This window comes from Castanea sativa, chromosome 2, assembly GCF_040712315.1.
Source record: "Castanea sativa cultivar Marrone di Chiusa Pesio chromosome 2, ASM4071231v1".
NCBI lineage: Eukaryota > Viridiplantae > Streptophyta > Magnoliopsida > Fagales > Fagaceae > Castanea > Castanea sativa.
The window spans coordinates 34,368,139-34,490,034 of record NC_134014.1 but is presented as its reverse complement, the minus strand read 5'-3'; the positions used below and the strand labels follow the sequence as shown (position 1 = coordinate 34,490,034).

The 121,896-nt window shown below is 35.2% G+C and overlaps 9 protein-coding genes, 1 long non-coding RNA gene and 2 pseudogenes across 10 annotated transcripts; 4 read left to right on the top strand and 8 right to left on the bottom strand.

The window, feature by feature from the left end:
• Positions 1-1,640: 1,640 nt before the first annotated feature.
• Positions 1,641-8,441, top strand: LOC142624624 (zinc finger CCCH domain-containing protein 6-like). Its single transcript, XM_075798274.1, has 4 exons — positions 1,641-2,020; positions 6,574-6,777; positions 6,928-7,052; positions 7,157-8,441. The coding sequence occupies exons 1-4, from the start codon at positions 1,961-1,963 to the stop codon at positions 8,217-8,219; spliced, it is 1,452 nt and encodes a 483-aa protein (XP_075654389.1). The 5' UTR covers positions 1,641-1,960; the 3' UTR covers positions 8,220-8,441.
• An 8,547-nt stretch (positions 8,442-16,988) lies between these two features.
• LOC142624662 (peptidyl-prolyl cis-trans isomerase Pin1) lies at positions 16,989-19,906 on the bottom strand. The gene is made up of 2 exons (XM_075798329.1): positions 19,405-19,906; positions 16,989-17,380 (listed from the first exon to the last, which is right to left on the bottom strand). Exons 1-2 carry the CDS (start codon positions 19,661-19,663, stop codon positions 17,256-17,258), a joined length of 384 nt encoding a protein of 127 aa, XP_075654444.1. The 5' UTR covers positions 19,664-19,906; the 3' UTR covers positions 16,989-17,255.
• Positions 19,907-24,986: 5,080 nt separating this feature from the next.
• On the bottom strand, positions 24,987-26,971 carry LOC142625792 (large ribosomal subunit protein uL2x). The gene is made up of 2 exons (XM_075799516.1): positions 26,447-26,971; positions 24,987-25,563 (listed from the first exon to the last, which is right to left on the bottom strand). The coding sequence occupies exons 1-2, from the start codon at positions 26,884-26,886 to the stop codon at positions 25,221-25,223; spliced, it is 783 nt and encodes a 260-aa protein (XP_075655631.1). The 5' UTR covers positions 26,887-26,971; the 3' UTR covers positions 24,987-25,220.
• A 1,714-nt stretch (positions 26,972-28,685) lies between these two features.
• On the bottom strand, positions 28,686-31,895 carry LOC142625793 (peptide methionine sulfoxide reductase A5). The gene is made up of 4 exons (XM_075799517.1): positions 31,498-31,895; positions 29,923-30,035; positions 29,695-29,839; positions 28,686-29,025 (listed from the first exon to the last, which is right to left on the bottom strand). Exons 1-4 carry the CDS (start codon positions 31,786-31,788, stop codon positions 28,828-28,830), a joined length of 747 nt encoding a protein of 248 aa, XP_075655632.1. The 5' UTR covers positions 31,789-31,895; the 3' UTR covers positions 28,686-28,827.
• A 996-nt stretch (positions 31,896-32,891) lies between these two features.
• On the top strand, positions 32,892-35,184 carry LOC142625822 (uncharacterized). The gene is made up of 3 exons (XR_012842409.1): positions 32,892-33,184; positions 34,462-34,600; positions 34,731-35,184. It is a non-coding gene; the product is annotated as an uncharacterized LOC142625822 (long non-coding RNA).
• A 7,319-nt stretch (positions 35,185-42,503) lies between these two features.
• LOC142624460 (large ribosomal subunit protein uL2x) lies at positions 42,504-44,462 on the top strand. The gene is made up of 2 exons (XM_075798029.1): positions 42,504-43,026; positions 43,926-44,462. Exons 1-2 carry the CDS (start codon positions 42,587-42,589, stop codon positions 44,266-44,268), a joined length of 783 nt encoding a protein of 260 aa, XP_075654144.1. The 5' UTR covers positions 42,504-42,586; the 3' UTR covers positions 44,269-44,462.
• Positions 44,463-50,773: 6,311 nt separating this feature from the next.
• On the bottom strand, positions 50,774-51,436 carry LOC142626196 (protein SMALL AUXIN UP-REGULATED RNA 12-like). Its single transcript, XM_075799990.1, has one exon. The coding sequence runs from the start codon at positions 51,356-51,358 to the stop codon at positions 51,041-51,043; it is 318 nt and encodes a 105-aa protein (XP_075656105.1). The 5' UTR covers positions 51,359-51,436; the 3' UTR covers positions 50,774-51,040.
• A 7,896-nt stretch (positions 51,437-59,332) lies between these two features.
• Positions 59,333-62,575, bottom strand: LOC142623508 (transcription initiation factor TFIID subunit 14b-like). Its single transcript, XM_075796948.1, has 6 exons — positions 62,197-62,575; positions 61,175-61,263; positions 60,869-61,090; positions 60,604-60,791; positions 60,375-60,496; positions 59,333-59,633 (listed from the first exon to the last, which is right to left on the bottom strand). Exons 1-6 carry the CDS (start codon positions 62,314-62,316, stop codon positions 59,538-59,540), a joined length of 837 nt encoding a protein of 278 aa, XP_075653063.1. The 5' UTR covers positions 62,317-62,575; the 3' UTR covers positions 59,333-59,537.
• Positions 62,576-76,321: 13,746 nt separating this feature from the next.
• Positions 76,322-80,704, bottom strand: LOC142625613 (uncharacterized). The gene is made up of 3 exons (XM_075799270.1): positions 80,479-80,704; positions 78,319-79,181; positions 76,322-76,875 (listed from the first exon to the last, which is right to left on the bottom strand). The coding sequence occupies exons 2-3, from the start codon at positions 79,176-79,178 to the stop codon at positions 76,701-76,703; spliced, it is 1,035 nt and encodes a 344-aa protein (XP_075655385.1). The 5' UTR covers positions 79,179-79,181; positions 80,479-80,704; the 3' UTR covers positions 76,322-76,700.
• Positions 80,705-91,738: 11,034 nt separating this feature from the next.
• LOC142625260 (endoglucanase 24-like) lies at positions 91,739-95,173 on the bottom strand (annotated as a pseudogene).
• A 246-nt stretch (positions 95,174-95,419) lies between these two features.
• Positions 95,420-99,322, bottom strand: LOC142626518 (endoglucanase 24-like; annotated as a pseudogene).
• Positions 99,323-116,183: 16,861 nt separating this feature from the next.
• LOC142626457 (L10-interacting MYB domain-containing protein-like) lies at positions 116,184-118,433 on the top strand. Its single transcript, XM_075800275.1, has 4 exons — positions 116,184-116,364; positions 116,513-116,759; positions 117,259-117,603; positions 117,716-118,433. Exons 1-4 carry the CDS (start codon positions 116,219-116,221, stop codon positions 118,202-118,204), a joined length of 1,227 nt encoding a protein of 408 aa, XP_075656390.1. The 5' UTR covers positions 116,184-116,218; the 3' UTR covers positions 118,205-118,433.
• Positions 118,434-121,896: the final 3,463 nt, after the last annotated feature.

Here is a 121,896-nt window from a genome sequence, read left to right as displayed (position 1 = left end):
TCGCCAAGTGCCAAGAGTCCTCAATCAGATGGCCAAAGGTAGCCATACACTCTTCATCTAAGTTGAGTGAGTTTATTATGGTTTCAGAATCTCCTTCAAATACCATGGTCTGAAGACTGAAATCCTTTGCAAACAAGATAGCCCTCCTACATGCTAGAGCCTCAACGTCTTCCACTGATAGGGATAAAGCAATTCTTTCCGAAAGTGCTCCAATTACTTTACCTTCGTGATCCCTGATAACTACCCCTATACCTGCTGCTCCTATCTCTTGAAAGATGGCACCATCAAAGTTAGCTTTACACCAGAAATTAGGGGGTGGGCACCAATGGACTAGCGTTGGAGGCTGATGTGGGACAAACTTTTGATCAATACCAAAGGTGGGCATGGCTTGCAAGATTGATTTGATCAATACCTCTCTGCCTGCTTGTGATAATAGTTTCTCCTTCCATCCCTGAATTTTTTGCCAAACCTTTTTCACGAATGTAGCTAAAGCTTTGTTTCTTCCCTCTTCCCACAAAGGATGGTAGTCCTAGATATTTTTTGATCTGATGAGAGTCTGTCACCCCCAATCTGTCTTTTATAGAATTTTGGACCTGCAGCCCTGTGTTGGAACTAAAGAAGAGCTGAGTTTTTGCATGATTGATTTGCTGCCCCGATGCCTTTTCACACTTTTCCAGCAATTCCAAAATAGCAGAGCATTCGTGGTTGTTTGCTCTACAAAACAACAACCTATCGTCTGTGAAAAATAAGTGGGTCACCTTGGGTCCCTCTCGGCATAAGGATACACCAATGATTGCTCCATTGTTCGCAGCTTGCTGTATAAGAGCGTGTAGCCCATCTGTGCACAAAAGGAAAAGATAAGGTGATAACAGGTCCCCTTGCTGGAGACCTCGTTGGGGGTGGATTAAACCATGGGGTACTCCATTAATCAGAATTGAAAAAGAAACGATACTGATGCAAGAATTAATCAAATCAATAGAATTTGAGTCAAACTTTTTTTTTAGAAGGAACTATTTAAGTTAAATTGAACTATCTTATTATATTATAGTATTTAAGATAGTTTAATAACATATTACTAACAAAATATACATTTTCTATTTTTTATATAAAAAATTAGAAGGAGAACTACTTGATATAATCACAAATCCTATAATTTATTTATTTATTTTATAGTATGATATTATTAACCTATAACGTAGGCTAAAAGACCATCATTCTCCATAACTAAGTAGAGTGGTGTAAATAAATCACTTTCACTTATTAGCAAGAAAAGTGAGATTAGTTAGTTCAACTGGTAAAATTTCTTATAATTGAATAAAGAATTTAAAATTTTTCGCATACATAAAAAAAAATATATATATATATTGCCCTAAGCATACTCTAATAAAAAAAAATTAAAAAAAAAGCAAGAAAAAAGAAATTTATTTATTTAAAAAATAATAGTAATAATAGCCGACACAGGTTGGTACGGTATACAAAACTGCATAGGATAGGATACGACACAATCCACTCATAAAGCAATTAAAAACTAGAAAGGTCTAAAAGCAGCGAAACGGCAGCGTAAGCAAAGCCATCCACAATTGATACGCCAGCGCAGCACATATATCATCAAAGAGTAATATATATATATATACAGCCCTACATTCACAAATCACAACCTCCACCTCATAAAGGACGCGCCGAAAATAGTGTCTCTGCTAATTAGTGCTCAATATATGTATAAATCTAGGGTTTCTTCCATTCTCTTCCTATTAGACTTAGAGTTGCGTCTCAATCATTCTCTCTCTTCTTCTTTTTCTCTTTATTGGTCACTTTTCTCTTCTTCTTCTTCTTTTGGCTTTAAAAAAATCTAGGGTTTTCAGATTTGATTTCGAATTAAACCAAATAGATTAGTTCTACATTACTCTTAGATTTCAGATTTACACGGATCGATTGTAAATCTGGTTGTTCGATTTAATATATGGAGCGGTCGAGGAAATCGAACAAGGTTTCGTGGGCTCCTGGAGTTGAGCTTTGTCAGGTATAACCGCAATATCTCTGATCGAAACTTTTATTTTGATTTTCTTAAATTACTCGAAGCTTTTTTTTTATCCGCTAAAAATCTAATCCCTTGAACTCTATGTTTATGATTTATATTTTATTGCATGAGAGGTTCATCTCAGTTATTTATTTATTTTTTAATAATTTATAAAATTTTATTTTTATTAAAATAACGTGCGATTGGACGCGATTCAATCTTTTCCAGTTGAAAACTGAGGGATTAGGCCATCGATCAGATTGTTTTAGTCCAATTTTTTTTTTTTGGTTATTTATTTATTTATTTTAATTTTAAATATGTATAGTTAGGTTATAATCGGTTTGAATTTCCATCTATATAAATATAATTTTTCTTTTCTAGCTTTTTCCACGATGAATCTGTAATCTGTTAATATTTTTGAGTTTATTGCTTTATTTCCATGGATTTTATTATTTTAATGATGCGGCAAATACTTCTAGAAGATCTGATTACAATGATATGTTGATAACAATTAAAACTAGAAAAACTATTTAACCCAAAAAAAAAAAAATTTTAAGAAAGAGAGAGATAAGTAGGTGCTCATTTAAATCAGCGATCAGTCACGGACTGCTATTGAATTAATTTAATAAGATTACTAATTCAATAATTTAAAATCAAATACAAAATTATGACACTTGATTAAATTTAATAAAATTTGGAGCTTCCTGATAGTGATAGGTGATGAATTGGTAAAAAAAAGAGGATTGATTTTGTTGTTACAAAATATTGATGAAGGATGGTGATTTTATACCAGCATTTGTGCCATGATTAATCCAAGCAATCATTTTTTTTAAATGGTACTTGTAAATTTATTAAAATGAATTACAGAAAGTTAATACTTCAATCATAACTCCCAAATATTCTTCAGCTCAATGTTTGCAATTTGTCAAGTCAATATTCTTTATATGAGTTAAAAAGGAAAAAAAAAAGAAGACAAAATTCGCCTATAAAATTAGTTATAACTTAAAATTTTTATAAAATAAATGTTATTAAGGGGTGTTTGGTAGAGTAGTTTGAGATGATATTTTTGTAATTTTTTGAAATTTGTATGGGTAAAAAAGTGTGTAAAATTGATTAAATTATAAAAATGTGAGTTTGAGATAATGTAACAAACAGGCTCTAAATATTTAGAAAATATTATTACTGAAAAATTATTTAATCAGATATTATTTACTATTTGTAGTTTAAGTTTATATTTTATGCATAATTTTAATTTATAAATTTTGTAATTTAAATAATTTACTAATACCACGATTATTGAGATTTAATTTTTAAGAAATTTTGCAAGAGTGGATGTAGAAGAAAATGTAATTTGACGGATTTGATAGAATTTGCCTAATAAAAAAAATATTGAGTTTATCCAAAAAAAAAAAAAGAAAAAAAAAAGAAGAAGTTTGCAATGCTTTCTTTGCACTGGATAAGATACATGCGGCGATTTTAATACATATGCCGTGCCGTGTAAACCCTAGTACAGAAGCATTTAATGGACGAGTCAATTCAAACCTAATTTTTTTAATAAAATATATCTATATTTAAATTTATGAGGAATATCAGGGTTGCTTGTCGTTCCAAAGAATTTTCATGGCTCTATTCATACTTGGAATTGTCTTTATTGATAAAATAATATTATGAATGGTATACTTCTAGATTCGTCCAATAAAAAAAAATTGCATCAATGTATATATATATATATATATCAAAAATCGTGACAAAAATCATAAGCGGTGGTGTTTCACTATTTCTCAAATATAAATTCATGGTACGAATAAACTGGGCTTCAGGACTTTACTAATATTTCTCAATATTCATATCAAAAGTTAAAAAAATCTCAATATTTAGGAATTTGTTTTCTGAGGAAATATATTTAAGAATATATAATAGGGGACGGATCAAAATATTCAATGATCTTTAAGAATCAAAGTACGTTTTTGTATTCCTTTCAAAAAAAGTACGTTTTTGTATTCTGGTAAAGGAAAAAACGAAAGTAACCATGAGATTCCGCGTTTTACGTCGGTGGAAATGGTTAATGGATCAAAATGGTATGATTCATACATTAAATTTAATGCGTCATAATTAATAGCATTTACTTAATGAAGTAATTATTTGTGTACTCCATGTCTGTAATATTGAACTTTGGCAGTCATTAGTTTTTCATAAAATTACGTAATTTCTTGACCAATGTACACTCTTTGCTATTAAAATTTGGGTTCTTTTTCATTTTGACTATTTACATTTCAAAATATTTATTTTGTCATTTTGTGCTTGATTTTGTTTTTTATTTGGCCATTTTACATTCCAAAATTTTCATTTGCATTTTAGCATTTCATGAAAATGAAAATTTTGAAGTGCAAAGGGCCAAAATAAAATAACACCAAACTTTAAGGGTCAAAAATATACTTTAGTCTAATTTGTTGATAAGTCATGATAATTTGCAATTTCATTTAATTTGAGATCACTCAGCCTCTACCTTAAAAATAAATGGTAAAATTTTGACTTTGTTGCCTGAAACGTATGCATTACAATATCTTAGTTTTTTATTAGGGTCTCTAATCAAATTCAAATTCAAACACATGGTTGGATTGACCTATAAACAAAAATAATGTTTTTTTAAGGATAATTAACTTCAACTTGGCCATGTGTTTACATTTAATTGATAATGGGACACTCATGTCACAATGTCAATACTAACTCCTCTTCAATAAAATATTAATAATAATAAAATAAAAAAAATAAAGTACTCCACTCGCCCTCACAATTTTTTTTTTTCTTTTTAAGAAGAAAAAAGAAGAAGAGAAGAGAGCAATTTACTAAATATAACTTTATGTAATTGGATTTTTTTAAATTGCCACGCAAGTTGCCTTCAATTTCAACTGAAAGAGTGAACCCTGACACTTGGAAAAAGATAAAATTAGGAATGATATTATTCACTTAATTGTCTGTTGGTAGAAGCCATCTCCATTGATCGGAACTGTACAAGTTTCCTGTTTTGCAAATGTTAATCTTAGGCAACTTTCTGTGAAAATAGTTTTAAAATCATTTCTGTTGATGTTTGAGGTTGGTGAAAGAAGGAAACTCCTATGATAATGAGTAATGCATTAAATTTTGTGTTAGGCTTTTACATTATGTTTTCAATTGTATTGCCATGCAATTACGTTCGCATCTCATTTTATATGAGTAGTTAATGGACATTCGGTTTGTTGATTATTTGTTTGGTTAGCTACACCCACCAAGTGGGTCTTGAACACACAACCTCACTGTTTACGGCTGACTAGAGTGTTTTTCTGAATAATTATTTTCAATCTCAATGCATGATCTTGTAGAGTGACAGTAGGTTGAAGATTTATAGTTTATGGAATTGTAGGAGAAATTACAAAAGGGTTTGAAAAGATCATTTATGGATCAGAATGATGGAAAGTGAGTCCTGTTTTTAAATGTGATTTCACATTTTTGTGATAGATAAAAAAATTAATTACAAAGTTGGTGGCTAGTTAGGTGAGGACATGCAAAGGATGGGCAAGTGATAAATCATTAAATCTTGTGATAAAGATTCAGATGGTCTTAATGAATTTAATCACTTGGCTTTTGGACTATTAAGTAGCTCGGTAGATGCAGAAATGGACAGAATTTTCTCATTACCTTGGCTTTTGGACTATTAAGTATGTTTCTTTACCACTATTTAGGCCCTAATGCTACTTGAATGTTGAAATTGGGTTAGAAAGTTTTCAGAACCAAGTAATGGATATGGCATCCTATGTTCAATCTAATAGGAAGCTTCTGAAGTAAAAATGGAAGTAGTAGCTCGGTAGATGCAGAAATGGACAGAATTTTCTCATTACCTTGGCTTTTGGACTATTAAGTATGTTTCTTTACCACCATTTAGGCCCTAATGCTACTTGAATGTTGAAATTGGGTTAGAAAATTTTCAGAACCAAGTAATTGTTGTGAAGCTCGGTAGATGCTTTACAGATGTTTGTTGCCTTCCCTTTTCTTTTCCCTTCCTACTGTGTTGGTCCATTTGTCAGTTTGTGGCAGAGGATTGATGCATCATGAATTCCTCTATAGGGACTTCTTTTGAAGTCGAATGCTTCCCTAGAGTCCCTTTTGATCCTTCTTTTTCTATGATGTAGTGGATTGAGGTGTTTTTGAATTGTCTTGCCAGAGAACTCCACTTCTCATTGAGAAAAAGAGATGGTAACTGCTATTGAACAATGCAGGGATGGTATGCATCCCGTGGACTGGAAGTTATTGACACTCCTTGCCGAAGTCTTATGACTTGTATTTCTCTTTTATGCTTGCTTGGCACTGGGGAGTATTTTATTATGGATCAAATCATCAATAAAACTGCAGAAGGAACCAAATATTCTTTATCCTAATCCTTCTGTATGCGGTCTTGTTGCTGTCTTTTATTGTGGCAGTTTCATTTGAATTTTTGTTGAAGATCTTGCTCAGTAATGTATAATTTATAATATGCTGAATAATATTTAGTTCTTGCTATACTAATTCACGGTTTTAAATAGATAAAGCTCTTTTCATCTGAGGATTGTCCTGCAAAAGTTGGCCTGAAATATCAAGATCATCTTCAAGCAAAGACATCATGGATGTTGCATTCTAATGCTATTGAATCTAATGATTTGCCACCTGGGTTTGAAGGCTGTCCTGAAAGTAATTTGAAGAAAGAACTTCTTCACATCCCTCAGATTAAATGGAAATGCCCTGCCAAGGTAGGTTTATGTCAGATTGTTAGCGTCCATGCCATCAAAATTCTTAATGTCCTGCAAAAGTTGGCCTGTTATTCACATGTCAAATTCTTAATGTAATTTTGGTTTTGAATCTGCATTGATGTATGCCTTCCTTTACTCTTATGTGAACAGTTTGTTATGAGTTGTAACTGGCAAGTCGTGGCTGGTGAAGAAAGCACAGAGGTAGAGGTTGAAAAGTTAAGGGAGATGAGAGTGCTTGAAGCAGTTTATCCAAGACTTTCGGCCACTCCTCCTAGGTTAAGCTTCCTTCTTATCTCTGCAACTTTCTGTATTTGCATTTATCCTTTCTATAGCTGAGTTTGACGCTCTTCTTCTATTATTCTTTTTTTTTTCTTTGCAGTCCCTCAGTTTCTTTGAACATAGAAAATGAACATTATGATGATAGCCTCACTCCTCTAGTCCCCATCACCCCTATTGAAGAAGAGTCCCCTTCTGATTTGACAGTACCCATGAATAACCCTGTTTGCTCACAGCCAATGGCATTGCCCCAAAATCTATCAGCATCTGGAACTATAAACACTCCAAAATCCTCTTCTCTAGATGCTCCTTCCACTGAAAAACCTGCACTTGAAATCTTACCTAGTGTAGGTGCAGACATGATTGCCACAATCATGAAAAGCAACCAGCAGGGAAGCTTGATTGATACAGACTTGCTCATTAAAATCCTTAGCGATCCAAAAATGATCCAGAAATTGATTAATGATCACCAGCCGCCAGGAAATTCAGTAAGTGCACTCGGAAATATAGTTGGTGCAACTTCTAATACAGTAATTGCACCTGTCAATATAGTAAGTGCACCCACTACCAACACAGGAACTCCACCAATGTCTGCGCCAAAGCCCTCGACTCCATTGTTTCACATGTCATCAGTCTCAAAACCTGAAATACAAAGGCCTTGTATCCCCAATGGAATGAAGCAAGTCACTTCATCAGTTCCCCTGTCCTGCTCTGAAACCAACCTAGGCTTATCGATCACCCCGGCAAATGGAAAACCTTATGCTGTAACAAATCAGATGCGGCCCACTTTAAATGCATTATCTACCAAACCAATTACCACTTCAATATCTTCTACTTTCATGGTCAAGGAAGCTCAACCTGTTAAGGATGCCAACTACTATAAGAACCTCATTAGGCAACATGGTGGAGAAAAGCAAACTCAGGAACCTATTCATGCTCAAAATGGTCATAATCACTTCCAAGACTTGAAACTGGTACAAAATATTAAACATGGAGAATTGAAAGCCAAGAATCAAAAACCTTGTGTGTATTTTAATAGCCAAAAAGGATGTCGAAATGGTAATAAATGTCCTTACAAGCATGATATGTGGCGCTCTGGTGGCATTCTAGATGCCCAGAGTACAAAGAGAATGAGACTAAGTGGGGAAATCACTGGGAGGATATAACCCAGATTCTTCTACCAACTGCTGAGACTGTTGTTCACCGGTGTTTTGGGCCTGTAAATACAATTTCCTTAGAACAGATTGTGAGGATAGAGTGGGCTATTTGATGGTTTCACGTATAACTTAGGGAAGCAACCGATATTTGATTTTGAAAGAATTTTTTTTTTAATTGGATAGAATTTTGAAAATTTTAATAAATCTCTTAATTATTATTATTTTTTTCAATTCAATTCTCTAACTTTTAACTTTGTTGAATTCAATTAATTGATCAACTTCTTCTAACTTTATATTATATATTCTAGTATTAAGCATTTATTTATTTATTTTATTATTATTATTATTATTATTATTATTATTATTATTATTATTATATTGTGTTTTTAAATATGGGAACCCTTGAAAAGCGTACATCATGCCAGGCTTGGGCTGTTTGGAACAAATGAAAATTCGAAGGGAAGTGGAGAGAGAGAGCCTCCACTAGTGATCACTGACTCCAGTGCCTTCGGTGGAAGAATACATGCTTCTTATCTGCAGCCTAGGAGTAGTGAAGGAACGCGGATTTCAATTTAAGAAGCAAAATTAAAAGTAAAACTTATCTTAGAAAAAATTAATCATAGTTAATAAATAATTATACATTAATGGAATTGTCATATTTTTCTATAATTTCAATTCACTTAAAGTAAATATTTCGTATCATTAAAATAAAATAAAACAAAATAATCCATTAATAATTAAATAACAACCAAATGAAGAGATTAATGTACGTAAAATTTAAGTAAGTCATTTCATTTTTAAAAAATAAATTAATGTAATAGTGTTTGCCTCATTATACAATATTGCATGTTCAAACTTTGTTCATTTTCTAATCGAGCAAGCTCGAGTTTGTTCACGAGTTATTGTATTAATTTATTCTTTTTATATATAATAAAATCATGACTAAATTTTTTTACTTATGTAAAAAATTCTGAATTTAAATTAATAATAAATTGTTTATGAATTTTAATAATTTGATTAGGTGAACTTATTTACAAATTTGCACCTTACAATTTTAAGTCTATATAAATATATTTCTAGACAATTATACATAAAAATATAATATTATGTATAATTAAATTGATTTCTCATGAGTTCGAGCTTGCTCATGAACACATTATTATATATAAGATTTGTTTGTTTAATAGTCGTTAGACAGACTTGTTTACTAAATAAAAGAATATAAATAAGTAGGCTTCTTTTAAAAAATTATGATTATGTTGTAGCCACTAATTGGAGAGATAGTATGTTCATAAGCTCTCACACCTCTGCTTTGAATAATAATGCTATTTACACTATATTTTTTCAACAAAATTCACAATTGCTGAAATGGTAATGTTGTGAATTGGGATAATTTGCTGAATATAAAAGATAGTCAATTCAAGATGACCAATCTCTTTAACTTGAGAAAGGAAATAGACATTTTTTGTTGATTTTCTTCTTAATTCTCATGGATGCATTTAACATACATAAATAGCTAAACATGAGATAACCTCATCAACAAATACTAAAACACAAGAACTAAACCTATCTATTATTTTAGGGATCAATTTGAATAAAAGCAATTAACTATGCTAATCTGTTACTCTACCTTATTCTGATAAAAATCTATCACTAAGCCTATATAAGTACTTCTAATTTAAATAACAATTTATCTAGTACATTATCTCGGATCATAACATTGATTGTAAGTCGTAAACACAATTAACATTTATGAATTTATTACTTTTTCTCTTACCATTCATAATCTATCTCTTCAACAACAGTAAGTCCATAATTACATTTATTTTTTCATAAATTTTTCCACAATCGTTAAGTTGGGCAATTGTCAATGGTAAACAATAAAGAGACTTAGTGGCGTGCCTAAACAAAAATTACAACTCCCCCCTCTCAAAAGAGAGTTACAACTAAACATCAGTAGCAAAAAATTTATTTTTATAAATATTATGTAGCATGATAGCAATGCATGAAAACATATCAAAAGCACAAAACTTTGAGTCTTAAGCGGGACTCATGAAACATAATTTTTAGTTGTAAAATGAGGAAAACGTGCTATGTAGTTTTTATTTTTTATTTTTTTATATGACGTAGTTACGGATATAATACATATGGTTGCTTTTCATTAACAGAAGAGAGGTTTCCTTCCCATAAACTTAAAAAAGAAAAAAAGGTTTCCTGGTTTATGATATATGGTAGTGGCAAAATCGAGATGAAAGGAAATGTGAGGGGCAAAATTCTTTATATGCTAACTAGATTGGCCCAGCCGCGGCTCCGCATATATTTCAGATGGTCACAAGACCATCTTGCTGCCTAAAAATTTATATATAATTAAATTACCGATTGTCTCAAAAAATTAAATTCTTAAAAAATTGTAAGTTTAATCAATTAACAATAATTATAACACTCTTGTTTATGTGTGGGCTCAAACTCCCTTTTAATAAGTGAGGCTCAACAGAATGGAAGAGATAAGAATCGAACTCAGGATTGCATAAATGCTTGGAATTTATAAGAATCAATTAGACTTGGAATTTTTATTATTGGGTAAAATGCTGTTTTTGTCCTTAAACTTTACTAAAAATTTGTTTTTCATCCCTAAACTTTAAAAAAGTTTGTTTTCCATTCCTAAATTATTTAAATGTTCATTTTTTGTCCAAGAATTATTGAAAATGTTTTACTTTTTGTCTTTAAACTTTACCAAAAAATTGTTTTTTGTCCTTAAACTATTTATAAAAAAAAATTCACTTTTTTCATCAATATTTTTGTCTCTAAAATACTAAAAAAAAAAATGAAAAAATAACTTTTTAAAGTCTAGAAACAAAAAATAAATTTTTGATAAAATTTAGTAACCTAAATAGTATTTTACCCTTTATTTTATTAATAAAGTAACATATTTACCTTTAACTTCTTAAAATAAGTAAAATCTATAAAATTATTTCTAAAATCAAAGGCATTTTGGGGTGCGCATGCTTCTCAGATAAAATGTTATGCATTTTAGTATAAGGAATGAATCAATGAATCTAGGTTGTTGGAATGGTATCTTCTTTTTATTTATATATATTTCTTCTATTTTAAATATGAACGGACAAGTTAATTTCCTATTTACACACTAGTTTTTAGATGTGGACACTTTCATGTGTATTGGAAGTGGGATTAGACAAATTAATTTTACGTTGGCTAAACTCCATTTGGGTCCCCCTAAATTTAGCCTTAGGATCTGTTTAGTTGAAAGGATGAAAAAAAAAATATGAAAGGATAGAAAATGGAAATGGGATAGAAAATATTGTTTGTAGAAATTTACTCTCATGTGCCTATTAAATAATTTTTTATATAAATATTTTATTAGGGAATAAAAAACTGGAGTTGGGTATGAACAATAGCCCAACAAGTCTACAACAATAAATTTGATAGAGAGTGGGTTTAATAAATGAAGACTTAGTGAGTTAAATGTGAATCACAATGAATTGGTTTAGTATTGAAGTAATTGTGAAGTACAATTTGAAGAGAAAAACACTTATCGGTCAAGTCCGAGGAAGGTCTGTTCTTATATATCCCTCTCTCAGAATTCTACAAATATTTAGAGTCATTAGTTACAAATAGTTCCTTTTTGTTTTCAGATGATCCCTTTTGTAATGGAATCTTTTTTTTTTTTTTTATACTCATTCTCCTTCTCTCATCTTAGTCTTCCACTTGTTGATCAAATAACTAATCTTCTTGATACTTATCCCATCAGAACCTTCTTGAAACCTTTGTGAGTAGCTGTAAGGCTAGAAGACACTGTTCAGACATCATCTTCACATTAATGCGACTAGTTTGTTAGGTGCAAAGCATTCAATGTAGTGGTAGCAACTTTCTTTCCAGATATTTCTCAATTTTCTGTTGACTCACCTCTCTCCAAATCTTATCCTCCTCCCAAGTATGGTTGTCCACTGCCTAGTACTTGTTGAGTGGTCAGACTTCAGGCTTCCACTCTATTTCCCGAGAAAGTTTGACTTCTCAAACAACATCACTTGTTTGTTGTGACTAGCCCTCGTCCTTGGCCCAATAATCTACTTGCCTTTATTAATACTTGTTTGTCCTCGAGCTCTTTGGCGTCCTCGAGCTCTTTGGCGTCCTCGAGCTCTTTGGCGTTCTCGAGCGTGGCCCACGGCCTAATATCCTTATTTGGGCCTCTTATCCCCACAATAGCCCCTCGAAATTTTGTTCTTTCTTTCCCTCAAGAAAAATGGAGTTTCAATTTTTCTACTTCCTACGCTTATGACATTTCCTCCAATGTGAGTGTCTTTTCACCTGCAATGGGCACGCTTCTGACGCTTCGACATCTGGGACGCTTCAGCAATTACTTCGCACGACACCTTGTCCCCCACGTTCTACTGTATGATGAAAATCTTACAATAGAGGTTTTCCATAGGGATTCGAGCAAGAACTTTCCCGTTCACTCTCTCATTCTATATAAAATGCTCGAAGAATCCAAATTCCCCACTTTTTGAATCTTCAACTCTCAAGAAACAGTTTGAGGTGCTCTTTTCTTATATTTTTGTAAGTAACATTTAGTCTACCTACTGATTGTTAGGACCCTTTCTTCCTCGGCCCTTTTATTTTTCACTTTATTCTTCTAACACCCCTTGCTCACTTCCTAAATGGGTAGATTTGCTAGCTTGGTAGATACCCTTGAGGGCATAGAGAACTTTAAGGCCTGATATAACATACCAGCTGGGGTTTCTATTCGGAATTGCCTTCAAGGAGAATGGTGATCCCTATGATTGCCTTTATAGAGGGAGGGATAAGGATCCCTATGGGTAGAGTAACTAGGGATTTCTTAATTGCCCATAGACTTTGCCCAACCCAATGTTCCCCAAACGTATTTAGGACATTAGGTAGTATAGACGCCCTCAATGAAAAAATGGGTGTAAACCTCACCCATCACGATATTAATTGGGTGTATAACTGCTTGCTCCTTAAGAGTACGGGGTACTATCTTAAGACTAGGGTCCCTGAAGTTAGACTCATCTCGTGTCTCCCCGAATCTAACAAGGACATGGACCAAGATTTTCTAATTATCTCGAGTGAATGGCATGATGGACTTCATTGCCCGATACGAGAGGGGAAACTAGGTGGGGTACTTAGGTTTAGGTTCCCTGTTTTAACCATGAACATTTTAAGCTCATAGTCTCTTATTTCTCCTCTTGTAATCTGAAAACTGGTTTTTATTTTTATTTTTTATGTTTTTAACAAACTTCCTTTCTAAAGATACTTATGTTTTTGGGACTTTTGTAGATAAAAACTTCACAACCCCTAACTTCGATTTCGTCAATGAACCTGATCTGACAAGGATCCTTAAGTTTAAGATCTTTCTCCATACAGACGGAGAATTACGGGCCGCTCACGTTATCCTCGGGTACAAGCCGATATCCACAAGCTTTCAGTCCCCCAAATACGTCATAAAGGAGAAAGATCCTCGACTACACCAAATCAATATCATCATACTTGGTTTCCTTAGCGGTCCTCCCCCCATGGGTACTCATCCAGTTGAACTACCTACCCAATGAGCTTCCAAGGAAGAAGTGGCTTCTTCAAATCCAGCCCCCGAAGAAGAAACCAAAGTAATAGAAGTAGTAGATTCCGACGAGGATTCCGACAAGGATTTTGAAGTATTTGACCAGCCTAACCTCCCAGAGTCTCCACTCACTACCTTCTCTCACCTACCCTCTGCGCAAGTAAGCAATAGTCAGGAGCCTTCCAATATCCCCGAAGCCATGGTGCTCCAATGTAAACAAAATTCTAGCCTCCTCGAACTTCTAGAATCACACACTGGGGGAGCTACTCCCAAGGCCCAAAAGGTATGAACAATGGCCCAACAAGTCCATAACAATAAATTTAATAGATAGTGGGTTTAATAAATGAAGACTTAGTGAGTTAAATGTGAATCACAGTGAATTGGTTTAGTATTGAAGTAATTGTGAAGTACAATTTGAAGAGAAAAACATTCATCGGTCAAGCTTGAGGAAGGCCTGTTCATATATATTTCCCTCTCAGAATTCTACAAATATTTAGAGTCCTTGGTTACAAATAGTTCCTTTTTGTTTTCAGATAATCCCTTCTATAATGGAATCCTTTCTCTTTTATACTCCTTCTCTTATCTTAACCTTACACTTGTTGATCAAATAACTAATCTTGTTGATATTTGTCCCATCAGAACTTTCTTGAAGTTTTTGTGGATAGTTGTAAGGCTAGAAGTCACTGGGGAAAAAAGAAAGGGGGAAAAAAAGGCGAGAGTTAACGTTAAATAGTGAGGGAAGAAGTGGGGGCAAAATGGTAATTATCATCAACCCCTCTCTTCTCTCCTATTTTCTCTCCAAAATGGGGGCTGAAATTTAGTGGGCCTAGAGAGAACTATAAGGTCCCACCATTTTCTCTGTCTTTCCCTTTCCAACAAAATGCTCATTTTCTCCATTTTCTCTCCTCATTATTTTCACTCCAACCAATTAGACTCTTACTGTCAATAAAGTCCTTGCAGTTTTTTTTTTTTTTTATAGGTCTTGCAGTTCTTATTTTTGCAATGTCAACACTAAAGTTTATATATAGTTTGTTGGCAAGTTGGTCTTTACAATCCTCATATTAATCATAACCACAAACATTACGCAATGTTATTTTTCTCTCTCCAAAATAGGAAATAGGAGAGAGAGAGAACCTAATGAATTAACGTGATTTTCTCTTAAAAGACTTACGTTCATTGTAAAGTCCCAATAATAAGACCTTTACTATTAATTTTTCTTACAATTACCCATTAGAGGTGTGAGTTGGGTAGAAATGCATTATGCCTAATATGAAAAATAGGGTCGTGAATCCAGAGTTTACTCATTGGGGTGAGTACAAAGGACCCTCTCTTGATAAGATTCCAAATCATCTACAAAAAAAGAATGAACTAATATGCAAATGAGTTCTAATTCAAATGGAACTTCCTCTCCTTGAAAAAAGCACGATAGAGGGTAAGGATATAGGCTCAATGCCCATCTATGTAACTTGCTATTTTATTTTATTTTTATAATAATAAAAATAAAAAAGGTAATTTACACCAACCTTCATTGAGGTTTATGAAATGACACCCCCTTCCCTGCCCCCTCCCTTGAGGTTTGTATAAATCTAATTGTTTAGTTTTCATTAATGAAATATTCTACTTAATAAACTTAAGGGAGGAGAGTTTCATTTTGTCCATAGTTTGGATAAGAATCTTTTCTAAAAATTTATAAAAAAAAAAAAAAAATAAAATAACAGTTTAAAAGGGTTTGGACTCAGTTGTTGCATTTATACAAGCCTCAAGAAGAAGTGTTATTTTATGTATCATTTGGGTGGAGTATAACTTTGTAAAACCTCAAAGTAAGGTGGTGTAGTTTACCCCCCGAAAAATAGATCAAATAAAACATACATGACTAATGACAGGACATTTACATTTTGGAAAATTAATTTGTATTTTTTAGTAACTTTTATTTATTTATGTTGTGGTTTTTATTTATGCATGCGTATGTTGAAATTCTCAAGTTTGACGTTTACGCTCCGTTTGTTTCAATGGAAAACTTTGTGTAAAGATAGTTTTCCTTATTTTCCAATGTTTGGTAACATAAAAAAATATGAGTCAAAGAAAAACTATATTTGGTCAATATAAAAAGTATGGCTTATTTTTAGAGATTGTTTTCCATTAAATTTTTTTGGAAAACAATTCTATCTCACAGTAAGCTAAATAAGGGAAGTTAAGAAGTTGTTTTTCAACTTATTTAAAGTTGCTACCAAACATTGGAAAATGAGATAGTTTTATAGAAAATGCTTTTTAGAAAATGACTCATTTTCTAGAAAACATTATTATTGAAACAAACAGAGCGTAAGTTTATAATATTCAAACAATGTTGAAACTCTCAAGTTTGACATTTAAGTTTATAATATTCAAACAATTGCTGTATGCAGTTTTGGTGTTGACGTTTGAGTGTATTTCTTTATCCCGTCCCCTTTCTCCTATATATATGTGTGTGTGTGTTTATCAAATAAAAAAAAATTCAAACAATTGCTAATCAATACAATCACGCCCAATTATATGGACAAAATTTAACTACAAATTTAGTTATAACCTTAAAAACTACAACCAAAAATAAAAAGATAATGTATCCTTATTATGTTCAATCCACATGACATGACTTAATATGATTACATACAATTGCCTACATGTAATTTAGTATGCCAAATGAGTATGATAGTTATATATATCTATCTTTTTATTGTTAGTTGTAGGTTAAGACTACAACCAAATTTATAGTCAAACTTTATTCTTTAAAAATTAAAAATTAAAAAAAGACAAAATAAAAATCAACTAATATTTCTAAGATATACATTTTTAGACTTGTAGGTCGTAGCCATCAATATCTTCTACACCTATTTCGTGTACTTACGAATCCAAAACAATTTATTATAGTCCCATGCACTCAGCTTCAAGTACTTAAAAGACCTATGAATTCCTGTTATAGAGCAAACACTATAGATCAAAATTCTATCACGAGTGTGCGTGTGTATATACATACACAATCATTATAGAGCAAACACTATAGATCAAAATTCTATCACAAGTGTGTGTGTGTGTGTATATCAGCATTCAAAAGACCCAAGACTAAGTGGAAGTCAAGCTCTCAGAATTACTCAATTATGCAGCACTAATTAATCTTCAAATGAATGAAATGGACATAGACACACAAAGAATGAGAAATCAAACCGAAAACTTTCATCATTAGGACAACCATAAGTTCATAACATCCCAACCAAGAACTTGAAATAATTATTGTTTTATAAGAAACAACATAAACACATTGGTCAGACCAATCTTTTTAGTACCAAATCATCAATGATTCATGCGAGGGTTGTGTTGCTCTGACAAGGAGCAAATTATATTTGAGAAAGATACATAAATCTGTTCGCTCAGCACACTAATTAATGTTCAAATATACCCAACAGTTTCTCCATAAATGGTCAACCAGTTCTCATGATAATGTGGACTCCACTGTCAGTATCCACAATGTCACTTATCTCACCAATCTTGAGAGCATAAGTTGCTTCTTCAAAAGGCTTCTGCATCTGGCCCCTGCCGAAAGGACCTGCAGCAAATATTTAAAATATAGATTTGTTTAGACCAGTATAAGTTGTGATGGTGTCCAATTCTGATATCAGACAAGCTCCAAAAGTAGTATGTAAAAATCAAAATTATGTCAAAGAGACTGAAAAAGATAAGTAGGAAGATACTTCATGGGCATGCACAAAAGTCCTTGCAGTCAGAAAAGGAATATGCCTTGCGAGCAAACTTGTTAGTAGGTATTTCATGTTTGTTTTGGGTGTAACAGGATTTGAGTTGGACTGAGTTTGTGAAAGTTTTGAGTGTCTTTGTGTTTGTGAGATTTCCTAGGTTATTAGGTTTGAAATTGTAATCTATACTATTTATAATGGATTTTGCTTGCTATTGCTCATAGATGTAGTCATGGAGATGGCCTAACCACGTTAAACTTTGTGTGTTATGTGGATATTTGTAATTGCCTGTTTGCGTAAATGAAATTCTGATTGCCCCAGATTCTAACATCACCAATTAATGGAAAAGAAACCCATTTACAAGCATAGGAGGAAATGGAGAAAAAGGAAGATGAGAAACTACTATCTTTGTACTTGGGGCAATGACATGATAGTGAGGTTCTATCTCAATTCTCAAATAATAAACCCCCCCACCCACAAAAAAAGTCCGAAATGGAAGTTGCCACAGCATTAGAGATAATATTATTGTTACTACAAATTTACTTACCATAAAGAATACTATTTGTACAGATTGACAAGGCAGATATTTCACAAAATCCCCCAGGAAAAAGGGAAGAATGAATGATCTAAACAAAATAGATTATATCATAATAGGAAAGTTACAGAAAAGTGCTGGAAAAAATGAGTTTTAGTAAAAAGTAAAACCAAAAACCCTTATCTAGATTGCCAGATTGAAATAAATTTTGATGGATGAAATTGAAAGAGAAGTCATATTGAAATCAATCAGAACGTAAGGCGCCTAAGTATTTGAAACAAATAATCAGTACCTTAAAAAATATGTAGAACATAGATCTAAACAACTGAAAAGGCATGTTTTCCATTTTTAAGTTCGAATTGCCAATGAGCATTAGCTCAAAGGACAACTCTTCCCAAAGAATGGGTGCATGGCGAGGCCCTAGTGGGTGCAAGTGTAACGTTCTATTAAATAAAGTTCTAAACAAGTGATAAGACAATGAAACTGAGCAAATAAGGAAATCAGGTCAAGATCGGACAATAAATTGTGCAAACTAAAATGCACGTGCACGTGCACATGTGCGTGTTGGGGCAGTTCAATTGAATAAATTTCAGCAAACTAAAATATAAGTGCATGTGCGCGTGTTGGGGGCAGTTCAATTGAGAAAATTTCAGCAAACTAAAATGTACATGCACATGTGCATGTGTAGGGGGCAGTTCAATTGAGAAAATTTAAATCCCCAATCTCCGCTGGTGATAGTTACAACACACCATTGGTTCAAGATATGTGTGATACAATTCACACAACACATGAAATACAAGGTTTTAGAAACATAAAGCAGAATGAATGACTGTCACATGATATTACTGATAACATTTAACACAATTTGCATAAAAATAAGAAGAACAACATAATTTCACAGCACCGCATTTACAATTCTTCCCAATATTTGTCAAATTTTATCACTTGCAACATTTATTTCTGCTCTTAGTTTATCCATATTAATATGAAAGAACCAAAAAAAAAAAAAAAAAATCACTTTTTCTTTTGCTCTTTTCTTAGTTTTCCACTTATATCTTTTACCAAAGTTCCGCCCCCTTTGTTTGTTTCGCATATGAATCACGAGTACTCTACTTTACCTAGCTTGAGCAAGCATTTCAAGAAATTATCTTTAACTTATTGTAATTAACACAAGTGAAAATTGTTTTAATTTTCTCTACTACCAAACATAGCCGTATTCATCTAACCCTTAACCTTAACATAAAAAACAACAATATAATTCAGAACCAAACAAACACATCCACTTCAATTCCTTCCAACGATAACATTCAAGATCTGAAAAAAAAAGGAAAAGTAAAAACTGACCAAGATCGCCGCCGCGCTTGGCGGAGCTGCAATCGGACAAGCGAGTGGCGATGTCGTCGAACTTGGCTTTGCCCGAAACGATGTCGTCGCGGATGGATTTGAGCTGAGACACGGCGCTATCTCTGGTGGTGTTCATGATAACACGGCCTTCTGGATCTTTCCACGAAGCCTTTCTTCGAGAGCCTTGGTGTTTGATCAGTATGTGCGATGCTCTAACCTGACCGGTCGTCGTTGTCGTTGTCGTTTTCGAGGACGACATTCTCGTCTTCTTCTTTTGCTTGTGCTTGTCTTTGTCCTTGTCCTTGTCCTTGTCTCTGTCTCTCGACGACGAGGTTTTCTTTCGCTTGCGATCGGAGGAATCTATTTTGGCAGAGTCGGTTGAAGATCGCGAGCTGAAGGGTTTTGTGTTATCTGAGGTTTCGATGAGATGAGGTTAGTCTTGCCTGCGCAGGCGCAGTGGTTCTACTAGGAGCTTGGTCTTACAACTTGTGCCCTTTTTATAAAGGTGAAGAGTTTTTTTGTGTTCTAAGTATACTGGATCTGGGCTCTTTGGCCCACATGGAACCGCAACACTGATGGTCTAGATCGTTTGCAATTCCTGGCATATAGCAATATAGTAATCCTACTCACACTCAATATACTCCATATTACAATAAATTTCATAATTGTTGCTAAGTTGATAGATTACTATTAATTCTTAAATCATGGCACTCCTTTATTACAAGTTTTAATTTTTTTTATATTATTAATAACACGCCACTACTAAAACCATATGCAATTGTTAGTTGTGCAGAGCTAACGATAAACATATACGTACAGACTCACGCACCCGATGTGGGACAAAAGCCATTTATGAAATATATTCTAACCCATTTATAAGATAATATATCATATCTACCCATTTTAAAAAAAAAAAATTTAACTTGAAATAGAGTAGAGATGCAAGATTATCTAAAATAGGATAAGAGGTAAATTTTCTCAAGAAAATAAAAACGATAAGAGTTAAATATGTATAACCAAAAAAAAAAAATACACCCAAAAATCTAACTGTATTAACTTATCCTTTACCCTCCCAAAATGGGTTTTGACTACAATTGTTCCCATTCATTCCGTAAAAATTATATGCACTCCATTTTAATATTCTTTTTTATAAAATAAAAAAAATTATGTTATGTTCCTTGTATTATACTTATTATGGATGCTATACAAGGAATCAATTTTAATTATATTATCCTTCTAAAAAAACTTCAATTATATTACATGGGGGGAGAGAGAGAGAGAGTCGTCATTTCATATGTTCAACATTGTTTCAAGGAGATGTAGGCAGTTACAAGCCAGCAGCCATTCTTACCATTTTGTATCTGATTAGTCTGTTAGTTAAATGATTTTTAACCTATAGCTATTAGGATTAGGACACTTGGCACTCATCCAAGTGGCTACTAGTTTCAAACAGTGAGTGCCTGCTAGTTTCAAACTAGTTGTATAAATACACGTAGTCTCGCATTCTGCAATCCGTTTTGGTAATTAAATGAATTGTTTGCTATTTTGGAACTGTTGGTTCTTGTAGAGGTGCATATCCACCTGTTGATTGCTTTAAGCAACTCAACCATTTCATTGTTTCTAAGCTCTTATACCAAGTCAATGCAAGGAAGGTGATGGGTTGTGATATGATTTAGAATTAGATGAAAGGTGAGTTGCTTAAAACACATTGATAGATGATTAGGCACCTCTGCAAAGAACACAAAGTTCTCAAATAAAATCTCTCGAGTCTTATTTTTAATCACGTACAAAAACCGATCCTTCTAGATGATTGAAAATTGTCTAAATCCTATTGGTTAATACTCAAAACAATCATCTAATTAGCTAATTAATTAGTTAATAGTTACAAGAGGATTGGGGTTGTTGACTTAACTAATGTTGCTGCTGGTTTTGTGTCAATGTTGCAAATGTAAAAAGCATCTTGAAATGCCCTCAGAGAGAGAGAGAGAGAGAGAGAGAGAGAGAGAGAGAGAGAGAGAGAGAGAGAGAGAGAGAGAGAGAGAGAGAGAGAGAGAGAGAGAGAGAGAGAGAGAGAGAGAGAGAGAGAGAGAGAGTTGCTTGATTGGCCATTGCAACTATATGTTTGAATTTAATTAGATAATTTAATATATTGTTCCTACACTAATTGCCGCATGCAGTTTTGGTATTGCCGTGTGAATGTATTCTCTTATCTCATCCCCTTTACTTATATATGTGTGTGTGCGTGCGTGTGTGTGTATGTTTATCTAATAAAAAAATATACTCAGTGTTGTTAAGTCATCTTACATCGGTAAGATGTGATATTGAGAAGGGGTTTATCACTTGCTCCGCGACACTAACTGCCGCATGCAGTTTTGATGTTGGCGTGTGAGTGTATTCCCTTATTTCATCATCCTTCCCCTATATATGTGCGTGTGTGTGTGTGTTTATCAAATAAAAAAAGATACTCAGTGTTGTTAAGTCATCCCATATCCGTAAGGTGTGATATTGAGAAGGGGTTTATCACTTACTCTGCGATACTAACTGCCGCATGCAGTTTCGGTGTTGACGTGTGAGTGTATTCCCTTATCTCATCCTCCTTCTCCTATGTGTTTGTTTGTGTGTGTGTGTGTGTGTTTATCAAATAAAAAAAGATACTAATTGTTGTTAAGTCATCCCACATCGGTAAGGTGTGATATTGAGAAGGGGTTTATCACTTACTCTGCGACACTAACTGCCACATGCAGTTTTGGTGTTGGTATGTGAGTGTATTACCTTATCTCATCCCCTTTCCCCTATGTGTGTGTGTGTGTGTGTTTATCAAATAAAAAAATAAAAAAATAAACTTTACATAAATTGTGACCATATCTTTGATATTCTTGATTGTGTTTAATTCAATTTGCTTTTAGCTTTACGTAGCTTTAATTGTTGCCAAAGAAAATTAATTTAAGCAAGAATGTTACATCTAAATCATTATTTCTTATATAAATCTTATAGAGATTCATCAGAAGTAATTTTAAATAGAATAAATAATAAATATGAAAAAAATGCATTTATTATATGTGTACAATATTTAATTTTATAGTAGAAATTTAGATTACAAGTATAAATGCTTGTGGGGTGTGGGGTGTAGTGGGTAAGAGCCGGAGTTCAAGTCTTTAAGAATAAACTTCACACACATATACACTTAAATTAAGCTATAGTAGAAATTCTATCTTGTATATAAAAAAGAAGATTTATATATTTAAGTATTTGATCAATAACATAGTTATTGATTTTAGATCATCTTAAATTTTTTCAAACATTTAGGGTGTAAGAAAAAAAATCAAATCCAACAGTAAATTTGTATTCAATAAAAAATTATTAAGCTTAGAATTACACCATGTTCCATGTATAACTTTAACCTAACCCCCCCCCCCCCTCTCTCTCTCTCTATATATATATATATAAATATATATATAAAGTTAGGCTACCAAATTACAATAATTTTGTTTTATTGTCAAGTGATTGCATGTAATTTCTTCATCTACTCCAAAAAAAAAAGTCAGTAATTTATTGAAGGACAAATTTTAGTTGCAAACTTGATTGTAACATAAGGATACAACTTAATTACATATTTTGAATATTTAATAGTTAGATTGCATGTTTTTTATACTCTTAACACTTGACAAATTTGTGCTAATTAGACGCTATTTACTATTAATCTTTAATTTTCTGAAAATTTTGCAAGCACTAGGCTTTAAGAAAAAAAAATCATATACAATAAAAATATATTGAGTAAAATACTAAAATTGTAGTCTTAGTCTACAACCAAAGTTTATCCTTCATTTAATAGAGACAATAGCAAACTGCAATTTATTTTATAGAATCAACTTTAAAAATCTTATCAAGCTTTATCAATCCTTTAGATGGACTCAAAAACTTAATTTTTGACATCAACTTTCTTTTCCTTTTTCCCTTGACTTGTTTTATTTTATTTTCTTTCTTTTACTATTAATTTGTTATCCAAAGTGTTCCTAGAGAATCATGTCAATCATGCCAAAGCATTTAAGTCCCATAACAAAACAAGAGACCCTAAAATTAGACATGACAAAACTAGTCAGAATTTGCTAACCCAATCCAAAAATATCTCACCCAAACCTGAATTTTTTGAATCAAAGAAAAAACGGGTTAACCCATAACTTGACCCAACCCATGACCCGAACAAATAATTTTTTTTTTTTGCTAAAAGATAAAAATAAAATAAAGAAAATATTGGTTTAATTGTTTGTTACGAGTTTTAAGGAAACAATTGAGACTTTTACATAATTGCATGCAAATAAATTGAAAGATAAATGGTTAATGCACTCTATAATTATTAAAGATTTTTAGATATTAAATTGTAAAGTAAATACTAAGATAATTTAGTTACAGTAGAGTTAAAAACATATATTTAACATTATAGACATGTGTGAAAAACATTTATAAGTTTGAAAAGTGTGAAGTCAAAATATCAATGAAATTAACATGAATTATAAATTCTTAGGCCTATTTTATAACAATTCATATATAAAATAAACGGCATTTCAAAATAAATTAGTATGTGTTACTTAACAATGACATAATATACATAAAAGAGACCATATAGAAATTAATAAATAATCAAATTTTAATATATATTCTCAAACTGAAATAAAGCGCCTACCATGATTGATAATAGATTATATAATTAATTTTCATAATTGTAAATTTCTTATCAATATTTATTCTTTGTCAAATGAGTTATTCAATGAGTCATTTTTAATTTTGTTTTATGTTTTGAGACATTGATATTGTGTAGAAATAAAACTTGTATATTTATGTTATTTATCTTTGTGCTATTTTGCTTTGGTTAATAACGTTAAGATTTGTATAATTTTAAGTTTATTGAATAAGAATTAATTTGTTTACTTGAGCTCATTCTTGATATAAGTGGTGAATTTAAAGTAATGTATTTGACGTCAAGTAATTTGTTACGTGACTTTCCAAATAACAAATACATGTTTCTCTGAATAAATTAAAAAAAAAAAAAAAGAAAAAAAAAAGAATCATGTAAAAAATACAAGTCAACCCAACCCGACCAAACCAGCAACTCAAACCCATTTTTAACCACATAAAATGACTCATTCTAACCAAATCCATTTTGACTCACAATCCCATTTTTAACCACATAAAATGACTCATTCTAACCAAATCTATTTTGACTCACAATCCAAATCTATTTTGACTCACAATCCGATTGACCCAACCCTACCGGACCATTTGCCCCGTCTACCTAAATTTCTCAAGCAGAAGAAAGAATAGCTCAAAGTCACAACCTTATGCTAATAAAGGGCAAGTCCCAATGATAAATTGGGCTTCTCTATCAATCAATGTGACACTTTTATAACATCTGAATTTCAGCATCTGTGAAGCAGAACGGAGATAACCACCATACCTCCATTGTGGCCACAACAACACATCTGAGTATCTGACACTCCCCCCACCATAATGTCCCACAATTTATTGCAACTTTCAGAGTTTCCAAAGAAAAGAATTGGCATAAAGCACAATCCACACTCAAATAGTATCAGTGAAGAGTTCTCTTCATCCATTCAGCGGAAATACAAAGTGAATTTGGACTAATTTCAGAGAGTGCATCAACCAAATGTAATAGATAAGGTGTTTATCACAACCCAAACAAAATTTCTGCAACAAAGCTCACCAGCTAGTCTAGATTTTAATCTACTATGGGAAAATCCAGATTTCTAAAAGACACAATTAACAGAAAAAAAAAAAAGAATAATAATCTCTAAGCACCCTTATGCCTTATCGGCCTTAGAAGCAGTAGCAGCCGCTTGTCCTCTGAGTCGACCAGTCCTCCTTGCAGCAATGAGCCCAACCTTTTGACCAGGAGGTGCATCACGCCTAACAGTGCTTGCATGTCCAATATGCTGGTGGTTACCTCCTCCATGAGGATGCTCCACTGGGTTCATTGCCACACCACGTACCTTAGGCCAGCAATTTCTCTTCACTCTGAACTTGTGATAAGCATTACCAGCCTTGAGAAGGGGCTTCTCAGTTCTCCCTCCACCGGCAACTTGCCCAATCATAGCTCGGCAGCCACTTGGAACAATCTTCTTAGCACCAGATGGGAGTTTGACCCTGATAAATTGAGTAAACAGACAATCCGGTGATCAGCTATATAGATGGTGTCAGCACAAGAAGTCATGTATTCGCACAAGTTTAGAAAAAGTAATCAAATTTAGATGTTTAAAAGAACATGCTAAAGACGCAAATTGTGCTAAGTAGTCAGTATTTCACATAAACATACAAAGCAACTATAAAAAGCATCACAATCTTTAAGGTACAAACAATACAAGAATTCTCTCTCTCTCTCTCTCTCTCTCTCTCCCTCTCTCTCTCTCTCTCTCTCTATATATATATATATATAGAAGATGATAAATACATCATATCAGTTTGCAAATTGGTAATATTGGTTCAGTGCAACAACATGGAGCTGCAATGATCAGAATCTTATGAATATATGGGAATGGAGTGGTAAACCTATAGTCCCTAGTCCCCTTCTCTTTCCCACGGTCTTATGAGGAACCCAACATTCCAACCATTATATTATTTATCTTTTTGCAATGAATTTCATTTCAAAGAAGATTAAAGACTCTCTAGTCTCTATATCAACAAATGTCTACCAAATAACCGAACCATATGACCAAAAGTTTCGAGTTATGCAAGAAGAGTAAACATTAATCAAACAGATCATTCACAAAGGTACTAAGCATTCACAAAATAGCCACATAACAGAAGATGAATAAGCTTTTTCATCGAAAGCAAACATATGCCATTCTATGTAAGGAGTAGTAGTTAGAACATTTGGGCAAAAACGCATAGCTCACTCAAGCAATTCATATTAGAACCAACAACAAAACTATTAGAAAAGTAATCAATCAAAAGCAATACATTGAAAAAGACATTTTGTACAAAATGCAACTATATAAACAATTAATCTTAAACGGCAAAGGAGATAGACCTGCTAGTGTCGTTATCAGGGTTGTGACTAATGACAATAGCGTAATCACCAGAACACCTAGCGAAGACACCACGGTCACCAACGTGGTGCTCAACGTTGCAAACCACAGCTCCTTCAGGGATAGATCTGAGAGGCAACACATTGCCAACAACAAGAGTAGCCTTTTTCCCACAATACACGAACTGACCAGTGTACATACCCTCGGCGGCCACGAATAGCTCGTTCTGCTTCTTGTATCGGAAGGGGTGGCGGAAAGTGATCCGGGCGAGCGGTGCACCGCGACCCGGGTCATGAATGATCTCAGTGACCACACCCTTAAGATACCCATTGCGCTCACCAAAGTCGAGGCTGCGGAACCTTGCTGGTCCCTTGCGATGGTGGGTATGGGACTTGAACACAGACCCAGCACCCTTACGCTGAGCTCTGATTACACGACCCATGCTACTTTTTCTCTGTCCTCTGCCTCTGTCTGCTGGTGACGGCCGACTCAGACAAAATGCGTGTACCAACAGGGAATTAGGGTTTAGAGGGAAGAGACCCTATATATTTTATCAATGGGCCCGAATTCGGGCTTTCCCGAATGAGAAAAAAAGGTACGAAAAGGAAGCCCATATTCCCTAGGCAAAATGGCCATTCAAGACAGAAAAGGTCCAATTTAGTAACAAACTAACAGCAGTATTATATCATGAATTAATTCTTTCTACCAACCTTTTTTTTTTAATTAATTCTCAATTGGATTACGCATGGCTTAATCTGTATGACTCCAGAACTTTTAATCATATTATCTGATATAGTAACAATAATATGAAGACTTTATCTGAAATAATAACAGTAACGTAAAATCTTTAAATAGAGAGACAAGTAGCGTTATTTTATTGGAATCCAAGTTGGTATAATTACCTAAACTACAAAAATAGTTCTTATATGTCTATTCAAGAAAAACATATAACAACCACACAAACGTTTACGATAGTCCCTTGCACAATAATTAAAAGGAAGCTAAGTTAGAATGATTACCTAAGCTAGATAAATATTTCGCGTGTCTATTCAAGAAGAACATGTGACAATGACTTGAATGTTTATGATAGTTCCTTGCCTCAGTGAGTAAAAAGAACTTTTCTTTGTACAAAAATAATAAACAATGCATGTGAACAAGAGGAGTGATTACTTTTGTAGATTTTGGAAAAGTTTTAGTGAAAGAAGATTAGGGAAATGAGTTAATTGTGATGCAATACTTGGCATTGTTAAGATTTATGTATAAATAAGGAAACATTTCTTTGTAATGGGCACACACTCATCCATCAAACCAAAGACATATGTTCTCTCATTCTTGAAATTCAGAGGTTATCTGTCTATGCTTATAAGCGCATTAACGCCTTGTTAACTTAAAAGTATTCGCACTTGTGAGACTCTAATTTGGTTACGGACCTCAATAAAGTATCTATTGTGCTCCGTTGTTCTCATTATTGACTTGTGCAATTCTAATTAGTTAGTTATCGGACTCACATCTCTTTGAGCGAAATGTGTGAGACAATCACTGCGAGTGGGTAGAAGGTCTATTTTCTCTAACAAGACCACTTCGTGCCGGCAATGCTTCCACACTAGGGAAGATCTGTTTTCTCGCTTTGCGCAGCCATTACTTCTCGATTAGATTGCTGGATTGTGATTATCAAAAAAAGATTGCTGGATTGTGATTGACTTTCTCCACTTGTTAATAGAAGAAATAAAAGTACAAGGATGGGATAAATTTTAATTTTAAAAAAAAGCTTCCTTATGGATAGACTCCAAAACTCTTCTTTCTTGCGTTGGCTCGCAGAACAAAAGTTACATAACCAAGGGACAATGTTCTAAGAGCAGATGTGAAAGCCATTGCGGTGCAATTTTACTCGTACGGAAACCCAATAGCCCATATGAATGCAATTTATCTAATGTTTCAAGTCGTCCAATCAAAACAAAGACTCCAAAAAAAAGAGTCCTTTTAATGACAATTTTAACAACACCACCAAATGTAGCCAAGGCTCAGATATAAGAAACACAATCACGCTCAGGTAGAAGAAAAGGACAAATCTTATTCAAATTAATAATTACACAAACCAAAGATTTGACAGTGAACTGTTATCGCATGCCTATGAGGTTAACATATCCATCAACCAAATAGCAAATTCCACTAGTAAAATTTGAGGGGCACTTATATATCTAATACCTGTTGCCTGCTGGTTGAATCAATGAACTCAGTTAGCTCGTCTTTCCAATAGCTTGTAATAAGTAATTTCCAACTATTCAGCATGCTCCAGCAAATTGCCCAAATTGATTGTTGTGCGATCACAGGAGCTTGTCAGCTGAAGCATATTTGTCTAAAGTTAATACCCCAAAAGACTAAACTACAATTCTCTTAAAATGGGCCAACCTTTTCTCATAATGTCATTTATTTTTGCATCAATCTGCTTCTGAACCCTTGGAGGGCAAAGTTCTGCAGCATAGCCATTAAGCTTTGTGGCTAGACTTGACCTCTCGAGCTCCTCTTCTGGCAGGTTTCCAATTAGTTGAAGAAAGAAGGGATTTCGCTTGAGCTCAAATTTCTGAAATTTTTAGAAGATGGAAAGTTGATCAGACATTCAATAAAGATTGTTGAAATTAACATCTGATAAAGCAATTTCAGAATTTACCAATCCTACATGACTTCCCATCTTTCAAAGTCAAAAAATATATCTCAGCAATGGTCTTTTAATGAATGTATAAATGACAACTGAGTAGTGAAAGTAGAGTTTCTACACAAAACTACAGCAGACTCACGTAAACAAATCACTTCATAAACGATGGTCAAATTCCAAACCCCAAAAAAGTGAGACTATCACAGGCCTTTTTCAGTAATATGAAAAAAATGAGCAAAACCCAAATTTTGAAACCTCATAAATGTTCCAAAATTCAGATGCTAAACATATCCACTTCTAATCATGATTGCCACCACATAATGAAAAAATAAAGATTAGTTTCATAAACAGAAGTTAGCTCACCACCAAATTCACAGAAGTTAGTTTCATAAACAGAAGTTTTAAAGAAAACGGCATTTTGCATAATCACATCTATTTATATCCAACTCTAAAATTCAAATTCACAGACCATCCTAAGTGCTCCACCACCAGAAATCTGGGAGGACTTAGCAGTGTGATGATTTAAATGGTTATACAGTTAGAAGATCAGCCACAAAATTTATATTAAATATCATACAATAATTCAAAATACTAAACCTGATGTTCAGGCTCTGCGGGATAAAACGTTCCCAGCTGTTGAATCTGAGTAGTCACAATGCTGCTCCTTGACTTAGTTTGCTCTCTTTCTTTGCTGATAGCAGCCATTCTAGACTCTTCAGTTCCATTAGTAAATATAATAGACCTGTTAAAATATGGGAAGTTCGCTGGTAAGTATTAGGTCTCTATGAAGTACGGATCTGCTTTTGGAGGGGTCATCAATGTTACCTGTATTGGCTACCCACATCAGGACCTTGCCCAAATACTTGCCTAGAATCATGACTGGACCAGAAAACCTCCAAAAGTTGTTTAAAGCTAATCAGCCTGGGATCATACTCAACCTTTTACAGTGATAAAAAAAAGCTATATTAGACAAACTTCTTTATCATTCAAACAGAAAAAGAAAACGCAATATAATAAACACCAAGTGAGAAGCACATAGATAAGTGGTATGAAAGCAAATGAGACAACAATCCCTATTCAAAATCCAAAGTAAATGTAGCTCCAACGGCCAGCCTTCTTTACATGCCAACCCAAAACAGATACAATTGGCAATGGTGAACCCAGTTCATGTACAATTTAACAAGGAAGAGTTCAAAATACACCAGTCAAATTTAGGCTAACAGAGTCAGTAGATGACTGAACTTCTAATACAGGATTTAGGCATACAACACCTAGAGATATGCAACAGTAAAGTTTTAAACAAAGTTAAACTTGAAATAACAATTTGTTCGATAGGGATGAAGACATTACATACAGATGGTATGTATTGAATTCCTCAGAAGAAAATGTTTAATTCTATTAAAAATGCCAAACAAAGTGTAACACTGTTATCTAGAATTTAAAGCTGGAGCTCACAAAAAATCTTCACAATACACGTGGAATGATCCAAATGACTCATTTTCCCCCCTATTAATGTTAATGATATGCCACTCTCTAATGAGTATCTCCTAAGAGGCCAAGGCAATTAAACCACTTGAAAATGAGCCGTGGACAAATCACCTATCAATTGTTTTCGACTCCATGTCTCCACCATAAATAGTGCACAAATAAGTAGAATAATCCATCAATTCACTCACACTCAAGCTAGTCCCTAACGCTATGAGCCATATGATATGGCCATGAATTCCACCGAAAAGAGAAAAATCCATATGATATGATCATTCCTGACTCGCCAAAAAATTCCAATATAGCTCTCACATTGAATAATTTTTTCCAACATGCTTCTAAAATGTCCGTCCTAGAGAATTTCATACAACGAGTTGACTAGTACCCTTATTAATCCAGCAACAAATAAGGCTATAAATTAACCAAGTCAATTATGAACAGCTCAAAAAAGCTTGTTTATGATCATTAATTTGGAAAATGAGTTAATCTCAAGCCTAATTTTAGGCTCGAATATTAAATAAGCCAAGCTCAAACATAATAACGTGTTCACAAACAAGCTCAAGAGTATAGTACATGTAAATGTACTCCATGTATAAAAAATATACTTACATGGACTTGAGATTGGATTGTGTTAGTTTGTAAATAAGTTCATATCATATCGAATTATTATCTATAATGCATTGATAATTTTAGTCCTAGACACTAGATATAGGAAAAGCAAAAGTTACAAGAACAAGCTTAAACTTGTTCAAGAGGAACATGAACAAAACTTAAACATGTAAAATCTAATTTAGCTATGAGCTCAAGCTCAATATGAAACCAGTAACAATTAACAAACCAATGTAGAATTATATTACAGAAATTCCATGAAAAAAAAAGAAGCCCAAAAAGAGAGGAATTTGGGGGTTGAGAGACCTGGACGGACTCGGCGTGATCGGCCAAGCTTCGGTACTCCGGGTTGGATTTGGATCCGCCGGCATAACCGACCGTGGTCCGCACGACCCCATTCAAGCACCCGAACACGGATTCGGACCTCCAAAAGCTTCCGAGCGCGAAAACCGCTGTTTTCAAGGGCTGCTGGCTCGGAGGGTCCCTCGTGGGTTCCGAAATCCGATCCGGAATTCTGATGCATTGTGCTTTATCAATCACGCATATGGTGAGGAGAAGAAAGATTAATAGATTGCCTCTGCTCTGTAAAGAAACCATTGGCTTATCAGATTCCCAGAGAGAGCTGGTCAAATTCGCAGTTATGAGAATCGTTAATTTTCGAAACGGAATTCTGAGGGAAAATGATTCACACGGGAAAAAATTAGATTAGAGTTCGGCTTGGATTTTTTTGGTTTTGTTTTTGTTTCTGGTTTTGGTTTTAAGCCCAACGTAGAAAGAAGCCCGCGTTCAATGGGCAAACAGCCCATTCAAAACCGAAGGGTCCATTTTAGTAATAACTAATTGATGTATGTAAAATTGGCTTAGTGGTTATTTGGGCTTATGATATTCAAGAGATACTGGGCTCGAAATCTCATGCCAATATCTTAAATCTCTTGTTTATAATTAAAAAAAAAAAGTAGTAAGGGATCCAAATTTATATTTAAAATAAATATTTATGGGAGTAAAGGATCCAATTACTTTAAGGTTAAAGTTTGACTACAAACTTGGTTGTAGTTTAAGGCTACAACTTTTATTAAAAAATTAACATAACTACATACTTTGAAAATATAACTGTTAAATTGCATGTTCTTTATATTCTTAACATTTATGCCAAATTTCGTATTAATTAGATGCTACTTACTATTCAATCTATAAACTAATTTTTTATGCATAATTTTATACTATAAAAATTTGCAATTTAAATAATTGATTGATGACATAATTATTGAACTTTTATTTTCTGGAAATTTTATAAACATGAAGGATATAAAAAATTGTAATCCAATAGTTGGTTTGTGAAAATCCACATTCAACAATATATATATATATATATATATATATATTGAGTGTTGTTGTAGCTCTTGGCTATAATCAAGTTTGTAGCCAAAATTTATCTTTAGTAAAAATCCTTATCTCTTTAAAAAAAAATTAGTAAAGTATTTTTCTATTAAAAAAAATTTGGTTGAATACAAGATTTAAGGAATCTCGCCTACACAACCAATTATGGCTTGTTTGGTTAGTTTTTTTTCATCACTCAATTTTCGTCACTCATCACTCAAAATACACCAATTTTCACTACCCACCGTTTGGACACTGTTTTCACTTTACATAACTCAAATATTTCAACCTTTTTTATGGGACCCATACCTAATCACCAAGTCAGACCCTTCTGTTAGCCTACCCGCGGACACTATTTCCCATTTCCTTCACTTCTCATTTCCCCTTCATCCCTTCAACAAAGTACCTCTCCCAAAACCTAAACCCGAACCCATAAAAATTTCAGAAGCTCCCTCGCCTCGTCTCGTTAGGATCGTCACCAGTGAACAACACCCATCTCTCCGACGTGTACCGGCGGCGCCATTTCCTCCGTCGTGACCTAGCAGAGCCGACGAGCATAAAGAAACGTGACCCATTTCCCCATTTTGTTACGGACGATCTCCACCGACCCAATCAGGTGCTACCTCATCCCTTTTTGTACTCTTTCAGCTTGTTTCTTTATCTGATTTGTGTGTTTGGCATTTGAGTTTTGAGAAAACAGTTAGATTTTAGCACTATTTCTGCTTTGCCTGTGTTTTTCCCTGTTGTTTAGTTGGTGAGAAAATAATAAACGAGAAGTATTTTTGGTTTGTTTTTTGTTTATATGTTATTATTATGCTTACCCTTTCAAATAGATGGTTTAGAGGCTTTGAATCTATTACAGATTTTCTGGATTGTTTACATTGTGTTCAAATTTTTATTTGCTAAAGTAATATTACCCTGAAAATACCCCAATCCTATTTGGTACTTTTCTATTATAGATGGAAAAACTTTTTACGAAAAACACAATGGTTTAGGGTCCCTGATTCGATGTGCTGTGATTGTGTGTATTGGAGTATAGTGTGGTTCTGTGTGTATTGGAGTATGGAGTTGGCTTTTTTTTTTCGTATAAACTTGTCTAAAAGTTCAAAACGAAGATATACAGTTTGAAGTATATTATAGAGGATTTAACACGAAAACAGACTCTATCAACAGCATCCCTTGTGTCTTACAACCTTGTTTTGAACCAACATTCTTTAAAGTACTTATGAGGCATCTTGATTATAGCTAATGGCATGATGATAAATTTTTGTTACTGATTTCTTAAAAAGGAAGCCGAGAACAATGAAAACTGAAGGAGGATGAATCTATGATGCATTTACATTTTGTATATCTTTAGATTCAAGTCCGCATATTAAAAAAAAAAAATCTTTGGAGTTTGGATTCAAGCTTTGAACTTAAAAGCTTCTTTTATGTGTTTTTTCATTCAGCTGGATATTTTGATGGTTTATTCAGCTGGAAATCAGACTTCTGAACATATCTATTAGTCTATTAAATCTCAAACCTAATTCTCAATACTTTCTGCGTTTAAACTCCAATCAACCCATAATTTCTACATCAAACACTGTTTTCAATTTCCAATTAAGTAAAGCTAAAAGTCAGCCATAATTCAAATGCAAGCAGCTAAGAACTTGAGTTATCAAACACAACATGATTTTTAAGGGCACAACAACCAAGCTTTTGTCCAAAATTTAAGGGCACAACACACACACACACACACACACACACACACACATACAAAACCCCTGTTTATACCTGAATTGATCCACAAAATTTTTATTGAACACCTTATCTTGAGCTGTGGAATGTTTTGAGCACCTTGTCTTGAGCAGTGGATGACACATCTATTCTTTTCTTTTTTGTTATACTCTTCAGTAGTGGAATGTCTTCTGCCACTACTTATGAGTCCACTTCTAGCGGTTATATGTGCGATATGGATCGGTGTGTGGAAAGGACCTCCCTATCTATCCGTAATTTTGGTAGGCGGTTCTATGGATGTCAGCATTGGTCGCCAGTTAGTATTACGTGATTCTTTTATTTGTTTTTCTAATTATTATCATAAAGATTGTTATAACTTTTATATATTATATTCATTTTTTAGCATCATGCAAAACATTTATTGTGTCCTTCAATGTTGTATGTAGGACTCCGATTAGGCATGTAAGTTCTTCAAATGGTTGGACAAGAACACATGCCCACGTTGCCGTGCAACAACACCACTTGTCCATGAAAGGTTTATGAGATATAAGGCCGAGGCAGCGGCTGCAAAAAATGAAAGGGATGAGGCTCATTCAATGGAAGCAGAAACACGGGAGCAATTAAGGATAGTATAGCGCAAGGCTGAAAAAACTAAGCTCGCACTTCGGATTGCTGAAGACAAGGTCTACAAGTATAGGCTAGCTTTACTTTTGTCTTGGACTGTAGTTGGGGTTTATTTTGTATTCTCTATTGTTTTTGGGGGCCATGGCCATACGCAACTGCGTCTGCCATGACCCATTTACGGTCACGTGTGTTATGTACATTAATGATTACATGCATTGTTTTGAGTTCCTATATATTTTACAGGGCGATATAACACACCGTCACCTATGTTATGTATATTACTGATCACGTGTGTTATGCATTTTTTTTTTTTTTTTATGGTGATCTACTTTATGCATTTCATAGTATGCAATTAAGTAATGTAAAATTTCCTTATAATAGTGGCAATATTTTTTGATGTTTGATGGTCCAAGCCCTTCACAGAAGACTAAAACTGTCTGTAACCATATCACATACACATATTACATACATATCGCATACATGTCACATACATAATTATCCACCTGTAACCATATCACATACACAATATATGGTCCTTGAAAAATACTCCATTGCGAAAAAGTGTTACATACAAAATGCATATAAGCATGTCCACCTGTACTTGCATTACCAATAGGTATTACATACACCTACTTTAAAATTGCCAAAGAGAATTACATCAAAAATGTCAATAAGTTATTGACATTAGCCATTACATATAAGCATGTCCACAATTAATCTAAATTTACAAAAGAATGCATCATGTTGTCCAAAAGAATGCATCATGTATCATGCTAAATGACTTCTAGTCACGGTACCTAGACCTATGCAAAAGTCCCAACAAAAAGTCATAAGAATGGGTATTATCTCTATACAAAAGTCCCAACAAAAAGGGTGAATCCTTAGACATGCCAACCATCAACGTCGACTTCGCACGTACTCGTCCCACATGCGGTCACTCATATCATTCGTGAATTCACCCATTGCTCTCTTCGCTGCATTAGACATTTCCCTCACATGCCTCCTTTCAGCATTTGCACTCAACTCAGGAGAATCCCTATTGTTTCCAGTTTGCATATCATCCCTATCAACATCAAGGTTCTCCCACATGTTAAACAGTACATCTCTTCGATTATTGATGCGTATAAAATTATGCAAATGCACAACACGAAGAAACAACCAAACGTTGACGATATTGCTTATACTTCGCCATGTTGCTCAAGATGGGAAAGCGAGCCTTTAGGACTCCAAAAGCCCTCTCAATCACCATGCACAATGAAGATTGTCTATAGTTAAACAACTCTTTCCCTGATTTTGGTTGCCTAGTACTCCTCCTCCTGAATTCTTGGGCATGATATTAGGTGGCCTTATGTGGTGGAAGAAATGATGCACCAATGAATCAACCAAGTAATAGGAACCTACAAGAATAGCATATCTAAATCAGTAATAATTAGGGGATTAAATCAGTAAAATAATCAACAGAATAGCTATATTCTAAGCAAAGGAACCATGTAACACATTGCAGCAAATAGTGCACCAGAGCTGCCACACTAGTGCAGCAGGTGATAGACTATTGTATTGAGTATAATCAATTTTTACCACCTCTTCTACCATGGCCTACCTTCTTTTTACTGTTTGAATATTATAATGGATATCAGATAGACTATCGTGTTGTCCCTAACATATTATGTAAGTAGCTAAAACTTAAGCTCCCATCCTATAATCTCTCTTCATCAAATAATGTACCATACTTCCGAAACTAGTGATATGTGACTTTGCAATAAAAATTGACAGTGGATCACAGACTTGAATGCAAACTTCAGAGAAAATAAGTGAAGCTTTTTTCTTATTTGAAAATTTGATAAAACCATTGTTCCCACTTCCAAAAAAAAAAAAAAAATTCAAGCAGCACAGTAAATGACGATCTATAAGAACAAAAGTAGAGTTTGTTATATTATTCAAAACAAGTGCAATACCATTTCAGTGCATCTAGTTATAGATAGTATACATGATAAGTATTAGTATCTAATTATAAATAACTCTGTTCTTTTCAGCAACATGCAACAACCACTAACAAATTCAAATAACATAGTTATACCTTTAAAAGATAAAGTGCTTATTATCTGTGTTCCCATTGAAAAACACCATTGTTTTATTGTAGATCAAACTTAACTCAAAGCCAAAATCATGACTCACCAAGAACTTGCAAAGTAAGAATTTTTACTACATATTGCATTGACCATCAATCCTTGTTATAAATAACTTTGTTCTCGTTAGCAATGGGCAACACAGCTAACAAATTCAATTCATGCTTATAATTTGTGCTCCATTCAAACACCATTTTTTTAATCGTAGTAGCTGCCACACCAGTGTAGCAGATATGAAGAGTTACAGCTCTGTTTTGGGTCCTTTAGTATATATATGTACAGATTACTTCAATCAATATACAATTCTCATTTTCAATCACAACTTGGTCACAGAAACAGAGGACTAGCTGCTGCTTGCTTGTAGTAGTGAAAATTTAAAGGCTGCAATACATATGAGGCAGAATTTAAGATAAAGACGCATACCTTCCGGTGGCCATGGGAAGCCATGCTTCGGGTCTTTAATAGCTTCGGGTCTTTAATAGCTTCTTCAAACACTCTTGAATCGTTGGCACTTCCCTCCCAACCACCATGGACATACGTAAACCGCATGTCATGGTCACATGCACACATGACGTTGGTTGTAACAGTGCTCTTGCGACTTCTGTGAGGCTGGAGTCTACCGCTGAAGGCCAAGCACTAACATGCGTTCCGTTGATAGCTCCTATGCTTCTCTACAATGAATAGTGCCAATTAGTTGAAATACTATACAATAATGTGTGAACAACCATTTTGGAAGAACTAATATTATGAAATCATTGACCTCAAACCAAAGGTCATACTTGTTGTTCCCCCGTAAATGCTCTGGAAGGCCTACGACATTTTGATTGGGCTTGATTAAATGTTGGCCCCATGTGTGGATAGCCCGCAACACCCTGCGGAACTTGCGGTCCATAGTTTTAGTGGAATGTTGAAATCTGTTTGCCACAGGCCGCATCTGAGTATTATGGCCGATGATGGACAAGAATATGGCCACTGCCTCCTACACGTCAACACGCCCCTTCCCTTCCTTCAAGTACCCATAATGTTTTAGCACATCAACCAAGTGATAGAATAGATATAGTGTTATGCAGAACATGTCATGACAATTGGTAGGATTGTCATCTCTCACTTCAGCCATATAATCGCTTCCACTCAAAATGCTAGTATGTTGTGGGCGCTTGTCATAATGCCATTGGAAATATGCCACCATCTCACCAATGAGTGGAAATACAAACCAAAACTCCTCCTCCTCGCTGTCATACTCCGAGTCCGTGTCTTTCCCAGTGGTCATGTCATCATCACAGTTACTGATATCCATGTCATCATCACTGAAACTAGTATCCATGTCATCACCACAACCACCAATGTCTATGTCATCATCATCGGAGTTAAAATAAGCATCGTCAAAATCATACTGCCAAAAAGGATCACTGGAGGAGACCATTATACCTATATCTTGCAAAAACCAAAGCATTAGAACCAAAGATATTGAAATATATAAACAGACAAATTAATATAAAGTACTAAGGGAATTGCAATAATGTTAGCTAAACTCACCTTACAATGTAAGTAACATGAACTAAATAACAAATATTATAAAAAATATATAATACTATAAAAAAACACCAAGTACATAACAAAGCCTGCACACTAATTTAAATAACAATAAATTCACAGGCATAGTTCACAACACTTTAACATTACAATAAAACTACATTAAATAAAAGTGTTCAACTGACTAAGAGAAATAAAACCAAACGTCGAACATTGTCCAAGCACACACACATAAAGTCCTTAAATAGTACTTAAAAACTAAACGAAGTGATTCACATAGAGTGTCACATAACAAAACATCACAAAAGCAATCCCCATTAATTATCCGGCTGCTGAGCGTGGCGCTCCATCCACCTCCTCCTCCAATGCTTTGGCATGCTCATGAACAACACCCTTTTCTCTTTCTTTTGGAGAGCCTCGACGATGTTAACATAGGTGTCATCCCACCTCAACCCGGTATGCCTTAAAAGCTGGCCCCACTTTTTTTATTTTTGCCTAAGCCTATTTTGCTTATCTTTCACTTGCTTAGGGGAGAAACTCTTCCCAGTTTGCTCATTTAGGGTTTTCATAATTGATAGCCAAGCTTTGAACTTAAAGACACTATGTTCCATATTCCCCTTTTGTTGTTCATCGACCATAAGGTCAATGAAAATGTGTTCAATGTGGGCAGGCCACATTTTGTCGTCAGCATCCTAAGTTTCTTGTGCCATCTAATACAAATTTCTCAACACAATTGCATATGTTAATATTTGTATATTCATAGTTCTATGAATGAGTCACTTGAATCTCTAACCAACCGCTCAACTTAAGTGAAGAAGACAAGAGAACCTATTTAGGAAGTAATTTATTTCATAATTCTTCAGGTGCCAATTTCATAATCAGTTGTAGTACTAAGATGTAAATAAATCAAAGGAAAAGATACTACCTACTGCTAGTGACATAATTTGCAGAGAAAATCAACTAAAACATGTTGCACTAATTAGAATGGAGTAAAAAAAGAAAAACCACATATTTTTCTTCAAGGCAGAATGGTAAACTTAACCCCATGAATATAAAATCACATATGCAAAGTCAAAACTAGGCCTTCTTCTTGGAATAGTTGAAACAAGGGCCTTTTTGTTCTTGAGAGGAAAATATTGTTTGGTTATTGCTCATCTGCATTACCCGACCCTTGTACTTAGGACATTAAATTAGTACTTCTAAGTCCTAGGAAATACATAAAGACCCAAACCAATATTAGTACTTTAATATATCAATGCATCCAATAGTCCAATACTAAAATATAAAATGTTTCAAAGAAGGATTTAACACTTCGGGTTCAAAATGAAGGTAGAACTTAAGAAATTCATAAAGACCCAAACCAACATCAGTACTTTAATATATCTGATGACTACAAAATGATCAGTAGTTTAGTACACGCTCTGCTATAGTCATACGTTATTAAGAGTATAATACAAATGATTTTTTGATTTTATTTTTTCACTTACATGCTCTGTTTTAGACCTATGGTATTAGAGTAAGATAATAGAACTTTTCCCTAAAAATCAATATGAGAAGAATTCAATCAACATGTCTCACAAGCCACAACCAACATCAGTACTTTAAATCAAAAACCCCATTTCACATCCAACAAAAAACCCAAACCAGACCATGGACATGGAAAATGGAGAGGGAGAGAGAGAAATATATTGCACCTGGGAGAGGGAGAGAGAGGTATGGACATGGTGACAGAGCTCGGTAGACTCGCCGGTGAAGATTCAGGCTTGGTTCAGTGCTTCGATCACGCGTTGTTCTTCAGAGCTTGTGTCCTTAGGCCTGGTTCAGTGCTTCGATCACGGAGTGTGGCGCCATGGAGCTAGCTTGCTAGGGAAGTGAAAATGAGGCTAAGAGAGGGAAGTGAGAAGAGGGAAAATTTTCAGCAAAATTTTTGGGGAGAACTGAAATGAAACAGAGGAGTTCCAACGGTAATAACTCAGTCTATTTCGGATGTGGCAATGCACTGGCTTTTGGGGCCCACAATCTTCACTTATTTTCGGACATGCCACTAAGTGATGGTCTTTGAGTTTTGAAAACAGCTTTCAACTGTTTTCATTTTCCATCACTGCAATCCATTTTTTGAATCACCGAGTAACGAAAACCATCATCTAAAACTCATCCAAACAAACCATCATCTGTGGGACCCATATAATTTGGATGATGGAAACAAAAAATTGAGTGATATCACTCAAAATTCATCCAATCCAAACAAGCTCTTAGCCACTTGAAACTTTGATGGAAATTCATTTAGATTAAATTATCAAAACACAAACTCATATTGAGTTATACATGGTGTAGCGATGGTATATGTGTTTATTTATATAGAGAAATGCTATGTCTACAACACTTTCATAACAAATTCTAGGTGGTAGGTTGTTATTGGTGGGTTACTAGTGAGCTAAAAAGTAATTTCAATAGTGAGTTCAAATTAGAACCAATAATTACTTACTACCTATGATTTGTTATGAAAATATTGTGAACATAGCAATTCTCATCCATATATATACATATTGAGAGAGAGAGAGAGAGAGAGAGAGAGAGAGAGAGAGGTGTTTCACCATTGATGCTGTGGGTCTTGTCCGAAGACATTTAGTAGTCCGAGGACAAGTAGATGTTAGCAAAGAAGTACAAATCAGTGAATTATGGAAGGATTCTGGTCATGAGGGTTTGGGAAGGTAGTACGAGGAGAAATGCCTCATTGGCTTAGCAGGGTAGAGGTCAGAAGGGTTGATCTGCCATCGAGAGCAATATTTTGGACGATTCTACTGCTATCATCACATTACATGCTCTGCAACTAACTCCCTGGCCGCGTTAATGTGGAGATGATATCTGAATAGTAATATTCAACCTTACAGCTACCTATGAAGACTTTAGGAATGTATCGATGGGATAAGTATTAAAGCCAGTAATCTGGTCTACATGTGAAGAGTTGAGATGAAATGATAAGAGTGAATATAAAGAAGGAAATCTTCATTACAAAGGGTGGTGGGAGAATTTAGAGAGAAAAAATATTACTGTACATTGAAGACTTGTAATAGTGTTTAAGTCTGAAATAAATATATAAAAACTACCATCTTCGGACTTTGCCGAGGAGGATTTTCTCTACATTAAATTGTTTATTTATCCTTAAGTATCATTTAGCTCACTATTATTACAGTCAAACACTTTGAAGTTTAGTTTCTAGCACACTCTCTACAAATTTATTATTTTGGACTCTTTGGGCTTTAGTCCTTTTTATCTTTGGGCTATCTAAGCAAATCCTGCCCTTACATACATCTATGACGTAATTTAATTTGTGTGTGTTTTTTTTTTTTTAAATTTTAATACATAATTTTATTGTTCATTTAAAGTAAATATTTCTTTACTTTATATATGACTTTTTACCATGTCTAATCACATGGACCTGGTGCTAATACAGTATGTATTTTGGTAGCTTATTTACTAAATGCGTGAGAAAAAAAAGTTTATTAAAAAAAAATGTAATTGTTAATTATTTTTAAAGCTAAGAGACAAAAAAAAAAAAAAAAAAATCTCAAAAAGCTTTAATGGACACCTACAAGGATTATTATTGCCCCAGGTAGATGCCATCTTAAATTTTTTTTTTTCTTTCTTATGGTATAGTATAAGTATATTTATTAAATTGATGGGAAATTATATTATCAAATTTCAAAAAGTTTCTTCCTCAAAAAATTTTTTGTTCAAAAAGTTTAAAAAGTTTCACAAAAAATTTTGTTTTTAAAATTTTCTTCTCAAAAAATTTAAAGAAAATTTATTATTTGAATAAAAATTATGTCACATTTCATGTGTTTTGCTTGTGCTGAACCCGAAGTCCAGTTGGGTCGGTTCACATCCGACCCATTACCAAACAAGTCAAACCTTGGATTGGCTCTTGTTATACTTAACCCTAATATCCCCGCTTCAAATTTCTCTCCTCTCCTAAAATTCTTCCTCATTTCTCAGCCGTCTAGTCGTTCCCAGTTCCCATGGGTCGTGTAATCCGAGCTCAACGTAAGGGTGCTGGGTCTGTGTTCAAGTCCCACACCCACCACCGCAAGGGACCAGCGAGGTTCCGCAGTCTCGACTTTGGCGAGCGCAATGGGTACCTGAAGGGCGTGGTCACTGAGATCATTCACGACCCGGGTCGCGGTGCACCGCTCGCCCGGATCACTTTCCGCCACCCTTTCCGTTACAAGAAGCAGAACGAGCTCTTCGTGGCTGCCGAGGGCATGTACACTGGTCAGTTCGTGTATTGTGGGAAAAAGGCTACTCTTGTTGTTGGCAATGTGTTGCCTCTCAGATCTATTCCTGAAGGAGCTGTGGTTTGCAACGTTGAGCACCACGTTGGTGACCGTGGTGTCTTCGCTAGGTGTTCTGGTGATTACGCTATTGTCATTAGCCACAACCCCGATAACGACACTAGCAGGTATATCTCCTTTGTCGTTTAAGATTAATTGTTTATATAGTTGCATTTTGTACAGAATGCCTTTTTTTAATGTATTGCTTTTGATTGATTACTTTTCTAATAGTTTTGTTGTTGGTTCTAATATGAATTGCTTGAGTGAGCTATGCGTTTTTCCCCAAATCTTCTAACTACTACTCCTTACATAGAGTGGCATATGCTTGCATAACTCGAAACTTTTGGTCATTTGGTTTGGGTATTTAGTAGAAGTTTGTTGATGTAGAGACTATTGAGTCCTTAATCTTTTTTGAAATGAAATTCATTGCACAAAGATAAATAATATTATGGCTGGAGTGTTGGGGTTCCTTATAAGATCGTAGGAAAGAGAAGGGGACTAGGGACTATAGGTTTACCACTCCGATCCTATATATTCATAAGATTCTGATAATTGAAACTCCATGTTGTTGCACTGAACCAATTGTACCAATTTGCAAACTGATATTATGTATTTATCATCTTCTGTGTATATATATAGAGTTCTTGTATTGTTTGTACCTTAAAGATTGTTATGCTTTTTATAGTAGCTTTGTATGTTTATGTTAAATTTGGATGACTTTGCATGATTTGCGTTTTTAGCATATTCTTTTACATTGTTGATCGAAAAGCCAGTTTTCATTGCCTTCAGCTTCCTGGTCGGAAGTCTGGGCAATACTTTTTTGCATGGCTTCCCGAGCTAAGTTTAGCTGAGTTCGGCGTTGTCATGTTTATGATTAATCCTTGTACAATTGATTAATAATTGGAGTTTTTGATTATTTTAAACATCTACATTTGATTACTTTTGCTAAACTTGTGAGAATACATGACTAGCAGTGACACTGTCTATATCGCTGATCATCGGATTGTCTGTTTACTCAATTTCACAGGGTCAAACTCCCATCTGGTGCTAAGAAGATTGTTCCAAGTGGCTGCCGAGCTATGATTGGGCAGGTTGCCGGTGGAGGGAGAACTGAGAAGCCTCTTCTCAAGGCTGGTAATGCTTACCACAAGTTCAGAGTGAAGAGAAATTGCTGGCCCAAGGTACGTGGTGTGGCTATGAACCCAGTTGAGCATCCTCATGGAGGAGGTAACCACCAGCATATTGGGCATGCAAGTACTGTTAGGCGCGATGCACCTCCTGGTCAAAAGGTTGGTCTCATTGCTGCAAGGAGGACTGGTCGGCTCAGAGGACAAGCAGCTGCAACTGCTTCTAAAGCTGACAAGGCTTGAAAATTTTAGGCTGATAAGAGTGCTTAAAAGAGTGTTATACTTTAGATCTGCTGCATATCTTGATTGTCATCTAAGACTAGTTGTTGAACCTTATTGTCAAAATTTTGGTTGGAATGTCGTTATGTTTTATTTTTATTACAATTGGTTTATGCACTTTTTGAAATTATTCCAATTTAGTTGTTCCTATTCCAGTATTCCTGCTGAAGGAGTCTCTTTACCTTAAACTGATTATCCAAAATTTAGCATATCTTGTTAATCAGAATAATTTTTGCATTATGTCAATGACATGGGAAATTGCATTAATGGCATGTTTGGATGTTTAAAAAAGGAGGGGGAGTGAGTAGAGGGAAGGGGAGTAATTCAATTACCTTGTTTGAGAGTTTTTTAAGGAAGGAGGGGGAGAGATTTGGAGGGGTTTGGAGGGGTTTCAACTACCTCCAACTCCTCATTTTTAATTCCCCCAAATTGGAGAGATTTGGAGGGAGAGTAGAGCACATAAAATTATTTATAAAGTAAATTACCTAATTTACCCTTATTATATTTATAAAATTACAATGTTAAAAACAAGAGAAATGGCTAATTACTCCCTTCCCCCTTACTAATTATAAAAACATCTAAACAAGGTGGAGGGTAATCATTCTCCTCTACTCTCTTCCCCACTACTTCCCTCTCCTCTACTCCTCTCTACTCTCCTCCCTCTCTAAACTCCCAAACAGGCCATAAGAGAGAAATTTTGGACATCACGGTGGTGGCAGTGTTGTCATTTTGGCCAAAATGGAGTCATGGGTATGTTCATTGACTCCATTCTGTTTCAGAGATACTGATCAGATGTAAAGTTTGATGCAAGTATTACATTTTTGATCGAAAAGCCATTTTTCACTGCAGTTGGCTTCTTTGTCGGAAGTCTGGGTAATACTTTTTTGCATGGCTTCCTGAGCTAAGTTTAGTTGAGTTGCAGTGTTGTCATATTTATGATTAATCCTTGTACAATTGATTAATAACTGGAGTTTTAGATTCTTTTGTAGGTTGGTTGATTGCCTAGGGAAGGTATGTTGTACATTTGCGAAATGCAGCATCTCTCACAAATACGTGGGCGCTGTGGAACTTACATGTTATGAGAGATGACACGTGTGATGACACTTATTGGTATTTTTAACGAGACATATAGATTCAAATCCACGAATTATTGAATTATTTAAAAAAGAAAGTGATAATTCATAATTGTATTAGCGATTTGCTAAGCTGAATTATTATTATTATTTTTTGATACGCCGAATTATTGATGATTGACTTAAGGCTTACCTATTAGTATTACTATTTTTTTTTTTTTGATAAATAGTTTTTTTTTTTGGATAAATAGTATTACTACTGTTTGATTGCACGACTTTTGGTGGAGTTACAGGGTGGGTATGTCGCCGGAGCAAGTTTTGTCAAACTAGGCAGTTGATGAACACGAGTGATAATGTGATATATGGGCCCGGTTTTGTTTTTGTTTTTTTTTAAATAGGTGGAACTTTGCCAATGGCCAGTAGACTATAGCATTATCATCGTAATTGTAAAAATTTAAGTTATGTTTGATAACGGTTTTTATTTTTTATTTTAGAAACTTGTTTTTGAGAAAAAAAAAAAAAATTTCTTGTATTTTTGAAAGCAAAAACATGTTTGGTTAGTTGAAATTAAAAAAATAGTTTTTTGAAGAAAAAATAAAAAATACTAAAATATGATGTTGTTAGGATTTGAATTATAGTTCTAACTCACTAAATGAGATAGGTTCATTAAATTAAATACGTGTTTTCTTTTACTTATGAAAAGTAGAAACTGAAAACAGCATTTTATATGTTTTTAGTTTCTTTCATAAATTGAGTTTTGAGAACAGTTTTTGTTTTTTATCAATTTTTAGTTGCCAAACAAGTATTTTAGTTTTAAAAATAAAAAATTGTTTTTGAAAACTGAAAATAAGGGGAAAAATAGTTACCAAACGTACCTTTAGCATTTAGCATCTAAAAACTTAACTTTAAGCATTTAACACATCACTTTATAATACCCCTAACATTAACTTTTATTTTTTTACCATTTAATTTAAATATTATTTCTTTATTATTTTTTATTCTTCCTCTCTCTGTCAACCCCCTTGTCTCCCTCTCTCCTGTAGCAGAAAAAAAATAAAAAAATTATAACAATTTGCTATAGTGTGCTATAAAAAATGAGAGCTCACTATAGCAAGATGTCAAATTTGTTAGCACATGACATCTTTGATGGAGTAGGTTTTTGTGAATATAAATGCTAAAAATAGCATTTTAGCATTTATAACCCTCTTGATGAGAATCCTCTAAATCAACTAACATCTTGTTTGGGATTTAAATCATTCATTCTCAATGATAACTATCAAATTATCCACAAATAATAAATAAATAAATAAATGAGACTTTTTTAACAACCTATTAAACTGACAAGTTTTTTTTTTTTTTTTTAATGAAACTCACAAGTTCTTGATGAGAAATAAAAGTTATTATAGTGATGAATGTGAATCTATGAATCTATAAAATGCGATATAAGACTTATTGCCAACCAATGAAATGGGATGTTCTGATAAGCATATATAATTTAGAGGTTAGAGTGGTTTTACTTTTACATTGTACTGTATAATATACACCCTTTTTAGAGTGAAGCTAAAATCATAGTAGAATAATTAGTAAACTACATATACTAGATCGATCATATATGTTATATGTATATGTGGGGGTCAAAAACAACCAACAACTTTTGAGTGAGATTGATATAAGATCTACGCAACTAATTTTAAAAAAAAGAGAAATGATCCACAATAGGAAGTCTAAGCAACAGATTAAAGATGAAAAGTGATCGAATCAAATATATATATATATATATATATATATATATATATATATATATATATTTATGATGGGAATGAAGTTCCTGAGATAGATTCAAAGACTAAAAACCCATAGAACTATCTCTCTTTGTTCTCTTTCTCTCTCTTGTTCTCACCTAAACTTTCTCTCTCATTTCCTTTACCCCCACCCTGTTCCTTTTCTCCTTCTTTTAAAAAAAATCTCTCCCTCTTCCCCTCTCTCCCCAGTTGGAATTGGGAGATACTTGTCCCATCATCCCTCTATTCTGCCACTTTTTGATCATAAAAAAGGACTTTTGAGGGGTTTTCATTGTTGAGGCCAGTTATTCAACATTTAATATAACAGAGATTAGGTGAGAAATCTCATTAATGTGGAGGTGACTGTTCTATTGGTTCTTATCTGTTCCTTGTGCTTCTTTGGACAAGTTTGAGGAAAGGTGGCAAGGGGATTGGTCAGCCGTGGTTCCTTTGAGGAGGTTTTGGCCGTCCCCTCAATAATGAACCTTGGGAAAGGAAGTTAGCCCGGACTTCCACAATAGTGGGCTTGGATGGTTTCCTTTCATCTAACAAACTATTTCATCCACATATTTATCTTTGGCCGAACCCATATTCTTTAAAAGTGATCTACTGGGCTTTTGGTTCTCATCCCGAGCTCACATTCATCCTCCCACAATATTATATGCACATTTTTTAAACTCTTATTTATGCATGGAATTTTTTTTTCTAAAAATACAGGTTTTTTTTAATATATAATTAAACTATAAAACGCTTATTAAATTTTTTTTAATTATATATATATATGAAATTACTTTAACATGACTAAATTTAATACTCTTATTTGGTAATATAATTGTTTTTTTTAAAATGATCAAAATCAATATTTTCTAGTTTCATATTTTTCTATTTATATAAGGCAACAACATGTTCATATTTTTATAACCATTGAATTTTCTATCTATTAAGATTATTATTAAATTTGGATGAGGGAAATTATGGATGATCTAGTATTTTTTGAAATAGTTAATTAAGCACCAATAATATTTAATAGTTAGATTAATAAAGAAAATGGACGATATAACTAATATGAAAACAAAATCAAACTCTTGGAGAGTCAAAATAAAAAATTTGAAGCATAAAACGCTAAAATGATTTTTTTTTTAATTTTTTATAAAAAAATGTAAGGGCAAAGGATATGCTTTTATCAATAAATAACTTTGGGGGGGGGGGGGGGGGTTCGCTAGTCATGCATTTTAATTTGTTGACATCTTCTTAAGTTTCTAAAAGAAGATATCCATAGTTGAATAATCATTTCTCCATTGTAATTATTAAAGTATAAAATAAAATTGTTTTTCATAACTTTTGGGTGTTCATGTGTTCCACCTTGTCTATCCCCCTCAATAATAATAGTAATAATAATAATAAAAAACTATCATAATTGCCAAAAAAATAAAACTTTTGTTAGAGGGCCAGTTTATTATATTATTATTTAAAAAACCAAAATCGCAGAGAAGATTATTACCCAACATAGAGGGTCCGCGACTCCGCGTACCTAAAAAAGAAACAGAAAACAACAGCAACATTGGAGAGATATTCGACAAGCTAAGTGGAAATTGGTTTAGCCTTTAGGACAATAAGCTTGATCTAAACCGCATCGATTTGATGGGTCGAAGGACAAAAGGTTCACTGTTTTTGTTTTGCAATAAATCAACGACTCACATGCAGGAATAGTACCCATCTCATCATGGCCCATTTCAGAAGTTTCCTGAAAGCGGAAATCCTCGTGTTTTTAGAGGGGAACAGATGGATATGAAGAAATGCACTCAGCAAGTTATTAATGTCACAGACAAACAAAGGAAACAAAAGGCAAACTGGAATATTTAAGCTCTCTCTTAGGGAGACAATTTTGATAATTTTTCTTCATGTTAATTAAAGTTGGTAAGTTGTGAAGACATAAGTTTGATTTGCAATATATTTGTGTGGCATTGAGAGCCCTCGAGAGCAAAGTGAATTCAGAACAGAAAAGTTGCAGGTTCCTTGTGCATGAACCCAACATAATATGCCCTACAGGCTACAACTCAGCCTAACAAATTAACAAAATCCCAATGCAAGTGGTTCTCTACCTATATTTCCTTCAAACAAAACAATTTTGCGCGAGAGATTAACAAAGAAAGAGACCTATAGCTATAGCAAAGAATGTCATAAAGTGTAAAGAAAAGAAAGAGACCTATAGCAAAGAATGCCATAAAGAGTAGAGAAAGAGACCCATAACATTGTATCTAGTGCTGATGATTAATATCATCTTGCAAAACTAAAATGACTTTCTTCATCTTCTAAATCCATGTTGGATTTTAATTTGGAATAATTAAAGTAATTTACACACTTATTATGAAAGAGTAGGATTTGGTTGGTCTCATTTTTTAATAATTAATTAATATGTCAAAAAAGTAAACAATTTAGTAAATTACATGTTAAATTTGCCAAAGTCGTGAAAACATAAATGGAAATCCTTAAATTGGGAAAGTGAAAAATTGAAATAGTGGGAATGTTTTAATCCACCACGGTTATAATAACGAGACAAAATGTATTTTCATAAACTTATCTCCACTATATTTTCTCTAAGTAAAAATTAGCAGTCAAATAACCTAACCTTAGTTCATGGTCACATCACATGCCTGTGTATCGTTCTTGGTTGATAACAGAAGAATAAAGTTCTTGCTTATATTATACATTGGGAATCCATCCAATCAATATATAGCCAATACCAAGTTACCAACTCAAAAAAAAAAAATATATATATAGCCAATACATTCTTCGGAACCATATTACGTCGTTATCGAGTGCTAGAAAATTGGTATCACATTCTCGCCAATGAACTCCTCGAATTGGGGGTCAATAATGACGAAAGAGAATTTTACGCACCCATGTAGTTGCAACCCTGACACTCCAACTGATACGATGATTCTATAAATTTTGTTTTGCTTGTTTTCTAGCGATGAAAATAATTGAGTTAGACATGTTTTTTTTTTTTTATCAAGGAAAAAACTAATATTATTTTGATATTTTACCAACATAATATTTATAAAATAATATGATAATAAATGTAATTGATGAATTTTTAAAACATAATAAATAACCTCTTAAAAAAGACAATAAATAAATGCTAGAATCACTTTTTTGTAATTTGTAACACATCAATTTATAAACATTAAATCGTAAAATTTGTTATATTCCTATTATCATTTTTTAAAATAAATTTTTATCTATACTCAGTTACTAAAATCACTTTATTTATTACTTACATTAAAAATTTGTCTAGACATTGAAAATGAATATTGGAAGTACATATATATAACGAACGTAAGCACTAACATTGTACCAAGCAAGTCACAAGAAGTAGTACGCTACCAAATGTACATATACAAAAATGATGTTGAAAGTGATACTAGATAGAAATTGAGCACTAATACAACTGGAGGTTTTGTCCATTGCCTGCGTCTTTTCAATCAGTTAGAACCTTTCCATCCATAAGGGATGAATGCCTTTTGGTAATATGATTGAAGCAATGCAAGCTCTAGCTACTTCATCAATCAACCAAAACACATCACATATGCGTATAAACAAGACAGAAGAGAGAGTTGAAAGAAACGAGAATTACTCATGAATAATTAACCTCTACATTTTTGTAATAGTTCTTTCAAGGACACAAAGCGCATCACTGAGGAAAACCAGACACAAATCAACAATAAAATATCTAAGTACAAAAGTTGTCAACAAGTTATGGTCAAAACCACCACTATGGTACCCCTTAAATCTCTTCATTGATCATACTAGCTAGTTCGAGTAGAAGTTATTTATATCATAACAAAATGAATCCGCTTCATCTTTGTCATACTTCCAAATTTATCTGATCATTGACGTTAGAGACCTAAAAACAACTTCTTCACAAGGAATGGTAAGGCCCATGTCATGATTAAAGCCAAACTCGTCCTCAGCTCTTTGAAGCAGACTTTGAAATTCAGGGTGAGTCAACCATGAAATTGGAATTATGTATCTGCTTCTGTTCTCTCCAACGTAGACAGCAAAATGGCCTTTTGGCACATCATCAGGAAGCCCTTCTGCGTCGTACCCATTATTCTTCTTCCCAAAGCTTGAGCATCTCTTGAGAATTTGTTTCAAAGCTGCTGTTTGAGGTAGTTTGTTTGATTTTTTGAGAGCCATTTTTGCTTTCTCAACAAAAAATAAATAAAAGAACTTGTAAGGAAAGTAGTACGGTTTAAGGGACTGCAAAGATGAAGGTTTGGTGAGAGAGGATTGGAGGGATAGATAGGTATTTATCAGGAGAGTTGGAAGGGAGGGCGAGAAACAAGGTCATGTGGAATGTGGGGGCAAAGAACAGACCATAAGTCTTTTTTGGGGCCACTATGAACAAAGGCATACTAGTTCCAACCCCATTGGGGCTGCCCTACCTTGTTGCGTCCTCTATTGACATTGTGGGACCTTTTATCTGTGTGTCTTTGCTTGTGTATGTACGTATGTGCTAGAACTGCATAGAAATAATTGACATGAAGAAATACATTATTGATCTTTCGAACTTTCAAACTGCAAAATTTAACTGTTTCCTATCCTTTTTTTTTATTATTATATATTTTTAACTTTCGAAAGTTGATGAACAGTGATCCTGATATATATCTTATCTTCACTCTTAATTTGAAAAACTTACAAATTTGAATGAAGATGAGTTTCAATTAGGTACACAAACTATGCACAAAGGTATGCGCTGATAGCATCAGCCAGCTTAACGTACAAAGGTTTTGACACGTATTACTTCAAAAAGACAAGAAGGCACAACTTTGTTATGATGTGGAATCGAAACTGCCCCCACTTCACGTTTTAAATTAGTAGTGGAGCCGGAATTTTTTTTTTTTGGGAGCTGTGGTTAGTCTCAATCTTATACATATTGAATTATTCTATATCTAAAAGAATAGATATGAAAAAAAAAACCCACAAGATAATTATTATCAAAATAAAGTTCATTTTAAAAGAAATCACATTGAACTATGACATATTGCTTTGGTAAGATACTAATATGTTTATAATGTATATATATTTTTTATAAGTTACACACGCATATAATGGATCTTAAATCTACAGCCTCATCCTCATCATAAAATTTGAAGAGAAAAACTAAAAAAGTACTAGTTGAGTTAGAGCTCATTGACTATATCATTATCTTTTATATTTAAAATAATTTAAAAAATTCTTTTTATATTTAATATTCTTATTTTTTGACCTTTTCTCTTCATGTACAAAAGAAAATTTTATATATATACCATAAAACTTGATTTATATATTTTTTTAAAAAAAACCAACTAACTGTTAAACACACACATTTAATTATAACATAATTTGTTTATATATATATATATATATATATAAAATAATATCAACATTCTAATCATTTCAAGTTCAAGGGGGCCAAATGCTAGTTTTCTTAGAAATTAGTAAATTATATCTTGGAGGAGGACCTTGGCCCCCTGGTCTCTATGTGGGTCTGTACATTTGGCTTAAATTTAGGAAAATAATGATTAATTTTTTTTATATTAATTATATTAAAAATTAACATGACAATAAATATGATTGATGTTATTTTAACAATAAATAAATAAATGTTTTTTTTTGGCATTAATTTATAACAAATATAGTAAAATTTTGTAATATTATCACTACATATCATTCTTAAACTAGCTTGTAATCCTATGCATATGCATGAATACACTTAAAAATATACAATAAGATGCATAACATAATTCTATATATATAGTTTAAATACTATTGATAGTCATTTATATATTTTTGTTGACTCTTTAAAATTTTTTGTAAAGATATTATTAGGTATAAAATGTAAATTGTCCATTTTTAAAAAAAATTATTGTGAAACACTTTTTTTTACCATTAATTTATTCTAGATTCTTTGATTTTTGTACTTAATAACTTATTTGAATGAATATTTATGATGTGGTCCCACATTTTATTCTAAAATTAAGATATAAAACTCTTTTAAAATAAAATAATTTAAGACAAAATGTGTAAAATTAGAACTCTTATTCGAAATTCTAAATTGAGTTTCTCTTTAACTTCACTTATTATTATTATATATATATATATATATATATATATATATATATATATAAATTAATCACAAATACTTTCATGTATTAGTTAAATTAAAACAGAATTGCGGCTGCAAGTAGTTCAAGTATCGTTGGACCACGAGTAAGAGTTCGATCAGCCAAGACATTATGGCTCTGCCAGGAACGTGCGAGGATTTGCTTATGGATAGGAGGCGCATTCCAACTTGCAACTTGAAATTCCGGGTGGTCCAAAACATGGAACTTCAGTAGCAGACCATAATGTGACAATTTTTTTTTTTTTTGCTTCAATATCAATATTTTCTTCCTCTCCCATAAATAAAAAATTATTATATATATTCATCCTCGAACGACGTGATATCATGTAAATATTAAAAAATTCTGTAAGAAAATAAAAATAAAGAAGAAACTAATGTATTAGTAAATATAATTGATGTTATATCAACAACTAAAAATATTAATTTTTGAATGAAAGATACAATTTTTTTTATGATCAATTTTATTATAAAATGCTTACAAACTAACATCATAATTCTTCTAAAAAAAAAACTGACATGATAATTGTGGGGATAAAATCCCCAAGATGCATTTTTGAGCCATGGGTTTTGTCCGAGGATGGATTGACAGTAATAAAGATGTCAGACCTAGAGACCCATGAGCAAACTGTGGCAGAAGAAGCCATGGGAAGTAATCCGAGAAGGGATATCTCCTCGGCTAAGCGAAGTAATGATTAGATGGTGCGTCATGTTGTCCAGGATGATCCTCTAGGAGGACTTGTGGACGAGGATATGTTTCATGGGGACACAGAGAGCAAGAACAGTTGGGAAATATCTAAAAAAAAACTGACATGATAATTGTGGGGATAAAAGCCCCAAGATGCATTTTTGGGCCATGGGTTTTGTCCGAGGATGGATTGACAGTAATAAAGATGTCAGACCTAGAGACCCATGAGCAAACTGTGGCAGAAGAAGCCATGGGAAGTAATCCGAGAAGGGATATCTCCTCGGCTAAGCGAAGTAATGATTAGATGGTGCGTCATGTTGTCCAGGATGATCCTCTAGGAGGACTTGTGGACGAGGATATGTTTTATGGGGACACAGAGAGTAGGAACAGTTGGGAAATATCTAAGAGAAAGCTGCTATCACCGCATTGAATGCTATGTACCTAAGTCTCTAGCCGCATTAATGAGGAAGTGATATCTGACCATTAATTTTCAGCCTTACAGTTATTACCTAAAGACTTCAGAAAGGTGTTGATGAGACAACTATCAACGTTAACAATTTAGACCTACACGTGGAGAGCAAAAATGGGATGAAGGAGGAAGTATAAGAAGGAAGAAGGTCCTAGAGAAAAGGGGATCGGGAGAGAGGAAGAGAAAACACTGTAGACTGATTATCTATACTCAATCTTTAAGAAATAAGAAATATAAGAATCTACTCATCGGCTTGAGTTCGAGGACAACTTTCTTCATACAAATTAACTCATCCTTATCATGTTGAATTTTTGGGCCATTGTTGTTATCATTCAAGCTCATTAGAAATAAGATTTCTAACCCACTCTCTATAATATTTATTGCATTGGGCTCTTTGGGCCTATGCCCTTCCTTTTGTTGGGCTTAGGCACAAATTGCGACCTTACAATAATAATTGTGATTGATGTCATGACAACCACATAATAAGTAAATTTCTTAATTACTTTTTTATGTGTTTTAAAAAATATCAAAATGATTAGAAATTAATTATTATCTCATTTAAAAGTATACATAAAACATAAGTTCATGGATTAGATAATAAAAAAATCCTATTAATACAAAAATAGGTATCCATAGTAAGAACAAATAAAATATATAATACAATTGTGGAATTTTCAATATATTAATCCAATCAAAGGTTATTAAATAGTGTGATAATTAGCAACAATAAATATTACGCAGTGTAACTTAATGCTAACTACCTAAGAAAGGGATTTTTTTTCCTATCTCTAAATTGATTTGGGAGAAATTTTAGTTAAATGACCTACTTAATAATCATGTAACTTGATTAAATGATTTAATTAATCATATGATTTAATTCATATGGATGTCATTATAAACCACCCCTGATGAGTGAGGAGATTCCTCCATCTCTGATTGAAGAAAACTGCCCCTTAAGTAATTAAATCCCTAATTCTCAAAATCCCAATCAAATGGAGAAGTTAAAATAGGAGAAAACTCATAACGGAGTTAAGAAACCAATGGGATTAAGAAACCGATAATTTTATTCGTTAGAATTTAATCATACTAGCTTTGAACTACGGAAATGTTTAAAAGTAGGCTCATGTAGCAAGCTTATAGTTTTATTTATTTATTTATTTATTATTTTAATAAATCGATAATTATGGAAAGGAGAATTTGAATTCTAGATGTCTCTGTTAGAAACACTTATAAGTGTTAACAAATTGAATTAGAAAACTCTTGGCTCATAAAGTGGAGAAATTATTCAGTCCTCATGGAGGACCACATCAGCAATATCCAGTGGTCCTCCACTTTATTATTGGAGTGGAAAACCACTAATATTGCTGATGTGATCCTCCTCGAGTATGAACAATTTCTCCATAAAGTAATTCAACAAAGCTTAGCATACATATTATTTGTTATCTGAATAGATAATTAACCCTTTCAAAAAAATTTGCTGGTCCAGTAGCTCTACATTTCGTACCCTACCCAAATTACTTTATGTTAACATGGAGGGCACATAGCTCACATAAATTGTCATACTGTCTATAAAAAACAAATCAAATTTATTCAATGTCTTGTTGGATTTATAAATAAATCCTATATGAGAGAGTATGACTGTATGAGACAGGCCGATGTAAGGAGTCTATACGAAACAGGCCGATGTAGGAGGATTCAGTTTTAGTTGCATCTCCAACAAGCCTTGCATGCACCAGTCACTTTAGGAAATGTCTCAACATTATAGGACTACACATGTGGCTCTGCCAAAACCTAAAAACTACGACTTCAAGATATAGGATAGATGCAAACTAAGCATATTCCTCCTAAAATCGAACACCACAAGTGTTTCAGTTTCAGGTCTCATCTGGTGAGATGGATTTTGATTCCCATGTTCTAATGCCAGCAAAGCCACCTTTGATAGCCATATGGTCAGCCATCTCTCTTCCTTTGCTTACCTTTTGTATTTATGGCATTCCATTATATTCACATTTCTGTATTTCTACATAACAAGATTGGTTTTAACACATCTTTGACATCAAGTTTAGAAATTTATTTGGGTTGAACTCAGATATATGTTTACACATCATTTAAAGCTGATTTACCTACCATTTGCTGGAATGGCAACACAAATAACGATTCAAACAGTTTTTATAACACAAGCAATCTGGTTTGAGTACAACTTGCCAAACTCAATCCGGACTCAAGAAGTAAAAAGGTGCGTCCACATTCTATGAATGAAATGGGGTACCATATGAAGGATCGAATTCGGAAGATAACATATCATTGTCAATGAAATACAGAACTCATAATAGCTAATCAACAGAAGGCATTTTCTTAAGGATGGTGACAATATCAAAAGACGAACATGTGGTGGCCATGTTACTCTTGTCTCCAAAATATCTATAAAGACAAAACAGTTAAAGACCACAAATTTCATCGGCTTATTAATCTAACCATCTCAAACTACATGCTAGAAATTTCTTTTATATATGTGTTCCTGTAAAAGTTATTTGACAAGTTAGCTTCATTTATTATTCCAATATATTGCTTTTTCAGTGAAAAATTAATGAAAGCATGATTCATAGGAACAAAGATATTTGTTGTAATTACACGCATTATGATATAGAGACATTGAAAACAGATTAAATTATGTTTGCAACATCAACCAAGAGAGAAACATGCACTGTACATGATGAAAGAATTACAGACACCAAATTCTTTTTTCTTTTCTTCCCCAATTTAAAGGCCAAAATAAAGTTACAGGGAGATTAAGATGATTGGGCAGGATTGGTGTTCCAACTTCGCAGGGCGATGCCAGATTGTACTAGAGGAATCTATAATCAGATCAATAAAGAATAATATTGGACCCTTTAATGTGTTTTGAGAGGTCAATTCAACCAAAAAAATAACTTTCAACATAAACTTTTCAATCTACACCAGTTGGTGCTATATCACATCCGTCAAAATTAGGACATGTTAATCTCTAAAAAATTTAACAGAAGCTATTAGCCACAGGGCTATTCTGTTTTAAAAAAGAAGGCACAGAAATAATCTTAACTGTGCTTACAGTACCAATCAGCAGAATGTCAAAAATCCTAAGAGAAGCACCCAAGCTCATTCCAATGTCTCCAAAATGTTTCAATCAATCCTATTATAAGTATATCTTGATCATTATCTAATTACAATTACACTAAGCATACACTTATCAAAAAATCTAGTATGGGAATCACCTAATGCTGAGCAAGACCTACTGCTTGAGGACTGGAGTATCATGCATCTCAATCAGCCAAACAAACCCCCATTTGGCTAATCAACCCTCACATTTTATATAGAAAACAAAGTCATAAGGAAATGTGCCAAAGATACTAATTAAGCACCACTAGAGTCATTATCCTATTTAGTTGCTTCCAAACAACCCAAGACCTAAAAAATTCCATAAAGATTGAAGACAAGGTTGAAACCTAAAATGCAAATACAAAAAGAGAGAGAAACGAAGAATGACGAATAACAACAAAAAGTGATGTGATTGAAATCAAAAGTTATGGCCCATAAGGATTCAATCTAAATCCTGCTCAGATGTACCTGAAAGCATTTGTAGCTAGCCACATGATCATGTACTTTACAACTTGCCACATACTGTGTGATCGTATGCTGCAAAGCAGTCGTGCAGTCACTCATGCAAGCTACTACCAACTTAGGAACATATAGGAAGTATCATGTATAGTAATGCAGAATGATTGCCATGTGACCGTTCGTCGTTACATCATATGCATGGAAAAATACCTTTAACTCTTCTTTAAGAGGAAAACTGTTCGCAGCAAGTCTGCAAGTACTTTAAGCAATGCTTGGATCCTCAGTTTCCATTTGATATGCCCAATACACATGAAACACCAATTACAATTTATAGACAATAAAAGCAATGCAGAATGATTCCCATGTGTAATGTTCCTCATTACACATGTTTCATATTCAAGGAAAAAACCTGAACTCTTCTTCAAGAGGGAAAAAAAATGTTTGCTGCAAGTACTTAAAGCAACAATCAGTTCCTTATTTTCCATTTGATATGCCCAAAAAAAGGAAACACCAATTTTTATTTTTATTTTATAAACGCCAATTACAAACAATAAGATTCATCTACCATGAGAGGACAATCTGACCTATTCTAAATATAAATTAAACTATAAAGGAGAAATAAATTACTAGAAATAATTTTTAAACTAAAAAAGTCAGTGAACTTTTGCAATTCTTGAAGGGCACTTCCATCATGATTCTCATTTAGATAGAAGACTTAAAATGGGATTAGCTAGAATCATTAAAGAACTTGTACCTCCTCAAATCACAAGCACAACATTTGGAAGGATGAGTGAGATATAACTCACCTTCATAGGAGGCATAGCAAGGGGCTCTCCTTATCCCCAAAATAAAATAAAATATATTAAAAAGAACTCCAACCTCCTAAATCCTTTCTATTTGACTAGTTCCACATTAGAAAAAGGATCTTTGTTTCTTCAACCTAAAATTGAAAGCATACCTAAATGTCTGGGCTTCAGTTTTGTTTTAGTACCAGCTCCCATGACATTAGAGATAAGTATATCAAGTGGGAAATTATGTGTGCGTTTGACTCCAAATTAAAAAGCGAACTTATTTTACTATGAAGCTTATTTTTGCTATTATTCATGAGCCCCACAATACTTTTTAGTACTATTTATGAATCCTACTGTACTATTTCAGCTAACTTTTACCTTTATTTACAGTACTTTCAGTAAAAAAATTTCAGTTCCAGCAAAATTAGTGGATCCCAAACAGACCCTATATATCCTAAGAGACCAATAAATTAAAAGCACATATATTCACTACTCAGGTTCTGCGATGCTACATAACCATCCATATTTCAATATGCTAAACATCAGTCAACAATTGACGGTCCCTAGAACAGAACTACCAAGATGTATACATTACATTATATGTATCATGTCTTCTACTATATACATGGGTGATCATGTGTACTACCCATCACACTCTGAACAGCCTATGATCATGTAAATTCATAACCAGTGGGTGGTTTCGACAGTTGAGGCAGCCCATCCATCATACTCAATTGTCTTCTCAGCTTAATAATATGCGCTTGTACCTATCACATTGCAAAAAATGTCACAACAACATTCACTGAAGCATTTCAAAAGATTAAGACAGTTTACATATCAGACCATTGAACCGAGCACGCGAAGAGAACCCCCCTCCCTCCCCCAGAAAAAAAAGTCATGAGCACCAGTATGGTACCAATGGCATATGGAATGATGTGTAGCTCCCAAAGTTGAAACCCAACAAGTATCCAAGATAGTAGGGGACATACAAGAGTTTCATCCAAATCATGCTTCACCCACCCACTATAGTCGTGCACATAAAATGGCATGGAATTGAAACACTAATCATGAAGTGATTAGTGTTTCAATGCCAACCTATTGAGGATGCAAATCATCCTAAATCAACACTATTTCAGCAAACATATTGAGGATCCATATAACTAATTTGTTGAGTATCCATAGCCAACCCCAAAATTTTGGGACAAAGGTTTTGTTTGTTGTTGTAAGCTACCCAAGAGGTCTTGAACCCGTTACCATCCCCCACCCATTCTTTTTGAAGGAAGGAAGCACCATTTGAGTTAGAGCTTGGCACTTTAATATAATCATGATCAGTGTGAGATCTTCCAATGCATGATCTTACTTGTGTAGAAATAAAGTGCTTTTAACTAAAATCTTCTCATAAGATGCTTTTAGAAAAAAAAAAAAAAAAAAACATAAGAGCACACTGGTCACAATGAGTTTAGTATAATACAGCAGAAAAGAGCAGAAAGCAACCAACTTATTCTAACCTGCTGACGAGCTGCTGCCAGTTTCAAAAGCTCGTCGGCCTCTGAGAAATTCATGAACCACTGACTATGGGGATGATCTTTGGTATCACCCTTTTCCCTTTCATGCAAGTTCTCAATTGGCACTGGTCCAAAAAAAAAACAAAGCAACAGAACTTAAATGTTAAGTAGAACTCAAAGAGGCAAAAATGTTTATGAAACAGAGGCAAAAATGTTAAGTCAGGAATTTTACCAGGATCAGGCAAGTTAAAACCAGCAGGCAGCCGAGGCACAATAACAGCTGGATGATTCAGCACACGAGCCAAAAAATTCTCTGATGGATCAGGGAATACAATTTCATTGTATGATTCCATTACAACAGGTTTCTTGGTTGACTGGGGGCCAGATTCATCTTCAGGATATAACTTCAAATGGTGATACCTGTGAATAATAAAGCACCAAAAGTTAGTAAACTAACTTCTAAAGTGAATCAATAAGAAACACATGAAGCAACTCACAAATCCACTTGTTTATCGCAGACGTCACTATGGAAAAAAAGGCTGATGGCAATTTCAAATTCACCCCATCCACATTCTGATAACTCAAATGGGGGCGATTCAACCACTCTTGTAGGATTATTGAAACTAGGATGCAACTGAAATACCACCCGTTTTATTACCACCCCAAGATCCTCATTTGTTGCCCCACGTACATACACAGTCCACTTGTGCGACTGAGACCTAAGAGATGGATACACATTATGAATAAATTATTCAAATATGTTGAAGACCTTAAAAGGGACTCCAATAAAAGAAAGCACTTACTCACTGGCCTTTCTACCGAGATAAAATGCAATTGTTCCATATACTATTGGAACACAAATTTCAACATCCTTCAGCCTCCTGCTTGCACCCTATAACAGCCCAAAAAAATCTAAATTAGTATAAGGGAAAAGTTAACGGATGCACTAAGGGCATTGGTTTAGGAAATATTTTTAGAAACTTTTTACGGGGAAAGAACTTTTTTGACACTTTTTTATATTTCCCATGAAAGTGGTATTAAAACTTTCCTAAAATAGTCCATTAACAAATGTCCTAAGGGCACCCGCTAACAAGACCCTTCGTATCATATTCAATTAGGAACACAAAATTCTTAGACGTGAAATATTGGCATTTTAATTTACAATATGAAGTGAACGCACAAACATATCCAGTCTCTTCCCTTAATCCAACACAGACTTTACAAATTAAAGATATAATTAAAAATAAAAAATCTAAATTAGGATCATATCCAATTGGAACACGAAATTGTTATACATGAAACGTTGGCATACTGATTACAAGATGAAGTGAACTTACAAATTTTCAACACAGCTTCTTCCCTAAGTTTTTTTTTTTGATAGGTAAGTTCAGTTTCTTCCCTTAATCCAACACAAACTTTACAAATTACAGATATTTGTAGAAACTGTAGCTAGAACAGCAACAAAAATAGGTTATACCAGTGCACAGAGCTCCCAATTTTGCGGGGTCCAAGAGAGGTGATTGATAGCTAGACCAACAAAAGAATCTAAACATCCTATGCACAATATATTGCAAGATTTGACATCTTCTAATTTGTTGTCTAATAGACAAACACAAAAACAACTACTGGGAACACAAAATCATAGGACCAGTCACTTTACATGTTTGGGACCCAAAGACGATATTTTTTTTTCTTCAAAGTACTAGTTTTCTTCTACAACTAAAACCCATTAAAAAATATAAAGTAAAACAAAGAAAAAATTACAGGGAAAGCAAAAGAAAACTAGGGCTAAGTACAGTGAGGAATTAAAGCTACAATGTGGTACCTTTTTGTCGGTGTCTTCAGCGGACTTTCCAAATTTGAGACGAGGTTGCTTTGGGGCAGAAGCACCATCATCGGACTGGTATTCGCCTTGTTTTCTTGCTGAAATTGTGAGGTGTGACATTTTTAGGAGTTCGATTTTCTTTGAAACACAAAAAAGAAAAAGAGGTTTATCAATTTAGCATTAAGGGTCTTGGGTTTGAATCGGTGAATTTTGTATGCATTGGGGCTTCATGAATCATGCTCGAGAGTTGAAACAATGGTGTTAACGGGTTAGGTTAGGTTAGGGTTTTAACGGTTTAGTTTTCTACATTTCCTACCTCCTATGAAGTTCAGAAACGAGCCGTTTATGAATAGAGCTTGTCAGCTGTAAAGTATAAAGTGTAAACCCAAACTCCAAATTTAAACGTTTAAGATTTTTTTTTTCATTTAATTTTATAACTAAGTTTCTTCTCAATTTTTTTTTTAACTAACTCTTTACTAAACTAAATTACATATTTGTTTCTTAAAATAAATAAATAAAAAAACCTAAATTACATATTTAAGCTACATGCTAAACTAAATTACATATTTAATTTGAGTAGTCCTAGACTAGATGGCTAGACTCCTAGGCCACAACAAATTGCTACTCTCTCAAAAAAAAAAAAAGACGCAACAAATTGTTACAATATCAAATCATCACACTAATTTTTTAAGATAAAATTAACTTCACATTAATTTCTTTGGACAGGGTAACAATAACTGTTTTAAGAAAAATGTTATGTTCATTATCGGTAGATAAAAAAGTAATTTTAATGGTTACATTCCAAATTAAAACTAATAATAACTTATCACTGAAAATTTTGTGTATATATCACTTGTCTTTAATAGAAGATACAACCCTACATTTTTTTTCTAAATATTCTGTCCTATTTGATTTTACATTTTTATGATAATATTCTAATAAACACAATAGTATTTCTCAGCCCAAAAAAAAAAGACGCTAGTATTTAAGTTTGGATTTTACTAACGTATGCTCTAAGGGCATATAATAGTAAACCATTTTAGAAAAAATTTTATGGAAAAAAGAAAAAATAATCAATTATTTTGACAACTTTTTTAATTCCTCAAAAATATTTTTAAAAATTGATGATTAATATTAACCGGGCCCTTTAAGCTTTGGTTTTTCTTTTTTGTTTTGTATCCTATTTGATTTTAGGTTTTGTTAATATATTATTAACATTTTAAAATATATATATATAAGACATTTTTTGTTCTGATCCAACCTATGTTCTAGGATTTGAAATTATTCAAATGAAACAGCCATATATTAGCATCAAACTCAAAATCTATTTGCCTCTAAACTACAAAACTACCTAAGCGCTAAAATAGCTTCCAAGATTCCCATTGTTATTAGAGCATCAACACTAGGGAATGCAAATGCCAAATGTAAGGAGAATTTGGCATTTCAAGTCCCAAAGCGCTTAGCATATAGGAATTCAAAACCCAAGTATTGTAAAGTTTTTTGCAATACTGCTACAACGCAATTCTACATGTAGAATTGCACTGTAGCACAATTGCAAAAGAAAATATTAATATTTTATCTCTGTCTCTCTCATCTCTGTCTCTCCATCGTTGAATCTTCACCAAACCGCAACCCACAGCACAGCCAACCCAGCACCACAGATCAGACACTAAACCACCATCGCTACCCAACAACCCAAGCAAAAAAACCCAGCACCACAACCATGACCTATGGCCCATGACCACACAGACAGTGACACCCACAACCCACGACCAAACCGACAGTGACACCCACAACCCACGGCCAAACCGACGGCGACGCCATCGAGCACGACCAAACCCACAAATCCGACCCCCATAACCAACAAAAACCCATCGGAGCACAACCAACAAAAACCCACCGCGGGAAAAACCTACTGGAGCACAACAACCAACAAAAAACTATTGAATCACAACCAACAAAAACTCATATCACGAATTCACGATCCACAACCGGAGCACAGACCCACGATCCACAACCGAAGCATAGACCGGAGCACAATCACACCCAGATAAGTAACAGAGAAGTGAGACAGGAGAGAGAGAGAGAGGAAGTGAGCACAAACCGGAGCACAATCAAACCAAAAAATGTTTTTTATGTTTGCTTTTGAACTTAAAAAATAATATTTTAATAAAATGGTAAAATAATAGAGTTTTGAGATGCTGAAAATATTGTAAAATCGTATGGTATAATGATAAAATGATTTTTAAAATGGTAAAATAGAGTAAAATTGAAATTTCGGGACGTTGATGCTCTTATGTTCATTCGCAGGCCTTTTTCTTGTGATCCTTTTTCACATGTTCCAAGAATCTGCTTTTGTAATTAAACTGGTAATTAAGCATTATATCTCAACCTCACAGTATTTAATTGCGTTGAAGTTTACTTCTCTGCATTCAAGTTTTTTCTTTTTACTCTTTTGTAGGCATGGTTACAAATTTGCAATCATGTTTCTTATTACTTAATCCAAAATAGTATATACTCTACAGTATACTTGGGATCCTGCGCACACGGTTTAGAAGTTTTTGTTTTTATTTTTATTTTATTATTATATGTTAATCTTGATATGTGTGACATGAGTCACATTGCTCTCATTATGACTTCCACATTACTTTCTTTACGCTGTTGTTGAAAGGAGGACGATGAATCTATTGATTCTATTCTCCTCTCAGTTCATCTTTTGTTGGGGGCTGATGGTTTTGACTGGGCATAAATGATGTTGGTGCAAATACTATAATAATAGAAACAACACAAAGTGAAACTGAATAATATGTTGAATATTATTAATTTGAAGAGATGAACACAATACTATTTGCATGGAGGCGCGACACTTGCTCTCTTTAAGGAGATTCATGTCATTTGTTGGCTAATTTTTGTAACTGGTACAGACCTTCTCTAACTTGTCTCTCCTAGGATACAACAACCCAACAAATGTTGTATGGCTAGAACAGCTCTGCACAAAGTTTTCAAGCCCAAAACTCCACCAAAAGAACACCTCTCTTTAACCAAAAATCTCTCAAGTATTTAGGAATATTATTAAATTCATTCTCTCACATAATACTCTTTACTTTTAACTATTTCTCTTCATTCACTCTTGATATCAAATTAGTCCATAGCATAGCCATATATATAGTCTTCCAACCCTTCACATAACTTACATGTTATTTATTAATTTAAAAAACTTCTCTTAATTTATTTAAGCTAACTTACATACAAGTAACTCTTTCTTTAACAAATTTTATTATAAGTCATCTCTTTATTCATCTTCAGTTATTTTGAGTTTCAACATATTTAATTTTAAATGTACTAACATTCCCCCACTCATTTTAATATTAAATTTGAAAAATGAGAGATTATAGGGCAAAGAGGGATTATTATGCATTATGAAGGTGCGCTCTGCATTGAACTTTCACTTAGTGAAACAACAATCTCTACTCCGGTCAATAGTGGTCTTCGACTTGAACTATGATTGCTTAAGAGAAATAAAGTATTACTGCTCATAGTTAACAATCCAAGTGTTGACATAAGCTATACTAGCTAGCACATTACAGCCTTGTGCTAATCCTAGTTTTTCATGATTGTCTTTGAGAATAAGCCCAATTCTCATAGGGAGTGGCCCCACTCCCACGCTCACATAGGTGAAATTTGTCTAGAGTGCTCTTGTAACTTTGACACCCCACCATAAGAGTTACAGATTGTTCATTAAGAGTTTTAAAAAACTCAACCTCTTACACGTTACAGGATAAATGCATTTACACCATAGGGATGGATTATTTATTTTTTTTTTTTTCAAATAAAATTAAATTTAATAATGCATTTTCTTACGACCACCATATGATTCATTTTTCCCATTGAACTCAGTTCTCAGGATCTTTGGTCCCCGAGTTAGGTATTCTCATACATGGCTCATGATTGTATGGGCTTCAATCCTATCCCCCTCGATGTATTCCAAATCCTTTCTCTTGTTAAGGCCTTAGTTAATGGATCTACACGATTATCACAAGATTTAACATATTCTATATTAATGATGCCATTACTCAAATAAGATCTCACATTTTTGTATTTTCTTCTTATGGGTCTGGATTTGCCCTTATAAAAATGGTTACGTACTCTACCAATTGTTGTAGTGCTATTATAATTAAATTAAAATAGGTAGTATTGGCTTTTCCCAAAGAGGAATTTCATGCAACAAATCTCTCAACCAGTTTGCTTCCTCACTTGCTGAAGCTAAAGCTATAAGCTCAGCCTCCATAGTAGAGTTAGCAATCATAGTTTGTTTTTTAGATTTCCAACATATTGCACCACCACCCAAAGTAAAAATGTAACTAGTGGTAGACAAAGAATCACTTGACAAAGTATTCAATTCGGCATCACTGAAACCTTCAAGTACAGCAGGATATTTTTTATAGAACAAACCATGTAATTTGGTACCAAATAAATATTTCATAACTCTCTCAATGGCTTGCCAATGATCTCTACTAGGCTTGCTAGTAAAGCTGCTAAGTACTCCTATTGCATAGGCAATGTCAAGTCTAGTACAATCAGTCGCATATCGCAAACTACCGATTATGCTAGCATATTCCTTTTGATTAACAACATCATTGTCATTATTAATAGGAAACTAAAAATTCAAAAAGCGTATAAAACACTAATGAACATTTAGACCAAAAAAAAAAACAAAATAACCAACACAAGCTTATACACAAACAATATATGTGCGGAAAGATGAATATAAGCTAAGTCCAAATTGGTAAAACACTCCAAACCGAAATTAATTACAACCATAGCAGTAATTAAAAGGTAAAGAGTAAGGGAAGAGAGATGCAAACACAAAGATAACACGGCGATGTGTTATCGAAGAGGAAACCGAAGTACTTGGCAAAAAATCTCTCCGCCGCCCTCCAATCGGTCAATAATCCACTAGAGAATGAAGTTGGGATATATGAATAGTAAAAGACCCTTCAAACCTAATCTACCCAGTGCACCTAAGCCCTCCAAGCTTCTTGCTCCAATAGGGTTACGCCGAACCTTGTATTCTCTAGTTTACCAGATCCCGCAATAAGCCCATTGCATGAATGAATTGGTCCTCTCTGAACTACTTCCCAAGAACCAAAACACCTCCTCATTGAAATGGGTATGGTGAAATAAGGATTTGACAAATGTACCTCTCAAGGATATGTCAATGGAGAGGGTAAGAGTAAAGGAATTTGGAGAATCAAATGATAAATATTGTGGATGAGTCAATTTTGGTTTTCTCTAGGGTTTCTCTCTTAAAATTCTCTTTGGAAGCTCTCTACATTTCATGGGTATAAGGGTATTTATAGTAGGGTGTATGAGGAATGCGAAAAGTCAGTTTTCATCAAACAGGGCATTCTGGCGACTCAACCTTGCGACTGGAATGAGTCGTGAGCTAACTGCTTGGCTGGACTGAAAGTTTTGTCCTATAGTGCTCCAGCTGTCGTGACCCTTCAGCTCCCTTGCATGCTTCACACGTGTGCCATTCTGGCAACTTGCTAGTCGTGAGACTCCTTTGAATTGCACACATCTTGAGTTTTTCTTAACAATCTTTCACACACAACCCTTACATAAATCCCACCTAAATACAGGGTATCTAATTGCTAAATTACAAGCAAATTTGGCATGGAATAAAGCCAACACATGTTTGAATAAACTCAACCTTACAGAAACAAATGAACTCTAGAATCAAAAAGAGTAGCTACACTTTTAAGATCATGAAAATTATATTTTCTCAATATAATGTGATTGATCAAGAAATATTCCTTCACATGTTTTTGTAATTTTCATGCCCAAAATAAAATTAGCCTCACCAAGATCTTTCATATCAAAATGGCTTCTAAGTACATTTTTTGTTTATTTATAACACGTAACTTAGAGCCAAATATTAGTAAGTCATTCACATAGAGGCTAATAATGACATGTGAGTTTTCCCAAGTTTTATAATAGATGCACTTGTCAGATTCATTTGACTTATATCCATTTTCAATCATGCAGGAATCAAATTTTTCATACCATCGTTTAGGAGCTTGCTTTAAGCCATGTAGGGATTTAGTTAGCTTACACACCTTACTTTCTTGACCATGCTCTACAAATCCTTCAGGTTTTCATATAAATTTCCTCATCTAGGTCCCCATTCAAAAAAACTGTTTTTACATTCATTTGATGAATTTTCAAATCATATATGGCTGCAATAGCAATTAACAATCTAATGGATGTAATTCTACCTTAAAACCTTTTGCAACAAGTTAAGCTTTAAATTTGTCTATTGTGCCATCGGGTTTAAGCTTTTTCCTAAGGACCCATTTGCAACCTATTGTTTTACAACCAGGTGATAAATCTACTAACTTCCATGTTTTATTAGAAATAAGTGAATCCATTTCATCATTCACAACCTCTTTCCAAATTACACCATCAGGTGATAACAAAGCTTCTTTCAAAATAAGAGGATTTTCATCAACATTAAAAGCATAATAGTCTGGGCCAAAATCTTTTTCAACTCTAGCTCTTTTACTCCTTCTAAGTTCAATTTCAAGATTTTCTTGATTTTGTGAATGAGTAGAAGAACTAGGCTGAGATAACACATTTTCTATAACTTCTTTGCCACCACTATTTTTAGATTTAAAAGGAAATTTTTCCTCGTGAAAGATAGCATCACCTGATTCAAAAATCACATTATTTTCAATATTAAAAAATATATAGGCTATACTGTTTATTGCCTATCCAAGAAAAGCACAAATGGTAGCTTTAACACCCAATTTAGGTATCTTGGGATCTGTTAACCTTACAACGGCTAAGCAACCCCAAACTTTAAAATATCTTAAATTTGGCTTATGCCCCTTCCACAACTCAAAAGGTGTGAGTTTAGTCCTCTTGTGTAGCACTTTATTTAAAACATAACAGGCTATTAAAATTGCTTCCCCCCACAAATTTAAAGGAGCACCTGACTCAATAAGCATGACATTTGCAAAATTAATCAAAGTTCTATCTTTTAGCCACACCATTAGATGCAGGTGAGTATGGGGGACTAGTTTCATGGATAATTCCCAAGCACTGAACAAATGAGTTGAACTCAATAGATTCATACTCCCGACCTCTATCACTTCTAAATATTTTTATTTTTCTAACAAATTGGTTCTCAACTTCTCTAAGAAATTCTTTAAATTTTTCAAAAGCATCACTTTTTTTTAATAAAAAACATATGCATATTTCGAGAAATCATCAATAAAGGTGATGAAATACATGTTTCCTCCTTGAGTTAATTTTCCTTCAAATTCACAAAGATCTGTGTGAATTAGTTCTAACAATTCAATATTTCTTTCAACATTTTTATGAGGTTGTTTAGTAATTTTAGCTTGACTGCATGCTTCACATTTTTCAAAGTCTTTATTTAGTCTTGGGATTAATCCTATGTTACTTATGATTCTCACATATCTACTGTTTATATGACACAAGTGAGCATGCCAAAAATTTACAGAAGACAGCATATAAACAGAACTAGTAGATGACATATTATTTTCAATATTTAGTTTGAACATTCCATCACAAGCATACGCATAGCCCACAAATAATCCTTTCTTAAAGATTACATATTGATCAAATTCCATTGTTTGTTTGAAGCCAGCCTTATTCAGAAAATAGCTTGACATTAGATTTTTCCTCATGGACGAAGTGTATAGCACATCTGACGAAGTGTATAGCACATCTTTCAAAGTGAGCACACGGCCAGAGGTAAATTTCAGCTCAACCTCACCACTCCCAAGTACCTTGGTTTTACTAGAGTCACCAAGCATAATTGTTTTTTCTTCTTCAAAAGGAGTATATATTTTGAACCAATTTTTATCATAGCAGACATGCCTATTGGCACCAGAGTCTGCCTACCACCCTTCAACATATTGGATCATGTGTATGTCTGTAATCATAGGCACTAAAGGCTCTTTGGTAACATTAGCCTGTGGGACAGATGCATGTTTCCAAAATTTGCAAAATCGAGCAATATGCTCACTCTTGTCACAGACAAAACATGCATTAACTTGTTGGTTATTGGAAGGGGGTCCTTGGTTCTTATTCCTTTGACTAGGGTTGCCCCTCATCTGGGTCTACCATAATTTTTCATATTTTTCTTTCTTGGCCTCAATTGAGCATTTTTAGGAAAATGATCTTTGGGCTGGTTATTGATTGTAGAAATTAAATTTACCTTGGTAGTAGAATGTCCATTACCCTCTTGTGTTATAAGTGCATCTAGTCCTCTAGCTTCCTCCTCTACGCGGATGCGAGTGATCAAGGATTCTAGGGACGTCTCCTTTTGCTTATGGCACATTGATTTTTGGAACTCTTTCCATGATGGTGGTAGCTTGTCAATGATACCAACCATAATAAGGTTGTCCTCAATCTTTATGCTTTCAGATCTAACTTCTGCCACGATCATTTGAAAGTCTTGAATCTGTTCGACAACAGATTTGGTATCCACCATTTGATAGCGAAAGAAACAATGAGCCGCATATTTCTTTGCACCAGCCTCTTTAGTGTCATATTTGCTTTGTAAAACTTTCCAAACTTTCTTGATGAACATAAAATTCGTCTTCAGTCATGTCGTCAGTAGAGACCTTGTTTGGATTCTTCTTAGTGAGGATGTAGGCTACCTTAAAAAGACTTAGATAGAAAAGGACCTTGGCTTTCCATCTTTTGAAATAGGCTCCCTTAAAACAGAAGGGCTTGTTGAGATCTCCAACATTGTCATTTGGCTTCTCAGTTGTTGGCTACATTTTGAATCTCCTTAAAATTGTTGGTGCAAACACTATAATAATGGAAACAACACAAAAAGAAACTGAATAATACGCTGAATATTATTAATTTGAAGAGATGAACACAACACTATTTGGATTGAAGCGCGACACTCGCTCTCTTTAAGGAGATTGAAGCCCTTGGTTAGCTAATCTTTGTAACCGGTGCAGACCTTCTCTGACTTGTCTCCCCCAGGATACAATAGCCTAACAAATATTGTATGGTTAGAATAGCTTCTGCACAAAGTGTTCAAGCCCAAAGCTTCACCAAAAGAACACCTTTCTTTGACCTAAAATCTCTCAAGTATTTAAGAATATTATTGAATTTACTCTCTCACCCAATACTCTTTGCTTTTAACTATTTCTCTTCATTCACTTCTGATATCAAATTAGTCCATAGCATAGCCATATATATAGTTTTCCAACCCTTCACATAACCTACATGTTATTTATTAATTTAGAAAACTTCTCTTAATTTATTTAATCTAACTTACATACAAGTAACTCTTTCTTCAACAAATTTTATTATAACTCATCTCTTTATTCATCTTCAGTTATTTGAAGTTTCAACATATTTAATTTAAAATGTACTAACGGATGGAATTCTTCGCCATTGTAATTTGTAAAGGGTTTTACTAACGAATCCTATGTTAATAAACCATTTTAAAAAATGTTTTATGGAAAAATAAAAAAAGCTACTAACTTTTTGGATAGTTTTTTCAATTTTTCAAGAAGAGTTTCTTAAAATGAATTGTTAATGTATGTCTTAGGGCATACCTATTTGTAAATAAGAGCTCAAACAATATAGTTTGTTAAGGAGAAAATTTCTCTTGAAAAAGATTTCATTATCAAGTATAAATATAAACTCTTTTTTCATGGAAAATTTTCTTATTGTTTGATTATTTGCATTTTTCCTATCTACCTTTTCTTCTTTTTTATTAAATTGTTTAAGAAAATATTTTACTTTGCATAACAATTTGACATTTAAATTGCATTATCCAATGTTGATGTTGAAAAGAGAGGAGAATTTGAGAAGAGTATTGAGTGCTGAGAAGTAATGTTTGATTGATGTATTAGATTGTTACTACTTCTATCTTTCCTTTTTTTAATATGTAATTTACATGAATGCCGTTTGGTTAGAGATTTATTGAATCGTTATTTAAGTTTATGGAAATAAGTGTTTCGGTGTTAAACACTAAAAACTGTTGTTTGAAATTGCATACCAAACAGGCCCTCAGATATGTCATTGTTTGTTGTAGATAGGTTTGTTTTCTTTGTTTTAATATCATCTTCATCTTTGTTATTAGTCTTGAGATTTGTTATGCAAATTGAGGTCTACAAATGTTTAGAAATATTGTTAGATTAAAAAAAAAAATTATTGTGAAGAAGCAAGTACAACTTCAAAAATAAATTTACAATTTCTATCACTTCAAACTGTTTTTAATTTTCTCATTAAGAAAATAATTTATATATGTGTAAGTGCACAATTGCACCTGGCCCCAAGAACAGTTACGGGCTCAGGCCCAATGAGCCTTAAACAATATGATTTGTAGAGCATGGGCTTGAAACCCAGGTTAGAAGTGTTTGAGGATTAAATGACAAGCCAAAGATTGTAAACACTTGAAAACAACAAGGAATACTGTAAATCAACCTGCTCGGACGTAAGCCGAGAACTGTTCTTATATTATTTCTCTCTCTTTTTTCTCTTTCTTTTTTTGATTACAAAGAGGGGATCCCCATTTCTGTTCCAAGTTGCTCCTTAAATACTCCTCTTTTTGATACTTTGTACACGTGTTGCCCCAACTCCCCCTTAGCCTAGATATTTCTTTTCTCAGTGCCTTTGAATAGTAACCAGAAGTTTCCCTTCCACTGTTCAGGTGTCACTTCCCCATTAATGCGGCCAGGGTGGTAGGTGCAGGGTCTTTAATGTGGAGGTGACAGCCTTTATCCTTGGTGTTTCTCTAACATCGGTGCTTCTAGGACATTCAAGGGTTTACCCCTTTTAACCATTGGTTTTGACCATGTCATTGCCTAACGTTTATCATGAAGTCCCGGGTTCTCCGGTGTCCGTCCGAAGAGAAATTCACAAGTATTAACAAGTTCTCGGATTCTCGGATCCTCGGCATATGGGCCGACCCGTAGTATTAACAAGTTCTAAACCCAAGAGCAGGTCGGCCTTCCCTAGCATGGCCCAAAGGCCCATATACCCATCATGGTCTTTTTACTCCCCACAATATGTTTTTTGTAAGACGGAGAAATTAAAGAAGATGAATTGAAATGTTCAAAGCCTCAAATAGAGTTTGCTACACAGGATATATGTTATTTTTTTTAGAAGAAGGTTATATGTTGATTTAGTTTATGTTGTATGTTAGATTTATAGTTACTTGAGTTAGGGATGGCAATGGGATGGGGCGGGGCGGGGCTGAAGGATGGGGTCTTCGCCCCCATCCCGCATGGTTTTGTCTTACCCCATTCCCGCCCCACATGATAGAGAAAATTTTATCGCCCCATCCTCGTCTCTTGAGGCCCCGCGAAACCCCACTCCACCTCGTAAAACTCTACTTCTTATTAATTTGCCCATAACTATTACAATTTTTTTAATAAAACCTATTTCATTAATACTTGAAATTGCAAATAAATTTATCCCATCAAATTAAAAAAAAAATAGAAAAAATTGAATAATATTATCCAAGTGTTTAACAAAACAATATCACAACAAAAACAAAAATCTCATAATACAAAATTAATGATTCAATAGTATATAAATTTGTTTCTAATAAATAAAAAAGAAAACGTTAAAATTGGTACCTTATTTCCAATCTTGTCAGAGAGAAAAAAGAGGCAGAGAGCCACGTTAAGTAGAATAAAATAAGATGATGATATGTTTGTTTAAATTGTAAGGTTTTAGGGTATGAGAAATTTACAATTTAACCCTTATCAATGCAGGGCGAGGCAAGGATGGGACGGGACGGGGTGGGGCGGGGTGGGGGTGGGTCTAAAAAGTCTAAATTCATCCTTGCTCTGCCCTATATTATAGGGCTAAAATCTTGCCCCATCCCCATCCCACCACTTTCGTGGGGAGTGGAAAACTAGTGCATAGTGAAACGGGGAGGGGCGGATTAAGCAGGACAGGGGAAAATTGCCATCCTTAACTTGATTGGGTATGAGCGTTAAATATTATTTTGAAAGACATGTTGGTACTCAAATTTTTCTATACATACTTCTATTAATGGGCAGAGAAATGCTAAAAATTATTGAGTACATCATATTAGATTCTAAAATTATATATATATATAAATTATATTTATAAGTTTATAACCAAATTCGTGCAATGCACGGACTTCCGTTATTAATATTAAAAGTTAAAGTGTTTCATTTATGGTTGATATGCTCTTGTTAAGTCACGTCTGCATAGTATTTCATTCCATTTAGTCCACTTTGGTATATTCAGTCTTATTTGGTCCATTTGATCCAATTCGGTCTATTTTGATCCACTTTAGTCCATTTGGTCCACTTTGGTCCATTTCAATCCATTTTGGTCCATTCAGTCCTATTCTATCCTATTTGGTTCACTTCAGTCTATTTGATCCAATTTAGTCCATTTTTGGTTGATTTCAGTCCCATTCTGTCTATTCGGATCATTTCAGTCCACTTTAGTCCTATTCGGTCCATTTGATGCACTCTGGTCCATTCGGTCCACTCGATCCAATTTTGTCAATTTTGGTGCACTTAATTAAGAATGGAAAAAGACAGGTTTGAGTTGAGAGTACCTATTCTCCTAATTTATTAAAATATATAGATCTCAAACTCATTTTTATAATAGTTGTGGTGTTAGTCTCTTATAGGTTAATATAAAATAATAAAATATTAGACCCCACAACTAAAATCAAAAGCATTATTAAAATGTTGTGACATGTTATCGTGCCTCTAGTTAGACTTTCTCATTTAAAATTTGGTTTTTTTTGGTGTGTGCACGCCAAACAAGCTTTATCTTAGTCACAAAATATTTGATTAATATATTTCTTCCCAATATATAATACACACTAGACTGAAATGAAAACACAGTTTAAATTTATTTGCTTCTATTTAAACTTTTAATGTTTACATTAATTTCATTTTCCCTTAATTATGGTGTTATTGTAATATTTTATAGACTTTAAAATTGGGTAGTGTTCCCCTTCCCTATTGGATATGATGGATTAAGATTAGGTACAATATTATTACGTGCAATTGTTATCGGTAACCAAGATTGAGAGTTTAAGAAGCAACTATAAATCTCAATCATTTAATAAAAAAAGTTTTAAAAGCTAAAACAATGAAAAATTTAAAAGTAAAGAAGTTAACCACCGCATACCCTTGGTGCGATAGTCACTCCACAAGTATAAGTACTTGTGGAGTGTGGGGGGCAAGGGCTGGGGTCCAAGTCTCTAGGAGGGAGCTTCACACATATATATACTTAGATTAGACTAAAATAGAATTCTATCTTGTATAAAAAAAAAAGAATAATAATAAAAAGTAAAGAAGTTAATGCTTTTTGTGTAAGAAGTTAATGATATTAACAAAATTCCTCACACACAATGAGCAAAATGCTTTTTATTAATAGTTTAGGGAGAGACTACTCAGTTTTATAGTTTAGCAACATAACTATACTATAGTTAAGTTAAGGGATTTAACATAACCAAACTTTTTAACAGATAAATGGAGGTGATGATTAAACTCAAGAGTCATTAACCAAACTTACTACCAAGCTGAGGTGATTATGAAAGTTTGGGTTTAGGGGGAGAGGAGGAGAGTAGAGTGAAGTTGGTTAAAATAGGCTAATTTTGGGCCATTTCTGCTCTACTCTCCATCCCTTCCCCTCAATCTAAATGGACCATAGAGAGATCTTAACCAAACTTATTACTATATAACTGGAGGTGGTGAATCTTGCGATCAAACTCGAGCCATCCCTTTTACAATGCGTCAGTCACAGTTTCGAAATATGAGGCATTTTTAATTTTTCGCCAAAGAGCTATTCATTTGATCTCCTGAATTTTTGTACACAAAAATCACATTAGCAAGTCAATGGCATTAGTCCTCATCCTTAGCAATAATGTGTCATGAACCAAAACCAAAAAGATTCTCATATTTTAGCAGAAATACTAAATTTTCCCTTTCAGATGCTAGGGTCAACGTCGACTTAACCTGATCATTAATTTTTTATACTAATACTGGCCAAAATATCAAGATAAAACCCTGAAACTGTTATTGGGTCAACAGATTTGAAGGTGGCAGCTTGATCAAGAGTATCATGAACTGTGAAACATAGAACTGATGAAATTGCAATGCAAACATTGGAAGTACAAACTGCAATCACAACCATTTACATCATTAATTTTAGCACATCTTGGCTACTTGATGAACACAACACCAAGTTTTCTTTCCAATTAAAATTACTTTCTGGGTTCAATTTAACAGCAGTGTGCAGCACCAACTAATAAAAGAAAAGAGCACTGGATGCTAAGCTCACAGGGCTTTTCACAAAGTTACATATGGAAGAAAGGATCCCAGAAAGAGCTCTGATCCAGTGCAGCTGATTTTCAGAGTCCATGGTAGGTCAGGGGGAGGGTAAGAATCAAACCACCTTGCATGGCAAGCCAACAGGCAGTCGAACAAGAGCAGCCTACCAAATTAGATATTTGAAGCGCTCAAGGCCATTACCTTGCACTGTTCATTCATGGCCAAAAGCTGAGCCTCTTTCTTGTCAAGAAGAGCACTTAACCTCACATTCTCTTCCATAAGTTTCTGCACTTCAGTCTCTTTCTGCATCTTCTCACCCTCTAACTGTGTTGTCTTTGCGACTAGCCTGCTTCATGGCAACATCAGATAATAAAACCACCAAAAATTAAATAATCTAGCAACAGGAAGGTATAGAAAAATTGATTTAGCTACGCAGACAATGCAAATCACCGGCATTATCAAGGGGAAGCAAATTTTCCATGCCAGGCAAAGATATCAACAAGAGCCTAAAGGTTGGGGATTTTAGATATGGTCCAACTGTATTGGGAAAGCAGATGAAAAAGAGAGGAAACCAATTTCTGCTTAACAAATAAACTTCATTTTTTCATATATTTTTACAATTTTATTTTCGTTACTCAAACTTTTCTGGGTTGGCAACTCAAAATGTGAGACTGGCTTCCAGTCAACTTTCTTCATTAATCATTTTGTATGATCTTTTTCCCTTTCTTTCAACTTTTCCAAAATCTAAACAGAGTCTAACAACCTTTATAAAAATTTTAATCTGATAGACAATTAAAAAAAGTCAATCAGAACACCTACCAACCTATCTGCCTGACCCTATGTTTGGAAAGAGAGGAGAGACGAAGAAAAGAAGTGTATTAGTAAATAATTTATTCTAGCCATCTCTTCTCAAACACAAAGTGAACAGTGATATTGATTCAGTAATAATTTGCTACTTGCTAATAGAGAAAAACAACAGAAATAAGATACAGCATAAGGAATGGTTTCATGTTTGAGGGATGAAATTCTCCTTCAAATCAAAGAGTTATGATTAAGCACTAATTTTTCAATGCATTATTGTGCTAGTATGATGTCTACCTGGCTATCAAAATGAAGAAGCCAAAAAACCTATAAAGAAGCGAGTTTCTAAATTGTCATCATAAAGAACTGATCATATTAACAGTAACCAATCCAACACATTTTTTCATTTAATTACCTGCCAAATAGCTCCAGAAGTTCCAAAATCTGGACACTAAAGTAAATCTTTAAAACCAAAGAGATGCCTCTCCAACTAAGAAATAAGTTTAATTACCTTAACATTGTATCGCACTTATATGAGACATTACTTAAATGTACTAATCTCACAAATTATCTATTTGGCACTAATCATAAATCTAACAGTACCAATTTCACACATTTTTTCATTTGATTACCTACTAAATAGCTCCAGAAGTTCCAAAATCTGGATGCTAATGTAAAATTTTAAAACCAAAGAGATGCCTGTCCAACTAAGAAATAAGGTTAATAACCTTAACATTGTAGCGTGCTAATTTGTAACAAATTACACAAGACAGAAACACAGAAGATGCAAGCATAAACAAAACAGAAAGCTAATGAATAGAAGAAATGCATAAGAAAGTGTAATAAAACTCTTAACACAGCCAACCAAATAATATCTAGCAAACTCTTGACAATCACGAAAAGGATGTGACCAAAGCATCTTATACATTGGAGATACCTAAAAAGTAAAAACATACCCTTTTTTTTATGTTTTAAAAAGCATACTAACCGTTCAAACAGCTTCTCAATAGTTTGGAACTGCTTCTCTGATGAAAGAAGTGTTTCTCTCACAGTGATGAGACTGCTAACATATGATTTTAGAGACTCAAAGTCTCTTTTCACACGACAAAGCTCCTGTTCATTTTCTGCAGCTCGCTGCCTCTGTCTAGATGTTTCTTCAACCAAATCCTCAACTCTCTGCCGCATTTCATTCAGTATGCTATTTGTACCTAGAGCAAAACGTTCCATCTCCTCTAACTTCAAAGACATGTTCTCAATTTGGATTGACTTCCGTTTAATTTCTTCCTGGCCAAAAGTTACCTTCTCCTTCTCAATTACAGTTTCAGATTCTGCTAATATAACCCTTTTAACAAGAGCTTCCATTACATCTGTAACCATCTGCACAGACTTGAGTATTTCACCAGTGTACGTTGCATCTTGTTCATCCAGTGAAACATATTTCCCACTAATTCCAATCAGTGTTTCTTCATCTGGACCGTCAAATGAAGAAAGATCAATATTCCTAGTCCAGCCAGACAATGGTGTACCATTTTTGTCAATAAACCCTACCCCTTCTAATTGTTTGATGCCACATGATGTATGGGCTAAATGGGGAACAGCCATGAGTCGTGCCTTTGATTTCAAGTAGGTTAAAAGTGTTGCAGTAGTTTTAACTCTCCGCCAAAGAACCTCTAACTCCTTCTTTGCATCTTCCTCAGACCCCTGTATAGATATTTTTACCTCCATAATTTTTGCTTGCAAGACATCCACTTGGGACTGGCTCCTTTCCATTTCGTGCTTCCACTCTTCGTGTGTTTGGCTTAGCTGAGACTTCAAATTTGACAAGTCAACATCATTCTCTGCAGCCATCCCCTGTCAAAATTATGAAGAAATGAACATGAGAATTCCAATTGACTGACTACATGGAGATTCTTATAGGATCCTTGAAGATACGAAAAATAATGCATTACAAAGCTATGAAGCTCAGACACAGTAGTTAACAACACGCCAGCTAGCCCAACCAAGCAAGATGAAGCAGACAAAGGTCCTAATAGGCTGAACACCATGCATCAAAGTTTCCATCTTGCAAAAGAAGGTCTATCTTTGTTTCTTCCTGCCTTTTTTTTGGATGAATAATGGAAGGCATATCTTATCTGGTAAAAACAGTTGAAATGTAACTGTACACCAATTCTGGAAAATCTATGCTTATCCACACTGAAAGCATTCAGCCTCTTCAACTAAACAAACATAATTCTTACAATGAGCCCTTACAAATGCATTATCTATACATATTTACAATGCTCACAAGCTTCACAAGGACAACCAATATATAGTAGCTGACTAAACATATTACATGCATACTAGATCAGAAGAAGTTTCTTCAAGACTGTAAATGACACTTATTCTCTTCTTCTACTTCTTTTCATCCCAAATTGTTAATTACACATGCACCCAATAAGTCCTGAACTCACAAACTCACCGTCCTCTTTGGTTCTACAAGGGGAGGAAGTGTCATCTAAGCGAGAGCTAATTGGCAAAAATGACACTTATTTATGAATCACAGATACACACAATACCTCAAAATGTAATATGGAGAGACAAGGAAAAAATCGTTGCAATCACAAACCTTCCCAGTTCTCACACATCTAAACCGCACCTCCTTGTATTACACAAACCAACTAAGATTTTTAGCCAAAATCAAATGCTTCTATTCTCAAAGTAACTGTCGTTGATTTATTATGACTAATTAGCTCATAATCATCATTGACAAGCAGGTCATAGCCAAAATTAAATTAGATATAATGCAATTATGCAACATATAAATCGTAAATCTAAAGCCATTCCCACTTCAAAGCTCATTTCTTTTAATTTTTTTTTCTTTAAAAAAAAAAAAAAAAACGAGGAATAAAACCCATATCAAAATGTGGATTTTCATTTTACCAAGTGAAGAAACAAACAAAACCCCAAACTCAAAGTGAACACATCGGCAAAAAAGAAGGATACCCATAAGCCCTAAAATTCAAATTAATCCATCAACAAACTTAATCTTTAAAAAAAAGCATAATTAGGATCTTAATCATGATACTAACCTTAAAAGCAAACGGACAAAACCCAAAACTGAAAAAACAAAAGGAAATAAAAGACGCAATTAAAAGAAGACAAACCGAACCTCGGGATGGATGACGATGAAGATGAAGATGAAGATGGAGACGACGATGACGATGACGATGACGATGACGATGAAAGGTGGTGATGTTGGTGTTGGGTATTCTTGGTTGGTATAGTACGCGTCGATCTTATAAAAAGAACAAAAAGGAAAAAATAAAAACAACAAAAGAATATTATGAGGAAGGTAGCGGGGCTTGGCAGGTGCTTCTTTCTTTGTCTATACTATTTCTGTTCCTTTTTCCTTTACTTTTTCTTCTTCTTCTAACTTTTCTATTATTATTAGTATTTTTTTTTTTCAATCTGTATGAAAGAAATTATTGAAAATTTAAATAGGGTAGATGACTTTTACGAGATCAATTTTTAAGTATTGAATTCTTCGTCTCATTATATAAATAAATAAAAAAAGGGTTAACCAGTGAACTATCCAAAAAAGACAAAATTTCTGTGGCTATTATGAATTATATTTTGAGTTATAATTAATTTAATTTAATATAGTTTATCGCTATTTGTAACTCTAAAAAAAGGAAATTGACAGATTATTGTCGATGGGGAAAGATAAGGAAAAAAAAACAAGATTTTAGGATGAGATGAAAATTGGTCCAAAGTGGAATCTAGTTGTGCCAAAAATCTTGGAACTTAATTAGTTGGCACATTATGGTGTTTCCAAAGGAAGGCATTCAAGATTCAATGTATGTTTAGATATCTCTTATTTTGCTGAGATTGAGTACTTATTGCTGAAAGTATTGTAGATAAAGGTAAAAGTTAGTTGATATAATACAGTAGGACCATAAATAGTACCAAAAAGTGTAGTGGAATTTATGAATAGTAACAAAAATAAGCTGAATAGTGAAATAATTTATAATTGTCATTACTTCCCAAATGCACACTCAAAGTCTTGATCTCAAAGGGTTGGCTTAGTGATTTCTAAGACTTCATAATATCCATAAGATTATAAGTTTGAAATCTTTTGCCCACATCTTGGGGCCACCCGGTCCAACCCATGGAATTCCTCACTGTAATAACCTAGTGCATGTGAGACGAGATGATTGCATACACCTAAGGCCTCGTCTGGAAGGAGGAAATGGAATGAAAAGAATCATTTTAAAATATTCTTTCCTTCCCTTGTTTAGGAGTTTTAATGAAGGGAATGAAAAGTTCATTCCCTTATTTAGGAGTTTAAGTAGGAGAGAATGGAATGGATAAAAGAGAACACTCATTCCTTTCTATTCCCTTAAAACCTCAAATTTTCATTTCCCTCGAAATTTGGAAGAATGAGAATGAATGAAATTATATTTAATGATTTTTTTACTAAAACTCCCAAAATACTCTTATATATTCAACTCTTTATTTTAAAATAGGGGTCTAATAGTAATATTGTCATAAAATGATTTTATCTCATTCCCTCCATGTTACTCCCAAACAAGATTACTTACATTTCATTCGTTTTCATTCCTTTATTTTAAAACATCCCGTCAAGGTTACTTAATTTCATTTCATTTCATTCTTTTCCATTTATTTCCCTTACTTAAATACATTCAATTTCTTTCTATTTCCTTCCCTTATGAACTCCCAAACGAAGCCTAAGGGAGTAGTCAGATACTCGAAGAGGTCTGGACACTCTTTTTTTCAACCAAAAAAAAAAAAAAATCAAACTCTTATTATTCTCCCAATTATTGAATTGTAAAAAAAAAAAAAGAATCTAGTTGTTTCGAAAATTATATATGTATAAAATTCATTTTTCAATAATCAGATCTGATGCAATATTTTCACAGTAAATCTTAAACGGTGGGTTGTTACTTAACAACTTACCGATTATGATTTGTTGTAAATGTGTTATTATTGTATTTGATAAGGAATATTAATTTGACTTAGGTGTGAGTAATTAGATTATCTATTGTTTTCTCTTTCCCTTTGTTTTTCTCTTTATTTATCTTTCTCTAATCGCTCTACACACACAAATAAAAAAATAAAAAATAAAATGGAGCAAAGAGCCTCATGCACACTTCGACGAGACTAGATATTATTATTAAAAAAATGATGTCTCAACTTTGCTAGACTAATCCACTCCCTACTCTTGAGATAGCCTAGAAACTCATTAGCCGACAACAAGATATATAGAACCTAAAACCTCCAAATTTATGACTTGTCTCATGAGTTCGTTTAATCTGCCACCCGGACTGTCTCCAAAGAGACAACAATAATTAATTATGTTAGGTTTTAAATATTTATGCTCTATCAAATATCCAAATTTGATTATAATTAAACTCTTATTTTGTGTGAATTGTACTTCTAATTGTCCTACAATTTGATGCCTAAGTGTTTTTATATTTTAAATGCACTCCAATTTAATTCCAATCATAATCTAATTTTATGTCAATTACATCAATCAATATATATATACAAGCAGAGACCTCATGCCATGTGGCGCTCTAATTTCATTTAACATTTTTAACCTATTTTCATTAAGTTTTTTCTTTAACTATTATTTAAAAAATCACATTAACTTTTTTTTTCTTTTACAGTTATCTAAAAGATGGACTATATTTCAAAATTAAATTAAAATCATACCAAATTTTATGAAAATCTCAAGCCCACTTATTACCTAAAATATTATGCCCCAGGCATAACCCTTCCATATTAATTTTTCTTACATTCTCCAAAATTTGGTGTAGCATCATAAAATAGGACACACATTTTGAGAGACTCTCTTACAATCTTCCTAATAAGACTCTTATTATTAAGTGCCACATCAATTTACTCTTTCCTCTTCCTATGGTGATAGTATATGCCCAATTGTTCACTCTCTACAATCTTCCTGATAGGAGTCTTATTATTAAGTGCCACATTAATTTACTCTTTCCTCTTCCTATGGTGATAGTATTTTTGCACAAAACTAGATTATTTCTGCACCATCTTCTTTTATATGGTGGAATCTATTAAAAATAAATAAATAAACGGTTTATATGATAGAAACAATAATTCTCTCAATTTGTTTTTTGTTTTAATTTCTAATATAGAAGACTCTTGAAGCCAACAAATTATATGCCCAGTTGTTCACTCTCTTCCAAGGAATGTAAAAGATATTGTACACTTTAATTAGCCAAAATCTATATATATATATATAAAAGTAGAGATCTCATACGAGAGTGCATGAGCTTCTGCCATGTGACGCTCTAATATTTTGTTTATATTTTTAACCTCTTTTTCATTAAATTTTTTTTACTGTTATCCAAAAAATCACATTAACTTCTTCTTTTTTACTGTTATCTAAAATATGGGTTGTACTTTAAACTTAAATTAAAATAATATCAAATCTTATGAAAAGCTCAAGCCCACTTATTACCTTACATATTATGACCCAGGTGTGACCCTTCCACATTAATTTTTTTCCCACATTCTCCAAAATTTGGGCTAGCATCATAAGATAGGAAACACATTTTGAAATACTATCTCTACAATCTTCCTGATAAAACTCTTATTATTAAGTGACACATCAATTTGCTCTTTCCTCTTCCTATAGTGATAGTATTTTTGCATAAAAATGGATTATTTCTACACTATCTTCTTTTATACGGTGGAATCTATTAAAAATAAATAAATAAACAGTTTATATGATAGAAACAATTATATCCTCAATTTGTTTTTTGTTTTAAGTTCTAATGTAGAAAACTTTTGAAGCCAACAAATTATATGCTAGTTGTTCGCTCTCTTTCAAGGAACTCAAAAAGATATTGTACACTTTAATTAACCAAAATAATTAAATAATTGTGAATTCATTTAGGCTACATATATTCATATTCTTAATTATGTATATTCATAATAATTTTGGTTCTTTTTATTTTCTTCCTCTTGATGATATGTATAATATAACTGAATAGAAGATGAGTATTATATGGCCATAAAAAATAGTTAGAAATTATTTCAAAATAAAGGTATAAAATATTCGTGCATCACGCGGAACATTAACTAGATACATACAAATTCGCTTCTCAAAAAAAAAAAAAAAAAAAAAAAGAAGATACATACAAATTCATGCATCTAAATATAAAAAATATAAAAAGATTCAATTTCAATTTATTATGTTTCTACGTAATACTATAAATGTACAATCATTATTCGTAAAGTATAATTCTACTATTCCCAATTGTTGGCTCTAAGGCTTCTAATAGCAAACCTTTTTTTTCCAATCAAACTATATTCACATGACTGCTTGTAGAGGTGCATTAATGACTCGAATTTTCACTTGTATATACTTGAATGAAAGTTAGTACCAAATTTGTATATTTGTGTAAATGAACTTTGTAAGATCATTGCTTGTAGATTTATGTTAATAACTTTATTTCTTCTCAAAAACAAAAATGTTAATAACGTTATTATTACTCGTGTATAATTGTGTGAATAATTTGTGTCAAACCTTTAGATCTGTGCCTATAAATTTTATATCATTTTACTTATAAATTTGTATGAATAACTTTAGATTTACACTCGTATATTTTGGTGATAACATTTTTATCAAAACTTTATAAAATCATTACTTGTAGATTTGTGTTAATAAACTATATATCATCACTTTATAGTTTATATCCTACCTCTTCCAGTATGTGGGTCTCACACGGTTGTGGATCTACGTTGTAAGATGAATGATGCATATATATATAATATATAAAATAATTATTATTAGTGAATGTGATTTCAAACTCAATAGGCACCTTTGCTTAGGGGGTTGCCCCCAATATGAAAATGTCTTAAGGAGCGGTGTCATCACACCACGTCTCATCAAAAAGGAATCTTGGAGCTAATTACCAATCTCACTACATAAGATCAAAAAGATTGTTATGTGAGTAGCAGTAAAAGCAGTATACAAAGTAAAAACGCACATAGAATCTTTTCATTTTGTCATCACATATTCACATGTTGGACAAAATTGAGGTACAGTAATTTAGGTGATGTTCCTTTGATTCCCCTCTTAAGATTTAGTCATGTGGTTATTTAACTAAAAAATACACTTACATCCCATGAGAAAAAATCCACATGGAAATTTTAAAAGGGGAACCTAAAGAACAACACCTAAATACTGTACATCCTCCTTGATACCTATTCCAGACCCATCCCAGTGATAGCTTTGTTTGATACAAGAGCAGCAGCAACAATCCTTCATCCTAAGATTTTACCAGAAGATTTTTGGTTACCCCATCATCAGATGTTCAGAGCAGCCAATGGAGAAACATTCCTGATCACCCAGAAAAGTAAACCCATTCACATTAGAATATTCACAACCCTTACCATTAAACACCAAGTCCTTGGATCCCCTCTCACAGGCAGAGACCTCCTTATAGGATTTGACCTCCTTCACCAGATACCTAGCCTCAGATGGTCTTCAAAAGGCCTCTTGCATAAACAACACATTCTCACATGGACCCAGGTACCACATTTGTTTTCATTAAACCCCTTTGATTCCTTGAAAGCCCACATTATCAATGAATGTTGTGCAGCCACCCACTCAGAATTCCTCTTAAAAAACCCAAACCCACTATGGAAAAACCCAGCCTTTTTCATAACCCTTCCCTTCAAAAAGAATGAAGATGTTAACCCCACAAAAGCTAGTCATAGAGGTATGAATCCAGAACACTTGTCCCTAGCTAAGCAGGAGTTAGCTACCCTTCTTTCAGAAAACCTCATTGAACCCACAACTTCTCCATGGGCATGTGAAGCCTTCTATGTTAACAAGCATGCAGAACAAGTTCGAGGAAAGCTCAGATTGGTAATCAATTATCAAGATCTTAATCATTTCCTTGCTGATGACAAGTTTCCACTGCCAAACAAAAGTGCTCTTTTCCAACATCTTTCCAATGCCAAAGTATTTTCAAAATTTGATCTTAAAGCAGGATTTTGGCAACTTGGAATCCATCCAGAAGAAAGATACAAGACAGCTTTTTGCATTCCGGACCACCATTATCAATGGACGGTAATGCCTTTTGGCCTTAAAAATGCTCCATCCCAGTTCCAAAAAGCAATGGTAACTATTTTCCAACCACTGTTGCCAAATGCATTGATCTATGTAGATGATATCCTCCTATTCTCAAAAGATGCAGAATCCCATGAAAAATTGCTTACTGAATTTTACAATTTAGTAAAAGCTCAAGGGATAATGCTTTCAGAAAAGAAAATGGTCATAGGAGTATCCTTTATTGATTTCCTTGGAGTAAACATTTCAGATGGAAAGTACACTCTGCAGCCTCACATAGCAGTCTCTCTCAGTGAATTTCCAGATATACTACAAGTACAAACGATCCAACGAGTTTCTTGGAATTGTTAACTACATGTCGATTTCATTCCAAAAATTTCCAAAAACAGAGATTGTTTGTCCAAGTTATTGAAGAAATCTCTCTCCGGCCATGGAATTCGGTTCATACGAAGCGGTTCAACGAGTTGAAAAAATTAGCGAAAGCTTCCCCCTTTGCGAGATTCCGAGGCACGGGAAAAAGGATTTTACGGACGGATGCAAGTGTGAGTATTGGGCGACGGCTCTCTTTGAAGAAATTAATGGAAAAAGAAGCATTTGTGGATACAAAAGCGGTGCATTCAAGCCCTTGAGAACTCCATTATCATTCCACTTTCAAAGAAATTCGGCGAGTTAAACATGGTATTGAAAAGTTCCAGTTTCACCTCCTTGGTCACAATTTCCTTGTAGAAATGGATATGTCTTCCTTCCCAAAAATGCTCCAGTTCAAAAGAAAAATGCTCCCCCATCCCCAGTTACTTAGATGGTCAAATTGGTTTTCACAGTGGTCCTTCCAAGTCAAGCACATCAAAGGTACAGATAACCTTATCACTGCCTACCTTTCTAGAAAGCCTCCAGTTCTCCATACCACAATAATTCCTCCACCCTTATGTGTATACCCAATAACCGACCCATCCTCATCCTCAGGCCCTTCTTCATCCTCAGACCCTTCTACTTCATCCTCCAATGACGTCATGGACATAATAGAAACCCTTCCCTCAGACATAAAAGACCAAATAAAAACCCTAACCCTTCAAGCCAGATCCAAAAGAATCATCCAAGTCCTCCATAATTACCTCACACAAAACCAGAACCATTTCCTTGCCATTTACCCAGATATTGAGCAACCATGGAAAACCCCATTTGCATTTTGGATAACACGATGGAATGTTGTTCATTACCTTTACATGTGGTACTTACTCAATGAGTACTACTTGTGCATTCACTTTGAACCACGTTTCTACTCATACATTTTTCTTCATGATAATAAATATTTTAACAAATTCTGGCATGAACTTTTGAAAAATGATGCTCATGATGGTCAATGGTCCAAGTATCACAAAGCAGATCACCCCAGGTTTGGTCAAAACTTTCTAAGGGAGGAAAATTTTGTGAGTATGAGGGTGATGCATGGTCAAACATATAACAGGGTAAGGGTTTTTGTGTGTGGGTTTGACTGGGAGGTTTAGGATGACATTTTTGTATTTGGGGAAGGACTTTCTGGTAATATGGTATTAAAGGTGGTTTCTGGTTTTGTTGGTTTTGGTTATGACTTTCTTTGCATGGGGAAAAGGATGGAGGTTTTTGTTTTCTGGATCTGGGGTAAAGAACATAGTAATCAAACCTTCCTGAGGGTTCTCCAAGGAGGTCGACTTCTGGGTCTCCTGCTTCATATCTTTCTTTGAGAATCTGCTGGGAAGACTTCTTCTTTCTTCTTTTCTTATCTTCTTCAAATATTTCTTCTTCTCTGCATTCTTCACAATCACAAACATCCCACCATATATGGCATGTGGGTGATTTTCCTTCATAGACAGGTTTTCCATTTTCTTGAAATGCTTTGATCTGAAGACCATCAAGACCTTCATAAGAAACTGGCTGGAGCATAGCTGTTGGAAAGATCACTTCTTCTTTTACGGTGTGGTTGTCATAAATGTGACTTGACTTCACCATTTTGGTTTACGATGAAAAAAGAAGTGTGGGATCGGATTGGCCGAGATACCCTCGATGGAGAATCTCATACTTTGTAATCCATGACTCTGAAAGAGCTTTTTCATCCGATCTTTGTTCAATTGTCTTGGAACAAATGTGCACGTAGGCGTCATGCACGGATCAACTTGGATCGAAAGAGCATCATTGGACGGCAAACTCCGTATGACTACATCAAAAGCATGGTTACGGGTACGTAAGCAAGTTGGTAGTGAAGTGTGGCAGCAAAAGTATCTGGTACTTGAGAGGCTCCTGTAATCTGAACTTGAACTTTAAGAGCATCACATATGTGAGGATCTCTGAGAGACATGTTGAAATTGGGAAAAAGGGTGACAAAGATTGTTCCTGCATTTAGTGTAGTTTGGACTGTACCAATGACTGCATTGTGATATTCCATAAATCTAGAATCAAGGAGAGCAATTCTAGAAGCTATAGGGAGTCCTTTTCTGCCATGAAAGGTGAGTGCAAGTCTTACTGCACCAAAATGGAGGTGAGTATAACCTTGTCTTTGCCATGGAATGACAAACTCTCTAGGAAGAGCAAGAGTGATAAAATTTTCTTTCTCACTGGCTGGAATACTAAATTGGTCAAATTTTGAAGCTTGGACATACTCTTTGACACTAGAGGGTTAGGAAGGACCTAGAAATTTTTTTATGGATTTTTTGAAAGTTTTTTGGGGTTTATCAAACACAGTATAGGGATTTACAATGGGAAAGTCTGTAATAGGTATTTTACTATCTTCAGGAATATGGGATATTTCATATAGATACTCTAATCTATTTGCAGTAGATTTTCTAAAGGAAAGATCACAAGAAGTGGTAATGGTATCAGTGACTGCGAGGATGATGGTAGGAACTGGCCATGACTGTTTCGAAAAAGAAGAAAAATTTTCCTAAGATCTGACAGGACTAAAACGCCACTCCTAGGCTCACGTCCACTAGACTACTCAGGAAAAATAATTCTTTGACACTTTTAGTACAACTCCTTAGTTTTCTACTTGATTATCAAATCCCAGTTTCTGATGTGATTATCACAGAGGATCCACAGTAAGTGGCAACTGTTAATCACAGAGCATACTAATCAGGACAATAATTCAAGTGTACTAATCAAAGGAGAGAGAAACTGATTCTGAGGCTTTACCAGTTTTTGGAAAAGATTGCATGTATATGGATGTTGAGTGCAAGGTAGGCAACATAAAACTGCTAGTGCACAGTGAAAGGTTGGTTATGGCTCTGATACCACATATAGGGAGAAGTGGACGAAGAAGTAAGTGAAAGGAGACGAAACCAAATGTAAAAGACTAAAGGACGAAGGAGACTAAAATACAAAGAACAACAAAACTACAAAACTAAATTATTTCATGAACTTAGGAAGTTACGGGAGAAGAAATGGAAAGGATGAAATGTGGATAAAGACGAGACAACTACAAGACGAACATAGGAGGGTGTAAGAAGATCATGGAAGCTTATTAATGGCATATATTGCTAGAATACTATAGAAAATAACTGCAGAATATGGGATAGAACACAGAACAAGATACAACAAACTGATAGATATTATTATGTTGAACAAGTTTTTTACAGGACTGGAAGACATAGACTGTAAAATATTACACAAGCTAGCTGACTCTCTAATTTTCCTTACTCTTATTCACTCTCTCTTTTCTGTTCTCGCTTCACTCTGCTAAACTAATGATACAAAGGGTCTTTTTATAGGCAAACATCTTACAAGAAGACAAAATAATTTACAGTAACAAAGCGTGAATTCTGAGTTCTTGCTTTACAGGTGTTGGAAACTGGCGGAGGACGCAGTACTGGCTGGCTCTGCAAAATCTTCTTCTGACATCGGAAATCCTGGAACTGAAGTAAAGGACTAGTTATAATTCATTCATTCTTGAAAGGAGTGTGTCGGCAAGGTGGAAAAGGAGGCCAAGACAAAAGTGGGTCCAAAGTGGGTCCCACAATTTTCGTTTTTTTTTTTTTTTTTTTGTACATAATTTCTTCTAATCATCTCTTCCTTGGAACCATTCTTCATCAATGTCGGCATCTGGATCAGGATTATGATAATAGGGATCATCAAAATCAAACGGACTGGGCATTTCCCAATGGTGTTGATAAGGCCATTGCTGTCTGCAAATGTTTGGGTCAGCGGGTACAATTTCTGGAAGGATTCCCTGGTTGAGAGATTCTGCCATTGAAAGTGAATAGTGACAGGATATCCATGATACATCTGTGTGTCTGTGAATAGTACCGTCGGCATTTGTTACCCAATGGACATCTGGAGGGTGGACAATTCCTTCTGCTTGAACATTATCTTTGGAATTTAGCTTTGCAACTATACATTATCTGTAGTACATATTTTTGTTCATCCTGCGTACATACATGGGTTTAGATTGTAGAATTATGGTGGGTTGAATTATCTTTATCCAAAGAAGGCCAAGGATTGAACTTGAACTGTCGGAAGACTGAAGGAACTCTCTTAGTAGCCATTCTAGAAGAATTATAATAATTAATTAAATGAATAGTCTATGCTCTATGGTAGACTTGCCAATTTATTCTAGCCTCCAGATATCTCAGGGAAGCATTGCTCGGATGATCTGTAGTATGCTATCTCGCGCCCCTTGCCTCACTAATCACTATGCAGGTATTTTGAATGATGTACGCATTCCTTTCCTCCAAATTGTTATGATAGTTTCCTCTACGCAAAATATTGTTAAAGTCAATCTCACTCAATTATCAAACAGATTCCAAATTTGTTTAAGCAAGACAAGCATCTGCTTCCTGTCTTGTACAATTTGTCTACAAACGCGAACCTTACTCATAATGCCTGATCTTCTTATTTTCGTTCACATTATCATACAACTCTTTTCAGCTTATATATACACTAAGAAAAAGCTTGACGAAGAGTCAAAGACGACTTTGCTGTTCATAGGCAAAAAAAACTAATGTAGAATCAAACACTACTAGCAGATATTAATTAAGGGAAATGTTAACAAGTACTGCATAGTGCTTGTTAAGATTTCCCTTTTTGGGTCTCATTTAAATAAAAGAAAAAAAGTTATCAAAAAGATTACCAAAAGAGATAAACAATTATCAAAAAACTGTTAAAAGTTACCCCAAAACCTGAAAAGCTGCCACAATATTTGTTGTTAACGGGCACCTTACACAACCCATTAATTAATAAGCACATGGAAGGTCCTTTACATTGTGGCTCACTCTGGAAAGAATTATATTTCTTTCATAGGGTACAACATGGAATCATCTAACATGCTCTTTTATGCAAAAGACTGTACCATTGAAGAACTGGTTATCAAGCCGGAGAGGAGCCCAACAATGAGAGCACTGTTGTATGTTGTTGGTTCACCTTGCATTGAGTTTCTTCGGGAATCGTTATAGGTCTCATTGAGGAAGGGCCCGCCCACTAGTGCTCCAACAGCTACATTTGGATTAGGATGGGAAGAGTTAAGCCACTTAAACCCATCTCTGCAGCCAGTTTTAGCATCAACAGGAATTGAAGATCCCCTATGGTGTGCATATTGAGGGTAGCTACTCCCATATCCAATGAGATAACTCATCTTAATTGGATTATTGCCCAACACATAATCTGCCTGAAAGTATTTGAAATGTGTTCAGGAGTAACACAGAGAAGTGAAGAACTACGTATGTTGTATGTATCTTGCTAGATGAGGAGCAATGCTGAGAAGTGCATTAAATATGAATGTTGAAATATGTCTCTAGCAACACCTTAAGGGCATGCTTAAAAGCACTCTAAGAAAGTACTTGATCCTAACAAATTTTCATTTTCCATAGTATGTGTTTAGTGATAAACTAGACCACAGATAATGCAGGCAGGATGTTTCAGGAATTCACTGTAGAAACACATTGAATAATGAGTCCAGACTGATTAATGGTGCAAAATCATTGCACCTTATTCCAACAAATTACATACCTGAGAAATTGCAAATTTGTGAAGATCCTCTGGCTTGTAAGATTTACCATTGCAATATAGAGTTTCAGTCTGGGATGTAAGCATGTAATCACTATAAAGAACAGCTAGAAATGCAGATGCCACAGGATGCTGCAATGAGTTCCACTCTGACACCCATATCAGACCACCTATTTTAAAAGCACAGGTTCCAATCCAAAAATTAAGACCGAGTTCATGATGCAAGTGGAATTAATATTGCTGTATATCAAACAAGAAGGGTGCATGATTCATTAATAAAATTGTGATCATGACATCAGTGCTATTTAAGTTGAACCTAGCATGCAAGAAAAGGAAACAAAGCTTTCAAGAAAAGAAAGGTGGTCCAAAAACTAAGAAGCCTTGCAATGAGATCCACACTGACTGTCCAATGTTAATGCTAATTTTTCAGGCGTTTGATTAATAGCTCTGCATACATACCAAATAAATAAAGAATATAAAAAGAAAATAGTAGAATCTTCACTAATGAATATGCCAGATTCTTTAACCAGATTAGCTGGTACCCACCACCAAATTTTCCTGTGAAATATTTCTTAAAGAGGATTAGGAGATTATTGGTTCAAATTTTCCATTTTCCTCTACTTTTGGGGCCAAAAATAAAGGCAGACCAAGTTGTTCGACCTTTTTTGTTTAGTATTATTTTTCTTCAATATCCCACACATAAAGACAAGCACACCATAAAAGCAAAATAATGACTTTACAGTATATCCATGGTCTTAGGAAAAACACACACACACACATGCATATATATGAGAAAAGAAAATTACTCTCTGTTCTGCTTGAAGTGGCTGTTGGTGAATCTGGTACTAGAGCACACATGATGGCCTCAGAAGATTCCCTATACAGCTGGAGATCAAGATTCTCAGAAGTTGAATCATCTTTTGCACCAAAGAAATTTATCCTCGAGAGGAGAACCTGTTCAGAAATTGCAAAATTATCAGCATAGGTTCACATTATGCAACTATTTTAGGTCAGCTAGCAGCCTAGCACTTGATGCATCATTTTTTAAATTCTAAAACACCCAGGACCACATTGCATGTACAACTTTGAGCTGCCTTCTCTATTCTCAACACACCTCCAATATACAAAATTTGACAGTAGATTGAATCCTTATTATGATATGAACAGTATCGTACAGGGGATAGTATGGTCTCAAAGAGTGCTCTAATAAGTAATATGTTACGAACCTATGAGTAGAACTCACCCTTGAAAACCGGCTTGTAAGGGGAGGGTGCCCAAGAGCTTATAAACACATAATTAAGCTTATACTTAATCCATGTGGGACACTTGGATCATAACATAATATAATATATAAACAACATATTAAGAAGGTACACTATTCAAGCTCATATGAAGTAATGGACCAAAAAAGAAGCTAAAAACAAGCTATAGTAATTTTGATATTTGCCTATGCATTACCTGATCTAACATCAACATCTATCTAAAAGATAAAGTACTTCATTAAAAACAAGAATTGAAACAATAAAAGCACTGTATCATAAAATATGCCTGAGTTCCAGCATGCTTGTCAACCCAACTAAACCAAGTTGGACTGCCCCAGCTAGAAAATTCTTTCCCATTTTGTTCAGTTACATATTTGAGGTAAAATTGTTTCCCAGTTGCATGATAGAGCCAGGTAGCTGCCCACAAGAGTTCATCTCCATATCCTGTGGAGTTGCAATATTTCTGCAATTGGGGGATGCTGACACTGTATGAACCTCGGTAAGTATCAGCCAAAATAAACAGCTGCTGGGCATGCATAAGGAGCATACTAGAATAGGCAAAATCATTTTCTTGAAAACCATTGATGTTGATGCCATAGCGGCTGCAGTTTCTGCTGCAACTTCTGTTCCTGGGAATGACATGTTAACCTGCACAAGAGGCCTTTTCTCAGGGATGGCTTCAGGCCTTTCCCAACAGTTGTGGTCTACTTCAGGATCACCCACCTTCAATCACCAAAAACAAAAAGAAACACAACAATTTAGACAATAATTCTTTCTTATACAAGATTTTACTAGGCAAATAGTTGGTATACTCCACAATTTTTTTGGAACTTCAAATGGGGATTCTAAGAATGAACAGCATATGCTGACAACAATAAAGCCTTTTAGTCCAAAGTTAAGAGTAAACTATGGATCACAACACACGAATCCGATTGACTACATATCATGCTATACTAATAATTATTGTGGATCTTGAAAGGTGATAGTTTTTGGCAGAAACGGTATGATTCCTGTGAAATCTGCTTAATGTAGTACATATTTTTGTTCATCCTGCGTACATACATGGGTTTAGATTGTAGAATTATGGTGGGTTGAATTATCTTTATCCAAAGAAGGCCAAGGATTGAACTTGAACCGTCGGAAGACTGAAGGAACTCTCTTAGTAGCCATTCTAGAAGAATGATAATAATTAATTAAATGAATAGTCTATGCTCTATGGTAGACTTGCCAATTTGTTCTAGCCTCCAGATATCTCAGGGAAGCATTGCTCGGATGATCTGTAGTCTGCTATCTCGTGCTCCTTGCCTCACTAATCACTATGCAGGTATTTTGAATGATGTACGCATTCCTTTCCTCCAAATTGTTATGATAGTTTCCTCTACGCCAAATATTGTTAAAGTCAATCTCACTCAATTATCAAACAGATTCCAAATTTGTTTAAGCAAGACAAGCATCTGCTTCCTGTCTTGTACAATTTGTCTACAAACGCGAACCTTACTCATAATGCCTGATCTTCTTATTTTCGTTCACATTATCATACAACTCTTTTCAGCTTATATATACACTAAGAAAAAGCTTGGCAAAGACGACTTTGCTGTTCATAAGAAAAAAAAAACTAATGTAGAATCAAACACTACTAGCAGATATTAATTGATAAGCACATGGAAGGTCCTGTAAAATGTGGCTCACTCTGGAAAGAATTATATTTCTTTCATTGGGTACAACATGGAATCATCTAACATGCTCTTTTATGCAAAAGACTGTACCATTGAAGAACTGGTTATCAAGCCGGAGAGGAGCCCAACAATGAGAGCACTGTTGTATGTTTTTGGTTCACCTTGCATTGAGTTTCTTCGGGAATCATTATAGGTCTCATTGAGGAAGGGCCCGCCCCACTAGTCCTCCAACAGCTACATTTGGATTAGGACGGGAAGAGTTAAGCCACTTAAACCCATCTCTGCAGCCAGTTTTAGCATCAACAGGAATTGAAGATCCCCTATGGTGTGCATATTGAGGGTAGCTACTCCCATATCCAATGAGATAACTCATCTTCATTGGATTATTGCCCAACACATAATCTGCCTGAAAGTATTTGAAATGCGTTCAGGAGTAATACAGAGAAGTGAAGAACTACGTATGTTGTATATATCTTGCTAGGTGAGGAGCAATGCTGAGAAGTGCATTAAATATGAATGTTGAAATATGTCTCTAGCAACACCTTAAGGGCATGCTTAAATAAGAAAGTACTTGATCCTAACAAAATTTCATTTTCCATAGTATATGTTTAGTGATAAACTAGACCACAGATAATGCAGGCAGGATGTTTCAGGAATTCACTGTAGAAACACATTGTGCAATGAGTCCAGACTGATTAATGGTGCAAAATCTTGCACCTTATTCCAACAAATTGAATACCTGAGAAATGGCAAATTTGTGAAGATCCTCGGGCTTGTAAGATTTACCATTGCAATATAGAGTTTCAGTCTGGGATGTAAGCATGTAATCACTATAAAAAACAGCTAGAAATGCAGATGCCACAGGATGCTGCAATGAGTTCCACTCTGGCACCCATATCAGACCACCTCTTTTAAAAGCACAGGTTCCAATCCAAAAATTAAGACCGAGTTCATGATGCAAGTGGAATTAATATTGCTGTATATCAAACAAGAAGGGTGCATGATTCATTAATAAAATTGTGATCATGACATCAGTGCTATTTAAGTTGAACCTAGCATGCAAGAAAAGGAAACAAAGCTTTCAAGAAAAGAAAGGTAGTCCAAAAACTAAGAAGCCTTGCAATGAGATCCACATTGACTGTCCAATCTTAATGCTAATTTTTCAGGCGTTTGATTAATAGCTCTGCATACATACCAAATAAATAAAGAATATAAAAAGAAAATAGTAGAACCTTCACTAGTGAATATGCCAGATTCTTTAACCAGATTAGCTGGTACCCACCACCAAATTTTCCTTTGAAATGTTTCTTAAAAAAGATTATTTAGGAGATTATTGGTTCAAATTTTCCATTTTCCTCTTCTTTCGGGGCCAAAAAAAAGGCAGACCAAGTTGTTTGACCTTTTTTGTTTAGTATTATTTTTCTTCAATATTCCACACATGAAGACAAGCACACCATAAAAGCAAAATAATGACTTTACAGTATATCCATGGTCTTAGGAAAAACACACACACACACACACATGCATATATACGAGAAGTGAAAATTACTCTGTTCTGCTTGAAGTGGCTGTTGGTGAATCTGGTAGTAGAGCACACATGATGGCCTCAGCAGATTCCCTATACAGCGGGAGATCAAGATTCTCAGAAGTTGACTCATCTTTTGCACCAAAGAAATTTATCCTCGAGAGGAGAACCTGCTCAGAAATTGTAAAATTATCAGCATAGGTTCACATTATGCAACTATTTAAGGTCAGCTAGCAGCCTAGCACTTGATGCATCATTTTTTAAATTCCAAAACACCCAGGACCACATTGCATGTACAACTTTGAGCTGCCTTCTCTCTTCTCAACACACCTCCAATATACAAAATTAGACAGTAGATTGAATCCGTATTATGATATGAATAGTATCATACAGGGGATAGTATGGTCTCAAAGAGTGCTCTAATAAGTAATATAAGATATAAACAACATATTAAGAAGGTACACTATTGAAGCTCATATGAAGTAATGGACCAGAAAATAAGCTAAAAAGAAGCTATAGTAATTTTGATATTAGCCTATGCATTACCTGATCTAACATCAACATCTATCTAAAAGAAAAAGTACTTCATTAAAAACTAGAATTGAAACAATAAAAGCACTGTATCATAAAATATGCCTGAGTTCCAGCATGCTTGTCATCCCAACTAAACCAAGTTGGACTGCCCCAGCTAGCAAATTCTTTCCCATTTTGTTCAGTTACATATTTGAGGTAAAATTGTTTCCCAGTTGCATGTTAGAGCCAGGTAGCTGCCCACAAGAGTTCATCTCCATATCCTGTGGAATTGTAATATTTCTGCACTTGGGGGATGCTGACACTGTATGAACCTCGGTAAGTATCAGCCAAAATAAACAGCTGCTGGGCATGCATAAGGAGCATACTAGAATAGGTAAAATCGATTTTCTTGAAAACCATTGATGCTGATGCCATAGCGGCTGCAGTTTCTGCTGCAACTTCTGTTCCTGGGAATGACATGTTAACCTGCACAAGAGGCCTTTTTTCAGTCATGGCTTCAGGCCTTTCCCAACAGTTATGGTCCACTTCAGGATCACCCACCTTCAACCACCAAAAACAAAAAGAACACAACAATTTAGACAATAATTCTTTCTTATACAGAATTTTACTAGGTAAATAGTTGGTGTACTCCACAATTTTTTCGGAACTTCAAATGTGGGTTCTAAGAATGAACAGCATATGCTGACAACAATAAAGCCTTTTAGTCCCAAAGTTAAGAGTCAACTATGGATCCTCAACACATGAATCCGATTGACTACATATCATGCTAAACTAAAAGTATACAAAAACATAAGGTGTAATGGTGTGGATTGGTGTTTGTGAAACATCTACATTTTTTTATTAAAAAAAAAATCAGAATATTGATTAAATTATTAAATTTACTATTTTCTCAGAGCTTAAGTTTTTGGGAGTTTCAGTAATTTATCGCAAAATACAAGACCTGTGGACCTGTGGTTGACAATCTCATAAGTTTTTTGAAACATTACAGATATCCCAATGCCATGTGCACATATCAAAATATTTTATGCACTTGTCTCTGTGATTCTATAGCCTATGAAATTAGTATATTAAATGAAACAACATATTATCAAGTATCAACTTATCATAAGATCAAAAAGAAGTAATAGTTAAAAACAAGTGACAAACCTGAACATAGAGCACATTTGCAGAAGGATGAGCATTGATAAGATAATCAGTTATCCACTTAAGCGAGTCCTGAGCGTGTTCCAATTGCTTCACCACATTCATATGATCCCCATATTCAAGAATCGCCCATGACAACACCGTTGCCGTAAAACGGTAAAAGCCATTGGAAATCCAAACTTAATGAGATCACCTGCATCATACATTCCTTTTGATAAATCCAGATTTTCCTCATTCCCATCTCTTAACCCCGAGTCCCCTCTCCATGCAATCCTATTATTCACCAACTTACCAGCTGCAACAACAAAATTCAAACAAACTAATTAATTCATTAATTAAGGACATTCAACTTAAGGTTTGAAAAATAAGATCAATAGGGTGTGTGACCAAATTGCAGTTCTGGGACCAAACCATTTGCCACAACTTATTGAAATGATTGACTGTGACTGGTGGAGAATCACTTTCAGATGGACTTCAAAAAATTTCTCCACACACAGTTGACCACGTCAGAGTTGTAGCAAAAGTTGTGTCTCTAGACTTTCTAGATTAAATTGTGTACATTTTTTAACATCAAAGAATTGCAAAGCGATTTCAAGGGCGTCGGTGTATTTTTCAACAATGGCGCCGGGAATTGAAGTTGGCTTAGCTGAGTGACGAAAGTTCTTTGATATAGTGAGTGTAGCCGCTTCTACAACCAGAGCTCCAATCACAAACACAATTAAATACCAACACTAGCCCTTGGACTTTGTCTGTTCAGCCACCCCAGCTTCCATTTACATTTTCAAAAGTGAACTGTAATTCAGTTCGAAGAAAACAGTTTCTAATGCTAATTTACGTTTTCCTTGTTAAGGTTTTTAAGGTTAGGGACTGTTGTATTGTGTGTACTATTTTATTAAGCGGGTGAGAGTTTGGAATATCGTTGGAGCCAAATTTTCTGGTAATATTCCCTCTTTTAAGTGGAATGACAAAGATGCCCTTGCATGCTTGGACGAGCTGTGGGCCCGGGATGAAGTGGAAGGTTGAGATGTAGCCGGAGATATACCGTCAAGGTAGCCGGCAACGTTGTTTTATGATTCTGTGAAAAGGACAGGTCGGCTTGTCGTTTTTGTTAGAAACGGCTAAAATGGAAGATCACTTTTGTTGCTTTCAGTGCCTGCACGAGCACTGTGCACGAGGTTGAGATTGGCTCTGGAACTGGAACTCTAGAGTTTAGTAAACAACATATTTCCTTGAATTTTGATCAACCAAAACGCTGGATTTTTTATTTTACAAAATTTTACTTCGGAAATATGTATGTATGAAGTATGAACTATGAGTGTTAAGGGTAAGGATATTTTATAGTTGATGTTTTACTTTGATGTTATCAAGAATTCACTTGCATGTTTTAACTTTACTTAGATTACTTCTCTCAAAAAAATTCAGAGTTTTTAACTGATTTAAATGCTCAGAGAAAGGAAACGACTAAAGAAGCTTAATAAAAAAGTAGCTAGTACAAGTCTGGTAACAAAATATTGCTAGTTGGGTTGACACAGTTGGAAGAGAGCAGTGATAATTTTTGTGATATTTCTTATTGGAAATGATATGACTTCAGAATGTAAAATTATGTGAATGCTTGAGAATTTTAGAGTTACTGTTTTTTTTTTTTAACTTCTGTGGTTATAATGTGCCTGAACAACCTTACTGATTACGGCCATCTTCAAATTCATAGATGGCAAGGTCAATTGGTATGAAACCCTTCTCAGCAGTTTTATTAGGCGATTAATAGCAGAAATTTTATTTAATCAAATTCTAAAGTTTACATCAGATAGGATAGCATGAGGAAGTACGCTACATCTACAACTTCGTAAGAAGATATTACTAAATGAATTTCCTCCATTAAATGACCAGCACTAGAGTAATCCTGGAAAATGTGTTGTACAACTTGAACAAATGCAAAATCTGCCTCTTCTCAGCAACCTTAACATGAAAGTCAGGGGAACCATTACAATCTTGAACCCAGTCATTTGTGTAACATAATAATCTTAGTAGGTAGTTTTGTTTATTTTTATGTTGTGCACCGGATTCACAATCTGTGAGAATATCCCTTGCAACCATAAATTCTCTGGTGTGTGGTGAAGCTTTGGAAGTATCCTGAGATGTAGACCTAACTCCATATACTGCATGACTGCATTGCTTCACACTTCACACTTCACACTGTCCTGCAAATACCTATAAACCTATTTTCCAAAAAGAATATAAGGTAAGATGGTAATTGGTTTGCAAACAAATACCAAATAAGTTTTAGCATTAATTCTTTTTTTTTTTAAGGTAACAGAAGTTTCCTTTTTCATGATAACACCAATCAAATGACAAACAGAACCACACTGGAGTCATTCAATTTACATAAGATGTCTACCACATATGTCCCACGAAAATAGTATTGAAATTCATGTTATTTATATAGAGATCATTTTCTGGGTCTCATTGTCCAAAAGTAAACAGAAACTAAAGGTGACGTGATTACATCTGCTTGACTTCCTTGCCTATTAGCCCTCGCAAATTAAACACTTGGAAGCATGGCCTTCAACCAGTTCAACCTTTTCTCACTTTTTAATGATATGAATGTTTTTCTCCAGGTTGAGTTCTGAAACAAATCCAGAGCAGCATTATAAGTATGGCGATCAACACCTTGCATCCCATTTATTATAGCAATACAATGACTTGCAGAATACAGGTCATCAGATTGAGGTGCTGCAGTTCCATTTGATTTCGAGACAGAATTAATCTCCTTTGAATTCTCAGTTCCTTTGTCATGTTTCTTGTTGGGACCTGAACCCACAGGCTGTGCTGAGTGGCGCTTATTGCGTCCATTTGAAATGTTGGCATTGACATTCCCCCTTGGGTGTGCAAGATTGTTGCTGCCAGACCTGCTGTATCCGCCAATTGCAATGGCAAACTCTCCAGTGGCCTTTGGCTTTGTAAATATTGTGCATAGCTCTTCATAAATTGGACACCCCCATTTCCTGGATGGCTCAATCTCAGGATGGACCTATGAGTTTCACAATTTGAAATTTTGTAATGTAACTAGAATCAAACAGAAAAAGAATGTGAGAAACAGATAGCTCTAACTCTAGAGAGAAGAAAATATGTACCCCAATATATTCTTTCCACACTAGATCATCAACTTCGACCATCTTCCGACAATAATCCCAACCAAAGCCTCCATGGTTATACAAAGGTTTTACAATGCGATATCGCTTTCTTAAAACAGCTAGATGTTTTTTCAGTTCCATCTTATCATAATTTAGACTTGTCTCCTGATTAAATACTTTGCACACATGGTCCCATGTCTCCTCATTAAAGCCAGTGGCACACACGTCCAGATGGTATTTCATTTCCTCAATCAGCAATTCAACGAATACTTTCTCCAGGCGTGGTGGCCAGTTTGGCCTGGACCAAACATCCTCTGATTGCTCTTGATTTGTCTGATTATCAATCCAGAATATGCAGGATTTTGCCACATTTAGGTATAAAGAGGAAATTACTTTCTACTTAAATTCCATCTTTGATATTCAAAGTCAGCATTGTAATTAAACAGGCTAACAAAAGGATGACACAAATACAATTTGTTAATGCTTGCCCTTGCAGCTCAAACACTTTGTGTATCAACAAATTGTATTACAATATGAAGTTAAAGCAGGATGTAATACAGTAAAATAGCAACATTTCTTTTTAACTTTTACTTAAATTATAAGTTGTCAATTCCATTCAAGTAACCATTCCAGTTTGTTCAATGGAATGGAATATTTCGGTGCTAGTTCAGGGGCAGCGGCTCTACAGCCAGGCCAGGGGTTCAAATGAACCCCCTGGCTTTGCCCAAAAAATATATATATATTATATTTAAAATTTTTAATTTTTTGTTTTGACCCTTAAATAAAATTTTGAACACCCAAACCCTAAATTTTGTTTAAACCCAATTGAAATAAACTTCAAATGTGATCATATTAGTGTTATTTTCATAATATTTTCACAATATTTTTACAATAAAGGTTAAGTGACAAGTTGTAATTGACTTTTTATCTAAACCTATAACTGACATCATTTTTTTCGTACCTTGAATATCTTGTCATCTAGATTTTATTGCGTAAATGTTTTGTGTTCTTAAAATTGCTCATTTATTAAAAAATAAATAAACTTTCTCTCTGGATTCTGGCTTACTTTACAGTTGATGGTAGAATGAAATTGTTCTTTTCCTGCACTTTTCTTCTTCATCAATAAAAAATTACACCACTTGTACTACCAACTGATCTGTATTTACATCTATGATTCTTTTCTCATTCTCTCTTTCTCCCTTCTATATTTTCTTTCTATCTAATCAAGTAATTTGATAAATGTTCTATAGTTTTTCGAGTCCAAAAAGTCTTTTAGTGCTTGCTCCAATTCCAAGAGAATGACCACATGTGTGATTAAAAATCCATACACTTCAAAAGCAAAATCTTATATAAGTTACTATTTATTTTCCTTAATTTAACGTTTACTCTCAAACCTACTCTTAGGTGTATTACTATTCTTCTTTATCATATATTTTTATTTAATTGATATTAAATATGATTATAATAAATTATTATTAATTTGACAAATATAATGATTAGTTATTTATTTATATGCATTTTATTGTTGTTTTCTTACATATCTTTAAACTATTAATAATTTTTTTAGACTATTTTACAATATAGTTGTATTGTATACTATTTAGAATACTATGTTAGATTATTGTATGTAATATGACAATTGTATATATATACAAAAATTTAATCATTTTATTTTTTACTCTCTCACAACAAAATTCTAGCTTAAGACACTATTGACCCCCCTAAAAGAAAATCCTAGAGCCGCCACTGTGCTAGTTTATTCCAGCATACCCTTCCAAATTACCACTATATATACAAAAGTCTTCATCACATAGGGCTGCTAGTTCCTACCATATCAAATTATCAGTTTAAAATCAAATACTATGACATCAACGATTTAAAAATCTTTGTTTACATAATAACCTAAATTTAGTGGAATGATCCGAAATGGGCAATGGAATGGAATTGGCCAGAATTTAGACTGAGGTGGGATAGGGGCTATTTTGTACCAGTTAGATAGCTGGAACGAAATTTTCCCAATTAGAACAAAACAGAACGGAACGGTACAGAATAGACAACATTTGATATTCGTTGATGCCATTTATGTAGGACTATACATCTATTGCAAAACCAACAATCACATGCATTGCCTTGTAAAATTCTAACTACGTAAATGTTTATCACAGATTATGGAGTTGTTTGGTAATGTTGTTCTAGTAACATTGTTTGTATTTTTTGGAAATACATATGAGTGAGAAAGTGTGTGAAAATATGTATAATGTTGTTTAAAACTTGAAAATCGTTACTCAAAATCATGTACCAAACGCCCCTATATTGCTTGAAATCATAATTTCAAATCCAGGTTTATAAGTGTGATGGTCAAAGCAGTGCAACAAGATAACTTTATTAGCGTGGTCAAAGGTTTAACAAGATTGCTTACTTAAGAGGCCAAAATATCCGAACAACAGGGTTATCTTATAAGCATAGCATAAATCAAACACATAGTATACTAATACCAGAATAAAGGCAAATTAGAGAATCATAATTAACACCATGTAAATCACATAAACAAGATTTGGCGAAAAATAAAAAGTGAATGAAATTATATATATATATATATATATATATGAAGGGGATAAAAATAGTAAGTGGATGGAGACAGTGAGGACGGATCGACACCATGAGTAACCCAGCTATGACGGTTGGGTGTTGCTGAATGTCCGTCTTGTATAAATTAATTATGGATGCCACGTGGCACGTCGTTTGATATATTTCAGATAAGCTTTTGCTTTATCCCCACGCAAACGTGTATATTTGGACTTCTTGCGACGCACGTTTGGGAAGACCCCTATATGGAAAGGAACTTGAGAAGGAAGTTGTATCCTAAAAGAAAGGTAATTCTACTCAATATAAATACCCCAGAAACCCTAGGTATGAAGGTACGCATAATATTCTTAACTCTGGCACTCTAGGGTTAAAGGAAGGAGATTCTAACTTGACCTTCGGAGGGTATTTGGCCGACACCACACCGGTGCTCTCTTTTAGGTCCTTTGCTTTCTTTTTGCAGATATTGCTTTCGTTCGAGGAGTGCTTGCAACTCACTGGTGATATTTTCGGCATCATCGGTTAGCGCCGTACGTGGGGAATAGAGGAAGAAAATCTTCGATTATTTTTAGCCTCGCTCTATCCACCGAGACAAAGAGTTGCATGGCACTCACCGATCGATGGCGACGAACAACAATCAAGGCGACGAACCACGTACCACCGCTTTGAAAAGGCGGGTCCAAACGCTTGCGGCGGCGGTTGAGCGCCTCGCTCGCGGAATCATGATTTGGAAGAACGAGTTGCGGCAAATAACCGGCCGTCGAGTGCACCACGGGAAGATCGGGGAGGGCGCTAGCCCCGAAGGAAGGAACGCGGAAAGACACGAGGGCGGCAACGCTCCGACTAGACCCGAGCGACAAGAAACCAATCCACCACTTGCTTTAGACACGGTCGACTCACATAGCCACCGAGATGCGGGAGATGAGGGAACGTATGGATGCCATGATGAACGCCCACTTAAGGGACGGGTATCCGACCAATACGGGACGACCTAGTCCATAGAACGGATTCACCATTCACGGCGTTGGTGAATTCATGCCGTCCGCTTCAAAGTTCAAAATGCCCCATGTGGAAAATTATGACGGATCCAAGGACCCGTTGGATCACATGGAGTCTTCAGAACACGATGCATCTTCGGGGTGTACGGACGAAATCATGTGCGAGCTTTCCTCGCCACTTTGAAAGGGCCTGCGAGGGATTGGTACGGCAAGTTGACGCCTAATTCCATCGGCACTTTTAAGGAATTAGGAGCGCGGTTTGTGTCACACTTCATTGGAAGTCATCGACACAAGAGGTCTATTGCATGCATGCGGGAATTAAACAACGAGAAGGTGAGACATTGAGGTCTTATATAGCCGCTTCAATAAGGAATCCCTCTCGATAGACGAGGCCGACGACAAGACACTTGTGGCGGCATTCACAAACGGGTTACAAGAGGGTAAGTTCTTATTTTCCCTATGTAAGAATGACCCAAAGACTATGTCAGATGTCTATTACGGGGCGACGAAGTATATGAATGCGGAGGATGCCATGCGGCCAGAGACGACTATAAACCAAAGAAAAGGGAGAGAGGAAGATATGAAACCGGATAACGGACGAAAAGCGGCTAGAACCGGAGATCGACGAGAAGGACCGGAGACCCAAACCACCTTCGGGGAGGTTTACAAGTTTCACCTGCATGGCCCCGATTGACCAAGTGCTTATGCAAATCAAAGATGAAGGAAGCTTGACATTCACGGGTAAGTTAAAGGGAGATCCGAACAAAAGGCCAAGAGATAGATATTGCCGCTTTCACCGTGACCACGGCCATGATACGACGGACCGTATGACTTGAAACAACGAGATCGAAGCCCTTATAAGGCGGGGAAGGTTGCAAAGGTTCGTGAGGAAGGAAAGAGCGATCGGCCCGAGAACGAGAACCCTAGACGGGAAAACGGCGTCCGGACCACGGTGGCAGACATACGGATGATAATGGGGGGCAACGCTTCGATGAGATCGTCCAAGAAGGCCGAAAGACTTATTTGCGGACGGTGCAAAGTGTCCGGTCGACGGGACCTTCATTAGAAAGAATACGGCGGAACGACTCCGGTATCGAGTTTTTGAAGACGAGGCCCGGCGTCTTCACCACCCACGTGACGACGCACTTGTGGTCGGTATACGAGTAGGAGACTTCAACGTCCACCGAGTTCTAGTAGACAACGGGAGCTCGAGCGGATATCCTTTACTATCCGGCGTTCCAGCCAAATGGGGATTGCAAAGGAGCGCTTGATCCGGCGTCCGCGCCCCTCGTTGGCTTTGGGGGAACCCGGGTCCATCCTTTAGGATCCGTCACGCTGGCGGTGACGGTAGGAGACTACCCACAACGGATAACTAAAAATATCTCCTTTCTAGTGGTTGATTGTTCCTCGGCCATACGACGCCATACTCGGACGACCTACACTCGACGCATGGAAAGCCATCACTTCAACCTACCATCGATGATCAAGTTTCCCCTTCGAACATGGGGTTGGAGAACTACGGAAATCAAGCAAGCGCAGGGAATGCTACGTGGCCATGATGGAGATGGATGACCATGTACGAGAACAATGAGCATCGAAGAACGGAGAATAATGGCGAGAACCGTGGAGACATTGGAAGAAGTCCAACTAGATGATTCAAGGCCCGATCGAACCACCAAGATAGGGACCTCGGTCGACCAAGCGATTCGACATGCGCTTCTAATGTTCCTTAAAGAAAACCAAGATGTGTTCGCATGGAGCCATGACGACATGCCGGGAATAGATCCAAGTCGTCATAGTTCATAAATTGAATGTATCACCTTCCTTCCCCCCGGTCCGACAAAAGAAACGCGTGTTTGCTCTGGCGGGATCGGAGCCGCAGCGAGAGGAAGTGCGAGAAGCTACGAGAAGCGGACTTCATGCGAAGTGTACTACCCGGACGGTGTGGCGAATGTGGTAATGGTCGAAAAGTCAAATGGGAAGTGGAGAATGTGCGTTGACTTCACGGATGCGAACAAAGCATGCCCTAAAGACGGTTACCCGCTCCCACGGATTGACGCTTTAGTCGACTCAACCGCAAAACATGAGTTGTTGAGCTTCGCCGGACGCCTTCTCGGGGTACGACGGATTAAGTTGGAGAAGACGGATCGAGAAGACATCGTTCGTGACGAGTCAAGGGCTTTTTTGCTACAAGGTAATGCCATTCGGGCTCGAGAATGCGGGAGCCACATACCAACGATTAATGAACAAGATGTTCGAGCACGGATTGGCCGGAACGTCCAAGTCTACGTAGATGACATGTTGGTAAAAAGCGTAAAAGCGTCGGATCATGCGAGGGACCTCCAGAGACTTTTGACACTCTTCGAACGTACAAAATGAAGCGGGAACCCAAGCAAATGCGCATTCGGAGTCTTGGAAAGTTCTTAGGGTTCATGGTGTCCCGGCGGGGCATTGAGGTCAACCCGAAAAAGTGAAAGCAATTATGGATCTATCCCCTCCAAGGACGGTGAAGGAAGTGCAAAGCTGACGGGAAAGATAGCGGCCTTAAATAGATTCGTATCAAGAGCAACGAGACAAGTGTCTCCCTTTCTTTAGAACGCTAAGGAAATCTTTTGAGTGGACGGACGGCGCGAAGGGCATTTGAAGAGTTGAAGGCATATCTGTACGCCGCCATTACTTAGCACATGTCTACGCCGGGAGGAATTATTCCTGTCTTGCTGTCTCGTCGCAGCGGTAAGTGCGGCTCTCATTAGAGAGGAAGGGAAGGTCCGAAGCCTGTGTACTTTGTGAGCCGGGCGAGGCGGCGAGGAGAGGTACCCACGGATAGAGAAACTCGCCTTCGCACTTGTAAGTCCGCAGCTCGAAAAGCGAAGCCGTATTTTCAAGCACACACGATAACAATCCGACGGATCGGCCATTGCGGAGAGCAATGCACGATCACGAAACCGCCGGACGAATGGCTTTGTGGGCTATCGAGCTAAGCGAGTACGATATCCAATACCGGCCACGAGCATTTGTGAAAGGACAAATATTGGCGGACTTCATTGCGGAATTCACTACACGTGAGGAGCGGGGGCGAGGAAGAGACGCCCTACGTGGAGAATTCACATAGACGGATCCTCGATAAGCATGCGGGAGGAATCGGAGTTGTACTCCATACCCGGAAGGAGATAAAATTGAATCTATGATCCGTACGGAATTCCCGCTACGAATAATGAAGCGGAGTATGAGGCCCGGTAGCGGGATTGGAGCTCGCGATGGCAGCCGGGGCCGGAAGGCAATGGTCTGCTCCGATTCCCGAATCGTAGCTAGCCAAGTTGATGGGAGTTATGATTGTAGGAATGAACGAATGAGAAGGTATCTCGAAGAAGTGAAGGGTCGGACGAGTGCCCTCCAATTCACGATAACTCGGATGCGAGAGAAGAGAATCAAGAAGCGGATCGACTCGCAAGAGGCTGCTTCGGCCGAACCTATGGTCGTCCCGAGCGGGTATTGTCCTTCGTCCAATATTCATCGTTACTAGATAATGTTCGGGTGCGGGAATTAACCATCGGAGAGGGTTGGACGGTTCCAATCGTGGCGTACCTCAAGGACGGCAAGCTTCCGAACGGGGAAGGAAGAAGCTAGGAAATTGAAGGTTAGGGCTGCCCGATTCATGCGATCGAAGGCATCCTCTACAAAAGAGGATTCTCCCGACCTTATCTAAGATGCCTGGGCCATGACGAAGCGGACTACGTAATGAGGGAAGTTCATGAAGGGATCTGTGGAAACCACTGAGGATCAAGATCTGCGGTACACAAACTACTCGGGCGAGGGTATTGCGGCGACAATGCGAAGGATGCCCGTATGTACGTAAGAGCCTGCGATAAGTGTCAACGATTCGGCAACCTTATCGGGCAGCCAACGGAGGAACTCACACCCATGACGGCCCCATGGCCATTCGCACAATGGGGGTTAGACATCATGGGTCCATTTTCAATAGCGGCAGACAATGAAGTTCTTGGTGGTTGGTATCGACTACTTCACCAAGTGGGTGGAAGCGAAGCTCTTGCTACTATCACGGAGAAAAATATTCGCGGCTTTGTATGGAGAAATATTGTTTGCCGATATGGGATCAGAGTGCTCGTGTCGGACAACGGGAAGCAATTCGACAACGATGCGTTCCGAGATTTTTGTTCTCGGTGGGAATCAAGAATCACTACTCGTCGCCCGCTCGTCCACGGCCAACGGACGAGTTGAAGTCACGAACCGGTCCTTGTTAAAAATCATCAAGACCGGCTCAGGGGCAAAGGGCATATGGCCGGACGAACTACCAAGTGTCCTATGGGCGTACGGAACAACGGCAAGGACGCCAACGGGAGAGACACCGTTTCGATTGGCGTTTGGTGCGAAGCCCATGCACCGGTAAGTGGGATTGACGAGCTACCGCGTGGAAAGTTATGACGAGAGTAAGAATTCGAAGCATTACGTCTAGAGCTTGACCTTGTTGATGAAATTAGGGCAACGGCGGCCGAAAGACGCGCGGTACAGGACATGATGGCAAAACATTACAACTCTAAGGTTCGGCACGGGACTTCAAAGTTGGAGATCTAGTGTTGCGTAAAGTGCTTGGCGCTACGAAAGATGCATCACAGGAAAGCTGGGTCCCAAGCCGGGAAGGTCCGTGCCGAATCATCTCATGGCGGGGAAAGGAACGTACTACTTGGAGACATTAGACGGAAAGAAGTTAGGCCACCCCGGAACACGGAGCACACAGTACTACCGATAGTGCGGCAGTCACAATACCTCTTTGCCTTACTTTTCGGTTTAAATGTTATGGCTTTTTACTTCTTAGAGCTGAGTTTTTCTTTTTCATGAATAATTTGGTTTATTGAAACTTATGAGAGGAATTTTTTATACATGCTGATGAAAGTCTACAATAAAATCTACAAGTCCACAAAGTGGACGGATCACCCACAGGGTGAAAAACCTAAAGTCCACAAAGTGGACGGATCACCCACAGGGTGAAAAACCTAAAGTCCACAAAGTGGACGGATCACCCACAGGGTGAGAAATCTACAAGTCCACAAAGTGGACGGATCACCCACAGGGTGAAAAACCTAAAGTCCACAAAGTGGACGGATCACCCACAGGGTGAGAAATCTACAAGTCCACAAAGTGGACGGATCACCAAAAAGGGTGAAAATCTACAAGTCCACAAAGTGGACGGATCACCAAAAGGGTGAAAATCTACAAGTCCACAAAGTGGACGGAACACCCAAAGGGTGAGAAATCTACAAGTCCACAAAGTGGACGGAACACCCAAAGGGTGAGAAATCTACAAGTCCACAAAGTGGACGGATCACCCACAGGGTGAAAAACCTAAAGTCCACAAAGTGGACGGATCACCCCCAGGTTGTGAATCCTACAAGTCCACCGAGTGGACGGATCACCCACAGGGTGAGAAACTCACAAGTCCACAAAGTGGACGGATCACCCAAAGGGTGAGAAACTTACGAGTCCACAAAGTGGACGGATCACCCAAAGGGTGAAAAACCTAAAGTCCACAAAGAGGACGGATCACCCACAGGGTGAGAAACCTACACGTCCACAAAGTGGACGGATCACCCAAAGAGTAAAAGAAATCTCGTTCACAAAATAAACGGTTAGCAAAAACACATTTGAAAGGCCATTCATCAAGTGGACGGGTTAACTGAAAGCACGACGGATAATGAGCAAGCAACATGCAATAAAAGATTCGACAAATCAAAGTTTAAATTACAAATGACGGATTAAATAAAGTTCTCTTACAACGGTAAAAATATTTACAAAAAAGCAAGTGTCCTATTCATTCTTAGGAGAAGTTCTCGACCATTGGACCGTCATTTGGTGGCGGGAGGTGGAACTTCGCCTTCGTCGAGCCGGAGCGGTGACGGCAAACACTTCTTCTGTACTTTCCGAACGGACGGATTGTGCAAGCGTTTGCCCTTGAGCATCGATAGATATATGGGATACGTCCGGATCGAGGGTACGATGACTTCACGACGGATGGCGTCATCGAACCCGTCGGCAAGGAGCTCCCTAGCTCAGGTCGGAAGGAGTTGAGAATCCCGATATTCTAGAACGGCAATCTCTTTTGCGTTGTGAAGCTTGGATGTTGTCTCGTCAGTGCTTCTCCTTGTCCTTCAATATCTCACGAAGATGCCCGTTCTCTTTTTCCACCTCCTCTCGACCTGCTCCGAATATTTGAGCTTTCTTGTCCATGTTGATCTTGTAGGTCTTCAACTCGTGCAGCTAAATCCTCCATCGTCTGGCTTTTCTTTCTCGGACGGTCCATGGATGTCTCATGATTGAGACAACGGCCATGGAGCCCTTTCATCATCACCATGGCCTGGAAGCAAAATACAACGTTATGACGGATGTGAAGGAACTTAGTAACAATATTAGACGGATTCAAAATTACTGTGCAAGGGTGAAAAGACCCGTCTCACCCATAGCTTCCGTTGAATGGTTGCCGAGGTCTGCATAGTCGTCGGTGGCATGACGACATCTTCTCAAGGGCATAGCTAGAATCCTCCGGAAGAGAACGGGTGGTTTCTCCTCGGAGGTTCTTTGGGCCTTTCATCAAGCCTTTGCCTTTTCCATGCTTGACGCCCCGTCTTCTCGCCTTTAAAGCCACAACGGGCTCGGTGGAGGTCTTTTGCTTCTTGGGAGGACGGTCCGTTTTTTCAACTTGAATCCGTTTTGACGGTACGGGTGGGACCGTCCCCTTTGTTTGACCTCCCTCTTGCTTTTTCTTCGCCGCACTGTTGTTTAATGAATGCTTTCCTCTGGCGGCGTCCATCTCTAATAAATCAAAGACGGATGAGAGAGAAGATAAAAAAGTAAAACGAGAAGAATTACGAACGGGTATAATTTTGATGAACTTACGTTTTCGAATTCATTTATCGTATTGACGGGCGGCGGATGAAGGTTACGGTCGCGTCACAATACCGATGAAGCGTATCGAGTGTGACGAGTTGAGCCCAAGTCCTCTCTTGCGGTTTTGTTTTGTTGAAGATTTTCTCCGAAGAAAACTCCTTGCTCCAAGTCAACTTTGTGGACGGTCCTTCGCGTTGCAATAAAGGACGGTTAAGCCTAAAGAAAAAAATGAAAATAAAAAAGGCTGGACGGAAGCAAAAGGGATACACATACCCGACGGAGGCATTATGCCCCATGTTGTGTCGACGGGCATATTGGTTACATCTCTGGATGACACATCCATTCGTCCCCTTCTAAAAAGAAGTAACGGCTCTTCCGATCTCTGTTCGATGCAGGTGTCAGCGACGAGCCTCGATAAAGGACTTCTAGGCTGCGAAGCTATACATCCCCTTGGACTTAACAATCTCGTCGGACGGTAACAATGGAAAAATTCTTCCACCGTCAACCTTGCAGAGAACCGTCGGACATTGCCCCGTATAAAACCTCAACCCCCAATGAACACTCTCCGGGCATTGGGGGAGATTTGGGTGATGGACAGACCCAGGTCTTGAAGAAGTCGACGGTGAAGAGAACTTAATGGAAATCTGAGCCCCGCCTTTAAAGCTTGCTCGTAGATCCCAACACCGTCTACTCCCTTGTAGTCGCAGTTCTCTGATTTTTTTGGGAAGACGCGGACGGATGTTATGCGGTATTTGATACTTGGTCCTAAGTAAGTTGAGTTGGGATTCGGTCATGGACGACCTAAAATCATTGACCGTCCAGAGAGGCAGCCTGACGAATTCCCTAAGGCCATCGGGGCCAATTATTGACTGGACGGGGGGATCAACGCCGGCCAAACTACTCCTGGACGACTCTGAACTCTCTGTCTCTATACCACCGTCAAGGGAAGAAGAGGTACTTGACGAATTCCTCTCTTCGCGAAGTGTCGGGATCTCTTGGACCCGACGGGAACTTTTCATCGTAGCCGCCCCCTCGCGGGCAAACATTGTTACTTGACGCACTAGACATTACCTACATTTATGACGGTATAACCTAAGATACCGACGGTTCTAAAGAAAGTGCATATACTTAAAACAATGAAATTCAAAGAAAGACGGAGAAAGGTTTGTAATACATACCGGATTGAGACGGTTTCTGACGAAGAACGACGGACGGATCTGTTGAGATGGCAGGAAGGCACGATAGTTGTGACGGTTGTGCTCTGCTCACAAGTTTTTGATATGAAGATGAAATGAGGAGAGAAAAATCTGGCTTTTTATAGAACAGAGGGCACGGAATACGAAGCGACGCCTCGTTTTGGGGAAATATCCAATCCACGAGGGCCACGTGCTCTTCGTCAGAAGTACGGGCCACGTGTCATCCGTCATGGTATGATAAGGCCGTCCCCATTTAATACATTGCTTTTAGTCATTCCATGGATCGAGTCGGATTATAAGGACGGATCCAAGGGTGAAAGGGGAGCGAAGGGGATAAAAATAGTAAGTGGGATGGAGACGGTGAGGACGGATCGACACCATGAGTAACCCGGCTATGACGGTTGGGTGTTCTGAATGTCCGTCTTGTATAAATTAATTATGGATGCCACGTGGCACGTCGTTTGATATATTTCAGATAAGCTTTTGCTTTATCCCCACGCAAACGTGTATATTTGGACTTCTTGCGACGCACGTTTGGGAAGACCCCTATATGGAAAGGAACTTGAGAAGGAAGTTGTATCCTAAAAGAAAGGTAATTCTACTCAATATAAATACCCCAGAAACCCTAGGTATGAAGGTACGCATAATATTCTTAACTCTGGCACTCTAGGGTTAAAGGAAGGAGATTCTAACTTGACCTTCGGAGGGTATTTGGCCGACACCACACCGGTGCTCTCTTTTAGGTCCTTTGCTTTCTTTTTGCAGATATTGCTTTCGTTCGAGGAGCACTTGCAACTCACTGGTGATATTTTCGGCATCATCAATATATATATAACAAGCATGTTTTTTAAGTTATAAATAGGACATGGTTGTGGTGGGAGCCATAACTGACAAGCTCACCCTTTCAGAATCGGAGCCACGCTTGCCTTTCTTTCTTGACATTCTCTCAGGCATCTTTGGAAATTTGAAGAGCAAACCCCTGACAGAGAAACACAGGATTCGTTGTTAAGCCTAAGCCAAAGACTAGTTTTGTAACTTTATATTTTGAGAGCTAAATAATTACTAATTAGAGCCATTTTTATGATTTATAGTAGCGGGAAGCGAGTGCGCGGGATTGCAAAATCTTTTTTTTTTAATCTTTTTTTTATAATTATTAAAGTTAATAGATATTGATTTATTAAATATATTTATAATTTTTTTCTAGGAAAAGAAAAATATAAATAATTTTTTGAACAATTGTTTACATTTTTAAAATGCTCCATTAACAAATATTCTAAGACAACCGTTAAACAAACTTTTTTTTTAATAATTGGAGGGGAGTTTTAGATTTTAGACTTTTATTTATTGAATAAATTACAAATTACACTTTTTAAAGTTCGGGAGTGTTTGGATTTTACACTCTAACATTTTAGAATTTTAATTTTAGCCCCTAAATTTTAGAGGTATTTGGATTTTACTCCCTAAAATTTAGGGGTGTTTAAATTTTATACTCTAAAATTTCAAATTTAGAGGGGACACCCCAACTTTAAGGATCAAAATCCAAATTCCAAAACGTGAAGATGTAAAATCCGAACATCTGTAAACTTTAGGATGTAAATTCCAAATTTTGAAATTTCAGGATAGAAAATCTAAATATCCCCAAACATTAGAGATGTAATTTGCAATTTATCTATTATCTTATTTATGTTCATTTGTTTAGAAAATAAGTCAAGTTCAAACTGTTTAGAAAGTTAGTCAAGTTCAAGTCTTAAATTTAGGCTTGATCATTGAACGAGTCAACCTCAAACATAATAATGCATTTGTAAACAAGCTCATGAATACGAGGACTCGATTTAACTATATATAATATTATATATAGTTATATGTACGCTTGTTTAAAAATATATTTATATAGATTTGAAATTAGATTATGTAAGTTCATAATAGGTTCATATTATATTAAATTATTATTTGTATCTTATTAAAAATATAATTAGTCTATTCATGGTAAAAATTCATTAAATTGTAAAAAAGTAGAACGTTTTAGTTCAAGTAACTCATGAATAAACTCAAGCTTGCTCGATAAGAAAATAATCAAACCTTGAATATAAAATCTCGATTGGTGATAAGTTTGAGCTTGACTTATATTTGAAAAAAAAAAAAACTAAATTAACAAACTTGAGTTTTTAATATTTGACTCGAGAATATTTACAGCCCTAAATAAAATCATGTCATTATTTATATAAAAAAACAATTTATGAAAAATGACATGATTTTATTCATTAAAAAATTACATAGTAAAAAAATGAAGAAGGAATAATATTGTATTAACTTTAAGGTATGTTTGATTGAGACGATGGAAAAAGTGCAAAAGATGGAAAATATTATGAAGATGCAAACAAAACCGTACTTGGGAGAAGGACACTTTGCATGATGTATGATTTTTGTTATTAATTTATTTTAAGAAGATGATGTATGTTGGTTTTACTATGGTTATTATTATTATTATTTATAATTAATTAAGGTGATTCAGCCAACCACGAAAAGTCAAAAGTGTACTAACTTTCTACCCATATAGCTTATTCTAAGGTTTTCTCTATAAAATAAATAAATCATTGTTTTTGGAGGAAATGAAAATAAGTGTAAATAAAATAATAATAATGTGATTTACTGCACATCCTTGGATTTTGGAGCCAAAAAGGGGAAAAGTGTTGGATTTTCCCACTTCGTTCCCGCTACCACTTCAAACTTTTTCTAAAGTGCGCTCCATTCCCCACCCCACGCCGAGTAAAATATATACGAGACAAAAGTCACAGAAGGCTGTGAATTTTTCTTTTTTCTTTTTTCTTTTTTCTTTTTTAACGCAGAGCACAGAGAGAAATATGGTCACCATACAATATGAGAGAGATATGGTGGGTGGCAAGCGCATTGTCAAGACCATCTGCTCGATTTGCTTCGAAGATCTCAAGCCCTTTGCTCAAGATCTCCAAGCCATCTCCATCTGCGGTCATGTCTTCCACGAGCCATGGTCGCTCTCTCTCTCTCTCTCTCATTGAATATAATAATTATGAATGTATCATACTATATCTATAAATGCATGAGTTGAAAAATGAAAAATCAGAATATGGAATTGATGTTTTTTATTTATTCTGGTGTGTGCGTGCTTGATTCCATAGTTTACAACAGTGGTTCAAGCACTGCTTGAGAAGGAGGAGATATAGTTGCCCTGTATGCATGCAAAAATGTACAGCAAAAAATGTCAGTCGCCTCTACTTTCAATCAGTCGAGGACTCCAACGATTCCGTTCTCGCCAAGAATGAGGAAGATCCCCAAGACTTGCGCTGCCAAATTCAGAGATTTGAGGACAAGGTTGATGGGCTTAGCTCTCTTTTCAAGTTCCAGCGGAAGGACCTCAAAACAGAGGTAAATTCAATTGCTTATTGTCATTTTTTTTATTGATCACTTTTGTTGATTTTGTTGCTTGGATTATTGCAAAAAAGTGGTTCCCTTGTTTGACTCTGATATTAGTATTTGGCAGTACATTTCATTATTGGTTTTGTGATGTGATCTGTGTCAGATGTATTATGGTTCTGTATGTATCATACATGACATCATTGAATATGAACATTTCAAGTGATGGTGCCTTAATGGTAGGCTTACAGGTAAAAGAAATGTTCAAAAGTGTCCATCTTTACTCTGTTAACCAAAATGGTATCTTGCATTCAATTTTACTTCATAATGTAATACAATTTGCCAATAGCACACGTTTGAGTTGCAGATGCAAGAATTAAGGGATTGTATTTGTATCATCCTTTTGCTGGCCAGTTTAATTACAATGCTGGTTATGAATATCAAAGATGGATTTTAGTAGAAAGTTAGTCTTTTTTATACCTAAATGTGGGCAAAATCTTTCATATTCTAGATTGATAATCAGACAAATCAAGAGCAATATGAGGATGTTTGGTCCAGTCCAAACTGGTCACCACACCTGGAGAAGATATTCGTAGAATTGCTGATTGAAGAAATGAACTACCATACAGACGTGTGTGTCAGTGACTTTAATGAGGAGGCATGGGACCATGTATGCAAAGAATTTAATCAGCAAACAGGTCTAAATTACGATAAGATGGAATTGAAAAAACATCTTTCTGTTTTAAGAAAACGATATTGTATTGTAAAACCTTTGTATAACCATGGCAACTTTGGTTGGAATTATCGTTGGAAGATGGTGGATGTTGATGATCTTGTGTGGAAAGAATATGTTCAGGTACAAACTTTCTTCTCTCTCTCTCTCTCTTTCTCACACACACACAATGACACTCATTCTTTTACATCTAATTTTAACTGTATTCCAAAATTTCAACTTGTGAAACTTATAGGTGCATCCTGAGATTGCGCCATACAGGAAATGGGGGTGTCCTATTTATGAAGAGCTATGCAAAATATTTACGAAGCCAATGGTCACTGGAAAGCAAGCCATTGTAATTGGTGGAGATAGGTCTGGAAGAAACTATCTGGCACGCTCAAGGGAGAATGTCAATGACATTGTTTTACATGGATGCAACAAGCGCCAGTCAGCACAGCTTTTGGGTTCAGGACCCAACAAGAAATATCATAAGGGAACTGAGAATTCAAGGGAGATTAATTCTGTCTTGAAATCAAATGGAACTGCAACACCTCAAACTAATGACCCATATTCTGAAAGTCATTGTGTTGCTATACTAAATGGTATGCAAGGTGTTGATTGCAGTACTTATAGTGTTGCTTGTGATTTGTTTCAGCGCCCAACCTGGAGAAAAACATTCATATCGACAAAAAGTGAGAAGAGGTTGACCTGGTTGAAAGCCATGCTTCCGAGCGTTCCATGATGCAAAGGCTAATAGGCAAGGAAGTCGAGCAGTTGTAATCACGTCACTTGTAGGTTCTGTTTACTTTTGGACAATGAGACCTAGAAAATGATCCATGCATAATTCACTAGGAAATGGCATGAAATTACCATATCCGTGGGACATAAGTGATATTTTGTTGTGAAAAAAATGACTCGAGTCTCCATATGGTTCTGTCTGGTGTTTTGTTGATGAAAAAGGCAATTGCTGTTTTTAGTTACTACCAGCAATAGAAGTACAGTATGATATTAATGCTCAAACTTAATTTGTTGTTTGTGTGCAAACGAATTATAATCTTACCTTACATTCAGTTGGGTTGATAGCTTTTTAGGTATTTGCAAAACTGTGTTATGAAGTAGTGGACTCGTGCAATGTACATGTGAGAAGTCCAGGCATCCTCAGGCTCTGAAACTATTTGGAAGTTGTCAAGCATTTTTGTCATCCAATTAGAATAAGATTTGGACAGGTTGTTTCTATATAATCAAAATAAGAGCACAATTATGCCTGCAGCAATACAAAAGAGGTGACACTTTTTATTGAATTACTGATGTGTTAGTGGTATGGTTAGTATTGCCCATGTTAGATAATAATTAAAAGGGTAAAGATAAGTGTGAGTGACTTTTTTTTTTTTTAATTTTTAGAAACATAGAAAGAGGAAATTAGATTCTAACATGGGTAAGTGGTTAATATAACACAATTAACCCCAAACCAAACCCATGGCTAGACGTAAGCTTTTGGGTCAATTGGTGTATTTATTTGTTATATTAACCTCTCAATTAAAGTTTTCTTAAGGTATTTCTTGACATGTTTTCTTGTACAATTAATTTTTACTTGTCCATTTATTCAAAAAAAAAAAAATTACTTGTCCATTAAAATAGGAGTTACTTAGGAAAGTAGGAGTTATGCACGCGTTAATAGCATTACCTTGTAGAATATTAATTTAATTCAATTTCTTACAAACTTTTTACAAATTTACACAAGCTAAACTCAAGTTCACACACACACACACACATATTTAGAGTCTTGTACTCACAACCCACACAATTATGATTAAGTTCATATTGTTTGATAATTTAGCCTAAACTTTTAGGTTTGAACTTAATTATTAAATAAAAAGGAATATTCCTTTTTAGCCAAACTCAAACTATATAAACAACTCAATGACATATGAAAAGCCTAGCCTAAGGTGGAACTTGACATTAGTAAACGCAAGTCCCATAGAAAGTTGTTCCGTGTGATTTTTTTTTTTTTTTTTGGTGCCAATTGTGTTGATTTTGCAGACATATTAGTGTGGTCGAAAATGAAACATATTAGTTAAGTAGCATCCTTTGAAACCAGGTCTCTGAAACTTGAGTTCCACTGAGAACTTAAAAAAAAAAAAAAAAAAAATCAATTGATATTTTTCTCCATGAAACTTGAGTCTCTGAGACTTGAGTTCCAAATGAACTAATATCTCTCTCTCTCTCTCTCTCTCTCTCTCTCTCTCTTGAAACCATTCTTGTCTCTCCTCTCTTCTCAATCTCTCTCTGTATAAATTTAGTAGAGATCAAACGGTATCCAATGTTGAGTTAAATGTAAACCCTCCAATGCCAATTTCATTGTTGATTCCAAGCTAGCTAAAGTAATGCTGCAAGAAAGATGTTACATTATGATGTGAATTATGAACAAATCATTGAATCGTATTGAATTTAGATTTATCAGTCTTGACATTTGTGAGATTCATTACCTGCTTAATTTTGGTGTTTCTTATATGCTATTTCTACGAAAATGTAATGTCCTCTAACTGAATTATGTTTTGAATCTTGCATCATACTGATACTGGTATGGGTTCTTCATTTGTTTCCTGTTTTCAGGTCAAGAAAAATCAATATTTTCAAGAATTTCACCACAATATTATTGTTTGGTACTGTATTTTCAGTTTGCCTTATATTAAAAGGTGACATCTGTAATTTCTCATCCACTTCTCCTCGTTGTTTGTTTCAAGCTTGGTACTAGTATTTTCTCAAAATAGTATTGTGATAAGAGATTAAATTCTATAAGGATGGGGTGTAAAACCCATGTTTTACACTATCTAATAAATGATTGCCACATCAGCATTTTACTTAAAATTCAATACATCCTACCACACCTAATAACATCTTGATAGATTCCCAATTTGGTTGGATTTATATATGGGTATTAGAATTGATTGAGTGTGATTGTGTTTATTTTTAAATATGTGATAAGATGATGTTGCATGTTAGGATTGGAGGAGTAAAACATGGGTTTTACGCCACGTCCTTCTAGAATACACTCATACCCATGGATCTTACATTTCACTCCAACAAAGTACTATTCAATTTGTGTTGTCTATACTAGGGGCTTTTTTGTTATTTAAAAGAATTGGTGTGACAAGCCTGGATATTCAAGATTACCTAGGTGACTAATAACTATTGTTGAAATCATTTTGTGATTGATGAAAACGAAGTCCTTGAAGAGAAGGCCCAAATTGTCAAAGAAGGTATGATTTTTACTTCTCTTCTCTATAGTGGGGTGTTTTGTTGTTGTTGTGTGTATGCAATTTGTTAGGAGCTAGATAAATTTTCAACTTTTGGAGGGGGATTTGTATGTTATTTTCTTAATTAAGCGTGGGCAAGCTCAGATAAATTTTCATAGGTTAAGTTTGTTAGAATATATACTATTTAATATTTCTTGTTTAGTAAATCAAACGTGAGGAAAATTAGTTAGAATTGATTATTCTAGTAAATAATTTAATCTTTGAAAAATTATACTCATTTCCTTTGAGGTTAGAAATGACAATGACTGCTACCTTACACCCTTCATGCGGTGGACACTCCATAAGTATAAATGCTTGTGAGGTGTGGGGGGCAAGGGTTGGCTTTCAAGTCTCTAGGAATGAGCATTACACACATATACACTTAAATTAGGCTAGAGTAGAAATTCTATCTTGTATATAAAAATAAAAAAAATGACAATGACCCCAAAGTCTTGCAAAAATGAAATTTCCCTTGATTTTAGATAAACATTACAATACAATGAAATATCTATTTTGAACTTGATTAAGAGATCACGTTCCTAATTTGCTTTTGGCTTATAGATGAAGCTTCTATCTAACCCTTGAGATATAGATATCTAACTCACCTTATTTACCCAAACATTATGAATGCTTAATTAGGTAAAAAAATAGGAAGAGTGCCCTTGAACTACAAATCAATCATAATATTTAACACAAGAAGGAACGCCTTCAAAAGGGAAGGGGGGGGGGGGTTTAGTGAGATATTTGTGCAAAACTAAATTAGGGGCCGCTCTCATTTTCTTCCACCTTAAGGGAGGTTGGTGTAATTTTCCTTTAATCTTTTTAACTTATGAAAGTTACAAATCTGATCAGAATATTGGGATAATGAAGAGATTAGACCAATGTATTTTTACATTGTTTAATTACCCATTATTGATGTATTTGACATCACATATTAGGCTTGGAGATGCTCTCCCTCAACTTGTAACATATCAAGGCATTGTTCAAAATGACATACTAAGTATCTGTTTAGATACCACTTATTACTGAAAATTGAAAACTGAAAACACTATAGCAAAATAATTTTTAAATATGTGAATAGTGCCGTGAGACCTAATTTTAAAGTTTTTTTTTAAAAAAAGTAGTTTATGGGTCCCGT

What these genes read in the sequence shown, in the direction of transcription:
- LOC142624624 (XM_075798274.1), top strand. Translation starts at nt 1,961, where the DNA reads ATGGAGCGGTCGAGGAAATCGAACAAGGTTTCGTGGGCTCCTGGAGTT. An exon ending in CTGGAGTTGAGCTTTGTCAG is followed by an intron (nt 2,021 to 6,573) that starts GTATAACCGCAA and finishes GGTTTTAAATAG; the next exon opens with ATAAAGCTCTTTTCATCTGA. An exon ending in AATGGAAATGCCCTGCCAAG is followed by an intron (nt 6,778 to 6,927) that starts GTAGGTTTATGT and finishes TTATGTGAACAG; the next exon opens with TTTGTTATGAGTTGTAACTG.
- LOC142624662 (XM_075798329.1), bottom strand. Translation starts at nt 19,663, where the DNA reads ATGTCGTCCTCGAAAACGACAACGACAACGACGACCGGTCAGGTTAGA. An exon ending in CAAGCGCGGCGGCGATCTTG is followed by an intron (nt 17,381 to 19,404) that starts GTCAGTTTTTAC and finishes TATTTGCTGCAG; the next exon opens with GTCCTTTCGGCAGGGGCCAG.
- LOC142625792 (XM_075799516.1), bottom strand. Translation starts at nt 26,886, where the DNA reads ATGGGTCGTGTAATCAGAGCTCAGCGTAAGGGTGCTGGGTCTGTGTTC. An exon ending in CCTGATAACGACACTAGCAG is followed by an intron (nt 25,564 to 26,446) that starts GTCTATCTCCTT and finishes TCAATTTATCAG; the next exon opens with GGTCAAACTCCCATCTGGTG.
- LOC142625793 (XM_075799517.1), bottom strand. Translation starts at nt 31,788, where the DNA reads ATGGTTTCTTTACAGAGCAGAGGCAATCTATTAATCTTTCTTCTCCTC. An exon ending in GATGTGGGTAGCCAATACAG is followed by an intron (nt 29,840 to 29,922) that starts GTAACATTGATG and finishes ATATTTTAACAG; the next exon opens with GTCTATTATATTTACTAATG. An exon ending in CCGCAGAGCCTGAACATCAG is followed by an intron (nt 29,026 to 29,694) that starts GTTTAGTATTTT and finishes TAAAAATTTCAG; the next exon opens with AAATTTGAGCTCAAGCGAAA.
- LOC142624460 (XM_075798029.1), top strand. Translation starts at nt 42,587, where the DNA reads ATGGGTCGTGTAATCCGAGCTCAACGTAAGGGTGCTGGGTCTGTGTTC. An exon ending in CCCGATAACGACACTAGCAG is followed by an intron (nt 43,027 to 43,925) that starts GTATATCTCCTT and finishes TCAATTTCACAG; the next exon opens with GGTCAAACTCCCATCTGGTG.
- LOC142626196 (XM_075799990.1), bottom strand. Translation starts at nt 51,358, where the DNA reads ATGGCTCTCAAAAAATCAAACAAACTACCTCAAACAGCAGCTTTGAAA.
- LOC142623508 (XM_075796948.1), bottom strand. Translation starts at nt 62,316, where the DNA reads ATGTCACACCTCACAATTTCAGCAAGAAAACAAGGCGAATACCAGTCC. An exon ending in CTCGGTAGAAAGGCCAGTGA is followed by an intron (nt 61,091 to 61,174) that starts GTAAGTGCTTTC and finishes TCCATCTCTTAG; the next exon opens with GTCTCAGTCGCACAAGTGGA. An exon ending in TTTTAACTTGCCTGATCCTG is followed by an intron (nt 60,497 to 60,603) that starts GTAAAATTCCTG and finishes TTTTTGGACCAG; the next exon opens with TGCCAATTGAGAACTTGCAT.
- LOC142625613 (XM_075799270.1), bottom strand. Translation starts at nt 79,178, where the DNA reads ATGGCTGCAGAGAATGATGTTGACTTGTCAAATTTGAAGTCTCAGCTA. An exon ending in ATTGAGAAGCTGTTTGAACG is followed by an intron (nt 76,876 to 78,318) that starts GTTAGTATGCTT and finishes GCCATGAAGCAG; the next exon opens with GCTAGTCGCAAAGACAACAC.
- LOC142626457 (XM_075800275.1), top strand. Translation starts at nt 116,219, where the DNA reads ATGGTCACCATACAATATGAGAGAGATATGGTGGGTGGCAAGCGCATT. An exon ending in CATGTCTTCCACGAGCCATG is followed by an intron (nt 116,365 to 116,512) that starts GTCGCTCTCTCT and finishes TTGATTCCATAG; the next exon opens with TTTACAACAGTGGTTCAAGC. An exon ending in TGTGGAAAGAATATGTTCAG is followed by an intron (nt 117,604 to 117,715) that starts GTACAAACTTTC and finishes TGAAACTTATAG; the next exon opens with GTGCATCCTGAGATTGCGCC.